Raw genomic sequence first — 144179 nt, 5'->3', positions numbered from 1 at the left:
AAAGACCATATATCACCTGCTAGATGAAATGCCCATTAGTTGCCGATCCGCAAGCGAATTCTGTTCAAAAGCCTCACACTAACGCACAATTGCCTATCAAATACTGCACTTGGATATCTGACAAGCAAATTCTCCAGACCTCAATCCAACAGACCCACCAGGGTCACACACTGACTGCTCCTCACCATCCCTAGATTCAAACTGGAAAGAGCAGGGCCTGGAGAGGGGGGCACAGGGGGGGGCGGAAGAGGTTGCAGCTTCCAGATAGTGGCCGCAAAACAATGGAATTCCCTTCCACCATCTCTTAGAGTGGAATCCTCCATCTGGGTATTCTGCAAAAGCCCCAAAACATGGCTCTTTTCCCAAGACCTGTAACACAGTTTCTACCTAAACACTAGACAATGATTTATTGTGGGTCTAAAGTCCTCCAATGGTCACTTACCTGTACTGTATGCATGTACCTCACTGCCCTGATCACCTAAGCCACGCTTTCTGTACCAGTGCCCTGACCCTACCACCAATCATGTGTATTCAGCAAACAAAAATGAAGCCAGGAGAATTTATTTATTTATTTATTGCATTTATTATACGCCCAGACCCGGAGGTATCACGGCGTAGTTACAGACAGCTTAGGACACAATTCCAATCATTATTCAAGAAAATATACAAGTATGAAGGTAGATACACACAGAATTAGTGAGCAATTTCAATTGCAAATGGGTAAAAACATAAAAGTAAAGGCAGTATGCATTAGGTGTTGGCAGTGGGATTGGTTACAATAGGTGTAACGGGGAGGGCGACTGGCTCTGAGATGGGGTCGAGCTAGGTTAGACTGTATTAAATAGCCATGTTTTTAGTACTTTCTTGAATATAGGGAAAGATGATTCGGTTTTGAGATTCTTAGGAAGGGTGTTCCAGAGAGTGGGAGCCTGCACTGGGAAACTGGTTCCTCCAGCCCTACTACTCTTGTAACGAGGGATGGCCAGAAGAGATTCAGAATTAGATAGAAGGACTCCCTTATCCTGGTTTAACCTTAAGGGCTGTCTCTTGTTCACAGTTCTGATAAACCCTTGTAATTCCTTCCAGGCGCTTCTTTGTGCTTGGTCAAAGGTCCAACAGTTTTTCTTTCTTGGATATTGCAACAAGATCACTCCTGTAACGTTCATGGTTTTTTCCATAAACTCTCTGATGAGTGATACTACTCGTGTAGTAATCTTTATCCTTGAAACACTTGTGTATAGGCATGTTATAAATGCCATATCATATCTCCCTTGCATTTATTGCGACGAGAGAGATCACTCCCGAGATACTCTTCACTCTTGGTAGCTTTCTTGTGACTTAGTATCTTAAAGTGGCAAATGTACTGCACTGGGAAGGACCTGGGGTTGGGAAATATACCACACTTAGAGGAGCAGTGAGGGTGTCCATTGTATTGCACTTACATGATTTTTGAAAGTATTGGTTTGCACCTAGATGGAATCCAGCAGGTGGGCAAGGTTTAATGTACATATTCCTGTTGCACTTTCGGAAGCCCCACTCCCACACACAGCTGCTTTCAGATACAACTCAAACACTTTGGACAACACCCCTGTCATACGAATGCAACTACCTTTCAGAACAAAAGTTTGAACCATCGCTAGTTATCTATCCTCTTACACACCTCTCCCGTTTAGTTCTCTAGTGTACCCGTTTCCACTCATCCACATGCCATTTAGACATGGTTGTCTACCAGGGACTTGGCCACCCTAATTACTGTAATGGCTTTAATACACACACATAACACTTCCAATTTTCCCATATTTTGGACTTTGTCCCACCCAGGGCGTTCAACCTACAGCATGTTGGGACCACACCTACAGTGAAAGGCACTATACAAATCACGAGAATTAATGACTACTAGTGTGACAAGTGAGATAACTCCCAAGGTACTCTTTACTCTTGGTATCTTTCTGCAACTACTGTGGCAAGGGTAGCCTACTCCCGAGATACTCTTTACTCTTGACCAAACCTATACCAGGTCTCCCATGGCTCGTGTTACCTTCTGGGTGGTGGGGGCACGTCACCAGTACTTCACAGGATGTTGGTCTTGCTCACACTTGTCTAATGCCCTTTGTGTCTCTCTCCACTTCCAGCTGCACCGTGCTGGCTCCATGGCCCGCCAATGTTGGCGTAGTTGAAGGACCACACTGTCCACCTCTCAGCGGTCATGCCGTCAGTCTCTCTACAGCTTCCATGGCAGTCGAGTCTAAGTCTGACTATGTAGGGCTCTGCCGACCGTTCCAGAGTGTCTTCGCGACAGGGGACCAACTTCTCCTGCTTACTTCCTTGTGCCCAGTTTTGAATCTCCCGGGGCTGACAGACCTCACGCTGGGTTCTCCAATCATGGAGTCCCTTTTTGTTTTTATATGTCCTGTAGCTGGGTCCTCCCCCAGCAGAGTGCCATAGTCCTTCATTTGTATCAATGGAATATTCTTCATGCCTCCTTGTGGCCACCTCTTGTCAATACTGTCTAGACTTGGAAAAGGAGTAGTTTGCTTCACTCCATTAATCTTCCTCGTCCCAGTACTTTTGGGAGATGACTTATCACTCTGTATGTTCCTCCTCGTCTTGGTAGTATTAAGTCTTAAGTGAGGACAGGAGGGAATATTGACAAGCAGTAGTGCTTTCAGGTTGGTTATTGGAGGACCTCAAGGATTTCATGGTCCCAAAGGCAAGGGGGTTAGGGAGTTACATTATGTAATGGGAGTCATTGTCCTAATGAGGAGAGTCTCTCCCTGTGGGGTTCTGCTTTGCACCACCCCTAGGGAGATTGTTGCATAGCAGGCTCACCTCCCTAGCCTCAGAGGGAAGGACTCCCCTCCAGGGAGAAGTGATAATATCCTGTGAATCGTCACACAACCCAGTCACTCAAATGGAGGGTGCTCATTGCCTAATCCCAGCTCACAACTTTCAATTAAATTGACAGTTTCTGGACTTAAAGGGGTAGTTTGGTTAGAAATGTTATTGGCCCAATCGTTCAGGCATGTATTTTAGATCATACATCAATCGTTCTTAAAAGAAATTCCAATGCACTTTATCCAAGTTTTTCTCACTTGAACACATGCGAAAACGACAGATTGGGTACTCCCATCTTGTGCTAATGTTATCTACTGTCCTAAATTCAAGTGCCCTCACGGTAATAATTCAGATCACCCTCCCCTAACGCTGACATCACTAGATGCTCACACCCCATTTCCAACGCTGATGCACGTCCCTTGTCAACGTCCTCTGTGTGCAATCTACTGAAGTATCTCCATGGAAATGTCAAGATGCCTCGTTCCTCGACAAGTGTAAACAAACCCTTTCTGATAACACAACACTGGAGTTCTTTTTCCTTCGTGTCAGTGTATTTCTTTTCGAGCTTCCCCAACTTGTTTTTGCTCTGTTCATCTATCTGCCAAGTACGCCACACTGAGAACCGGTACTTGCTTTTTATTTCTTATATTATGGACAAATGTCTTTACCAAACCATATTAAAACATGTGTACTTAGAAACCTTTTAAAGTTTGAGCCTGTTAATCCTTGTCTTTTCACAATGTGTTTTTGTAACATGGCTGTTTCTTCACTTGACTTTCTTTAACATTCAAGGTTCATGGGAAAACGCTCATGAATACAAACAAAAATGTTTTTATTTATCTCACTGTTTATTCTGTGCTTCTCACTATTCAGGAACTAGGGCAACAATTCAACCCTATCAGTACGAGCCTGAATATTCTGAAGAGGAAATCCTTGAAAGAGAAAGAAACGTGAAGATGTGGAATCAGATGAAAGTCATGAGGCCATCACCGGAGCCTGAACCCAGTCGCATAGAACACGTTTCCACCTGGTGTACCTGCCATTGTTGTGAGCTCATGCCTACTTTGGTGGAGAACAGCTGTTGCAGAGAAAACTCTGGCTGCTTGGCCTACAGTGTAGAAGAAGACACACCAGCGTGATGCGTTGCCGATCTGCACGACTTCAGGGCTGCCTGCCTTCCAAGATCCTTGTTGCAAATGATGATGGTCCTTAGGGAAAAACTTCAAGCTACAGTTCACCCTAGCAATCCAAATAACAAGTAAGCTACCTCTCTCTCACTCTCATATATATATTACACAGCCACTACCGTGGCTGTGTAGTTATGGTTAAGTTGCTGTTTCCATAGGAAGAGCACTTTTTGCGCGGCTTATAACTCCGCTCCCCCATACTTTGCAAAAAAATTAAATGGGCCACTCTGAATTTCTTTGCAAAGTTTGGTGATGTTTGGTCCAGGGGAGGAAATGTTACAGGGGGGTCCAAAAACATCTTTTTTTCCCATAGACTGAATGGTGGAAAAGCTTTGCACATGCCTACAGGCCAAACTGCTGGACGGATTTTCACCAAATTTGCGCCACGGGCAGGGGCTTGGTCCCAAAAGCGTGCTTTTGTAAATTTGGTGACAATCCGTCCAGTAGTTTCCTTTACAACGACCAAAAAGTATGTCTCAAAGAATTAGTGATATCTATGTCCGCTCCGCGGTCACACTTCCCTGTTCGCTCCGCGGACAACATACCGATTGGCTAAGGGGTTGGCATCATGACCGCGGACACGCGATGTCCCCGCCGATTGGCTGCAGTGTGCCGTGATGTGCGTCAGATTGTTTGGATGCGCCCGACATCTTGGATCCGCCGACAGCGCGGCGGCGGCGACCAGAGGCGGAATGCTGTTTCCGAAACATTTTTGGTGTGTCAGAGTGCTTGGGGAGGTTCAGAGAGTAAGAGAAGGGTGAAATACTTTATTTGTTGAGGCGGCAGGTGTTATTGATGTATTTCCTATGCCTGCCTTGTCCGGAATGTTGGTAAGTACTGAAAATGAGGGGTCTCATAAGGATAGTACTTCAGTTTGTGCTGTGCGCAGGCAACTTGAAACTGTTCTAAGGACATGCATGGTGTTAGCTAACATTAAAATTGAGTACATCCCGTAGTTAAAATTTTTGTTTCTATGGGTGTGCTATTGATTTATGCGCCGCCATGGGTGTGATATGCTGCGGTGGTTGTGGCCAGGGCCTACAGTCTAGACCACATTTATACGTAGTGAAGTTACAAGCCACAATGGGTGTGATATGCTGTGGTGGTTGTGGTCAGGACCTAGAGTCTTGGGTGCATGGCCAAAGGCCATGTACCCAAGAAAAAAGTTATAAGCACTGGAGTTATAAGCCACCATGGGTTTTATATAGTGCGGTGGTTGTGCGCAGGACGTTGACTTTTGGGTGCATGGCTGCAGGCCGTAGGCCATACACCCAAGAGTGTAGACCCTGCCCACAACCACTGCAGCATATCACATTCATACATCACACCCATACAATCAATTATGTATCTGGTAGGTGGGGGCAGGGCCTAGAGTCCTGGGTGCAAATTGAGTACATGCTACAGTTAAAATGTTTCATTCTATTGGTGTGCTACTGATTTATAAGCGACCATGGGTGTAATATGCTGCAGTGGTTGTGGCCAGGGCCTAGAGTCTTGGGTGCATGGCCATAGGCCATACTCCCAAGACTCTAGGCCCTGGCCACAACCAACGTAGCATATCACAGCAATGGATACACCCGTAGTATCGCTTATCGCTCAGATGGTTGTGGGGAGGGTGTACAGTCTTTGGTGCATGGCCGAAGACCAAATTTATACATAGTGAAGTTACAAGCCACAATGGGTGTGATATGCTGTGGTGGTTGTGGCCAGGACCTAGAGTCTTGGGTGCATGGCCAAAGGCCATGCCCCCAAGAAGAAAGTTATAAGCACTGGAGTTATAAGGCACTATGATTTTTATATACTGCACACCCATACATTCAAATATCTATGGCCTTACACCCAAGACTCTAGGTCCTGCCCACAACCACTGTAGCATATCAAAAGCATTGGTATGTATTGGCTATGCAGATTTAGTGGCATTAATTTGTTTAAATGAAATCATAAGGGTTGCACATGTTCTCTGAATAAAATGTGCATACCTGTACTTTGTACTCATGCATGTGCGTATGCATGGAGCTGTAAGTAGAAATCCGCGACACTTGCACAGTAATTTTTGAAGTAGGTGCTTTGCAATGATCTGCGACTTGCATTCAGAGTGATCAACAGTATATTTGAAGTGCGGAACTCTGATGACAGAGTTAGATGTAGAGATCTTGAATGTGATTGGTGGATAGTTGTGTGACTGCTTAGCTGTGTCCAATGAGGGAATGAATTTGCGAGTGATGTGGGAAGGGTAGAAGCTCTGGCTAAGAGTTACGTGCCGCACAGACACCGTGCTTGTCCGCGGCTAGGGCGTGCCACATACGGGGTTCTACAGCAAATTCAGCATGGAAAAGGGACTGTAGGCATCAGCCAATCAGATGTTCACATTGCTCATTTGTGTCGAAAGACAGTGCGTGTAGTGAAGATGGCAGAGGTGGAGACAGTCAGGGTGTTGGTGCTCGAAGATATTTTTGTCCATGGTTTACAGCACTATTCCAAAAGTAGGCATGTGGCACACAATTTCGATGTTAGAGGAGTGGAGGTGGCGTGGAGCGCTGCGAGTGATTGCAATGTTGCGGCAATTCTCCAAGTTTGCAGAGATATGTGTAGGATGACTAGTCCCTATGTGGTAGTTTTGCACTATGGTGCCTGCCATTTGGGCTACATGAGTTCACCTACTTTGTTGGAAGATTTGGAACAGTTGGCGCAAGCCGTCATTAACATCTTTCCAACTGCGAAAGTATTTTTTTCTGGATTAATCCCTAGAGGAAAATGGGACAACAGTTCTGTTTTTTGTCCCATCAAAGTATTGGGAGGTGTACCATCAATCGCGGCATGCGTGCTTTCATGTTACAAGCTGGTATGTTTTTCTGCAGCCACGAGAACATTGTTTCCAGTAATGCTGCTTATTTTGAAGCAGATGGTGTTTCATTATCTTTTTTGGGAAATGCCATGTTCCTTTGGAATGTAAGGCTTGCTTTGGAGAAGGTTCTGTGATGATTGTAGGAGTAAAGTAAGAAGAAAGAAAGAAAAAATCAAAAAAATAGGTGTCTGTCAGGCAGCTGCCCAAAAAACAAAAAAACAGCTCTTTTCAGAGTCCACCTTAAAGGGGAAAAGGGGAATACTATTTAAAATGTACAGTCGTCACGCTCAGATCCTCTACGTGTCTGCAGACATGGTGGTAGTCTGCAGGCAGCGCGTATTACCAGCGAGGTTTCTGGGGTGGAGAAACATTCAAATGAGAATGAGCGAAGCTAGGGTCAGTAAAGTTCAGTGGGTGTGTTCTAAACGGAGAGATTTAGTGAGAATGTCTTTTTCCTGACAGGAGACCATTTCTGGGGTGGAGAAACATTCAAATGAGAATGAGCGAAGCTAGGGTCAGTAAAGTTCAGTGGGTGTGTTCTAAACGGAGAGATTTAGTGAGAATGTCTTTTTCCTGACAGGAGACCAGACAGCTATGGCTCTGTGTGCTCGAAAACAGATTATCTGGATTTTGGGAGACTCATGGATACATTGGTTGAAGGTGAATGCAGAAAGTTGTGGTATAGATGCAGATCTTGGATTTTCTCATGTGGAAGTGCACTGGCATGGAGTGCGTGGAATGAAGTGGCTGGACTTGGTACCTCTCTGTGCTACTTTACAGACAGAGTGTCATCCTGATATAATTATCATTTATCGTGGAGGAAACAGTTTAGGGCATGTCTCTGGAATTTCTTTGCAATTTGCAATGAAGGAAGGACTTGCAAAGGTCATGGACATGTTTCCAAATTGCCAAGTACTTTTTTCCCGTATTGCACAAAGACAAATGTTGCTGCGTTCTTCTACATTTGGCCCACAAAGTGAGAAAGCGAGGCGCAATGTCAATAAGGCTGTTTGTGCCTTTCTAAGAGATGTTGGCATGTCCTCTTTCCACAATGAAAACATTTTGTTTCACAGCACTTTCATTTTTCGCAGAGATGGAGTCCATCTCACATATGCTGGCAATCAGATTTTTCTTCAAAACGTACAAAATGCATTGCAACCTTTTTTGGATTCATAGCAGAGGCGTTGCCCCGGATAGAATCTCAGGGTCTACAACCAAAAGGCTATAGCTAGCCCCGAATCCCAATAATCCTGATATTAGTGTAGCCCCGGATCATTTCCAGACCTAGCAACACCCCCGATTCATAGTAACCTATTTGGTAATCCATTTTTTCGAATCCACAGTTTTTCAAACATACAAAACACCACCAAAAGGCTCTTTTCAGAGCCACCACTTATTCCCAGCGAAAAGTGCATTGGTTTTGCTCCTCTTGCACCCTCCATTTTTGTGCGTCCTACGGCTGTCCGCGGACCTTTTGAAAAATGCACGGGGGCCTACACCGGTCACTTGATAGTTCATTTGTTAAACTGAGAAAGGCGAGTCTGAAAAGAGCCTTTTTGTAATTTTTGTTTTCCATTTTTTAATTTTTTTTACACACGACACACTAGGAGAGAAGTGTAAAGGAGGTTAAGGAAGGGACACCAACCACGGGGATAAGAAAGGGTAGGTGGAGAGAGAAAGATGTAGGTTGGGCTTTACTTAGGTAGGGAGCAGTTCTTCTGGTGCTCCGTGACCGTAGTTTCAAAAGCACTTCTAAGACTCTCCCCCTGCAGAGTACTGCGTCGCAGTACATCCACAATATTGTGACCCTCGCAAGGTAAGGGTCAACAGCATCGCGAATGGCCTGTGAGGCAGATGGAGGGATGTACTCTCCCACAGGAGTGTCTCTTGTGGTTAGAGAATCGGACACAGAGGATGCTGCAGAGGAACTCAACCTATGTTCTTCACATGGTACCACCTTGCGAATGTCCACACTGTGGAACGAAGTTAGGTGTCGCTTCATGGTGTCGTACCAAAGCTGTACGCACCAGGTCTCCCGCGACTCAGCACCAACTTGCACTGGTTACACCTGACCTGGTTCGCACATGCTTTTGGTACGTTACCAGAGACGGTAAACAACCGCCACACCCATGACTCCCGGCAAGTGCTTGTAGTGCGGAGTTCCTCCACCTCATTCTCTTCTTCCTCGGTCTTTACATCCTCATCCGTATTTCCCTCTGCAGGCCCTTGGGGAGGTGGTTGCGGTGGAGGGTTTGGGGGTGGTGCTGAGGCTAATGAAGCAACAGCAGCCATGGATGCCATTAGGGTTGGTCAGCTAATCTTCTCCACAGCAGTAAAGGCAGCAAAACTCAATCTGCTATAGCCAGAAGTACAATGAAGATGAGCTCGGGGGTGCGGCCTTTTATAGGGGTGGAGGGGTGCGCCTCGTGACCATATCGATCACTCAGAAGCGTTGCAAAAATTCTAAACAATACGTTGAAAGGTAGGGCCATTGTATGGCACATGTGAAATGGTGATTTTATACTGTAAAATAATTTCCCATGTCTGTATAAGTTCTTTTGAAATGTTGCGGAAGCAGACAAACTGCGCAAATTAGGAAACACACTCAGCATGGGTGCGGTCACATGATGACATCGTGAACACATCCGCGAAGGAAATGGGTGCCATCTGGACACCAAATGCAGAGTAACGGACGTGCGCATGCGTGCGGGTGTTCTACGGACAGTGTTCGGGTCCTGAAACTAATTAAAAGTGTGACACAAGTAAAACGGACAGTTACGGACAGGCGCGATGTTCGCAGTACTTATCGGTGTCGTGCGCATGTGCGTAGATGTTCTGCTGACTGTACGGCCAGGTACAGTGTCCTTAGGACACCTCCATTTTGTGTGACTACGGATATGCCGGCCACTGTGCCTGTTCTACAGACAGTTCCATCTTGGCTGCGGACGGTACGGACAGGTATAGTGTCCTTAGGACACCTCCATTTTGTGTGACTACGGATATGCCGGCCACTGTGCCTGTTCTACAGACAGTTCCATCTTGGCTGCGGACGGTACGGAGAGGTATAGTGTCCTTAGGACACTCCTATTTTGTTCATTTGCAGACATCCCGGACACCTGGTGTGTTCTAAGAACATGTTTTGTCTTGGTTGTGACCAGTACGGAGGGGTATAATGTCCTTAGGATGCCCCCATTCTGTTCATTTACGGACAACTTGGACAGCTGGTGCGTTCTAAGATCAGTTCCATCTTGGTTGCGAATGGTACGGGTAGGTGTATTGCCCTTAGAACATCCATATTATATTGATTACGGCCAGCCTGAACAGGCACGCTGTCCGCTGACATTTTAACTGTTTTTAAAAAAAATGTTTTGGTCAAAACCATTCCACTACAACTAACATTAAAAAAGAATAATACACACACACATACATCAATCAAGAGAAATACAGGGGGAAGCAGATACTGAAACAAATATAGGGGAATTAGGGTTTAACACGGGCTGGTTGTGAGGGGATGAAGGGATGGATGTTTCGTCAAAACGTTTATGTTCTTCTTGAGGGTTTGGGGATGGTTCACTAGGAAATGGAGAAGGGGGACAGGTACAGGTTGGACAGCGATATCTTATTTTTCCTCTCATGTATTCCTCCACAAATTGCCTTAACCCGTTAAAATTCTCATTTAGTTTGTCCATTTTCTCTTCTATCCGTTTCAGGCTGTCTTGTTCTGTGTCCTTTGGTGGACTTTCTTAAATATATATATATATATATATATATATATATATATATATATATATATATATATATGTTAAATGCCCATAAAATACTGACTATTAATTTGCTTATGAAGAGAAGTGTGTACCATTATTATCGCTATCTTCCGACATTTCCCCATGCAGAAAATTCTCCTCCAGCCACTCCAAAGTACTGCACATTTCTGTACCAAAACAACAGAACTACATTATTTTTTCTGCACCTCATACAAAAATGTACACACACATAAGAAAAATGAAGTTCACTTACTATTTTCTTGTGATTTGTCTTCGTTGTGCTGTGTGCGTCTACTGTCGCTCATGGCTGCACAGTTTCTGTGCGGTAATTACGTTGGAGGCATATCTTTTTTTGTTATGGTATAATCCATTTAATTCTACATGGTAATTAAATGCATGGGTAATGTTTGAGACATATAGGTTCAATTAGTTACTTATTAGTACTTATAATGTGTTTATATGTTCTTTTTTAAACTTGTGCATTTTTCATATGGAACAATAGTACAATTTCAGATACCCCCTGACTGTTTGGGTACTGTTGATCTCGTCTGCGCCCGTCCGCAGACAGGTGCTCATTCCGTGCCTTTCAAATATCATTAGTGAGGGGGTTCCGTATGTTTTATGTTACATGTATATAAAGTAAGGGAATTATAGTACATATCTCCCAAATTCACATGATGAAAGTGTATGTTTAGTAAAAAAAAACGTTGTTAAGGGGACGTTATGGTCATGTTGCGCTACTAAAAACCTGTGAAATTCACTAAATAAAAAAAAAACTTTATAAACGTGACATTATGGTTCGAAGTAAAACCGAAAAAGCCCTGAAATTCGCCAGTTATGGTATGCTAAGCAACCATAACTGCCCGCACCACTGTGCACTGCTAACACTAACACCCAGGACATCAAAGATGATAATCACAAATGTCATTGATGATATCACTGATAATATAAATATATATATATATATATAGTGTTTGAGAACGAGACAGCTAACATCGTATGTTGTTCCCCCCTACATCAATATAACTACGATGGATCACTGACGAAAGTTATTCTGTAAATTTAATACATTACTCATTCTAATCTTAAACCAAAATGTTCATCTTTAGATTTATTGTATGAACAATTACATTTCTTTCACTTGGAAGTATCTCTCAAACTGTTTTTGCTGGAATGTGCGTTCACATTTCAAATTGATCCCTACTCGGTCAGTACTTTGCACGAAAAGGTACTTTTAAAAGCATAACAATTACATTTTACAAGGTAGTACAAACATTGTATTATTTGGTTAATTCAAGAAAAGTATTTCTGCATCTCTTATACAGGTGGTACAGACTTGTCTTCAGTATGCTCCTTCATAAATTACCAATGCATTGCCAACTGAATTTTAGCACACGCCGACTCAAGTGAGTAGTGGACACTGACATTTTAAGACTATTTTCTATTATACGTCTTATAGGTAACAATCAACAGTTTTCATTCTTTGGGGAACATTTTCATTGATATTTTATTACACAAGCTTACTTTGAGACACTATGTACTGTGGTTTGCACATTTTGAACGCTCCCATTGCACTGAACTATTTGAGCATCTCTAAAGTAGGGATGCACAAAGTATTCTAAACACACTCACATTGCGCCCTTTACAAATAGATAATTTAAAAAAAAAAATCAACATGTCTGTCTTTACGTTAACCACTATGATGGAATTACCGACCGTTACCATGGAGGAAACCCCAGAGTCATCCAACATCCTAATGGTGAGGCCAAGCAACTTGCACACAAACTTTATCGTTTTTTGATGTGATCTAAATTAGAATCCTAATGTCCATTTTCTATTGAACAATGGTATGAATATATACATCAATTAAAGACTGTCATGCTGCATCAACCACTATTCTGGAGTCAAGAGCAACCCCACTCACCTTTCAAGTAATTTTATTTGAATATTCCTTCAGATGTTCAATTTGAAACATATTGTTATATATTAGCTTTTGATACAAACTGGCTTGTAGGCTTTGTCAATATCAACCATCTTTTGCATGATTTTTTTTTTTGATGTTACATTTTTATTATTACAATTACTGTTATATAGGCAGAGCCTGGAACTTCAACAGCGTACCTTTCTTCTACTGCAACCGGTCTGGAGGATAAGGTATGAGAAGTGATAATGTATCAGTTTATACTAATAGTTATTTATTAACAATGTCTTTTTTAACTTATCTTTAGGATAATTTTCAATACGGTCAGCAAATTGCAAAGCATAAGATCAACAACCATGATGCATTTATCTCAGAAACGCACGCAACAATGAAAGTAAACCTTCAGAAAAATGTACTTTGTCACTGAATAACATAGACCCTTTAACTATATGAATGGTGTATGTTTATAAACTTCGCAAATAAAATGGAAGTAGTGAAACAAAATAACATTCCAACGCATTAAAGGGGCCACAATGTAATCAATATGTTTTGCAGAATGATCTTGCACCAACGCCTTGAGACATTTCTGAAGGTTATCAGGTAGTTTTCAAATAGGTATTTTTAAAATGTGACATGTACACAGTTTTCGACTTTAGGTTAATACGAATTTAAAAATGGAATCAGACGATTAATCATATCTTTTTACATAGTTTAACTGATACTGGAAGGTGGACAATCATTAAATCCACTTATCAAGGTGTACTTATGTTAAAATGTTTGATCCCACAAATTGTTTAACAATGTAATCAATATTCATTAAATTTGTTATGTACAACTAATGTTCTACTGAAGCAGTCGAAAATTGAAGACACGCATGGACAAGAGGTATACATGATAGTAAAATATCAGTTATTTTAACCGAGATGTAATATTTAATAGGTTTGAATGGTTTCCATAGTGACATTTTATTTTATCAGCACCAACCAAAGAACATATGATCAAACAATACAGTCCACAGTTTGTTTTGATTGAGCCCGCGTGCCTATATTCCTGGTAGGCAGCCGCCAGATGGCGTCAGCCGGCCCTCCAGAATAACGCCCAAGGAACAAGGCCGACTCCTGTCTTTGCCTGTGGACATCTAACGTGCCGTTGAGCCGGAAACCCTATCTGTGCCATCCCTACTCTCCCCAGGTACTGGTACTAAGTACAGACCCACGTCCTCATTGATCACGCAAAGATCCTTAGACTTGAATCCTGCATTGTTGATGTACTGCTCCAACGCTTGTTCCTGCTTTCTTTCACGAACTACACGGAGTAAACGCGGTTCCCATATCATTCGTACTAGCCTTCGGTACCTTGCTTTTACAGCAAATTGATTTAGCTATTCTATTAAACCCGAGCTAAATTAGCCTATTGTATTCGAGACAATGAGCATGTGCTTTACACTTTTCCAAACCGCATTAATGACCCGATCTGCACCTAATTGTTCCTACATGAGCCTTAGAACTCATCATTGCCCATGGTGCCCCTAATGAAAACAAAAGCTTACCATGCACTAAATAACTAGTTGGTGTTAAACTGTGTTGACCCATACTTTGCTACTCTAACCGAGCCTAACTCTAATCTCAGTTAATCTAGCCTATTGTGCCTAATGTACTGCCTCACCGCCCTAAATGCTATTGAGTCAAATTAGACCACTGTACATTTTTTTTGCCTTATCCTGTGCTGAATTGTGCTCAACTGTATCAGGGTGCATTTCTGTGCACTAGATAACCTTAGTTGATGAGACTAATTGTGAACTGCCTGCCTATATTAGACCAGTATAGCTTGTATTACTTTAGAGGATTAGCTATTTGCCAACAGCCTGCAAAAGTCAGACTAGGCTATCTGTGTACTGTATGACCCGAGATGATGAGTCTAATTGTGAACTGCCTGCTAGAGTGAACTGCCAATACTAGACCAGCATATTTATGCATTACCTTAGTGGATTAGCCAATAATGAACGGTCAGACTGGCCTACTTGTGCATTGTATGACCTTAGAGGACTAGCCTAACTGTGTACGGATGGCCCAAGTCAGTCCAGCCTTTGTTACACTGCATTACATATAGTGCATTAGCCAAGTTGTGAATATCTGGTACATTCCAGGCCAGCCTATTCCTTTGTGAAATACCCTAGTTACAGCCAAGAACAGAAGTAAGACCCAGCTGAATCAACTACTCCTATTTTTACTCTGCCTCTACACTACCATGGCCCTCTTAAGATCGCACCATGCACAAGTCAGCATAGAAATAGCAGACTAAGATCTAGACTCCCCTGTCTTTACGAGCCAAAGACTAATAATAACTCCATCCTAAAAAAAAAACCTCCCTAAACCTAACACTACCCCCCCACCCCCAAGAGTACTGGAACTTAAACCCAAGCTTCAGCAGAAGGTGAGGCATAATTATGCACGCCCCCTCCTCTCATACTCACACCAGAACATCCTGGACTGACCACCACCTCATTATCTTCTCCTCCACCCTTGATCTTCACAATTCTAAAGCGATTGCCATGGCACCCCCTCTCCCAACCACAAGTAAAAAGGATAAACTTCTACCTCACCTCCTCCCATCTATCAATGCCCTTGCCAGGAACGCTGACCCTAACACTCTAGTGGAGGTTTTCAACAACACCATGACAAAGGCCCTCGCCACCATTGCACCCACTAAACTCCACAAAATTAGGCAGAAATCTCACCTTAATACTTGGTCCACACCATACTTCAAAGAACTAAGACTCCAAAAACGAAAACTCCAAGCTACATGGCGACACTCTCCTACGGTTGAGAATAAAGCTAAACTAACTGACCCTGCTAACCTATTCAATGACAGAATATCAAAGGCTAATTCCAATACTAAAGAATTATTTACCATCCTCCGGGAAATGGAAGCCCCTATTCCCCGTACAGACAATGCCCCTAAAGACAAGCAATGGTGCACTGACATCCAAAATGCCCTGTCTAACAAAATCGTAACCCTCCAAACTAAAATAGCTAACAAAAAGTCCTTATTGCTCCAAACTGATCCACAACCTGCCTCTCTTGCTACATTGGATACATCCACCACCCCATTCATATTCACTAACATTTCCATTCCTGAGACTGAAAAAATAATACTCTCCTTGAAGCCCTCGAATTGCCAGGGTGACAATTGTCCGGCACAAATTGTAAAGGATGCAGCTAGAGAATTAGCCCCCTTCAACTCTAAGCTTATTAACGTCTCCTTCAAAACAAACAGTGCCCAATAACCTTAAAGAATCTTGGGTTCTCCCACTATTGAATAAGCAAACTTTAGTCCCTGCCATCCAGACTAATTATAGACCAATCACCACAGTCCCCAGCCTCCCTAAAATAATCGATAGAGTAGCCTACCTTCAAATCCAGGATTACCTTGAAGTTAACCACCTATTAGGATCCCGCCAATCTGGTTTTCGTCCCCAACACAGCACAGAAACGGCATTAATAGACCTTAAGACCCAAATTGATGCGCTGAACGACAATGGGAAAACAGCAATGCTACTCCTCCTTGACCTATTGGCAGCTTTCGACCTGGTGGATCATGCAGTCTTATGCAGACACACCGAGTTAGCTGCCAATTTCTAAAGTAATGCTATAACTTGGGTCTAATCCTTTCTAGCAAACCGCACGAGGAGAGTCTTCTGTCCATCAACCTCCGCAGACCCTATCCAAAGCTCTTGGTGTGCCACAGGGATCCTGTGTCTCACCCACCATGTATAATATCTTTACCAAGCCCCTATTCGACAAATTGGACAGACTGGGCGTCACCTACACAAACTATGCAGACGACACTCAGATCATCATTCCCCTTTTGGGCAACTTTGTCAAGGACACAGCCTTGGTAAATAGAATATACCTCCTCATTCAGGCATGGATGGCATCCCATGGCCTCTGAATGAGGATAAAACTGAGATCTTGATCCCGGGCACAGAGTCCAACATAAACAAACTTAGCACCAGTTACGCCTCCTTCAATATTGACTGCAAAACAATTAAGGTGATGCCTGTAGTAAAAACACTAGGTTTTTACCTGGACTCCACATTAACACTCAAAAAACAGGTCAACTCCCTTGCATCCTCATTTTTATATGCTTGTAAACTTATTAGAGCCTGTCGTCCATTTCTTTCTGAAACTAGCTGCCTCACACTTGCCAACGTGCTAATAATGTCCAAACTGGACTATTGTAACGCCCTATACTCGGGTGCCAACAAATACATTTTAGACAAAATTCAAAGGTTACAAAACAACACCCTAAGAGCAGCACTAAATATTCCTAACAGAGAGCACATTTCTAACTTCAGAAGAGATGTCCGCTGGTTAAAAATAAATGATAGGATTCTTCTTAAAATAGCATCACTCACCTCAAAGTGTCTGAACAATATAGCACCCCCATACCTCATAGAAAGCATAAATAGGAAAACCTCACCACGACTAAACAGATCAGCCAATGCCCACCTTCTTGAGATCCTGAGATTCAAACGAACCAAAGCGGGCAGCTCTAGCTTCCCGATCAAAGCAGCCACATCCTCAAAGGCACTTCCTAGACCTGAGAATTGACAACCTTATTGAACAGTCAGACATAACATGCTCTACTGGCTACGAACAAATGACCACTAACACCTGATCATCACTGACCTAGTTCCCTATCACTGTAAACCACTAACTCAACACTCACACTTATGTCTTACTGTTCTCATTATTGCACCCACTGCATTTATTGTTACCAAGTCATGAAGTCCCTGTAATCCATGTCCACGATTTGTACCTCTTGCACCTTGGTTCCTTAGCACCGCTGCACCTCTGTAACACACACGCGGTGACTAAGTGTGTCCATGATTTGCACCTTTGCACCATGGTTCCCTTAGCACTGCTGCACCTATGTAAACACGCATGCGGTGACTACGTTTGTCTACGCTGTTTTATGTCTATCTGTTGCAACTAAGCTTGGAGTCTACTTAGCTCTGTTGTGCCCAGCTACCTAAGAGTTCGGAGAGCATTACCAAATAAACAAACTTATCCTGCCACCCCCTACCTCCTACCACCCACTTCCCAACTCCCACAAACTTAACAGTGGTGGTATATTCATTCAGTTGCCCAGTCCAATAATACGTACTTGTGTTCAGGGTTAAGCTCAATGCCTAGACGTTTGTTAGGCAGAAACCTGTGCAGTTCCCTTGGGGACCACTGCAAAAGATTTAAGACTACAGGTATAGCAGTAAACCCACTTGGTAGCAGTCTGCACCACCCAGATTTACCTGGTAGCTGTGGCTGAGCAGTCAGACTTCCCTCAAGAAGAGTTAGGCAGTATGTAAAGTATACACAATATGTACTCAGGCACAATAGCACAAGCAAACACTGACCAGAGCTTGGTTTCAAAAGTATATAGTTATTTATTTATCAAACACACAAGTTGAAATCACTGTAGCAAAATATAGTAAAAACACTTCAGACACAGTTATAATGAAAGCAGTTTCAACCCTTACTCCTATCTAGACAACTCCAGGTTAACACCACATAATTAAAACAGAGGTGAGCGCTTAACGTTAGATGACACTCTAGTAGGTTAAAGAAGGGAGGGAAAAAGAGCAGAATTAGGATAAACACACCACTCTAAGGTCAAGAACACTTTTGGTAAGCTCAAAGAAGCACAAAGTCACAGGTGAGCAAAAGTCACTAAGCAGGGCCCCCTCTTAGAGCAGACAGAGCGAAAACGTGCCCAAGATCACACAGTTGGTAGGGATTCAGAGTCTTGCAAAAGAGTTCGGAAAAGAGTTAGAGAGGCTCAGAAAGTTTAGCCAAAGTGTCCCAGGCAATCCCAGGATCGAAAGCCGAGGGCTAAAACTACCTCGTACAGTCGGTGGCAAGGGAAGCCAGGCGGAACACGGTACCTTAAGCGGAAAGGATCCTCCAGCGGTGGCAGTTGTTCCAGGCAGTGGCAGCAAGGCTCGACGTCGGTCAGGGGAGAAGAAGATCTCGCTGAAGAGCAGAAGAAGAAGGTCGTTGCACTGCCCGGGAAGAAACCAGCCGCGGAGTCCTCCGGTTAAAGGGTTGTACCGACTTTCGCGGTTGGGGTAAAAGTGGTGGGGTTCCGGTTGCCGGGGTGCTTGGCACTGGCAAGGCGGCCACGGGATACCTTGAAGAACGGAAAGAAGGTGAAAACTGGTTGTCCCCACCAGTCAAGGGAAGGAGCCACTCCGTTAAGAGTTCTCCTCGGTCGTTGGGAAAAAGTGGTGAGACGGTTCAGCAGGGCTCCACCGGGTGGTGTCGTCGAAGCAGGTCGGCTCAGCTCTTCCCTCGTCGGATTCTTGGTCCTGTGGCGACTTCTGAAGTTCCAGTCCCCAAAGCCCTGCTTTTATGCAGCAAACCCCCATTCACCCAGCCTAGCTGTCACTCAAACATGCTAAGTGGTGAGCCGGCCGGCTCACCACTTGGGCCAATCAGGACGGAGTGCGACTTGAGTTACCAAGGTAACTCAGTCCAGGGTGCCTAAATCCCCCTCCACCCCTCCTAAGTACCCCAGACAGAGTGGCACCACTTTGGAGGGCTTCTGTGGAGAAGCCCGCCAAAAGTGGAACAAAGGGCTCCACTTTGGGTCAGAGTTACAGAGGCGAACGCCAACGCCATTTTAGAATCAAGTTTTGGCAAAAAGTCCCAACCGGAGTTATAATAATAAATATATAAACCGGCGGTATGTTTAAGGCTACCGTAAATAAATAATTAAATGTGTTAGCCTAAAACAATGGGAAATCCCATAGGGAAATATTCGCGGTCGAATATAAAAAGTAGTTTCCACTGCCACCAGCCAAAACTCGATCAGGGGGGACGGAGACGTGCCCCCTCGACTAACAGACCCTGGGGCAATCGAATTGCCCCAGCCAGTACGTCCACAATATGATGGTGTGTACTGGTTCTGTTCAGGATTCAAGACTAGCAAAGTCTTTGGTGACTTTACATGCCCTGGGAGACAGTCAGTCCCAGGGTATGGAGTCTATGTTGGGGAGTCCCTAGGACACCCCTGGGTCACGGCACAGAGGGTGCTGTGTAACCCACATCACAAAAATACATGAGGCCCTATGGAGTAAAAGACCCCATAGCCCATTCAACACAAGGTTTAACCAAGAAAACACACTTCAACATGCCCAAGAGTGAGGGTAAAAAGAGTCTCACTCTTGGCAGGAGAAAAAAAGAAACCCCAGAAATCCAGCAAAGCTGCTGGGGGACTCACTAGGTAGGGAAATTCAGCCTAAACAGAGAATTCTCCCTAACAACGTTCAAAGTGCCCCACCCAGTGGCCAAGTTCTTCCCCACATGGGGTCACAGCACAGACATTTTTAGTACGGCTGGCTTGTGAAATTGATTGTCTCTTTCAGCTAGGAATTCATGAAAAGGGAGACAGACCGTCACATAGTTCTGGTATTTACTAATCGCCAATGCACACACTTTTTCCATGGCCATAATGCCCCACAATTGGACCCACCACATTGCCAGTTTGTTTGTTTCGGAGGCCATATAAGCCCTCCGCTACTGCCCTCAGCAGGATCACCTTTGGACACATGGTCAACTGTATTCCCAGAATTCCTTTAACAGGACCTAGGATTTCCTTCCAAAAACTTCTGGCTTTTGGACATGCACACCACGTGTCCCAGATCTCCTACCTGCCCACATCCCCTCCAACACTCTCTCGGAATGTCTGGGTTCGCCTTGTGTAGCCTCAGTGGGGTCATAAACCATCTCATGTGTATCTTGTATGCTAACTCCTTAATCATAGAACATCTCAAGCTTTCCTGGGCCCTCCCCCAGATTTGCCTCCATTCTTTCTCCGATGTAGGCATGGCCAGGTCTTGTTCCCAACGTCTCATTTACAGCAATTTGTCTTCCGTTCCAGCTCTATCTAGAAGTCGGTATAATCTCGAAAATGCCCTTTCTTGGAGCCCCTTCTTTCATTGTGAGTTCCAGGCCCACCATGTCTCTACCAGACGGCTCTCTGCACTCATTAGATGTGATCCAATGCCTAATTTGGATATAGTGGAACCTTTCACTTTCCGCAAGGGGGAATCTTGTTTTACACACCTCAAACTGCATAGGAACCCCATCTTGGAAAAAGTCCTTTAGTGTTAACATGGTGCTCCCCTCCCAGCTTGCCCAAAGCCCTGGGAGTGGACCAGTCAGAAAACTCACTGTTGTGACTCAATGGGGTAAGGGACCCCTTCCCAGGGCTGAGCTTTCTTGGCCCCAGCGCTTTATCCCAGTACCGAAGTGTGTTCCTTGTGGAGGCTAACAGGCGTCCCCCTGCTTCTCTTGCTTTGGCCTTTTGTCGGAGTCAGTTGTTCCAACTCGCATCACCCTCTCTCAACCTCCTGTGAGGGCCGGTGCTAGCTGTGCTGCCGAAAGGTAGCAGGACATCTCAGGGACCCCCAAGCCCTCCCAGTCCCCCCATTCTCGGGCATCTGAACAGGATTCTTCTGGCTAACCAGGGACACTTACCCCTCCCCCATATGAATTGCGATATCTCTTTCTGTAGCCGTGTTATGAATGTGGGTGTGGGGGGGGGGGGTCCATACCTGTAGGGCACTCACCACATATAGAAAATCTAAGGAGCAACATTTTGACTGCCATAATTCTTGCAAACCAGGAGCACTCCTGCAGGTCCCAGCTTTTAAGGTTCTCTCTAAGGCTTCTCTTAAGTCCCAGGATATTGGCATCGAAATTCCTGCTGTGCGTGGGGGCAACTTTACCCCCAGATACTCCAAGTGCTCCTTTTCCCACACCAATGGGTAAGCCCCGCTCCATCCTGAGACCTCTGCAAAGGTTCCCATGAGATCAAACACCCTTTGCATCGTTACCCCCATTCACCCCATGTCTCCAAATGCCTGGCCGAGGTGGGCAGGCTGGTGGTTCGGCCAAAAGCCAGCTATGGCAGAACTAATTGGCTGGACGCCGGGGAGGGGGGTGGGGGTATATTCGGGAGTGGGGGTTGTTCAGACACGGTTGGGACACGGGGGGCAGTTGGGGTGTTTCAGGCCCTCCGGGGGGGAGGAGAAGGGATCCACAAAGTAGAAACAAGGGAGCACGCGAAGGAAAGAGATACGAGGGTAGTGGCCGGGAGGGAGGGAATCTGGGACTATGGCTGATAGTCTACCTGCCCTGGGAGTGGGCTCCCTCAATGTACGGGGCTTAAATACGCCCACAAAGAGATCCCTGGTCTGTAGAGAGTTCAGAAGGACCAACCTCGACATCCTCTTCTTGCAGGAAACCCACTGGCCACGGGGGAAGGAACCCAAAATCCGGGGAGGAGGTATTGGGGAGGTCTTCAGTGCATCCCACAAAAATAAAAAGAGAGGGGTGGCCATCTTGATAGCGAGGAACGTGGGGCTTGAGAAAGAGGCTGTGCTGAAGGACCCAGAGGGGCGCTACCTGATGGTGCGGGGATCCCTACAGGGAGCCCCACTTAATCTAGCCGTTGTCTACGGCCCAAATGAAGGCCAAATCCAGTTCTGGGAGGAGGTGAGGGACAAACTTAAAGGCTTCGTCCATGGGACGGTGGTGGTGGGGGGGGATTTTAACATGGTCCTGGACCCAATCCGGGACAGGAAACGAGCTGGTCCCCAGGCCCCCAGGGCACTCGATGAGATCATGGCACGGGGCTTCCAGAGGGTCAACTCGGAGCTGGGCCTGGTGGACACGGTTCCGACCCCTAGAACGGACACCCCTATATTCACTTACTACTCACCCGTGCACACATCATTTTCCCGGATAGATTATGTCCTGGTGGACGAGACCCTGTACCCATTTGTCACTGGCCATAGGGTGGATCCAGTCCCCTGGTCTGACCACGACCTGGTCCGAGTCACCATAGCGAGAGGGGGCCTTAACGAACACAGGGGAAGATGGAAGTGTAACAATTCCCTTCTGAAGGACGAGGTCCTAGCCCAGGAGATCCTTGACGCCATTACAGAATTCTTTGAATTCAATGACAACGGTGAGGTGCGTACACACACCCTGTGGGACGCGTTTAAGGCAACCCTGCGGGGAGTCCTGATCCGATTGGGAACCCGGAGGAAAAGAGAAAGGGAAGCCCAGGAGCGGCATCTGAGGGGAAGAATCGCCCAACTTCAACCAGGAGGCTCCCCCACAGAGCCCTTGGACCGGGACCGGGTGGCCGCCCTGGATGACTACAGGCTCCAACTAAAAGACCTTCTCCTCCATAAAACGGAGAGAAGCCTCAACCTGGTTAAACAAAAGTATTATGAAAAAGGGGACAGGGCGGATAGAATCCTAGCCTGGAGGCTGAGGGAGGTACAGAGGAGCAGAATGGTGAAGGCAGTGAAGAACGAGGCGGGGGAGCTGGGACATGATACTTCTCACATTGGAGAGGCCTTCCGCCGATATTACGAAAGGCTATACTCGTCTGAGTACAGAGGGGACGGGGGGGGGGGAGATCGGGGAATTCCTAAACTCCATCCAGGTCCCGTCTTTGACTAGGGAGATGGCGGAGGGGCTGGAGGGTCCGGTGACCGAGGAGGAGGTGGAACATGCGATCAGTGGCATGAAGGTGGGCACTTCCCCGGGCGAAGATGGCTACTCAGTGTACTTCTACAAAAGGTTTCGGTCGGCCCTCCTCCCCCACCTGGTCAGGGTGTTTAATGCGGTTCTGGAGGGGGGTCCTCTCCCGGACTCCATGATGGAGGCAGTTATTGTAGTGCTCCCAAAGGACGGTAGAGACCCCTCGGAGTGCTCCTCCTACCGCCCGATCTCCCTGTTGAATATTGATGTTAAGATCCTGGCTAAGGTCATCGGGAGCCGGGTGGAGGGGGTCCTACCGAAGCTGGTCCATGGTGACCAGGTGGGGTTCGTTAGGGGGAGACAGGGCTCAGATAATATTCGCAAATCCATAGACCCGTTTCATTACGCCCAGGTGTCGGACCTAGACACGAGCGTCCTCTCCCTAGACTCAGAAAAGGCATTCGACAGGGTCGAGTGGAAGTTCATGGAGCTCACTCTTCAGAAGATGGGCTTCGGGACCCACATTAGGGACTGGGTGGCCGCACTGTACAGGGCCCCAAAGGCCAGAGTCCAAGTGAATGGTAAATTGTCGGCCCCACTCCTTCTATCACGAGGAACGAGACAGGGATGCCCACTCTCCCCGCTGATCTATGTCTTAACTATGGAACCCCTGGCAATAGCAATCAGATCACACCCAGATATCAAGGGGATCAGGAGAGGCGATGTAGAATTCAAGCTCTCCCTGTTTGCAGACGATATCCTGGCCTATCTGGTGGACCCAAAGTCCTCTCTCCCCCCCCTCCTGTCCCTGTTGTCCGAATTTGGGCGCTTCTCAGGCCTAAAGATCAACACATCTAAATCAGTCCTCCTCCCCATGAGAACTCGGGACCCAGGCCTAGATTCCCGGGACAGTCTGGGGGGAATAGCGGTGGGGAAGACCTCAATCCGATACCTGGGGATATTTCTGACCAGGGACCTGCACAACCTCGCCTCTGCCAACTATGACCCCGTTATGTCACAGGTCACCGCCGATTTAAGGAGATGGGGCTCCATGATCTTGTCCTGGTATGGTCGCATGACGGCAGTGAAAATGAATATACTCCCGCGCCTACTATACCTTTTCACCGCCCTCCCCACCAGCGTCCCCGACCAAACATTCAGGGTCCTCCAGAATGCGGTGCGCGAGTTTGTATGGCAGGGTAGGACCCCGAGAACCGCGAAGAACATTCTCACCCTACCTAGAGAGGAGGGGGGGTTCGGGCTCCCTGACTTTCACCTCTACTTCCGCGCCGCTCAATTGCGCGTCCTCCTGGAACACATGAGGGAAGGGATGGGCACATACTGGTCGTACTTGGAGGACATGGATGCGCACCCACTTAAGGTACGCGACCTCCTATGGGCCCCACCTAAATTCATCCCGAACAGGCTCAAATCCCACCCAACACTGGGAGTTCTCTGGGCAATATGGAGGGAGGGCCCCCCAAACGGCACATCTGACATCATGGCCGTCCCCGATGTCATCCCTTTGTGGTCACCCACTTAGACTGGGAAACAGGGGGTTCCGTAATGCACAGTCCTGGTCAGACTCAGGGATGGAATGGGCTGGACAACTGTTTAAAGAGGGAGAATTCCTACCATATGAAGACTTGAGGACCGCCCTCGGCCCGGAGTCAATCTCCATATTCGAGTACCTCCGCCTGAAGGGCATCCTGTGCGATCAGGCATGGGGCCAGCGGCTAAAGAGACAGATGACCCCCTTTGAGAAACTACTCGATACTGCAACCTCCAGGAAGGGGGCGGTATCTGCAATGTACAAAATCCTTAACACAGTGGACCTGGGGAGAAGGAGGGGGTTCCGCACTTTCTGGAACGATCTGGCCGGGGAAGAAATTTCGGAGGACTCCTGGTCGAGGATATTCAAAATAGCATTCCACGGGAACCTGTTCACAGCAGACATGGAGCACAACTTTAAAATTCTACAGGGGTGGCACAGAGATCCCGTCAAACTGTCAAAAATGTTCACGGGAATATCCCCCGCCTGCCCGAGGGGATGTGACCAGGCAGGCACGGGGGGCCATATGTGGTGGCACTGTCCGAAAGCGCAAACATACTGGGAGAGGGTAAGGGGTTGGATCGCCGAAGTCACGGAGGAATTGCTTCCCCATAATCCCCTGACAGTGCTGCTGGGCCTCCCCCCAGAGGATACGGAGGTACACAGATACCCGAGAATGTGGGAAACAATGCTGAGGGCCGGGAGGGTGGCATTGGCCCAGAAATGGAAGAGCAGGGAGACCCCCACGAAGGAGGACTGGATACACAAGGTTAAAAACATGTTCTTGATGGACAAATTAACAGCGATGATGAACAATGACACAAACTCTTTTCAGACTAACTGGTACGGGGTACAGCAGATCTGGGGTTGGGAGGTCCACTGAAGCTCGGGGAGGGAACGTGGATGGAAATGGGGACCCACGTCCCGGGGGACAACGGACGACATGCAGCCAAACACGCAGTTGGAATTTTTGTGCTTTTTTTCCCGAACTCCGGCCACACAAAGTTTGCTACGCATCTCCCTGTGAAGGGGGTTCTACTGGATCCAAGTTATTGGGGGGGGAGGGTTCGTTCTTTTCTGGGAGGGCGGGGGGGGGGCTTTTTCTTTTTTCTTATTTCGGGGGCTGATGACACATTTATTACATGGTAAAGCTTCCAGCCTGTTTGTTATATTATGAAAATGTTAATAAAATAAAGTTTAAAAAAAAAAAAAAAAAAAAAGAACAGTTGCACACCATCGGCATAGAATGCCACTTTCTGTTCTGACCCCTTCACTATCACTCCCCTCTGACCTAAATCGCATGCGCCAACGGCTCCGTGGCCGTGGAAAAAAAATAAAGGGGAGAGCAGGCATCCCCGTCTCGTGCCCCTGCGAATAGCTATGGACTCCGAATTCTTCCAGTTCATATAGTTTCATAGAGGAGGTCTGGAAATTAGCTTAAAAATCATCTGCATGAAGGTTTCACCACACCCTAGGTGTTCCAGCGTATGTTTATGCTAGTTCCAGCCCATGCTGTCAAATGCATGGGAGGCATCCAATGCCGCTACTGAGAATTTCTGCCCAGTCCTCTTCCCTCATTCTATCACATTCACTGCCCTGCGTGTATTGTTCAGAGTGTGTCTTCCCATTATAAAACCTGCCTGGTCCAGGTGAATAATTTTGGGCAAAAACCTCATTAGTCTAAGGGAGATAATTTTCTTTGAGTATATTTTGGCGTCGCCATTGAGCAACGAGAATGGGCAGTAACTAGAACACAGGGTATGTTCCTTCTCAGGCTTTAATAAAAGAACGGTAATAGAGGGCCCCATATCCCGATACCTTTCCAGTATCCCTTATGAGATTAAAAAGTCTTGTCAAGGGGTCTGTTAAAATCAGTTGAAATGTTTTATAGTGTTCATTCCCGAACCAATCTGGGCCCTGAGCTTTATTCCCCTCCAACATACTCATTGCCCTCCCAGTCTCCTCCTCCGTGAAAGGCACCTCTAGTGACCTCCTATCTTCCTCCGACAGCTTAGGCATATCACGTCCACCAGGAATTCCTTTGGATCCTCTTCTTTGAGATACTCCCCCAGTAGAGCTTCAGAGTAAAAATCATACATGATCTCCCGCTTTTCTTCCTCTCCCCATTTTAATTGGCCATACCCATTCTTCCGTTGTGAAATATATTTTTTCGCCTGTTGCTTTCGAAGTTTCATTGATAGGAATCCATTTGCCTTAGCCCCTTTGGTATATATGTTTGCTCGGTCTGGATCATCAATTTTGCCGATCTCTCCACATGTGCTTCTATTTTCACCCTAACCTTCATCAGAGCCCTCCATGACCCCATTTCTTTATGTAAGCCCTCTGCTTCTTTGACTTCCACCTCCAGTGCCAGTCTCACCCTCGCATGTACAATGCTGTTTGAACTATAAATTCCCCCTTATGACAGCCTTACTTGCATCCCACACCACTCCCCAATTCACCCCTTCTGTACCTCATGGTGTCCTAGATATAAAGGGGTTTAGCCACCATGCTTTCCGCCCCTCTGGTGCCCCGATCAGAGGCTCCAAATGTAGAGAGCATGGTCTGAGAGGAACCTCACCCCAATTTCTATGTCAGTTGCCTGGGGTAGAAGCGTGTCCGAAACCAGAATCATGCCAATCTGGGAGAACCCCCTGTGAACCACCAATTAGTGGGTGTATTCCCTGACGTGGGGTTGGAAAAAGCACCAGGTTTCTATGGGCTGTAATGCCCTAAGAAATTGTGCCAGTGCCAATCTATTTCTGCCATCCGCTTCTGTTGGTGGGAGAGTTTTGTCCACGTGTGGGCCCATCACACAATTAAAGTCCTCTCCCATTATTATCTTCTCCACACCAACCTGAGATTTCCCACTGCACCTTAGTTAGAAAGGCATCCAGTTGCTCACTCAGACCGTAGATACTCACCAGCGTCACCAGTTGGCCTCTTATTTCCCCCCCCCACCACAAAGTATCTCCCCTCTGTGTACGAACCATTTGACGAATGCCGCATCTTTCGCAATTAAGATCACCACACCCCTTTTCTTCTCACCACTAGAGGCAAGAATTGATTAGAGAAGAACTTGTGTTTGAGGCATATCTCATCTTTATCCAGTCGGAGTTTCCTGAAGCCAGGCCACTGTGGCCTGCAACTCCACTAAGCGTCACAGGATAGAACACCTTTTAACTGGGGAAGTCCTTGGACATTTAGGGACACCATGTGCACATCAGCTGTCATCCTATTCCCTTTCGGGACACTTTTAAAAACTTGTCCTTCACGCCATTCCCTCAGCTACCAGACTGTTTTCCATATACCACCAGTTCCCACCCCCCTTTCCACCCCTAACATGCAGGGAATAATCCCCCCCCTATCTCCCCTTCCCAACTACCCCACAACCATGTCTTCGTCAACCACTGGGTATTATCACCCAGAATGATGAGGGCTTGACTGATTCCACAACCCTGCCCCCCCTTTTAAAACCCCTTCCAACATTATATTAGCTAGACCCCAACTTTTACATGCCCGTTTTGCCCCCTCTCGCCAGCTCTGACCAATGCATGCTCCAAACGACTTGCAGGTTGCCCCCTCAGCTGTCTTATGTATACTTTTGCCTTTCAACTGAGGCAGTGTCGATTTCCATCGTTCCTGTCTTCCTGAGGGGACGTATCCTCTTCCCTCTGGGCCCCATTTGGTTCCCTTGTCTGTCCCTGCTCTCCCTCCTCCATGACAAGAGGCCATTTCTTCTTCCTTGGAAATCGAAAATTGATGCCCTCGCCACTCAAATCGTAAAGCGCATGGAAAACTCCACCTGTAACTGACCTTATTGGAATGAAGCCACTCAGTAACCACTCAACATTTTCCGTTAACAATGTCACCTGTGCCAAGTCTTGGAACAGTCAGTGGTGTATGCCTGAACTTCACCGGTTCCCGTTTGCGTGCCTCCTTCATGATTTCTTCATTCAGCCGATACAGGTGTACACTTGTCAAGATATCCAGTGTAAGGTTCCTACTTAGTGGCTTGCCATGACGAGTACACTAGAGTACGATACAGCACTATTTCTTGCTCGCCTTCTCTGCCCAAAATGGATTGAAATAATCCATGCATATATTCCTTTAGGTCCTCGTCTACAATTGCTTTCGGAACACCCCCTGAATTCCTATGTTCCACCTGTGTCTTTCCGTTTGTCCAGGATACTCTGGATTCGTTTTTCCACAGCCTCCACCCATTGCACCAGGATTTCTTGATCATGCCCCTGCTCGCACATAACCGTCTCCAGCTCATCCACTCTCCTTACCATGACATTTTTATTAATATCTGAAATGGCCTTTGTTAAGTCCATTCCCTGATGTCTAACATGGCTTGTAGGTCTGATCTGAGAAAGGGTGCCTCCTCTTCTTGGAGGGTTGCCAGTGGAGTATGAATTGGCATGCTCGTTTGCTGCTGCACCAGTTTCAGCGCACATCATAAGCGCTTTGATGTCCCCAGATTGTGGGCCCCTTCGCTGAGCTTTTGTTGGCCATGGTTTCATGCTGGTTGTACTACTGTCTTAGTTCTTCACCCTTGGGACTCTAAAATGGGGTTAGTCGCATGGGAGGGAGACTCCCAGTCCTGCCTCGAAGTCCTATACACTGTGGATCAAGCACTCTTCTCCCTTGTGGCAGTGATAACACTCCTTTCTCAGTGTCCCAGGGAGCGGTGGTTGCTCTTCAAGCTTGTGCCCCGACCTAAAGGCTCCTCTCCCCCTCCCCAACCACCTTGAAGTCTTTCCTCCGTCACACTGTGCCTGCCTTTTGTCCTCAGGATATGCGGGAGGTTAATGTCCCATTTGCCATCTTTGTTTTTAATAGGGTAGAGCTGAAGGGGCCCAGCACGTGTTCAGCACCTTATTCTTTCACCTCAGGGGCCAGGTGAGTCCTTTGCCTTCCACTGTCTCCCATGTGTTCGAGCTGTTAGGGCTTCACTTTCATCTTACTCTGTCCGTTTGTGTTGTGGAATTTGGTCTACTCCCCCAATCTCCTCTCGCTTTCCCACCTCAGCCCCATACTGTGCGAGCTCACCTCCAGAGAGTCCACTTTACTCTTTTCCAAGCCATGAGTTCTGTCCACACCCTCATGGACTGGTTGTGTGTGCCTCCCTAGCGCTGGGGTAACTGGGCAGTGTGATCAGTTTGGCCTATAAGGATTAAGTCCATGCAGAGTTCACCCCCTGGTAATATGTCAGCAGAATTCATAAATGGTACTGGAGTCTAGGCTGGCTCGATTCCTGAAGTTGCGCTGTGGGGATGGAGTTTTGGCCCCAGCAGTGAGTGCATTAGGGTTCCCAACGTGACGGGGGGAGCGGCGAGCTTCTTTCCAGCTTCCCCTCACGCCTCAGTCATCGCCTTGGACCGTGAGTGCGCGCATCCACAAGTGCCCGCCTGGGATCCCTCATGGAGATCAGCAGCTCATGCTGATCCTCAGACCTCACGGTCCCTGGGGCACTGCTGGGGTGGGGTGCACGCCTTCCTCCCTACACGCTTTTCTCTCCCTAGCTGCTCCTTACTGGGGGCGCCGCCAAAGGGAATAGTTTCTTACCTGTAACTTCATTTCTCCAGCATTGGTATCCTTCATGGATTCACATGCTTAGGATATCCCCCGTCGTCAGACTGGGAACCCTCGGTACATTTATAAAGCCGTTTTCCATAGGAAAAATTCCAACACTTTTGTGTCCTATCTACGTTGTTTTGGCCCGCTTACGCATGCCCCAATAGGACGTAGCGGTATAAATGCCCCGCCCCCGCGGCTCCCTTCAGATTTTAACCCCTCCAAAGTAGAATGGGGTGTTATATATATATTGCATTAGGGGAGGCCGGCAGGCGCATGTGAATCCATGAAAGATACCAATGCTGGAGAAATGGAGTTACAGGTAAGAAACTATTCCCTTCTCCAGGATTGGATCTTTCATGGATTCACATGCTTAGAATAGATTGTCTAGCAGTAATCCTGATATGGCGGTGTGAATGCAATCCAGTACCATCCTAAGCACACTTTTTTCTTTTTTTTCCTCAAAATGCAGCGGTTACAGGTTGGTTTAAAAACAACAACAACCACAATATACATTAAGATATACGTATATATATGGAATAAGCTCATTCCCCTGAATAGGGCTTACCTCACTGAAACAGATGCCGTAGGACTGCTCGCCCCATCTGTACATCGTCTGCATGCTGCCGTTCGAGGCAATAATGGCAGGTAAATGTTTGTGGCACCGACCAGGATGCCGCTTGACAAATGTCTGACAGCGGAATTCTGGCCCACAACGCCACCGAAGACGAAGTTGATCTCGTGGAATGAGCTCTCGGACGTCCTTCTAGCAGTTTCCCTGCCGTGGAGTGACAAAAAGCAATCGTCAACAAGACCCATCGAACTAGTCCTTGTTTTGAGATTGCCTTTCCTCTCGTCAACGGACCAGAAGCCACAAACAGTTGTTGCGTAGTCCTGAATTGCTGAGTCCGATGAAGATAAAACTTTAGAGCTCTTTTCACGTCCAAAGTATGGAGGGCTTTTTCCGCAACCTATGAAGGAGTCGCGAAAAAGGTAGGTAGAACAATTGACGAATGCTTATGATAAAGTGTCATGATCCACAGAACACGCCCCTGTTGGACTTGTTGGTCCATATCACAATGGGGCTTGCACTCCTTGGTACTCCCAACATGGCCGTCTAACATAGTACACCTTCCACCGGCCTCCACGTCGGACATAGCATATTCTACAAATAGACCACACCCCCGCAGCCCCACACGTCTCAACGCCATCGCTGGTAGTGGCTAGACGTGTGCTCTATAGTTCGCTGAACTATTCTCCTGTTCCTGGTTCCCGGACCCTCTAAATTCCATCTCCCTTCCTCCCTCCCTCCCTCCCTCTTCTCTCTACCTTGCTTCCCGGATTTCGTGTGCAGTCTTCGTGTACACCTTCCTCGTTTCCTGGACTTCCCGGTGCCTCAGAGTATTCCGGAACACTGAACGCACGCTGAAGCCAGAAGAGGCTCGCGCGGGCTTGTAGAGAACCCGATCCGTGTGCAAGAAGACTCCTCCCAAGAAATCCTGCAAGGATCAAGGTGAGAAAGGGGGACATCCGTGACAGTTTGAGACGCCAAACGACCAAAGTTGAATTTAACATGGAAGGGCCGTTCAGGTTCTCATGCGTGGCATGCAAGAATTAACAACCGAGGTGCAGAATTTAAAGGTGGAAAACGCTGCATTAAAACAATTAGTTTTGTCCCGTGATTCTGCCACAAAGGAAAGCGTACTACTGGGCGGCATTGTAGACAAATACGATGGGTCTGCAAAAACCCTTCGTGGACTCCTTGATTCCTCTTTTGTCCACTTTACCTTTAAGCCCTACTACTTTACAACTCCCAGGGCTAAGGTGGGCTTCATAATCTCACACCTCTCCGGAAATGCACTAACCTGGGCTACACCTTTGGTCAATTCTGGAGATGCCCTCCTGCATTATTACGACAGATTTATACAGGCCCTTAAGACCATGTTTGACCGTCCAGAACAGGTCTATAGCGCCCAGGAATGTCTACTTTAATTCCAGCAAGGATCCTAGGACATGCTTACATATGTAACTCGATTCAAACAATTGGCTAAGGAAGCAGATTGGTCTTCAGAAGCAAGTTTTACCCTTTTTCCGAAGGGGGTTAAATCAGGAGATCAAGGACGAATTAGCCAGAGTGGCTTGCCCATGTTCATTCCAGGCCCTTATGGATCTTGCCATGCAGATAGACTTTCGTATCCAGGAAAGGAAGGCAGAAAAGAAAAAGTCCAAGATGCCCGTCCAGAAGGTGTCAGAGACCTCATCGAAACCCGACCCTACTCCAGTCTCTGTCAACGATCCAGAACCCATGCAAATAGGGGATTTCCGTGGACCCATATCCCCGCAAGAGAGGATGAGAAGTATCCATACGGGGTTATGTATGTATTGTGCCTCGGATAAACACCTAGTTAGAGAGTGCCCTCTAGCCCCGCCACAGCGTTCGGGAAACGCCAGCTCCCGATCCTAGATGGAGCAAGGCTTCGGGAGAGAGATGTTTGCTCCACATCTATTCCATCCTTGAACTCTCCTGGACAGAACAACCTAGCAATTCTACAGGCCTTCCTATCGCCATCCAAGAATGAGACCTACCCCATTTTGGCCCTGGAGGATTGTGGAGCTATGGGAATATTCATTGATCAAGATTGGGTCTTTAGCCACCACATTCCATACGAAACACGAAGCATCATGCAACCTGTGGAGGCGAATGACGGAAGACCTCTCACTTCAGGACCTATAACCTTGCAGACCAAAGAGATCCAACTCTCGATAAACCATCACCAAGAGGTGATCAAATTTGACATTAAGTCGGCTCATTACCCCATGGTACCGGGCATGCCCTGGTTACAAAAAAAACAATCCATATATCAACTGGGCAGCAGGATCCTTGTTTCTTGGTTCTGAGTTTTGCATGTCCCACTGTCTATTCCTGGATCCCTCCTTGACATCTTCCCAAAACACGCCAATAGACCAGCAAGGCCCGCTCATGGTTTCTAATATCATACAGGTTCCTAAGGCCTATCAGGAATACTCCGATGTGTTTTCAACTGCTATAGTCCAGGCCCTACCTCCTCACAGACCCGAAGACTGCGCTATAGATACAGAACCTTCAGCATTGATTCCTTTTGGAAGGATGTTCATTCTATCCGAACCGGAAAAAAGGGCCCTTCGAGAATACTTGGATACTAACCTTGAAAATGGCACCATAAGACCATCTAAATCCCCAGCTGGAGCTTTGTTGTTTTTTTGTTCCCAAGAGACTAAAGAGCTTACACTTTGTCTTGATTATCGTGGATTAAATCAATGCACCCTCAAGGACCGCTACCCCTTGCCCTTAATCTCTGATATCCTGGAAGCGGTGAAAGGAGCTATAATCTGTATTAGGGAAGGAGACAAATGGAAAACAGCCTTTAGAAAACCCTTTGGTCACGTTGAATACTTGGTCATACTCTTCAGGCTTGCTAATGCCCCCGCGGTCTTCCAAGGTTTTATGGATAGGGTGTTTTCTGACATGCTGTTCCTCTTCGTCATCGTTTACCTGGACGATATCTTGATTTACTCCATGGACCTTCTAGAGCATGAAGAGCATGTAAAGGCAGTATTGCAACAGCTACGTGAACACAAACGCCTAGCTAAACCAGAGAAATGCCTTTTTCATGTCACTTCTGTTCATTACCTAGGATTTGTCCTTAGTCCACAAGGAATTGGAATGGACCATTCAAAGGTAAAACCCATACTATCTTGGCCGGTTCCCACTTCCGTGAAACAGATTCAATCCTTCCTGGGGCTTGCCAATTTCTACCAGAAGTTCATACCGTCCTTTTCTGAGATAGTTCAACCGATCATTGCTCTTTTGAAGAAAGATACTACCTTTCTCTGGACCTCAGCTCAAGAAAAGGCATTCCAACGATTAAAAACAGTTTACTCAAGCCCCATCCTAGCTCAACCTGATATTAATCGACCATTCCTAGTGGAGACGGATGCCTCCAACTGCACCATAGGAGCAGTGCTAAAGCAGGAATTTGAGGACAAATTGGAGCACCCCATTGCTTATCTTTCACAAACCCTAACTCCCAGCGAGACTCATTATTCTGTCTTGGAAAAGGAGCCGTTAGCCATCCGCCAAGCCTTCACAGAATGGCGACATCTACTTCTGGGAGCTAAACATCCTGTCCAGGTCCGTACGGACCATCGAAATCTCCAAGTTCTACAATCTTTGGAGTGTAGGAACAGTCGTCAAGCCAGTTGGGCCTTCTTCTTTGCCCAGAACCAGTTCCACATCCATCATGTCCCTGGATCACAAAACATAATTGCTGACGCCTTATCTCAACGTCCCGATTACGAAACTCTTGAAGATCAGGCCTATCCAAAGAGGTTTCCCCACACAATCTTTGTAGCCCAAGCAGTCAGTCTCTTCTAGAAGATATTCAAATGCAAACCCAGTCCTCTGAGATCTGGAAAGAATTCATGGGAGGGAGGGGGGGGGGGGAATGGAAAATAAATAAAATCGGTAGAGTCTTGGAACTAAAGACGGGTACCTGTTCAAGCACAATGCCCTGGTCATTCCCACACAGAAGCTGCAACTACGGATCATTAACCTCTGTCATGACACTCTTCACTCCGGGCACCGTGGCGTCACCAACACCCTCCATCTAATACAAAGACAATTTTGGTGGCCTAATTTGAAAATTGACGTTCAACGGTACATTCAAGCCTGTGCAGTCTGCAATCAAAACAAGCATGATAACAAGAAACCGGCAGGTCTCCTATTTCAACCTATGTTACCTTCTAGGCCCTGGGAATTCATCGCTACAGACTTTATTGTGGAATTACCACCATCTAGGGGCTATACAACTATTATGGTCACCATTGATTTATTCACCCACATGGCCCATTTTACACCCTTTTACAAGTTGCCATCTTCCTCAGAACTCTCTGGCATTTTCCTGGAACATATATTTCGCCTTCATGGACTCCTTTCCAAGATCATATCCAACCGAGGACCTCAATACGTCTCACAATTCTGGAAAAAAATATGTCGCATTCTAGGAGTCCAACGTGCCGTGCCCCCTCATCAGGATACCACCCACAGACTAACAGAGCTACGGAACGTGTGAACCAGACCCTGGGACAATACCTTTGTTGTTTCGCCACCAAGGTACAGACGACTGGTCGCTCCTTATACCCGTGGCTGAATTCACCTACAATAATTTGAATCACTCAACAGTCAAGACCAGCCCTTTTTATTGCAGCCAAGGATTCCACCCGTCCGTTCTACCTTCCATTCTCCCACATCCCACACCAGTACCAACCGTCGACTCCTGGATTGAAACTCTCATCAACGTACACAACGAAGCCAAAGAACATTTAGAAAAGGCCCGAACACACACTAAGCGTTATGCGGATACCAAAAGAAGACTAGGGCCTTCTTATGCCATCGGTCATCAAGTCTGGCTGTCCTCGAAACTACTGCCTTGACATTTACGACCAAACAAACTGGCCCCCCGATATTATGGTCCCTTTTCCATAAAGGAAATCATAAACCCAGTCCAATTCCGGCTCAAGTTGCCAGACTCCTGGAAGAAGATTCATCCAGTTTTTCCACACTTCTTTATTAAAACCTTACATCCGATCCTCCCGGAAATCCTGCAGACCCAACCCCGTGGTTGTGGACGACCAGCTGGAATATAAAGTTACCAGAATATGTGCCTCCCGGTACAAACAGGATCAACTCCAATACCTGGTCGAGTGGAAAGGATATCCTCCTAGTGAAAGAACCTGGGAACCAATTTCTAATCTGAATACCCCTCGATTGCTCAGAAGGTATCATCTCATACACCCGGGCAAACCTGGTGGAACAAGTTTTCGGAGGAGGCATGCTGTCATGATCCACAGAACACACCCGTTTTGGTCTTCCTGGTCCCTATCACAATGGGGCTTGCACTTCTTGGTACTCCCAACATGGCCGTCTAACATGGTGCGCCTTCCACCAGCCTCCACGTCGGACGTAGCATATTCTACAAATAGACCACACCCCCACGCGTCTCAACGCCATCGCTGGTAGTGGCTAGACGTGTGCTCCGTAGTTCGCTGAACTATTCTCCTGTTCCTGGTTCCCGGACACTCTAAATCCCATTTCCCTTACTCCCTCTTCTCTCTACCTTGCTTCCCGGATTTCGTGTGCCGTCTTAGTGTACACATTGCTCGTTTCCTGGACTTCCCAGAGCCTCCGAATATCCCGGAACACTGAACGCACACTGGTGCCAAATGGGGCTTGTACAAAACCGATCCGTGCGCAAGAAAACTCCCCCCAAGAAATCCTGCAAGGATCGATCTCAGGTGAGAAAGGGGGAAATCTGTGACATAAAGAGTAAGAACTTCCAGAATAAAATGAGGGTTGGTTGCCAGCACCACTTTGTCCCAAAGAACCTCAAGTACGGCGGATCTATGACCAATGCTTGCATCTCCGAGAGCCACCGTGCTGAAGTGATAGCTACCAGAAAAGCCAACTTCCACAATAAGAACTTCATAGACGAGGAAGCCATCGGTTCAAAGGGAGCTTTCATTAGCTCCGCCAACACAAAGTTAAGACTCCAGGTCGGAGGAAAGCGTTTAAACGGTGGAAATGTACAGAATAAACCTTTCATGAAGTGCTTTATCAGTCTATCACTAAACAACGGCGACGACTGCCTTCTCCGCGTGAACCTTGAAACGGCTGCTAGGTGTACTTTTATCGATGAAAAGGATAACCAACTATCTGCTAAATGCAGCAAATTTGGTAGAATCTGTTCCGGAGTTATATTCAGGTGCTGCAACCCCGGCTGATTTTGACACCACACGCAGAATCTCCATATGCATGCATGCATGTGGAGAAGTGTTCGTGGACGGAGCTCACGCGGCTTGCAAAATTCAAGATCACTCGACATCGGTATCTGTGAATCCACTGCAGGGTCCGCCGTATGAGTGGAAACGGGGGAAAAGGCATACAGAAACTTGTCCGTCCACGGGAAGGAGAACGCTTCCCCCAGCGAATCGACCTGCGGCCATCTGCTGGCATACTGTTCACATTTCTTGTTATCCCTTGTTGCAAAGAGATCCAGAGAAGGCTGCCCCCACTTTCTGAAAAAGCGACAACTGAAGATCGTCCAGTTCCCACTCGTGTATCTGGTCCATTTCCCTGCTGAGGGAATCTGCTTGCACGTTCTTTACTCCCAGAAGATGGTGGGCTACAATGGTTATATTTTGTTGAAGAGCCCACTGCCATACCTCCTGAGCCTGGGTGGAAAGGGTTCTGGAGCGAGAACCTCCTTGTTTTCTCAAGTAAAACATTGTCGTCGTATTGTCTGTCAATATTCTCACCACTGACCCTTTTATGTGTGGTAAAAAAGCTTTCAGGGCCCAACGTACTGCCCTCAACTCCAGTACATTGATATGTAGGAGCGACTCCTCCGACGACCACCAACCTTGCGTTTGGAGAGCACCCAGATGTGCCGCCCATCCAGTCAGCGACGCATCCGGCACTATGGTTATGCGGAACTCTGGTTCTTGCAGGGGTACTCCCCTGGATAGGTTCTGGAAGACTTGCCACCATCGAAGAGCTCGCAGGAGCTCATCGTCAACAGTCAGTTTGTCCAACCAAAGTCCCTGGCTCTGGGTCCATCGGACCACCAGGAATTCTTGAATTGGCCTCATGAAAAGGCGGCAGTTGTTCACCAAAGGGATGCACTACGCCATGGCGCCCAGTATTGACATATCTTCTTACCGACACTTCCATTGCCTTGCCTGCTGATTGAGTCTGTGGATCCTCTCCACGGATGGTCTTACCAATCCTGACTGAGTTTCGAACTGTGCACCCAAGAACACTAATCTTCGACAGCGTCAATGAGGACTTCTCGAAGTTTACCGCAAATCCTAGTCGTCGCAGAAGCTGCATGGTGGCCTGTAGACTTGCTTGAGTTGCCATAGGGGACGATCCCCTCACCAACATCGTCCAGATACGGGTAAACACGATGCCCCCGTTTTCTCAACCATGCTGCAACCGGAGCTAGGCATTTCGTGAACGTCCTGGGAGAGGATTTTAGTCCAAAAAGGAGCACTGAACTGGTAGTGGGTCCGCCCGACCATAAACCTTAGGAACTCTGCGTCGTCGACGCATTGGTATGTGAAAGTACACGTCTTGGAGGTCCAACAACACCAGAAAGTCCCCTTGTTGAATGGACCGGATCACTTCCTGAAGTGTGAGCATTTTGAATTTTTTAACGTTTTGTTGAGGTCTCGAAGGTCGAGAATGGGACGCCATGTTCCGTTGGGCTTCTTCACCACGAAGTATCAGGAATACTCTCCTTGCCCCCTCCACGACACAGGTACCAATTCTATAGCCCTTTTTTGTAGCATAAGTACTACCTCTTGTTTTAACACGCTCAGGTGGGGTTGAGCCAAAAACACTGGTGGAATGTGCAGTGGCTTGCTTTTGAATTGTAAGGAATGACCGAACTTTACAGTGTCCAATACCCACTGGTCCGTGGTTATCTGTTCCCATTCATCAACACAATGCGACACCCTGCCTCCCAGGACGTTCTGACGCCCGTCATGGCTGGTCTTTAGAGTGTTTGTCTTTCGACGACGAGGAGTAACCTCCCCTCTTCCTAGAGGCTTGATAGTCTCGACGTCTTTTCGACGTCTGAGAAGCCCACCTGTAGCCCTGCGAGGAGTACGTCGGTCTATCGAAAGTACGGTCCCTTGATGACGAGAACCAGGAGTTTCCTAACGCTCCTCTAAAGGGGCTAAATGAATGAAAATTTCTTCCACTCTGGAGGGCACCCAGAGCACGTGCTGTGTCAGTGTCCTCCTTCATGCCTTTCAAGGCCTCGTCCACCTTTTCGTCGAAAAGAAGGTCTCCCTCAAAAGGCATATCCAACACCTTATATTGCACTTCAGGTCTAAACTTGGTGCATTTAAGCCACGCTTGTCTCCATAGAACCACCCTGTTGTTAACTTGCTTAAAACCCGATTCTGCCAGGTCCACAGCGATATTTATAGAATGATTAGAGGCCTCTTCCCCCTCTCGGACGAGTAACATCGCCGCCTTTCTGTGTTCGTCTGGGAGATGTTCTAGTATGGGTGCCAACCAGTGCCACATCTCTCCATCATACCTGGCCATAATAGCCAGAGAATTGGCCGCCTATATTGTTGTTGCACCCACCGACAACACCTTCTTGCCAAAGGCATCTTGTCTCCTGGCCTCGTTTGCCAGAGGAGTCGTGCATTTGTGCTGAGACCTTGCCTTTCTCGCCGCAGCCGCTGATACCACCGACTCTGGGGTTGGTTGAGAGGACAAACATTTGTGAGTGGACTCGGGAGCCTTAAATTTCTTCTCCAGTCTACCTTTTATTGCGGGCTCCAAGAAGGGATGAGGCATCGTCTGTAGTCCTTCTCTCCATACATGATCTAGGATGGGGACTGAAGAAAATTAAAAAAAAAAAAAAATAAGTCTTTTTTTCTCCTCTTCCTGGGCCAATCCAAATTCGGTACAAGCCTTTCTCATCATGGCATGGAAAGAACCAATGTCGTCTGGGGGGGGGGGGGGGGGCGACAGCTGGGCTTCTGGAGTTTCTAACTCTGTTTCCTACTCCCAGGTTGGGTCCCTAGAGAGGGATAACGATATATCCGATATGGACCCTCTGTCTGATTCGTAGTTCAGCAGCCCTCCTTCCTCCAGGCGTGCACATGGAAGGCCTTCACCACCGACGGAGTTGGTCGATGGGAAGGACCTGGCTCGTCGATGTCTGGTGTCGTCGGAGCTGCCACCTGAGGTAACTTCTCATCCAATTTCTTTAACAAGGTCTGCAATGAGATACAGTCTGAGGGTTAAGCAACGGGGTTGTAATCGGGATATTTGTCCCGCTCGAAAGAGTCAGTCTGCTAACCTCTTGCAACCCAAGTTCTGCAGGTCCAGCCACCTGTTCACACTCGTCGTTCCACAGAGGATATGGACAAGGCTGCCTCCTGCTGCAACAAGGATGCCGGCAAAACCGGGTCGTATACCTCCGGTCGCCAGGCCTCCTGTGGAGTCTGTCGACAGACGAGGCCAAATTTTGCACTGTCGCAGTCATCGTCGTTACCTGCAGCAGAACACCTGAAGAAACAATCTGCGTCACTGGTAGCGAGGGCATGGACGATCACCCTCCCGTCAACGACAGTGGCATCTGCACAGATCCTTGAGGCGTTCCTGCCTTTTTTTGAACTTGACCTGTGTTTCTCAGAATCTCGACTCGAGGATGATCTATGATGATCACCTGAGGAGGATCTTGACTTTTCTTTCCTCTCCTTCTTAGATGAGGATGACGAGGTTTTCGCTTTTAGCAAAGATATTCTTGTGGAATGTTTTTCCATAGAGCCTTTCTCTGTAGTATACGCTTTCTTCACCGGGGGTTCAGCCAATGCTGAACGGCAGGGAGCCCCTAAGGATTTTGTTGTCGGGGCCAAGCTATGCGTGGAGCCTACCTCCGAAGGGGGGGACGCACCCACTCCGTCGTTCAACCAAGCCACCAACTCCAGTCTCGAAGAGTCTTCTGGGAGAAGCCATTACAGATGTCACAATTGTCTGCCGAATGGTGAGGGTGGAGACAAACAGTGCATATGGCCATCTCCTTCATACACTTTTCTTTAGCCCGCATGTAGCACGCGGGCGAAAAAAAAGCTTTTCCAGACATTAGGAAAAAGACAACGAAACAACCTAGCAAAAATAGTAAATGACGCAAGGTGATCCCACTACTTTGGAAGACAGTTGAAATCTGAAGGGAGCCGCGGGGGCGGGGCATTTATACCGCTACGTCCTATTGGGGCATGCATAAGCAGCCCAAAACGACAGATAGGAAAAATTCTGACACGTTTGTGTCCTATGGAAAAGACTTTATAAATGTACCGAGGGTTCCCAGTCTGACAATAGGGAATATTCTAAGCATGTGAATCCATGAAAGATCCAATGCTGGAGAAGCCAGGTATCACCCTCCCACTGCCTCCATCCCGACCATTGGAGACCACCCTCCTTCATACGGTGTTGCGCCTGCCATCTTGTCACCACAGGACTCCAGCTCACCTATTCCACTTTCTCTAGCTGCTCGTATCTTCAGCCTGCCACTTTGCTAGCATTCAGGGGACCATGCCCTACATTTCAGGGTTCGCTCACCTCACAAAGGGGATTACGACCACCAGGACAGGATCAGGAACTCAGTCGCATCCAGCAGCGTCTCCAGCTAGCCACATCCCCTCATTTATTTGCACCAAAAGCCCATAAGCATCAGGGTGCAGAAACAAACACCAGGACAAGAACAGTTTGGCAACGTGGAGTCGAACCAGGAGAGCATGCTAGAGTGAGCAGTTTATTCAAACAGCAAGGTCTTCAGCCGTTTCTTAAATGCCAAGTAACATTCCTCCAGGCGTAATTTCTGGGGTAGTGCATTCCATGCAACAGCAGTAATGACGTCAAATGATCGTTCAATTCCTTTAGCTTTTTTTTTTAACATGGAACAACCAGGTGCCCTTGGGTGCATGATCGAAGATCTCTGAAAGTTATGTAGGGCATTATGCATTTCTTGAGATAGATATATTCCTGTGTATACAACAGTGGACAACCAATAAGGCCTTGAAGCAGAGTTAAGCAGCCAGTGCATTTTTTATCCTGGCCCCAGGGATATGCTCCCTCTTGGGAATGTAGAATATGAACCAGACCGCTTCATTTTGTATCAACTGCAGTTTGGTTATGCATGGTTTGTTGGCTCCTATGAGAAGAGCATTACAGTAATCCAACCAGGGCATAATGATGGTTTGCACCAGGACATCGCAATTCCTTTTGGGATAAGAAGGGTTTAGCATATCTCAACACCCTCAGATTATTATTGTGAATTGCTAGCCACTCCAACACACCCTCTGGAGCCAAGCAAAGCTTCTATATAGACTCCCAGTTTCTTGACCATCTCTAAAGGTCCTATGCCATTTCCATGCAGATACACAGGTTTGTATTTCAGACTCAGGTTTGCTCTTGGAGCCGAAAATCATAAGCGCAGTTTTAGAGGGATTTAAGCAAATCCAGTTACTGGACATCCACTTGAGTCAAAAAGAGAGTTTATTCTAGATGCATCATTCTCCTAGTCTCCGCTCAATCACAAGCTGGACGTCATCAGCTAATTAGACATCAAAGCTGGTTAAGGCGGTTGCAGAAAGGCTTCATATGTTTATTAAACAAGGCCAGAGATAAGCAGGCTACCTGAGGGACTCTGCAGAGTATTCGTTTCCCGTCTGATGAGGCATCACCCCCCCCAACATATTCACAAAACACTGTTGCTCGGAAACGAGTGAATCCAGTTTACTGTGTCACTCGAGCACTCCCCGCTGGTGCACATGACTTTTAGTAAACGCCTAGATCGCAAGCAGCTGACAAATCTAGGAGTAATAGAAGGCCAGCTTTTCCCCCTTTCCAGAAAGTTAAGCATGTGACTGCAGGTACAGAAGGGTGCTTTCCATAACATGTTGCGCCCAGAAACCAGACTGCATAGGGTGCAGAAGGTCTAATTTTTCCAGATGTTGAAATTGGGAGAACACCAATTTGTCAATCTTTAAGAGATTGAAGGCATTCGTTATGGGACTTAAAATTATTTGAATCATTGCGCAGCTTTTGTTTTTTTAGCAGTGGGGGCAAGTTATCTGTTTGATCACATCAGGGACAGCACTGTGATAAACGGAGAGTTCACAAATCATGTCAGGAAAGGGCCAAAAGTAGCAGTTACTTAGAATGAGCTTTGAGGGGAGGATATCCCCTCGACAGTGTCTAGGGCACATGGATCTAAGAAGGATGCACATTTCAGCTTTTGCAATGGGTTGGCAGCAAAACTAATGTGCATGGTCCCCTTTATTGGTACACTGTCATATGTAGCACAGTTTTTCCTCCATTACCATTGAGATATTGTGGGTACAAGCCTGCTGTACCATCACACAAACTACTCTAGAAGGGGTGTGGCCATTGGGACAAAGATTGATAGATTTCAAATTGTGTTTTTTTTAGTATTTCCCTGCCTGCTCTATTTCGTTGTTACAAAAAGTTTGCTAAGCCTCTGGGAATGTGTGGGTTACTTTTAAGGCTTTCCAAGCAGTTTAATTTTCGTTTGATTTGTTGCCCATAAACGTTCCGCTTGCCTTTTTTTCCTTCTTAATACCTACAGATCCTGCGTAAACCAGGATTGATGGCAGTTTTTAGCCCCTCACTCGTTTGGATTGGTGGGGCCACTATCCAAAAATCGGTTACATTGATTGTTAGACATGTTGGCTAATGTCACATGAGGGAGGGGGCAGATCAGCATTGATCAAGTTCATCCAAGGTAATTGGCGACCAATAGATTTTGTACATGTGCTGTTTTTTTTTGCCTAGGAAGATGATAAGCACCAAGACTCACAACTACACAAAGTAACGATGTGTCTAGCCAGCTACATTTTGAGACTCACCATGGTCCTTGCAAGATTTAGAGCCAAGATGCAATGTCCAGCGGACAGAATTTGCATTTCAGCAGTAACCCATGTAAGTAACTCTGGATCATTGTTACAACACACGTCACCCAGAAGAAACAAACAGAAGGTTTCATAATTGCTTGCAGAACCGCTCACACAATCCAAAAAAGTGAATGCCATCTAACAATGTTCCCTGCATCCCCAATGCATGTGGATAAATCGGAAAGATCACACAGAAGTAAACAAAGCATCTTCACTACTGATTAACGAGTGTGCTCATGATGTGGACTTCTCTCTTCCTAGGGCTGAGGACATCACGTGACGGAGATCATATGTCACATGACATTAAATCACACATCACATTACTTTAAATAACCAAAGGTAGCGAGTGAACCGTGTTACCCGCGAGAAGGCTGTAGGCCACATCTTTTGAGGCGAGGAAATCACTGACAGGTAAGAATGTGGATGACCTCTATCTAAAAATGACTGATACTTAGTTGATCATTCAAAACACTTTACACTCGTTATTCTTTGTGTAGATTTTTGGAGAACCAACGGGAATCTACTTCCGTGCTGGGCTTGTTATCATCGCTATTACCCAATACTGCAGCAACACACAGGTAACAGACTTTTGCATCTAAACTTGTAGAATTGGAAAAGCGTTTTATTATAGCCCAACACATATTATACCTTATATAGAATGTAAGTTGACTAGGCATTACGGTGGATAAACACGACGACACAGTGTATTACAGAATCTGGAAACATAGGCCTTGACAACAATACACAGGTAGGAACAAGGATACTTATCCTTCCAACACCATAGTGACAATTTGATCTAACCATTATCTAATGCACATTTCCAGAACATATGAGAACTGTCTCATAAAATGACGTTTCCATCACCCCACATCAAAATGGACTTTTGAAGTTCTAAAGAAACACTGTTTTGTGTTTGGAAGAGAAATCATTTGTTGAAATATTTAGAGTATTGTTGAATTATAAACATTATTAGGAAACACTGTTTAATGAAATAGTTATTGCTCCTGAAGGATAGGCATACTCTCGAAACGCGTAGAGCTCCATATCAAGAATGTTTTGCATTTTATGTAACCCTGAGTGAACTGAACTCTGATTTTTGTTTAAAATCAGCACTAAAAATATCATGTGGATAAAATAATTTTTGTACAACACTGTATATTGAAACTTGCTTTCAAATTAAGAATTACAAAATGACTTACAAATTTAGTTCTAAAAACAGTGAAAATTGTGACATTTATTTACATTTTGGTTGGCTCTTTCCCCCCCCAATATCAAGAGGTGTGCAGGGGATGGGAGTTCCTATTATTAATAGGAATTCCATGTTTTTTCATTATATTACTGACCTTTGATACGGAGGTTGTTGGTTCTCCCCCGCACCCCTAAAGAGTATTTAACGACTGAACAAGCCATTGGAGCTTTGAATTTCTTTAACTTAGACTAACAATTTATTTGTAATATAGGGTGTGCAATTTCTTTTTGCATTTTCTGAGGACATATCCACCACACTGGATTCAAAAACCACTATGGACAATTGGCTATTAATGGAACAAAAATGCATTGTATTTGACTGCTGTCTGAAGGCACCAACCTGGTTAAAGGGTAGCCGTGTACCCGATGGTCTGCTCAATCTATGCTTGGAAAAGTGCCTGCTAGAAATGTATTTTGTTCATCCACTTTGTTTAGCAGATGAATACAGTACAACTTCAAGTTCTTTTAACATTGTGGGACTCCCTTTCAAAAACCCAGCACTACAAATATGATGTCTTGTTCCCCACTATTAGCCCAGCAGATGTCCATACTCTCACTGTTCTGGCTTGCTGGGGATGGTGTGACAGTGCAGGTTTTTCTGCTAAATACTGCACTTACCACTTCCAAGACATGTAAACCCCCCAAAAAAATAGTGAGTTCAGTCATAAAATATTTTTTAATTAAATTACTCAATTTCTGCAATCTAGAGCAATGCAAATGACCCGATAGCCACAGGCACATTTCAATAACCAAGGCTGTGCAAGAGGAGTTCCCAGACAAAGCATCAATAGTATGCCTGGCACAGAAAACATTTTACATTGGTCACAATCTATCAGCAACCATCTTTGGTGGAGCCCACAAACATGTGGTGGATCTGTAGCTATTCTGCTTGAAAAATTGTGTTCATTGATGCACCACTGTTCTAACTTGGAAAGACAACATTTCCACAAATGTGCACATGTACCAAGGAGAAGGAGCGAAAGCAAAGGTGGTTGGTTCCAGGCTCCTCCCCCACACAGTACTTGAGTGTACTACAAAACACGAGACATTGGAGATGTTCCATAATATGTGCCTAAAAGGTTTCATTTTTGGCATGGAGGCCAGAACAAGACTGGCCTTGCACACAACAAGAACGCTGGAAAGGCACAAGCAAAATAGGAATCCTCAGGATGCCTCGTTACAAGGATTTTACCAAAAGACACAAACAGTGGATGTCAAAGCCAATCTTCCAGCAGATGGATTTTGAATTTGTGAAAGATCCGACAATTCATGCGCTGTCCATGCAAGCACATGGAATTGATCCAGATCAATGTTTCAGGGCCGTATATGCCACAGAACATGAGCTTTGCCCACCAAACTTGAAAGGTTGACTTCAAGACTCAAATGATGTGTGCCATTCACAATAAATGTCAAGCTTTTGCAGTGTTTGGAAAATGTTTTTCATCATACAAAGGCACCCCTAGAAAAGGGGGAAGCAGCAATTTTCAGGAGCCAACATATAGACGAAAAAACAAATTTTGAGTTGGCAATCCACTTAAGCAGGGTCAGGACTAATAGTGCCAAATTGGTGGCGAGGAATGGGGTGACATCAATTGGAAAGCACTAGTCAACGTTCAACAGTGCAAGCGCTTGGGAATCCCTGCCTCCCAAGTATTTCAAACTCAATATTATTTACATTAGGGAAGAGCTTCTGGCAAAACTTTTGATGAGGCGGGACGAAAGAAGGCTAATGCATATCCCAAAATGGTACGGGGCATGATTTCTGCACAAACAATTGGGTTTTTGGGATTGTTTCAAGGAGGAAACCATGTATTGAATTACATAGTGCAGGATTATGACCCAATGGTAAACTGTTCTAAGACATAGGCACGAACAAAACAAGAAAATGTAATCAACACAAATTCCTGGAGCACAGTAAGAACAATTGAAAACACATTTATTGCAAGATAGCTGTACAAACAATGTGGGCTATACATTTGGGTATTCATCTGTGACTGCATGTAATAACTCACACTGGGCAACAATGTGTGCAGTTTAGGCCACAATTGGTCAATGTTACATTTGTAACAGAGTTACCCTTCACTTACACACACAGATGGCTATTTGTTTCACAAATTTACTAGGAGTAAATGACTTACTGGCTTGCACCTAGTAAGTCTATAGTACGGTCAGAGTTAACAATAGTACTTTTGTGCATCAAAAAGCCCTTTAGGTTTCAGTGAAGTACATGTCAGAGCCACACGTATGTGAATTGGATGCCTAGACTGCAGTTTCACAAACATGTACATTCACATTTTTCAGACAGAACAGCAGGTGTAAAGTAGAACTTTATGTAAACTAGTAGCCACAGACATACGAATATTACTTTATAGCACCAAACGTTGAAAAAGAAGGCTAAAAGCTTTAAAGGTAATACAACTCACACAGATGAGGAAAAAAAATACATCAGAATGCATTTTAAACACAAGCTGCATATTACAGAATCTTCCAGGGTACCAGAAGGCGTCAGCCCAAATGTTCACTTTTTCAATAGCTTAGATTTACAGAATAATTAGTGCACAACATCCATAGGTTCCAGTTTGCATCATAAAGTAATTAACTGCTGGACAGCCAATCGGATAAAGCTGGCAATCCACACGCGATGCCCTCGTTTCGTGTTTTGACATACAGATGTTCCAACTAGTACATAGGACACTTTGGGCTGCACCTTGAATGTCACATGGAAAGCCTACATGAGAAAATTATGAATAAAAAAACTGGCATTCAATCTTTAGAACCCTAAACTCTCCAAGTGATTCCTCACCAGGGAATATGCTGGGAAATATTAATGCAAGTCCACCAGCAAAATAAAATCCATTTACATCAAGATGGTTGAATCTATTACATTCAAAAAGTTAAAAAATATTATTCAAATATGTGGGGCACTGGGATTATGACACTTCCCTTAATTGTTTAAATTCAAATAATTTTAAAGGTGTACAAAGAAATACCTCAACCTTAGGATTTAACCACAACACCCCGTAGCTACCAGTTCCACTAGCAACTAATCGTAACTGCAGGTGGTAATCAATTCAAGAATATAGGTAAATATTTAAGTCAGTAATGTAGTGTTCACAATCTATAAAGTGCCCCACTACATCTTCAAGAGGAAAGCCCAAACATTTCGATTAGGTAAACTGCGGAGTGATAATAACCCAGGGTAAAAATTAAGAGGGCCTTTATAGAGTATAGGAGACACCAAGCACAGAAAGCGATGAGGGCATGGTATGCATGGCTCCAAACACTGAAAGGGCCAATTGGTGATAGAGTAGCTCTCACATTAATAAGACCATCTAAAACAATATATACCTATATAGATACAAAGCAGAAGAAACGGAAGGATGGTTTACATGAAAGAAAGTGGTTTACGAATAAGGCAGCAACTATGAGAACAACACTATTACATCCTAGTGCCAGATTTTAAAACTCACAGAAGATTGACGGTATGGACCATTTAGAGTAGGGCAATGTTGGTTATTGGCCTCTTTAAGATTTCTTAACACAGTCTGAACAAACGGTCACCCAGACATCCAAGTAGCTGTGTTGAAAAGAACATCTTACAGTATTGGTCTCTAATCCATAAATGAAGCTGCTTTTGCCTGGATCTCCACAGCAATGACATAATCAGGTGAGGCCATTTGGTATGGACTCTAGAATGAAACAACTCAATGGATGTCAAGAGGTTAACACCACTTTCTCCAGTTTAGGGACACCACATCTTGTCAGAAAACCAACTTGTGCCGATCCAAGTACAATCCTAGTGCCGTCCTTAAAAGCAAGTTGTGTTGGTCCTCCAAATAGAGGATATGGCATAAGTAAGTGTTGTATTGCATACCAAGATAGGTTAACAATCATGGGGGCATGGGAGAGTGAGACAGAAGGGTTTTGAAGAACCACCTTAGCCATGCAAGGTGTTTTTGCCCAAACATGCTTTGCATGTGCCCAGAGAGCAATAAATAATAAAAAAAAAAAAAAAAAACACCTGACTTGTCACCAATTGGAGTGGATGCTTAAGCAGCAATAGTTCGCTCACAAAAGGAAATTAACACAGGGGAGTTATGAGGCTCCGCGCAGCTCATTGTTTACTCAGCTTCCCAGTCAAGAACCATTAGGAAGGTCAAGAAGGCAACCAAATAGGTACAGGAAGCTCTCCGCCCCCAAGTAGCTGTCCCAAAGAAGATGTCATTTTCCTCAGTCAATTATTGGGGGTTTGACAAGAGAAGTCAGATGTTTGGGAAAGCACCACTAGTGATTTTCTGAGGCCTTTTTTTGCATTCTTAACAAACCTCTCAAGTGGATTTCCATATTAGAGCAAGATGTATGGCGGAAGCAGGTGCTAGTACCATTGTTCACTTCCTAGCATTTAGTGGCAGTTATAGTAGGTCAGACTCCGAATAGTGGGGCAATATGTTGTACTGCTTCCATGAACGGGAATAGCAAAAAAAATTATTTTAAAAACAGAGCACCAACAATAGCATAGTAAAATGGCCCTTCGTGTCCTTGACCTCAGACTATAGAACAATGCAACGTATCCCCTTTATAAGGCAAGGTTAAAAAAAAGTATATAAATATATAAAAACAAAGCAGCAATTTACATTAAAAACAATAGCATTTCCCAGTTCTCAGAACCAGTTAGCCATGGTATACATGACAGCATTTATACATATATACACACAAATATACAATAAAGTTGGTATCTGTTTGTATTGCAGAGGATAATGTCTGATGGAGCATCCAAGAATAACCATTTCCTTTAGAAGGATCCCCATCCTCAAAGGTTAAAGCGAGTTTAGAAAAACCTTGACCTGCAAAACATAAAAAGAATCATTTAAAAAAGAAATATAACAGTGTAAGGGTGATCAGGCATTGACTAAATTACCAGGCAAGACATTACCCCTCAGTAGACCCCAGTACTCCAGACATTCAGGAAACACTTGTGTATAAGCACCATACAAATGCCCAATAAACTAAATCAATTCTAGCAGGAAGACTGTGGTACCAACGGTTCTTTATTTGTTAGTATGGGAGTGTGTAACATCTACACCAAACTGCCCTTCCCCACTAAAATAAAGATGGCCATCAAAGAAATAAAATGTGTTATATGAAGAGCACCATTTGGATTTTCACAGTAGCCTGAGAGAAAGACGGTGCAGTAGAGGTGGCAGTTTAACACTTAAAAAAGTAGACATGACATTTAGCAAAGAGGGTTGGTAGGCAAGCTCACTCTGGGAAGCAGGGTACAGGGGCGGCATTAAGTGATGGAATGTTATTTTCACCTACAGGGAGGGGAGTTGGTGGTCCCAGTATTCACACACCTTCTTGGGCCTTGCATTTTAGCTGCTAGGGTGTCTTGCCTGCTTCTCGTCCTCTGTATCAAGTTTGCTTTGTCCTTCGTTGCCTGGGCCCACCACTGCTTATATTGTCTGGACATGTACCTGCACGCCAGACATTTATGAATCCTTCTATGATCGGCTGTGGCCTAGAGACATTAGGTTGAACCCTATGATAATTCTAGTCGAGGTTTACATCATTCTTGTCTCCAAGATTAAATTAGCCTCAAGACACTATTCACCCCCCCCCCCTCCACATGGACTCACTCCATGTTCTTATCCCACAACACCTCGTCACACTGACAGTTTTGCACTTGGTGTTCCATTGAAATCCTTTGCATTTTACAAACCGCCTCGTCACTGCCCCCTTTCGTCCAATCAGCACTTTCTCACCTTGCCAGCTCTACTCCTCAATCAGTTTTCTATTCTCCCTCTAAGTAAATCTTACTACTACTCTGCCCCATCAACTTCTCAGCACTGCTCCTCCCCTTCACCAACTCCTTAGGGCACCCTAGGGGATATTTCTAAGGACCATGGATCCCAAGACCACTTCTTTGGGATCCCGGGGGTGTCTACACCATCTGCAACATCACCCCCACAAAGCCACCAACTGTCTTATCATCAAAGACTTTGCCAGTGACCTTCTCACCTCGGAAGGAGCATTCAACAGCAAAGCCCCTTCTGGGTTGATAAGGGGGTTACCCAACAACAATCGTCATGGTCAGGCAATGGCCAATGACAGCTGTCAACACAACCACCTACTTCGAGGCTGTCTGCATCAAACAAAAAAGGAAAAGTAATCTAAACCCACATGTTTGGTGCCACCTACTAAGGAAGCTGTGTCTCCATAATGTTTGTGTGGGTTAATTGCTTAGTTGTAAATCAACTACATGAGATGCCAACAGTACTAGCACTGATCAGTAAATGCAAAACAAATCTAACATTGACAGTTCCACCAATCATAAAATTGCAATTGAGTTTAAAGTACATCCTCAACAATAACAGCAATACTAACAAACCAATCAAATAAGATACACATCCTATATGTACTAAGTAGGCATTAAGTGACCTTTTTGTCATATTGATTTGCCATTATTCCATGGGCAACAAATATATATATCTCAATGTTAACAAGATTGTTTAATCTTACACATCACTTTTGAAAATAGATCAATATACTTCCAAAACAAATATATTGCACAGCCCTAGCGTAAATGTTTCTTTGCTTCAATGGACTGTTTATGGCCCATCCTACAGTTGCAGGGATCCAACTAAGAATGGCAGAATATTTATTAACAAGGTATGACACCAAGTGCTCTTTGCGCCAAGGGCCAGCACTAGCAACACAATCCTGCAATATTCAGCGGACACAAGAGAAATTGTGTCAAAAATGTTAGTCGAACAAAATCTCCCAAAGGGAGGTGGAAGTAATGTAGAATTACCTTTGGTCACTTTAACATCCCCTTGCACACTCCGTGCAAGTTTCCCCTCCCTGCTCCACCTCCTTGGTGGTTCCCTCTCCCTACCACAACCTCCTTCCACTGGTCCACAGGCCAGAAGCTTCACCAAGGCACTAGGTCCTACAGTTTAGCCCTACACCCCCAACGACTTCTGGGAATCAAGGGAAGGGGGGGGGGGGGGGGGGTTAATGTAAGAGCTGCAGCACTCCCATTTTTCGTTCTGATTAACCTTGGGGCTTTCCTCTCTGCACACCTAGCGCCATACCCGTTGATTGGCCCAGGAGGGCCCCCCTGACATGAAACACCTCATCTACAACACTCCCAGGGAAGCCTCCTGCTCGGGGAGCTTCCAAAGGCGAATCTTCACCTGCATTTGCCTGGGAAACCTGCCACCGTCAACCAGCAGCAACTGACAAGGTAAGAGTGGTCAGGGTGTGGAAATACATTTACTGTAGTCGGGGAAAGCCCTACCGCCCCACTCACCTGCATAACATAGCTTACCAAGGTTTGCTGGCTAGTAAGTAATAGTCCCATCACTGCTGCACTCCAACCGTTAAGTATCATAACTTGTGTCCCCCCCTGCTCAATGGCCTCCCTCCCAGAGAATACATCAGCCCTACACTAAGAGTCCTCCACTGGCTCCCTTATTGGTCGACATACTACCTTTAAAGCCACGTGCATCACTCGCTGTACCATCCACAGCACCGGCATGGAATTCCTCCAAGACAAACTCACTACTACCTCTCAAGTACAAGGATCCAGTACAGCATCTCCAAGTTGTCCCATATTACAACTGCCCCAGACTGGGATGATCTTCCTTCTCCATCCAAGTTCCAATCTGGAACTCTGCCCCTCCACAGACAAATACTTGGCATTCAGAAAGGCCCTCAAAACCTGGCTCTTTCCTGTCTGCTCTTGAAACCTTCTTGCACTCTATACTGTGATAGACGCACAGAAGCACTGGCCCAAACCAGACAACGCACCCATCCACCGAAACCTCCACAGATGCCAGTGGCTCACCGTAATATGAGATTGTTGAGGTAGTGCAGGCAGAGTTCACTCCCACATCCCTCCAGGCCTCCTTCCCACTACTCAGGTTCTCAATCTGGAGAGACCACAGCTTGCAAACCAGCCAATCGCGTTGGACGTAGGAAGACTACATCGAAGAGCGACGCTATCCAAGTTTAAGGTATGTACAACTTGCACCGCGTCTGTGGACGCCCAGCCATGGCTATGCAAATCAAATCTAGCAGCTTGCATACCCGTCCACACTTGACATGCCTCAACACCTCTGCCATTAGTAGACAGTGACAACCTATGTTGGTCTAGCTGGGCAGCACTAGCACTGTGAACTAAACCACCCACGTGCCTGATCTCTGGGCTGCTTACTGGAGCCTAGCCAGCTCAATAGTCCTTCCTGGCAAAAAACACACACCTTAAAGTTAACTCTTATGTCCCACACAGAGGCTTCGGTCGCCGAGAGCGTTCCAACCACAAGGTGCATTGATGCCATACAAATGGGTAAGGCGCTATACAAATGACAAATACAATAGATCAATGAAAGATTACCAGGGGGTTGGAGGAGTGGGTCTTCTGATATTTCCAGATTTTAATAACCCAAGATACGGATAGTGCCCAGAAATAGCAAGATCTGAACCACAGCTCTCATGTAATGAGAGCTCTTTTACTAGAACATGCCAGAAAAAAAGAATTACAACAAAAAAAAGTTGTTACATTGAAGACAAAAAAATAAAGCCATCCCCAGAGGCTACAAAGCAGAAACACTATAAAACCATACATGACATTCTTAAAATTAACCAGAATTAAGTGAAACTCAGAAAATCTAGGACTAGCCCAAACACGCTGATCAAATGAAGAGCTTCAGATAGTACACTAGCCTCATCACCCGAGGTAAAATATATATTTGGTCACAAATTTTATTTTAGAACAGATCTGGAGCTACAGGCAGGGGAACCTCGGGTCCTCCACTAAACAGATAAGATCAAGAACCTCTCATCAGATGTGTCAACTCTGGATACAGAGAGTTCGATACAAGGGGTGGGTGAACCCCCCCCAGAAGAAAGGTATGTAACAAGGGTCACCACCAGACCAGGATACATTAAAGTTCAAAGCATAAATCTGGTATCAAACCTTTCAGATAAGATCCTGACCTCATCAGAACAAGGTTGCACAAGTGAGCATGAGAAATTCTGCGAACACTCGTGGACTTTGTGACAACGGACAAGCACCTTTCGTTTGTTTTTTTTGGATAGGGTACACCCTTTAGTAATAGCAAATGTTTAGCCTTCTACTTATAATTTTCATAAAAAGAAATGTCTGACTCCTTCCGACCCACTACAGTATATAGAATGTGACCAAAAAAGTTCCCAAGGCAAGTGTTGGGTGCATGGAGGTTCCAGAAGCGACGGTTGGGCGAGAGGAATGAAGGTGCTGGTGTGAGGGCATTTACTATGCAACTTTTGAAAAGGCTTTATTGCTTCATCCTGGTATACAACTTTGTTTGGGCCCTGTCTTACACCCCCCACTCCAACACACCCCCAAGCTGACTTTATGCATTGAAGCCAACATTATTGGGAGAAGGGTGTCCTATACCACTTACCTTGCCACAAGGTTCAGGAAGGGACAACCAGATGGACTATTTTTCCTAATACACCCTCGCCCCACCAGTTGCAGCCTCGGGATTTGTTTTGGCAAACAATTTGAAAAGAGGCATGTGGAGATCCTCCGGGCTAGTGAAAGCCTATGGGCCACAAAGGGTGAACATTTATAGCTTTGAGGTTACCCAAGGGATGCCACCTGCCCAGCTCCATTATAGAACAAATCTAAAAGGGTGATTGCATGGGAACGGCTCCTCCCCCCATATGCTCCTTGGCTCCCAACCACCAGTCCTTTTCACAGCAGGTGAGGGCCAATTTAGCAGCTACAGAATAGCTAGGCATGAGGTTTAACATGGGGAATCCAAAACACGAAGTTGGGCATGGCCAGACATCTACCCCCCCCCCCCCCCCCGCAAGGGGGCCCAGCAGTTCCTCTGGCTAGCACTTGAGCCACAGACCATGTTTGATATGAACACTCTACCGCCCCCCCCCCCCCCCCCCGTCGCCTCCTTGCACCCCGCCCCCCTCCCAAACAATGGGGATGGCAGAGGAGGATGCCGGCACAACATCAAATGATCACATACAACACTCCTTTTAAGCTGGAGTTGCCATACAGTTGACACCAGTTTGAGATTTCTGGCTGAGTGATGGTGTAGTAATTAGTGAGGGAGGAGTCACGGCAGGGGCCGGGGTGTAAAGACATAGGAGAGTAGCCTAAACGGGGGTGGGGAAGAAAAGTGGTGGGGTGAAACGGAGGCAGCAGAGCCAGCCAGTGCAGTGTGGAAGCAGCAGAGTGAGCAGAAGTCGGCCACAGAATGGAGTAGGGGGATTCTAGAAGCCATGTTAGGCTACATGAATGATGGGTCCAATGTACTAACCTGGAGGAAGAAAAAACTAAGGTCCACAGCAGTAAAGTCTTTGCAAGAAAGCAATCCTCTAGGCACACATTTTACTACAAACTCTGGGAATAAAATGAACATTAACACTGAAGGAAAAGGTGTGACTGTCCAACCTCTCAGATTTAATTAAGGATGAAATTACTAACCGAGCGGAAACATTTATATATCTGAAGAAGACCAATCATATTGAACACTAATCTCCTGTACATACCTTTTCCAATAAAGCCTCCTGTTTAATCTTGTCATTTTTGAAGTCTTCATTAACATCCAAGACCAAAATGGGAATATCCCGGAGATTTTCGAAATCAACACTGTAGGGCACAAAAACAAAAGAATATGGTTAGATTATGTGAACTAAATTATATAGTGGCTTCTGGTACACATCAATGCAGTTAACTGGGATAATCCTAATGGTATTATCAAAATTATTTTTTGACCGGGGTGGGGGGGGCGGTGGGCGGTGTCGGGGCGGGTACACAAACAGCAAAAAAGACTGCACTGCAGTGCCCTCACGGATTGGAAGTCCTCAGCTATATATAGCAAGAAAAGTCCGGCTGACGCGACAGTGGTCTACGCAGACTGACATGGGATTGAATACCCCCCCCCCCCCCACACCGAGCATGATGCAGGGACAGTCAGACAAAACATGAACCGTAGAACGCACCGTGACAGGGGCACCTCCGAATGCCAGGGGCACATGACCGGTGAACGCTATTATACAGCAGGCCATAGACTACAGTGGGATTAAATGAGCATAATGTAGAGATATCGCGAGACCCGCTGGTCTCGTGATATCTCGTGCGCGGCCAGAAGTGCGCCCCCACCCCCCCACGCGGATTGAGATGGAGCGAGCCACAGGAGTGAGACGTGCTCCTCCCAGTAGAGGCCCCAGTGCCTAAGGAGAGACTATTTATCGCACCAGCTGTGCCACTGTTCGAGGGCCTGTTGCCCTTTGCAAATCCTTTCTAATAAGTTGCAGATCTACGTTGGATGTCACATTAATAAAAGGACATCACCTGAAGCAACACCGCCTCCTTTCAGTTATTGAGAAAATTATACAACATAATTGGTGACGAGGATCACCACTGAAGCCCGCGCGGAGCCATGCAAGGAGCGACACCACCACCGCCCTTCCTGCAAACTCCAGGTAGACCTGCCATTCCATGGCCACAATGGCAACCCTTATTCACAACGTACGTAGAGGCCTTGGGTGGTGCAGGCTACTTGGCGGCAAGACACAGGGCGATGTTACTTAATGCCCTCGGCGTCGAAGGGCAGAGGGTGTTTGAGAGTCTCGAGCCGGTAGCCAGTGACATCGACAAAGTTTTCAAGGAGGCTGCAAGAAGGATTGTTAAAAGGTTCGCTAGCAAGGAGAATACCATCATGCACAGAATCTGGTTCTATAGCCGCAAGCAAGAGGCGTCCGAACCTGTTGATGACTGTTACCAAACTGCGAACTGGCGGCGCTCTGCAACTTGGTAACAATGCGGAGTCTCATCTGCAACATGCTGGTGGTTCACACCAACATCAGAAAAGTGAAGGCAAATTAATTTTAGAGAAGGACAAAACACTGGCCCTCATTTGCTCAGCGCACACACACACGCACCACGTCGCTCCTACGAGCCACGTAATGCGTGTGTGCTGCACCAATGGAGGGCCAGCACTACGGCTGGCGTGGTCCATAAGGCTTGATACCGGAAGGCATTTCAGCCTTGGACCACGCCAGCCGTAGTACAAATCCAGCGTTCTAGCTTACCTGCCGCTTACCTGCCTGCCTTCCACCACATCTCCGGTAAGTGGTCTGTTTGTGTGTCGGTCTGTTTTGCTTTGTTTGTGTGTGTATGTTGTGATGGGGGGGGGGGGCCGGATGTGTGTCGGATATTTGGATTTGAATGTATTGTGTGTATGTTGAGATGCGGGGGTGGGGGGTGTTGGGTGGGGGTTTGGGTCTGTATGTTTGCATGTTTGCGAGTGTGCTGAGTTGGGGGTTCGGGTCTGGTTGGGTGCTTGTGCGTGCTGATTTGGGGGGGTGGTGGTTTGGAGTTGGGTTTGGGTCTGTATGGGTGCATGTTTGTGTGTGCTGAGGTGGGGGGGGTTCGGGTCTGTGTGTGCTGATTTGGGGTGGGGGGGTCGGGTCTGTATGGGTTCATGTTTGTGTGTGTGCTGATTTGGGGGTGGGGGTTTGGAGTTGGGGGTTCGGGTCTGTATGGGTGCATTTTGTGTGTGCTGAGTTGGGGGTGGGGGGTTCGGGTCTGTGTGTGCTGATTTGGGGTGGGGGTTCGGGTCTGTATGGGTGCTTGTGCGTGCTGATTGGGGTGGGGGTTTGGAGATGGGGGTTCGGGTCTGTATGGGTGCATGTTTGTGTGTGCTGAGTTGGGAGGTTGGGGTTTGGGTCTGTATGTTTGAGAGTGTGCTGAGTTGGGGTGGGGGTTCGGGTCTGGTTGGGTGCTTGTGCGTGCTGATTTGGGGGGTGGGGCTTTGGAGTTGGGGGTTCGGGTCTGTATGGCTGCATGTTTGTGTGTGCTGAGTTGGGGTGGGGGTTCGGGTCTGTGTGTGCTGATTTGGGGTGGGGTCGGGTCTGTGTGGGTGCATGTTTGTGTGTGCTGAGTTGGGGTGGGGGTTCGGGTCTGTGTGTGCTGATTTGGGGTGGGGGTCGGGTCTGTGGGTGCATGTTTGTGTGTGCTGAGTTGGGGTGGGGGTTCGGGTCTGGTTGGGTGCTTGTACATGTGTGTGCTGATTTGGGGGGTGGGGGTTTGGAGTTGTGGGGGTTCGGGTCTGTATGGGTGCATGTTTGAGAGTGTGCCGAGTTGGGGGGGGTTCGGGTCTGGTTGGGTGCTTGTGTGTGCTGAGTTGGGGGTGGGGGGTTCGGGTCTGTATGTTTGCATGTTTGAGAGTGTGCCGAGTTGGGGGGGGTTCGGGTCTGGTTGGGTGCTTGTGTGTGCTGATTTGGGGGGTGGGGGTTTGGAGTGGGGGGGTTCGGGTCTGTATGGGTGCATGTTTGTGTGTGCTGAGTTGGGGGGTGAGGTGGGCCAGGGTGAATAACATCAGAGACAACTGGCAGCCTTGCCTGGTGCCCTGTAGGATCACACAGGCAAGTGAAATGTGTTTGCCAGTGCGAACCCTGGCCACTGGCCTGATGTATAGCAACTGCATCCAGTGTGTAAATCCCGGGCCAAACCCAAATCGGCATCACCATGTAGCTCTGTTCCCATTTAGTGATGCCCTTTGGCATTCGCTGCAGTCCCCTAAAGATCATACTCCTAGGTCCAGAATTGTCCCTGGACATGGTATGATAGTAACAAATGTTTGCCCCCCCCCACCCCCACTTACTATCCCCTCTCCCTCTCCAGCACTATCTGAAATGTCGTCAGGCCTAGTACGATAAAAGCTTGTTTTGTTCCTCTCCCTCCTTTCTCCTCCCCTCCCCTCTCCTTCACCTTGTGTAATTCTCCGGCTCTACCAGAAATAAACTATCATAGCATATCCTTAGAGATGTTGGGCCAGAGTGTCAAGGGTCAGCAGTGGGTGTGGTTATTTGTACATTCCTAAAGCTTTCAAAATCGGCTGCAGCCTTTTCTAGTAAGGTCCTGGATGATGTCTGCTCCTGTAATTTTGCAACTAAACCTCGATCAAGCGTTTGAGACCCATTGAGTGTGGGTAATTGTTACCCTTCTACAACCCCATCAATCATTGTTCAGGGGGATAGAAGCACAAGCAGAAACTATTTCTCTGGTGCTCCTGCCAGTTTTGCCCTGCCCAGGAAGAAACTGAGATCACTTTCTTTGTATGTTCACTAAAGTAATTGGTCATCCTGTGATAATTCCTTTCAAAAGCTCATAATTTGGCAACAGCTTGTGCTTTAAAATGTTATTTTTTTTAAAAAAAAGTATGTCCTCAATTTCCACCTTAATCTCAAACATAGCAGGTTGATATGCCATGCAGCCCACTATTCCTCAAAGTTTCCATCAATAAGTGCATGAAAAGGTATGCTGGCAAGGCTATGTTCTTTATCTGATCTTGTTCTTTTGTCGCTTCTAGGATTCTCCAAAAAGTATATAATTTGTATATACTCTAGACTTGGACCGTCGTAGTGGGAGCATAACAGTGGATTTCATATCTATCTAAAGATGTCCCTGCCAATGTTTAGTGCAGTAAAAAAAAAAAGATTGACCAGGAGCACCGTCAATTTAAGGATGAGTGGACTGAAGTTTTTTTTCAGCGAGTCCAAACCTGATGTGTACTCGTGTCTCATTTTTCTCGAACGCATAGCAGTCCCCAAGGAATATAATATCCGCCGCCATTGTGAATCAAAACATTCACAATATAAGGATTTGCAGGGGGAAGCGAGAATTAAGAAAGCTGGGGAGCTAAAAACACAGCTGGCTAAGCAACAGGGTGTTTTTGCCCAGAAAAAAAAAGAATCTGAATGTGCCACCTTTGCGAGTTATAAGGTTGCTCGGTTTATTGCAAGGTCAGCACGTCCTTTCACAGATGGGTATTTCGTTAAAGACTGCCTGATGGAGATTTGCGAGGCAGTGTGTAAAGAAAAAAAAAAAAAATGATGTTTTTACAAATGTTCCCCTTTCACGTATGAGTATCCAGCGGCGTATTGTAGATATGGCTGACAATTGTTACAGGCAACTGAAAATGCAGTGTAAGGATGTCAAGTTCTTTTCAGCTGCCCTTGATGAGAGCACAGATGCACGTGACACAGCCCAACTCTTAATTTTCATTCGGGGGGGGGGGGGGGGGTCGATAATCAATGCAAAGTATTTCAGGAACTGGCTTCCCTGGTATCTTTGCATGGCAGGACTACTGGTGCTGACATTAATGCCTTTCAAAAAGTCATTAATGATTTAAAATTGCCATGGGATGCGTTGGTAGGCGTGACGACTGATGGGGCGCCAGCCATGGTTGGGGAGCAACATGGGTTTATTGGCTGCTTGAAAAGGCACTTAGGCGAGAAGGCTGTCCATTTAAAAAATTATCAATGCATAATCCACCAGGAGGCATTATGTGCAAAACATTCGAAATTCACTCAAGTGATGGACTTTGTTGTGAAAACGGTAATTTTGTCCGTGCACGCTCTTTAAATCACCGATTGTTTCAGGCGTTTCTAGAAGAGGTAAAGGCGGATTATGGTGATGTCCTATATCACACCGATGTTCGATGGCTTAGTCGTGGCAATGTGCTGAAGCGATTCTTTGCTTTACAGCACGAAATAAAAGCATTCCTTGATGCAAAGGTAATGGACACTTCTGTCATGCTAGATATTGACTGGGTAGCCGACTTTGCTTTTCTGACTGACCTGACAGGCCATTTCAATGATTTAAATTTACAGTTGCAAGGAAGCCAAAATCTCATATCGGATCTGTTTGAGGCAGTTTGTGCCTTTGAAATAAAGTTAAGGCTTCTGACAGCCCAACTGGAGAAAGGGATGCTGGCACACTACCCCGCATGTGCAGAGGTTTTCCCCCCATGACAAGTATGGAGGGTGGTATCGGCATGTGAAGGTCCTGCAAAATGTTTTTGAGAATCGTTTTACAATTCAAATCCCAGCGAGCCTCTTAAACTTTTTGCAGACCCTTTCTCAGCTGATGTTGACAGTGTGCAACCTGAACTGGAACTGATTGAACTTCAGTGCTGTAGTGCCCTCAAAAATAAGCACAGAGAGATGCTTTATTAGTCTTCTATCAGTCTCTGGACACTGCGCAATTCCCCAATCTTTCACGGGAAGCATTAAAGATGGTTTCTATGTTTGGCAGTACTTACATTTGTGAGCAAGTTTTTTCACAAATGAAACTACATAAATCCAGCCTAAGGACAAGACTAACTGACCAACATCTCCATGCTATCCTGAGAGTAGGAACAACCTCACTGGAGCCCGAGATCCAGAAACTGACAGCTGAGAAACGCTGCAATGTTTCTCACTGATCAACTATGTCTGGTTCACTGTTTCATCCTGTATGATTTGGAGAAATGTATAGTACAACATGTAAGTTTTAAATGCAAATAAAACGGTACACCTCCAAAAAGATGTTTTTTCCAATTGCCATAGTGTTTGGTTGGTAAGGGGGCCCTGGGGCATAGTGCTTGGGGGTGATGGGGCATAGTGTTTGCTTGGGGTGAGGGGGCCATGGGGCATAGTGTTTGGTTGGATGTGAGGGTGCCATGGGGCATAGTGTTTGGTTGGATGTGAGGGGGCCATGGGGCATAGTGTTTGGTTGGATGTGAGGGGGCCATGGGGCATAGTGTTTGGTTGGATGTGAGGGGGCCATGGGGCATAGTGTTTGGTTGGATGTGAGGGGGCCATGGGGCATAGTGTTTGGTTGGATGTGAGGGGGCCATGGGGCATAATGTTTGGTTGGGGGGGGTGAGGGGGCCATGGGGCATAATGTTTGGTTAGATGTGAGGGGGCCATGAGGCATAATGTTTGGTTGGATGTGAGGGGGCCATGGGGCATAGTGTTTGGTTGGATGTGAGGGGGCCATGGGGCATAGTTTTTGGTTGGGGGTGAGGGACATGGGGCATAGTGTTGCACTCCAAGAGTGAACCCAATAATAAAGCTAAAACAGGCACAGTTGGGAGATGTTCATCTTTGGCTTTTTGAGGAAACCTGACTCAATGAAGGCCATACTCCTCTTGGGCAACCCAAATAGCAAACTGTAGCAGTCCAAAATAACAGCATGTCCAATCTAGGGTCAATAAAATATATATAAGTTAACTAAACATGCGAGATACAATAACTAAATAGAAATAAATTATAACAATGGAAAATGTGTAGTACGAAATGTAAGTTTGAAATGCAAATAAAAATCGTTACCCCCTCAAAAACATTCTTTTTCCATGTGTTTAGTAGAAATTGGGGGTTTAAAAAGCCTCCTGCCACGCCCCGCCCACATTTACTTTCCGGCCCACTATAGCCCTCATGTAAGGTACTTTCGGCCCTCTGTCAAAATCAGTTGTGCACCCCTGTCCTAAACCATTTTCAGAGGAACCAGGACACCTCAAGGGCTTTGTCCACAAAATATTACACAAAACCAACACAGTCCCAGTCAAACACAGAGTAAGACCAGTGCCAGCAACTGCAAGAGACACACTCAGAAGCCAATTGGACAGAATGAAGAAGGATGGCAGCAAAGAAATTGAAGCTTCCGAGTGGCTGAGCCCAGTCGTACTCATAAAGAAACAGAATTCACAAGAGCTAAGGGTTTGCATTGATCTTTGCAGCCTAAACTTGGAGGTCATCGCGGATAGCTAGCCACTGCCGAGCATTAATGAGTTGATCCTCATGATGAAGGAAGCCAAAATATTCTCGAAACTGGACATGAGGAACGCCTACCATCAAATACAACTGCACAAGGAGTCCAAGCCACTCACCGCTTTCATTACCCCGTTTGGCACGTACCAGTTCACCAAGATGCCATTTGGCTCATCATACGCAGCCTTAGCGTTTCAACGAATGATGGCTGCTCTACTGCGGAACGTTAGAAACGTGGCCTATTTCCAGGATGACATCCTTGTCTATGCAAGGGATGAACAGACGCACAATGTCACTTTGAGAACAGTCCTCACCAAACTGCAAGAAGCGAGAGTGAGATTAAGGTACGAAAAATGCATATTCAAAGCAAAAGTTGAGTATTTGGGTACAAGATATCAGAGCAAGGCATTAGTCCCAAGCAAAACTTACTGCAGGCCGTAGCTAAAGCTCCTAAACCCACCAACAAAGACAAAGTGAGGTTATTCCTCGGGTTAGCAGAGTACTATGCAAAATTCATCCCCAAATTCTCAGAAACCTCAGAGCTGCTCCACGAGCTCCTCAAAACAGGGGTGGCGGGGGGGGGGGGGGGGGTGTGTGCTTGGGAGGTAGGTCGGAGTACACATGGTAAGAAGCCCAGAAGAAAGCATAAAACGGCACATAGTGGAAGCGCCGTGCTTGCAACCTTTCAACCCAGAGTGGAGTACAGTCATCACAATGGACGCCAGTGCATATGGACTAGGAGCTGTCCTAACTCAGAAGAGAGTTGATACGGAACGCGTGGTAGCATTTGCCTCGAATCATCAGCCAAACAAATCTACTCCACCATAGAGAAGGAGATGCTAGCCTGTGCCATGGAACATTTCAGAACATGTGTGGGGCACAAAGTTCAAGTTAGTAACCGACCATAAACCCCTCATCCACATGCTCAGCTCAGGCGGCACCAAAGTGTCAACACCCAGATTAGCACGCATCGCAGCAAAACTGCAGGAATACACCTTTGAGGTACAACACATCTCATGATGGAAGAATTCGCAGGCGGACTGCATGTCAAGATTGCCAGAGGGCAAGGACAATGCCACCACCTTCTTGCAAGAAGAATGCATTGTAGCATCCATTACAGATCTCAAGGCACCAGACTACCTGGAACTCGGCGAGAAACACTGGATGGAAGAAGACGGAAAGGATCCGACCATGGTGAGAATCAGGAGAATGGATCAGAAATGGATAGCCAGGTGAAAGGGCAGTGCCAGAAGGTACGAGACCGTATTGGAAAGTGGCAGATGAGATCTCAGAAGCCGACAGCATAATAATGAAAACTGACCAGGTAATCCCGCCCACAGGCATGAGGAAGACCATTCTGTGCAGGGCCCATGCGGGCCATCTGGGGAACACCATGACACGTCACAGAGTGAGAGAAGCCTACTGGTGGCCGTCAATGGACCAGGAGATCCGCTCCATGATCGAGAGATGCCATGATGGTCTCAACAGTGATAAGCGACTGAAGATCAGACAGGCACCCATGATTCCCACAGAAACCCCAGAAGCGGTGTGGTCAAAAGTAGGGCTAGACTTTAGGACCATTGGAGGCGATGGCACCCGAACATCGTTACGGCATAATGCTAGTGGACTACTTATCGAAGTGGGTCGAGGCAGAGTTTGTTCCCAACATTACGACCGCAACTGTAATAGAGGTCCTCACCGCCATCTTCCAGAGGGAAGGGCTCCCCAATGAGTTAGTTACAGACAACGTGGTACAGCTAATATCCAGGGACATGGAACTATTCCTGAAGAAGCACCACATACACCAGAAGACAGCAGCACTCTATCATCCCCAAGCTAATGGGCTTGTCGAGAGGGCCAACAGGTTTATCAAGGGAGCCATCCAATTAGCGACTGCTTCCGGAGTGGACCCTCTCAAAACAACAAAAGAGGCCATCACAGCTCACATACTGACTCCCAACGGGATCACCCAAATCTCCTCTTTTCGCATGTTGAGAGGGAGGAGAGCAGCCTCTACACTAGTGCCACCATGGTTGGCCAGAGTAAGAGAAGACGAAGTAGACATGTCGGAAGTGGTGTGGAGAATAGAGAACAGCAAGACACGTAGTGACAGAAGGACAAAACAAGGGTCAGATGTTAAAGAAGGAGATTGGATCAAAATACGGTTACCGACCAAGGATCAAATCACGGGCTCACGGTTCAGCAGACCCGTGAAGGTGATTCACCGAGGAGCCAACCATGTCCGCACCAAAGATGGGCAAACATGGAAAGAGTAGCCATGTTTGAAAAGAGGCAAGAGAGAAGACCTTGGAAAGATCTTAAGCCGAAGGGGTAATGGACAAAGAGAGGGGAAGACCGAGAGCCGGAGACAGATAGCAGAGAAGTGGAAGAAAATGAGTTTGAAGCAGATGCACCCATGGTAGGGCGAGAAGATGACCAGCAGGACGTGTGCAGTGAGAGGCGATCGGCCACGAAGGGAACACAGAAGACCGGTGAGATACAATGACTGTTTTGCAATAAACTGCCTTTGCATTATCAGAGGGAGGTGTGTAGATATATCGTGAGAACCGCTGGTCTCGCGAGATCTCGTGCACGGCCGGAAGTGCGGATTCAGAGCAAGCCACCGGAGTGAGACGTGCTCCTGGGCACTCCTCCCCAGCAGAGGCCCCAGTGCCTAAGGAGAGACTATTGACTATCGCACCAGCTGTGCCACTGTTCGAGGGCCTGTTGCCCTTTGCAAATCCTTTCTAATAAGTTGCAGATCTACGTTGATGTCACATATTAATAAAAGGACATCACCTGAAGCAACACTGCCTCTTTTCAGTTATTGAGAAAATTATACAACACATAAGTACCCAGACCTTCCTCCTGCTACATATTGCCCCATAGTGCTGGATGACACGCTTTTGCTGCTCTCCCACAGGGAACAGCCTCAGTTGTGCGACACAGACCCCCATATAACAATCCCAACTGAACAGAGAAAGGAAGACACCACAGTAGGGGGGGGGGGGGGGGGGGGGGGGGGAACGCAGCGACCTTTGGGGGCAGGCAGACTGGCTAAAAAGCAGGAGGGGAGATTCATATCATCTCACACGGACAGCAGCAAAAACTAGATCGCTCACAATATACGCCACAGCAATAAGGTAAACCGGCTACCCTGGACACTAAAAAAATAAACATTGGACCAAGAACACGCTCCAGACGCACATACCCGCCCGCGGTGTGCTTGGCAAGCTCGAGAGGCAGAAAGCACACACGCTGAAACCACCACAACGAATACCTAGCTACATCTAATGAACTGAGACCAGCTACAGTGTGCTTCAAATACTAGCCCCCAATTACCCACCCTGTAGGCATGGCAAAACCCACACCGGAGGGCAACATCAGCACAGACATCGACCCCGAGCGCAGCAGAAACATTAAGGTGTGCGGGCTGTGCCTGTGTGCAGTTCACAGTGACGGCAGGAACCACCGAGAATGGCGTCACTTGTTACTGCCTGGAGCTCTACCTACTTCCTCATAAGCCCCATCCCGGCGCAGGGGCACTCACAGTGTGCAGTTCGCGGCTTCCCAACATAAACTTTGCTAATGGTTCCTTTCTCTCGCTGGGCACCTGTATTGAAAGAGGAAAACTGAGCACAGTGTGGTGACAAAACCCGTACGTACGTTCAAAAGTGGATAAATCGTCGCCTCTGCGACTGCTGGACACCTCTGTAGTTTTAATTCCTTTCTTCTTAGCTGCTTGTGGGCTGTGACCTCCGACCCTTCTATCCCCTCCCATCTTCCCCTGAACCCTCCCTTTTCTTGTTGCACTCTTGAGTTGACTGAATCACGGTATGAAGAAGGCACCAACATAAGGCAAAGATCGGGACTAAGTAGTGAAGCCTTACTGGGAGGGTTGTGGGGGGGGGGGGGGGGGGACGGAGTGGGGGGGTCAGAAAGACCATGCGCAACAGTCCCACGCTCGCCCATAAAATTCCAAAAGCACCCAAAGCTAAAAACGGGGAGAAAAGAAAAAAAAAAACTGAATAAAATAAAAACATGGCCCAGGGTTGGGTGGATTGGGCGGGGTTGTGGCCATCCAAGCACCCAAACTAGGATCTCAGGTTTCTTTGCTGCCATTGGCCAGGTGTCAACTCAATTGAGTAACATAGGAACTTCAGCAAGCTTACTAATGTCTGATGCCCAAATTACCTGTATGAGAAAAATGATGCAGCTCTGCCCACCGGGTTACAGCTTAGCATGACTTGCGACACCTGTGCACAGTTATCTAGTTCTATGCAGTCCTTGGATAATAATGGCTCCCTGCTCACATTGTGCAAATCATTACGAGGCAATCCCCAGGATACAATCAATATATGTCTTGATATCCAACCCAATAATCTGGCAGCCCTAATCTTGAGGCCTTGGCTGCTGATATGGAAGCTAACAGCCCCAAAACAGAGCCAGGAGATACAATTCCACCCTGTGCAACTCTCCTGGCTGTGGAACTAATCATTCCATACCGAAAGACAATGATGACAAAGTTAGAAGCATTGTTTATGCTTTGTGGTGGCATCTGACCATCGTGGTTTGGAAAAGTCGGTTACACTTTTGGAACGGGATATGCGAGGGAAGGTTATAACACCCCAGCCAGTAGTAAGCCGTCCACAAAGAGGGTCCAATACGAGGGTATAGGTGTGGCTCCCAGATACCTTACCAGAGGAGATGCCTTGCACTGCTACAACTCCATAAGTGAGCAGTAATACTGGAACATGGGGTAGGTCAGAAACACGGATCTGTCTCTTCTGCGGCATCGGAGGCCTCTTGGAGATCATAAGCCAGTAAAGTCCCCAGAGCTCAGGCAGATGGATCCAAACGAACTGTGATCTTGAAGGGCCCACTGGATAGGTGGACATTTCCAAAATGCCCCCTCCCCCAGTGTTTCCCGCGGACCCTCTACGTACACAAAGTCTAAAGACTGCATCTGTGTGACTAAGGACAGTCAAATTAGAACCCTCCCTCTTTCTCTCATCCCCGTCATAGTAAGCTTGATGAACCTGTGCAAATAAAACAGGTGTACCCTGGGACTACTCCTGTATAATGCATTCAGGGCAGACCTCACCCTCTGTTTTATTTCAGTATGCGTTACACAGTACCAGACTACCACCAATCCTTGGGTAGGTTGTATGCGGATGATTTGGTTATGTTTAATTGTACATACAATGTTTGGTATTTCAGTAAAACATTGCAAACGAAAATGAGTTCACCATCAAATTGGGACAAACCAAGGTATTGGTGGCAGCACCTGAAAAGATCAAACAGCCGAGATCTAATACCAGTTTGGGGACTCTAAAGTATGTGGAGTCCTATCCTTATCTTGGCCTGGATAGGAGTGCCAGTAGGTCGTAGGTCCCAATAAAAGACGCAAGGCGATAAAGGCCTGCCGTTTGACACACAAGATTGCAAAATTTGCTAGGCAAACTGCTGGTTATTCCCTGGAAGGTATCATTACCTTATACACTCAGTGATTTTGTCTTATTTGGCCTAGAGGCCCTAGCCATGAGACCTGAAAAGGCTGGATGTCATTGAGGGATACATCTGGAAAAGACTATTGAAATGACCTCAATCGACTCCTATTGAATACCTCAGGGTGGAGTTGGGCCTTGTTTCCGTAAAGCAGTGGTCTTCAAACTTTTTTGGGCCGGGGCTCCCCCTGAGCAATATTTGGGCCAGTCGGGACCACCCCCGCCTCCCGCAGAAATGCCAAATGGACAGTATATATTGCGCGCCATCACCTGCTCCCATCTGTCGCTGGGCTCCCTCATCCCCACTCCTACCCAGTCCCTGGTCTCTCCCCACCCCATCACACCCTGTGCTCTCCCCACTCTGCTCCCACCACTATCCCATGGTTCCCACCCATTGTGCTCCCACCAGAGTCCCTGGGTTCCCCCCATCCCGTTCCCAACAGTCCGAGGGCCAGTGGCGGCTGGGGATTTTGTTTTTTAAAGTTTTAAGTGGAGGGGCATAACTATTCCCCCAAAAATGGCATAGCAACCAAGCATAGCGAGGGCGCCCGAACCAATAAAGGTGGGTTTTGGGGGTTGGGGAGGATTGGGTGGATCCCAGGGGGCAGGCATGACATTTTTTACTGGACATCGATGATCGCTGTCCAGTAAAAAGATATCATCCCTGGGCCCAACACAATCAACAGGATTATGTGTATATGCAAGGCGCTGCACATTCATACAGCAATCACTCATTCACACGAGCATCCATCACCATACACTCACTCATAACATAAGCATACACGCATCCATACACATGTTTAAGTAAAAACAATGAACATAAACGTAACTTGTGCATTGGCCTGCGTGTGGGTGCTGACACACCCTGCTCCTAGCTGCTCTGGCCATATGTGCGAGGAGGCGCAGGAGCCCCCCCCCCCCCCTCGGACATAGACATGCAATGCCCCAGCCAGCATTTCCAATGAGCTATGCAATGCTGGCGAAGCAAAACGCCCCAGCACTTGCATGGCTCAGTGAGCATGTGCGGCTTTGGAACTAAACTGAAGGGAAACAGGGTTTCCCCTTTGATAGTTCAGCCAGCCCAGGAGTACTCCTTCAGCTGAAAAAGTGCTCACCATTTCACTGAGCTGGCTCCTTAGCTCCTCCATAATGGGTGAGGGGCCACTGGGTGGGCGCCCCCTCGCCATTATGGATGAGCAGCCAGGCTCGGACTGGCCTATAGGGCAATGCCTGTACCAAAAATGTAAATTGCTAGTGTGGGCCAGTCAAAATGGGCCACCATTTTGGCCAATGTGGACCCGTTTGATGAGTTACTTAACTATGCAGTTAGTAATTTTGACCATTGTTGCTGAATAGATCACAATTTACATAAATAATTACCCCCTTGGGTACTATTTAAACAGTGGGCTTCATTACAACCCTGGCGGTAGCTGTGCCAATAAAACCGGCACGGCTGCTGCATCCGGGTCCGGCACCCACAAATGGGCAATTACCGGGTCATGCCGAGTTAAGCGGACCCGATAATTGCCCTGTCGCAGGTGGCAGTACCTGTAGATCCCCAATTCCCTTTTGAGCCCCATGGGGCTCAATGGGACTAGGGAGCTCGGATGCACCAGCACCGTTAAGTGCATCCGACAAGCTGTGCTCACGGGTGCCACACGGCCTGCCAGGTCAGACCTGGCGGGCTGTCTAAGAACCGGTGAGCACAACTCTTACTATGGCGGCCCGGTAGCAACGGTGCTGGTAGCTTACCGGCACAGTGGTTACCGTACCGCCATAGTTGTAATGAGGCCCAGTCTGTGACTTAAGGAATGAATATCCATTTACAACTGCGGGCCACTTTCTCATTGTCACCCGAGAGGGTCATGCTCAGCTCAACCATGTGTGCCAGCCTTGCCCATTTCTTCAAATCTAAAAAAAAATTTCATGCTGAGCTCTCAGGGCCCCCCAGTTTGAATACCGCTGCCTTAAAGGGTCAATTATTGATTAGATTGCAATTGCTCCATGTAAAAATTAATTCCTATCCCAAATGCCAACTATTGGCCCTATTAATGGAATGCGGCTTAAGTGTAGTAGTATGGAATTCGAGGATAGGATGGATTAATACGGTATTGGTTGGTTACCCGACTTGGCTCGAGGTAACAGGACTGCCATATTAAAACGTCTATTAAAAGTAAAGTCCAGTGGACAAATAACTATATGTACTTATCCTCGCTGAATTCCAAGTATCCTTTCAATGTTATTCATATGTTCCTCCAGCCCAAAATATACGAGACAGTGTCCAAGTCCGGCAATGCAATATTTTCTACTGAGGCGCGGACTAATGAACTATGCTTCAGGTTTTCCTTGGTGTAGCTACCGGTAGTATCGATTATGTAAAATTCCGGGAGTATTAGAAACTGCTAAACATCTTCTTACAGAGCGAAAACTGCTTGGTTTCGCGTATATGATCAGATTGGGCCCCACATGACTACGATTATATAAAACAGGGGACTTGGAGTTACTGGAGTGCACATTGCATTATATCAACTATGGCGTGTTGCTGTATAGGCAATAAGTGCAGGGGGGGGGGGGGGAGACAAGTTGATTAATATACACTTCTTCCTGGGATTAACTTAAATGTAAAGAATGTATTCTTAGCTGACCTATGCCAGCACTAGTAATTATGTGTTGCTCAGTCGAACCATGTGCCTATTTTTAGGAATGTGTTGGATGTTACTATGTTTTAGCATGAACTATTTATTTTAATAGTGTGTTTGAAGTATGTATATAAAATTAAGGATCTTTAAAGTACATTAAATTATTGGTGCATTTGCATAATGTAATGAATTTTAGAACAAGATTTAACCATTTTTACATGGCACCAGGTACGAAAGCTGGGTATGTACTACCATTGTAACAATTTAATAGTAATTTAATGCATTTTAATACAAATTGTGAAAGTTCTTTGAACGAAATGCAAATAAAGAATAAAAATATATATTTTTTTTTTAAAAAAAGAACATCCATACACCGCTCTTCACGCCAACAACCCAGGATGGATGTCAAAATCAACCGCAAGCTATTCACAGAAATGAGGGTTATTGGCCAAAGAACCCAAGAGACAAACACCAAAGTCTAGGCAATCAAACGCGATCTACAGGATGTACAAACTCGCCTGGATGTCAAAGCAGAAGGCACTACGGACAATGATCAGTGCACTAGTGGCCACTACAGAACTGAACGGTCCGATAAGGGAGGTCCAGCGCCACTGGTCTAAAGTTGAGGACCAGGAGAATTGTTCTCGGCGCAACAACCTCCGCCTGGTCGGGTTTACCCAAACCTTGAGGCATACACATACCACTTCTTTCACATCTGCACACTTCTTTCACATCTGCACATTCAAGAACCAATGACCTATGTGATCGAAAGAATACACATTCCAAGACGGGCAGCAGGAGAAAGACTATGTCCCATCACCATGCGCCTCCTGAACATAAGGTGGCCAACCTGCACACATACCGAACAGTAGGTACAATCTGCGCTGAAGGTGCAGATGTTCGTATATTTAACAATTACTCTGCTGAAGTAAGACTTAGCTCCTTATTCAAGGCACTACAACCCTCAAATCATAAATACTATTATCTAAAATTCCCAGCCGTCTGCTGCATCCATTTGGAAGAGGAAAAAAATAAAATGTCACTCCCAATGACTAGGGGGAAGCCTGGCGCCTCCTAAAACAGCACAAGATAGTCTTCCGTTTCGGCAGGAAAGTCAGTAGAAACTAAGGACCAACCGTGCAGAATCTTCACAATGGCACCAACAACGCTCTAAGGGTAAAAGGCAACAATCCCGTCAGTCGGCCAAGTGGACCTGGCCGTAAAGACACTACCTCCGACCTGAAAGACTCTAATCCACAATATCCCTCTATCAGCAACCTCACTATACAATGATCCATCGACCACTATATCCAACCACCCCTGACCCATGGCATATGTAATAGCAATTGCCTTACTTGCGACTTCAGGGGCAGAGTATGCTGTCGAACTCATTGCTATCAAGCAAACAAATTCTATACGCGCGGACAATGCCACAATATCCCGCCCACTACCCTGGCCCACCCCCCAAACTGTTTAAGGTACTGGTGACCCCTTGTAGGCTCACCGCCATGCTAGGAGCGCAGTCAAGATACCCATTGTCTCTCCTACCTCTCCCAGAGCATGGGCTTACACAATGTAGTATTAGGACTTCAACACATAACCACATTTATTTGGAGGGGGGGCAGAAGAGGCAAGGCTTCATCTGGAAGTACTACAGGCTACCAAAGAGGATGGAGTATAGGTGCCAGCTTTGTGGACCTACTACTAGTCAGCCCAAACATGCTGGGCCAAACGCTGGCTCAATACAACAGACACATCCAACTGAGATCTGTGGAATTCTGGCCTTCCCTCTTGAGGACACACCCACCGATAGGCCCAACAATGACAACACTTGTGGGTTCGGAAGCTCGGGCGGCCCTGGCGTACAGCCAATTCTCTCGATCCGTCTAGACCACACATTACATAAAAATCAAGACTCACTGGCCAGGGATTAGAGCGATGGACCTATGTGATAGGGACAAACCCATCCGCTTCCAGGAAGCTAGCCAACTACTACAGCACAAAGAGTGGCTTCAATACTACACCTTACCCGCAGGGATCCGTTCGAACACAACCAGACAGGGGCTACAGGCTGAACCGTACATTCTACACCATACATGCCCATAACAATACCAAACACAAACAGTTGCAACACAATGGTCCAACAATCTAAACATCCTAGTGGACATTACAACTTTGACGATATACCCACAACATTGAGCCAAAGACTATTATACACCCAGAAAACTCTACAAGATGGTCTCACACAATCACCCACGTGCTGTCGACAGTGCAGAGACTTTAGGCACAATGGCCCGTAGCCTATGGACATGCCCAAGGATCAACATATTGGAGAATGGGAACAAGCTGCTCAGACTCCCGGAGCCATTGTAGAACTGGCTTCTCCAATGTTATTTGGCTAAGGTGGGGGGGGGACTGGCATACCGACCCCCATGGTTAGGAAACTGGTACAATACTCTTTCAACCCACAAGCTCCTGATCATTCAATGGAAAGCGGACAAAGCCCCCACCAAACAAGCCTGGCTAACCCTGCTTACCAAAATCTGCTCGCTGGAATGGAATGCTCAGTCCTTAAACGGCAGGGCAAGACTGTGCAAGCAGACCATTTCAGGGCATTGATTGACGTACACACACACACCGGATTGAACATGGTTGAGATGTGGAATGGGACCTTAATAAGAAGTGCCTATTTAAGAACAACCATGGCAAATATGCGATTCCCCTCTGGAGAAGCGGGGTTATACTGGATGCAAACTAAAACCGGTTGATCTTGGATTATGCACGAAATGATGCGTTATGTAGTAACATGTGACATTTAGTAGAAGCTTAACTTTTTTCTCAAGTATTATCTAGTTGTGGACTTGCAGCCCTCTTGTAAGGTCGATACTTTCTCTTCAGGTGCCCACATACAGAGTGATTAGACTAGAGACTAAAGTGCTATACTGAACTGTGAGGAGGGGGCGACAAATGGTGCCACCTGTTGGAGCAAGAGTGCTATACTAAGACGCAGTAGTTTTTGGAGATCTGATACAGTACATCATTGGCTCAAAAAGTAGTAAGAAGCACCCGGCAAATTATAAATGGTTAGATTTTGTGAACTAGCTTGCCTATGGGAGAAGGCGAGAGACGCAAAAACTGCCACTTCCAAGACAAGAGAAATGGATCTCCACCCCCCCCTGCCCCCCCCCCCCCCCCCGTACTCTGCAGTGCATGAAAGGAGCATTGGGAGTCTGAGCCAGAACAAAAACTCCACTTGGGGAGAGCCTGTAGCCCAGAAAATCTCTGCCACAACTGTCGGTTTGCCTTGCAACATCCTGCTGAGCTAGTCTGCCTGCATATGGGGAACACTGGGCTTTTGCACAACCAGATTGCTCAATAAAAAAAAAAAAGATCAGAGTCCATTCTTATTGATATTGCCGCCCTGTTGTCCATGAGGATCAATACACAATGGCCTTTGAGGGTGGGCTGAAAAGCACATTTAAAAGGTGTTACGGATTAAGAGGTCACGATTTAGGCGCTCAGATAGTACAGCGAGTTGAACGTGTAACCCTCAATATCTATGTGCAGCCTGCTGTGGCAGGTTAGAATCCTGGCAAGCTCAACCCGGTCTGTCATCCTTGTAATAGGTTGATAAATTAAGTACCATTCTCTGGGATAATGTCCTTGTTATTTCAGCACTCCGAGACCCAAGGGTGTGTCGTGCAATAAGAAATCAACAGAAGTACCCGTTCTCCGAACAAGTGCTGTAGAAGGCACGAGAACAGTCAATTGTTGAAAATCAATTATGCTGTAGGTTGCTGTTCTGATTTGCTCATCGCTTGATGTGATTTGTACCCTGAAGTTAACTGCACTGAGAATGGGCGCCTATGGCCGGCTGGCATACCGAAGAAGACAGACGTTGCAGAGGCGAGAGTTGGTGTGCTGCAGACTGGGACCATATGGGTGCTCTACCGGCCTGTTGCCACACCCTGGTGTGGTTGGTAGTTGTGGTGCAACTACCTCAGAAACCGTGCATCCTAGGGCATTGAAGTGTGGTTTGTAAGGTCCCATAAGGACCTAGAGTTTTGTTCCTTGTGTCAGGACCAGTCCTACAACCACATTGAGGTTTTGTAAATTCAGGCAACTGTCTCATGTGTGAAGGTGCTGAAATCGAGTGAAAGGGTTTGGGTGTCCAAAAAATGATATGTAGCCAGACATTCATGTCCGGAGAGTCCCGGCTAACTATGCAAAATTTGGTGCAGATGGTGAAATGGTGTGGAACTGTTTGCCACAAACCCAGCCACCACACATGTTCACTTTGTAAACAGTAAAACAGAAAGAGGGCCCCCAACCCCCTCCTACAACAAAGCTCACAAATGAGAAAGGACCATTGGCCTATGCTCCAGAGGCAAGGACCTGCCCAACCAGTGTCCCCAGACATAGCCAATAAATTACAGGCAATGTGGTGTGCTCCGAAGTCTCCCTCCAGTGGGCAGATGTCTAGAGAGAATGACCAGTCACTTAACATATCTTGTGTTGCCAGGTAAACTATGGGGCCACCACTCCTATAATCTGGGAGAACACTGGGGCAGTGCTGAAACCAAAAGTAATACCAGTTATTGCAAGTACCCAATGAGAAATGAAAAAAGGAAGTGACGATAACTCTCCTGTAGGTCCACTACACTGCTATATCACCTGTTCAAATTTGTGCTGCAGTCACCATCTTGAACTTTTCAGGGAGAGTGCAGATAGGAAAGTTTGAAGTTAGGATCAGCCTGCCTTCGGTCGGATCTTTTACATCCAAGGAAAGCCAAGAATAAAACCCTACCCTGTCTTCTAAAGCTCTTGGGGGAGGGGTTGGGGAGTCTACCAGCAGGTGAGATAATTAAACTATCCCTTGACATACAAGCCCAACTCTTAAATGAGGTACTACCCAAAGGTTTGTTAAAATGGCAGAGCTGATCTTAGGAGGAGGATGTGAGCTGTAGTTAGTGAACTCAGTAAACACAAAAAATAAAATAGTCATGGGCGCCCCTCTGCGAGAACAAACACGGCTAAATGGCCTGTTCTTTGGCAAGGTACCCACTCCCTCACTATACTTTCACAGAAGGGAAATATCCATCAGTCTTTGTCCCACCCACATAGGCAGTCCAGTACAACATGCTAAGCCATTGGGTTTGGGTGTCTAACAAATGCATTAAATATGGATATTTTCTCTTCTGAACAAGAGTACCAACAGTAACCCCAGACACGTGTTTCAACCTTGTTGGGCCTCATCAGGGAGGTGGAGCTGTGCCACTCGGAGCACAGTGACCCCTTGCTCACTGTGCTTATAGAGGACGTTGGTAATATTGTACAGAGGAGAATTTCCTACCATTTTGGTGCAGGACAAAGTGATGGAAAAGTATAGTGAGCTAAAGCGTGGTTGAGACCATCCCAGGGCCATCCACCCAAGAGCAGGTCAATGGGCCGGGATCATACCGGCAGAGGGCTTCCCCAGACCTCTTTATGCACATTCAGTAAATACATAGGCCCAAAGAAACACGCTTGTAGTTCTAGTAAACTGTACACAAGTCAGTTATGCAAGTACTATTTAACTAACAATAGAAAACATCAGCAATACTTCAGGTGAGTTAACAAATGTAAAGTTCAATGTAAGTAAATTGGGTGAAGTGCAAACAACTGTCACACCAAGCCCCGCACACAAATTTAGCAGTAATGACTTCCATATTAGTGCATTGTGATTAATATGTTGAAACCGTAAAACAAATTGCATACACTTTACAACATATTCAGTGGGTTAGTATAAATGTTGGTGCACATATTACAACTGAAATGGTTGAATTCAATGGTTTATCAATTCCCAATTACACAAATATATAACTGGCCAATGTTGAGCTTTAACAACTGAAATTGGGACAATGATTTAATATATGCAGTCCAAACGATATGGGTAATATTAGCAGTGGGTGATCCAAATTGTCTTGAGCAAACGTGTGCCCAGGCGACATGTTTCAAGCAACTGCTCTTCTTCAGGGCTGAAGTATTGGCTGCTCTCCAAAACTAGGATTCTTTCAGAATCGAATATTCTCATTGACCAAGGACCCATGTCCCCCAGGTTCTTACCAAATTCTGTCCAAACCATTTGAGACCGAAGAGCACGGTCTCCCAAGAACCCCTCACCAGGAGCAGGGTCTCCTACATTTACCCATGATCAGAATGGTGATCCACTTATTCTAGTGCTCTGCTCAATCTAAGGAGCACTGCAGAAAGTTGATTCAAGGCCGAACATAGATATGCATCTATGTGGTGGGGGGATTAAGGCAGCGATCAGAGGTCAGCCTCCCCCAGATCAATCATGATGGAGTTTCTTCCCCAATTCTCCTACCAGATCTCCTTGCAATACCAGCTAGAATGAACTGAATGACCTGTGATCTCACATGGTCTTCGCACTGTTGCATCAAGATATACCACTTTAATGAAAAGTGCACTAGTATGGCCATTTCAGTACATTATGCCCACAACTGACTTAACAGATCATTAACTTTCTATTCTTTCCAGATAGCAAATCATGGCCAGCTTGCACTATGCCTACTTAGCACAGAATATCCATTTTAGATTATTCCCATTACACAAGGACAGTTTCCATTAGATTTAGTTAATGAATTGTTGCTCAAATTGTATTGTACTTCGGAGAAGGTTTGCGTTCTGCTATCTGGAGGCAGACATTATGGGACTGGTTCTGCAAAGGCAGTAAAGCTGCAGTCTGCATAGAACACCATAGTGTTCACTTCCCTGGGCAAGTTTTGCTATATACTTGCAGGACGGGTGAGCTGGACTAAGAGGCCGAGCTCACAGCCAGCCAGCCAGCCAGCCAGCCAGCCAGCCAGCCAGCCAGCCAGCCAGCCAGCCAGCCAGCCAGCCAGCCAGCCAGCCAGCCAGCCAGCCAGCGGTGAGGAGGCTACCAGCATTTTTTGGCATGCGTACATGCTGTTCGTGCCATTGCTCGAAGCAGGGCCCCCAGAGGCGCTACTGCCAGTGAAATTATAAGGTATCTGTTTTTTACATGTGCATTATGATGCCAGGATTTGAATGGATAGAAGCACCAGCCCAATACCATACAGGCTTGCCTTTCGCACCATGCGCAACACATCCTGTAACTGATTCCACACCCTCAACATACACAATGCTTTTCATAGTGCCAGCACTATGGCTGCACAATTTGCTAACGTGTTCGCACCGGAACTAAACATCTCCCTCCACAGAAACTCTGATAATCAATATTAAAAAATAAATATATTCCAGCGCAAACGTGTTGCACGCAGGACCTTAAATTGCTTGCCAATTGCTCTAGACCATGGCAGAGGCCAGGCGGGCCGATGTAGCAATGTCGATCTAGGCCGAGCCAGGAAAGTGGGGGGGGGACAAAGGACCTACTATTGCTGTAGCGGCCTCCTCCAGTGGACTGTGGGGCAGTGGTGGGCCCTGGGAAGACAACGCCATTGCCCTTGTATTTCAAAGCAACAACCACCTGCAGTGGTACACCCACACTTCCTGGGCTCTGTGGCTGTGCAGTAAGTATGGACCTAGCATGCGGTGGTTGAGGAACATCAGAGGGCCAGAAACAAGGCCAGTCTGGCGAGCTCCATGAAGACCATGCTAGACTACCCTCCGGTGTATCCGCACTGAACAGTTCAGCCCAAACCTGCAACACTCCACAACTGCAGTACCAGCTCCTGCGCATCAGCTGTCCCGCTGGCTGATGCTGCGCGACTAGAGTACCTGCAACCGCTATACACAGGACCTCCCTCGTCTGCATTACAGAAGAGTATTGTTTTCATAAGTTCAGCAAGACCATAATGGGCAAAGAAGGGACAGGAAAGCTCAATTGTCCACAAATAAGTTCAAATGGTCTATGGGCGAGATGTGTATTTGTTCGCACCATGTCTTTGTCAGAAATGTTCTATAGTACTCGCAGTGCCTCATGAAAAATCTGCCATTTTCTTTTGCAGAGCTGGAAATGGCACAATGGACAAATAGAAATGCATGCCCAACATTCAGTTATTTGTAGAAATGGATATTGTTAGATATCAACCAAAATATTGGCCAGAAATGTTCCATCAGTGTGCAGCTATGATGCGTTGGCCCATCTGGCAAAGATGAATACGTGACATGCATGGAAAAACGTCCAGTAGTACACACTTTGAAACAGTGGATTTAAATGGCGTTAAAGCGCCAATAAAAAGGTGGCCACATATCAACGTTAGAACCACAAAGACCGACAATGTGGTTTTTTTAATACTCCAGTTTTTAACTAAAAGCTCAATGCGCCTAAACATGCCCCCAAGGAATCTACGTGATCGCTAGGTAGGTCATACGACATGCTATGCATTTTCTAGTATTGAAGCCATGGAGCATTTTTTTGGGCAAATCCTTAACTACAGTTTCTTTATTTGAGCAATCTTACTTGCCTTTGTGGTCTGTCTTTGCGGTTTTTCGGGTCAGCCCACCATGATGTCGCGCCCGCCCCTCAGGCCCCTGGGTACGAGTTCCTGGGATCATTTTCTTGGTCTATTCACAGAACCCTTGCCGTCTTGCAGCAACGGGTAATGACAAATTGCTGTGTTCTTAGCTTCATAAATTCACGTACAGTATGCAAATGTCGTCAGGCCTAGTACGTTAGTTGCCCGTCTGTTCCCAATCCCTTCCCCACACACACCTCTTCCCCATTTTAATCCTTAGCTCTTGCACTATCTGAAATGTCACCAGGCCGAGTATGATAGTAATGTCACATTCTTATTGTTCAAGGCCATGTAAGAATGTTCACGGTTTGTATTTTTCCGCTTGTTCCCTACCTTGCCTTGAAACACATTGTGCATAGGCGCTATTCAAATAAACTATCATATTATTTTACAGGGGGCGGGGTGACTGCATGGCAGCAGTTACTGTGCCATAGACTACTTCAGGGGTTTGTCAACTTGGTGGTGGTGGTGGTGGTGGTGGTGGGGGGGGGGGGTGGGGGGGGGAAATTAGTGTATATGAAAATCTAGTTGGTAACTAGTTTGTGCATATATATATATATATATATATATATATATTTCATGCATTAGACATTGTGGGTGGTTTACAGGCTGCTTCCATCACTGTAATGTACTAATTGTTTTACGCAAATGGTGCCTCCACCTACCCTGGTGAACTGAAGACAGTCTCGTGGAGATAGTGGTCATCTGTCCTGCAGATTGCTCGCAGGTCTTGGTAAAACAACTTGCTAAGCTGTCTTTGAGACTGCTGCCGGCTTTGTCCAGTTTTGATGCACTCGTTTTTTGCTTTACCGTTGTGGGGAGTAGCTCCCGCCACAATTCCGCCGTGACACTTATAGTAATCTTTGTAACTTTACAGTTCCTTCCACTATTATAGAAAAGGGAATACTTAGCATAATGGCAGATGTCTAGCGGGTTACAGTATTGGAGAACGGTTGGTGCGTTTTCTGGTTGTCGCTTTGCCACTCTAATCACCACTAATAACGGTTTCTATCCCGTCTTGCTGTAACCCCCTAATATAAGATTTCCCAGCACCTAACCGTATTTATAAAGTACTGTACCTGCATCTTGCAACTAAAGTTTACTGCTCGACCCCAAGTTGCACTTTGTGTATTCTTGCAAAAGACATGCATTACTCACCGTAATAGCATTTCTGATGATTGTAGCTTAGATAGCCTGCCCGAAAGGGGACGTCGGCATAGGCGTGTCTGTAACACTATCCCCATCGCAATATGTAGTGTAACCAAAAATCGCTCACGCGCCGAGATCCCTCCTGTATTTTTTCTGCCATGAGGGAGCCGAAGGCTATTGTGAGTACATGAAGAGAGAAAGTAGTAAGAAGTCTATGTTCCTTCCACCCGAGCGGGGAGGCAGGAAGGGCGCATGTAAATCTAAGCAGATACAATCATCAGAAATGCTATTGCGGTAAGTAATACATGTCTTCTGATGCTTGTTAATCTGCTTAGAATCACACGCTGCGCATACACTAGCAAGCAGTACCCGAGTTGGAGGTGGGTTGTGAGAAGGAATAGTAGAGAAAATAGGTCTTAGTATTGTTTGTCCCACCTGAGAACCAGACCTAGGAGTGTCTGCGCAATATTTTGTAAAGGTGTGTACAGAACTCCAGGTTGCCGCTTTGCAAATGGACTCTAGGGGAACATTGCAATGAATGCTATGCAAACAGTGTGATGCATTTGACAATCCACCTTGAGATATCGGATTTAGAGACAGGATCCCCATAAACTGCCACTGAAAAGAAAAATGTTTTCCACAGTGGTTTCGTTCCAGCTAAAACATAACTGCCCTGCACACATCTAGTGTGTAGGCTTCTTTCGGCCAGGCTAGTGGAATTCTGGAAAAAGTAGGTAGTTCGATTGGTTCACATAGAACTTGCGAGTTAATTTAGGCGCAATTCTGGGATAAGTGCGCAGCACTACCTTATCCCTGTTGACTAACAAAAGGGGTCTAGGACAGAAAGGGCCTGTAGTTTGCCAACCCTTCTAATAGAAGTAATAGCCACTAGGAAGGCTGTCTTGTAAGTAAGGTCTTTTAGACTCACTTTATGCATTGGCTCAAAGGGAGATCCCAGGAGTCTGGTTAAAACAAGATTTAGATCCCATCTAGGAGCTGGGTGAGTTTTTTTGGGGAGAGTGGGGGGGCGGGGGTAATTGACTCATCTTAACCCCTTCCATAAAAGCTTTAATCACTGGTATCTTCCACCACAACACATTCTGTTGTGGTGTAGGCCGAGGGCAGCAAGATGAACTTTTAGGCAATTGAAGACCAACTGTGTGTCTAACAAATGGGTAGGTACAGCACAATGTGCGTGAGCAATTTATGGGATTGACACCCTTGGTATTACACCAGATGACAAACCGTTTCCATTTGATGGAATAGCAATAGCGGGCGTTAGGTTTCCTAGCTTCCCTGAAGATGTCCATGCATCTGAGGGAGCTGAAGGTGTCCAAACTCTAGGACCTCAGGAGCCAGGCTGCTAAGTTCAGAGTTTGTGGGCATGGGTGATGTGCCCCATTCTGCGAAGACGTTGGACACAATGTCTTCATGCAAACGCCATTCGTATTCTATGGGCAGTGGGAAATCTCTGCTGAGCACATCTGCCAGAAGATTGAGTTCCCCTGGAATGTGTTGGGACAACAGAAACATCTTGTGTTTGAGAGCACACATCCAAGTGTTTTGGGACAGCTTGGATAACCCTGGAGTATGCACCCTTGTTTGATCAAGTAATACATGGCTGTGGTGCTGTCTGTCAGAACCAGCCCCGTCTTACATTGTAGTTGCGTTTGAAATGCTTTCAGTGCCTTGAACACTGCTAATAGTTCTAGATTTACATGGTTGGATGCTACTTGTGGGGAACCACACTCCATGCGCCGTCTGCTGAAGCGGGGCGGGACCACCGCCCACGAGAGACGAGTCTGTCGCAAGAGTGTCTTCCACTGCAGGGGGTGATGAAGGTTTTCCCCTTCAAGAGGTTTGCCCTCGACCACCACTGCAGAGAGAGAACGAGGTCTGGCGAGACAACTACCAGATCTTCCCAGTGTCCCCTGGCCTGACACCACTGGCTGTTGAGCCACTCTTGCATAGGACGCATGCGCAGTCGCACGCGGGGAACCAGGTATATGCAGGACGCCATCATACCTAGCAAGCGCATGGCTTTGCGTACCGTCACCTCCCGACGGGCTACATATTAAGGGATCTGAAAAAGCATGTTCTGACCCCTCTCAGAGGGGGGGGGGGGGGACACGGACGGAACCATCCTTCATCTGGATTAGAGCCCCCAGAAATTGTTTTACCTGGGGACTAGACTGGATTTTCTCGATGGAGAATCCCAGACTGAACAGAAGGTCTACAGTCTTCAAAAAGCATGTGTCGTAAGAGTCCACCGTTATGAGCCAGTTGTCGAGTTAAGGGTAAACCGGGACGGACAGTCTGCACAGGTGTGCTGCTGCTACTGCCAGGACCTTTGTAAACACCCTTGGCGCCGAGGCGATACCGAAGGGGAGCTCTTTGAATCGGTAATGCCTGTCCTCTATCATGAACCTTAGATATTTCCTGTGCACTGGCAACATTGAAATATGAAAGCATGCATCTCTCATGTCCAATGTTGCCATGTGGTCCCCTGTTTCAGCAGTGGGATCACCTCCTGTAGCGTTACTATGTGAAACTTTTGAGGTTTTATAAAATTGTTCACTGGGTGCAGGTCTAGACCAGGGCACATGGTGGTCCTTTTTGGGTACAAGAAGTAAACTGAATAAATACCCTGGTTTACCTGAAGAATAGGGACAGCTTCTATGGCGTCCTTTCCCAGCAGCGCGTCCACCTCTTGATTCAAGCTCTGCAGATGGTCCAGTGAGGCACCGTGAGCGTGGTGGTCTGAACTGTGGTGGTCAGGCGAATTCCACGCCGTGGGCGACCAGCTTTATAACCCCACTGGTCTGAAGTTATCCCCTCCATGCCGTGAGGGAAGATGTTAAACACCCCCTGACCGGGGTGACATGGGCGGGGACCTGGCTCTGGTCATTTCTGACCAGAGGCTGCAGCTCCTCTGGGATTAGGGACTCTGTTGCTGACCCCTAGGTGGGTAATAGGCAGGGCTTCCTGACGTTTGTCCAGAGTTACAGTTTCCCATGCTGTAGTGTTGCACAGGACTGCCCTCGAAAGGATCGCGCCCCCCCCTCCTGGGGGGGGGGGGGGGGGGGGGGGGGGGGGGGGGGGTTCTGAGTTTTGTTGCAAGGACTAAGGAGTCTCATGCTCTTTCTTGGCCATCTCAGGGCATCGTCAACTGCTTTCCCAAAGAGATTGGTCTCTTCTATGGGTTTGTTAAGTGCGGCCTGTGTTTCAGGCTTGATACCCAAGTTGCAAAGCCAAGCGTGCCGCTTGAGTAGAGTGCCATGGGCCAGAGACCTGCCTGCTGTCTCAGCAACGTCCAGAGTGTTCTTGATTATATTCTGATTTGCCTGCCTGCCCTCGGCCACGACGGTGAGAAGCCTGAACCTAGCGGGTTCAGGAACCTCCTGGAGACCTTCTTGTGCAAGATTCCATTGTGGGACTGCATAACTGACCAGCAGCGTGGTGTTCTTCGTTATGCGGGTGGTGTATACAGCTGCCGAGGTAACACGCTTAGCTAGTGCGTACCTTTTGGATTCCTTATCTTGCGTGGGGAGCATCCATGGCTCCATTTCGACTTGCTGGGTTTCCTCCCAGTTGGAGCTGTCTTGCTCGTTGCTGTCCTGGTAAGTGTCCATCTGGACCACATCTTCATGGTGGACAGAAGCAGAGGGTGAAAGATTTTCTTGGAAATGTGAAGATGATCTTAAGGAGGGTCTTCACGAGATCTCTTAGGGGGGGGCGAGGGAGATGCTTAGAAAGTGAGAATCCTTTCAAGACTATCCATGCACCCTTCGAATTTCTCCCTTGTCCACTTAGAGGAACCAGAAGGGCCTAGAGGAAAAATGTCGTTTTCCACCCTCGGCATCGAAATTTGTCCAAGGGTGTTGGACAGAGACTCCCGACTATCCTCATAGGTTTCGTGAGTATTGGGGTACCATGGCGTGTCTTTAGACTTGATTTACAGTCTACCGCGGCGTTGGAGAGCCTAGCGGTAGATTTGTCGGCTGGGGAAAGGCTGGGAGGCCTAAAGAAAAACATGCTTATAGTAGCATCCAGCAACATTTTTTATTGATTCAAATACAGGGGTTTTAAGAAGGAGCGCATCAGGGTCCCAGTGTTTTGCTCAAAATGGGTAACACCGTAGATCTAATTAGCTGGAGTGGACATTATGAGGAGCTCTGGTTTACTACCATTTACACCTAAACAATTTTTTATATGGATTACCATTATTTTGATATTGTCCAAGGATTGATTGCTATTGAGTTTTAAGTACTTTGGATATAACTGCTATTTAGATAAAACCAAGGTCAAGAGAGAGAAGGCTGACATCAAGAGGTGCAAGATGGATGAAGGTGAAAGAAATCTTGGGAACTCTGCGAGTCAAGGGAGTGCTGTCTGTAACAAGACCATTGAGGCAAATGCAGATATTAGCAAGAAGCAGCATTAACCAGTCACAAGTTTTATTAAATACCATTGCCACTAAACCAAGTCAACCCGGAATGGTCCAGTGACTAAGGGTTCTGATAAATAAAGCAGCACTAGCAATTTATTTCCATCCTCCACACAGACCATCATCTCCAACATCCAGCAAAGCCAGTTCAGTAACATCCAGAATGAATGCTATATAGTCCTCCTCCCCCCAACCACCAGCCTCCTCCCACCCCCATTATCCAGGGGTCTCAGCAAACTGTTGCAACAAGTCCCAAGATATTGGCCAGACACTGCACATTGGCTATTGACGGTACTAATGTTTTTACTTTAAACCATAAATGTTGTCCAAAGTTGGTCTAGGATAATAACTTAAGCAAATTATCTAAGCTTTCTGTTGAGGCCAGGAATGCCCCTCAGGATCCCCATTTAGTGTTTTTTTTTTAAAGAAAAAAAAAAAAACTTTACAACTAACCTTGGTAGCGGTGTACATTTATGCCACTGAAAATGTATTAAGATAACCATTACTGAAAAAAGAAGTTAAAACGTTTAGCTTTAGTTTAACATTGTTACCAACCCTCTTAGGCTTTGATCTATAACAAGATGTGCATTACATCTAAGAATTTTCTTGCATCGTGGTGGGGTGGGGTTTTGAGGTTGTGAGTGGATCAGCGGCGTCAAAAATGTTAACCATTTCTGGTAGATGAAGAGTGGCGATTTCCCTTTTCTCCCCCACATACTCAACCAACATGTGTTGTGCATCAACTATCAGGCCTAGGGTCTTCTCCATATAAAAGGGTTGGGTTATCTTAAGGACAGTACAAAATTGTGCAGGCTCATAATGGGCTTACCTGCTGCTTAGGTATGATGCCTCTCTTAAAACCCGCCACCCCATGCATACCAACAAGCATACATAAGGTTCATAGGCAGGAATTCCCATAGTAAAATGTATGTGGCATGTTAAGAGACTGGGATGCTCGTGACCTCCACACCAGTGTCTACGCGCCCAAGTTGTGCAGATAAGAAAATAGCCACGACAACAGTCAGTATTACATACAGAAGCACTCTAGGTACCTCAGTCATGCGGACGATAGTACGTTAAGAAAAGATGCGGCTGCACAAACCAGGAGTGGGTCTTCAATACACACTAGGTTAAAAAAACAAAAATTAAAAAAAAAAACCTATCCAGATCCAATCATTGGACCACATACCACTTGTTTAGTCGAGTGACAAATGCATCCACCTATCCGCTCCCCCCAACCCCCACCCCCCCCCAATTGTGCCCTTCTTAAGGAGTATACAACCAATTTCATACTCTACATGCCCTTCTGCTACAAAACTACAGACACAGGTCACAGAATTGTCACACACACACCCACCACTTAGAATGGGGCCCAAAAGTGTATTCTGTAGGACTTCATACCCACAACAATAGTATTCAAGTCAAAGGTGACTGCATTGACAACATTGGCATGCAGAAAGAAAATGGGTTGCTCACTTCATCGTTCTTGCATGCAGCCACATCTCATGTTTGAAGTGAAGTTTCTCTAAATACTCCAGCTCAATTCCCTGCTCCTCTTCTCGCCCTCTGTAGCGCAACCGTTGCATGCATTTCTGGAAAGAAACAAAAATAATGATTTTTAAAAAAAAAAAACTGCTGAGCCAGTGTACTGGTGCAGAGGCTTTTATTCTTGTCCGCCAGCATGTTTGTCATATTTTCATTAACACACAATTAGGAAAGTATTGAGAGATGAGCTTTTCAATACATAGAGTTGCGCACAGAGCTTCCAGGATCAGTCTGAACTAGACATTGGGGAGGGTGGCTTTGTAGTCCCATTGCATTCAGCTTAGAGACCCTCGAGATGGAAGGACCCAGGTCAGAAGTATTTTCCCCCTCAACCTCTCTAGGCAACAGGTATTACAGCTCAACAAGTCATGTTCCACATCCCATGGGAGTTCTAAGACTCTAAACGTACAATAAGGTTTAGATCAGATTAATTGGTGGCAAATAACCAGGTTGCCTTGGTACCCTTCAGTAGCCTTACTGGCCGACATTGACACTGTAGGTAGAATTTCATGTTTGTGCAAAATTATCCCCACTTGAGCGTCCACCAGCACTTTTTGCTGGAATCTTGCATTTTTTTTATTATCAGTTCTCCCGAGTGAGAACCTCAATACCCCCCCCCCACTCTTACGCCATCTCTGGGAACCTTTTTGGTTTTAGACTAATGCTTTCCACCACGGTTTAAGGAATCTGCAATTTATCATTGCAGCGCAGTGTTGCTGGGAGCTCTAGGGATGCTTTTTATACTACCTTATTTTGTGGAATCCACACACCCCACTTTTTGTGAAGTGCTGAGGAGACAAAGTATCCCTTTCACCACTTCCATTTACAGTGGCAAGTTAGAAAATAGCCACTGCCACCAGCCACTCTAACGACTGATTTTTTTTTTTTTATATTTTTTTTTTTTTTAACACACAAGCTGCTGTCGCAGCTGCAGTATAGGACATGGGTCACCATGGACCTAAAACTACCAGTTCTTTTTTTGCCAACTCTTGGCGACTTGTCCGGTCGACCCTTCTACCTAGCTGGCTCTTTAGCACGCTGCCCATCAAAAACCTGCCATGGCACAGAGTGCCTGAAAGGACAGGAGGTGACCAACACTAACCTGGCTGGATGCCTGGGTCCAGTTCGAACTGGGAGGCTGGCTGTCCTTTTGGACAAGGCAGCCCCCAGATTTGCATGCAAGGCTTGCATGGTGGAGAGCGTTACAGCGTTTTTCCCTGTATAAAGGAGAGAGTCCTGGAGCAGCAATAGAGTCGCCCCATGGGCCAAAGAACCTGAGGAAGGATGTTTGCAGCCACCTCCAGCAACCAGCATTGACTGCCGAGTGAACGGTGCTGCTCCAACCTCCTTCTGATCAGGGAAGATCCAGATTGGACGATTTCCTTCCCTGGACTGGTGGGCCAAACCAGTCTCAAGACAACCTGCATTTTGAACCCGCTCGTGTAGAGCTGCAACTGTTCTGGGCTGCAATTCCTCAATACTCGGGACCTGGACCAATATACTGTGCATGCTCAAGTGCAGTTCGTCTGGAACTTCGTGGGCATCCTGCTGGACCTACAGTGCTTTTCCTGCTCCGAGACATCGCCCCTTCCAAGTCGGGACCTAGAAACAGAAGCCTGCCGTGTGACAACCGTTGCTGAACCAAAGCCTGTGTCAAGTCCCAACGCAGCATCAAGCAGGTAGTCTGCAGGGCGACCCATCACAAGAATCTGACCATCTGCTCCCGCCAAAGTTCCTTCTCCTGCCTCCAGGCAAAGAATCACAACAGTAGCTGCTGTTGCTTCACCTGAAGACCACCCGGTTGGCACAATCTTTTTTCAAAGAAAGGTACTGTCCCTCTCCTAGGTACTCACCTGGGTGCTTGCTGTGTTAAATCAGATACCTCCTGAGCTTTGAGACACGTGTGGAAACGTCAGGGCGAAGGACACTGGTCCTTAGTCTACAATCCTTCAGAATGTCTACCTGACCTCCCTGAACCACCTACTGACTTGGAGCCTCATCCCCCAGATAGGACAGGATAGCTGCCTAATTACCTTAATGTTAGTTAAAGAATCGATTTTCTACTCTTACCTGTATTCATCTAGTCTACTATTGCCTTGAGTAATGCTTAAATGTCTTATGTATAAATGAAAACTTTTACTTACCTGTGATTCTAATATGGAGTTACCCTAGTATTTATAATAACCATATTTTTTGTACATCTACTATGTAGAAGTGTGTGCTTAACTATAGGTGCGCCCAGAGTGGTTTGTGCTTACCTAAAGCCCTTCTTACTCCTAGAATGAGCCTGGCTGCTAGTCTGTTGCTACCAAACATTTTGGTTGGCTCAGGCCCCCACCCAAGAGTTGGAGCCATGTACATCTGAGAGTGAGTCTTCTTCAGTCCTACCATAGGTGGATTGAAGTCAAACTCCTTAATCCCAGTGGGCAAATTCTTCCAGCCGCCAGGATTTCAACTGCCCAATGGTGGAAGAAAGCCAGTAGCAGGCCTATTGCCATAGTATGGCAACAATTAAGGCTGCGATTGGAAAAGCTCATTACTTTAAATATTCAGCGTATAGCAGATTATTGACCCAGTTTACCTACTTGCAGATACTATAGTTGACCAGATCCTCCTAACGTTTGTGGCTTTACCATGTGGGCACAGATTTGGGAGTAATACTGATAAACCCACCTGCCAATGGAGGCCAATTACTTTTCCTGAATTCACAGCGAGAAAGAAGGTTGCAGCAGTACCTTTAAACAACAGAATGGCTGCCGCAGCCTAAGAGGGCTGAGATTGTGGTTTCTGGAGAAACAGGTTTCCAGACAGTAGTGCCCAAAATCAATCAGTTTTATGTGGTGTCCAATAGTTAAGACAAGTTGTAGATCTCCTAAGGGCAACCTCACTCGTAACAATCGCACCATTTAAGAGCATGGTAGCTTATCACATATCTTTGCCAGAGGGGCGAGACCAGGAGACACAGGAACTCCAAGACTGCGGTCACTGACAAGGGAAAAGCTGGCTGAGATTGTCCTCCATCGCATTCATATCCATTCTCGCAGAATTTGATGGAAAAACTGGTCTTCCCCCAGAGTGATAGAAAGGGATGTGTTGGAGGGTGGGGCAGCACACTTCTGGGTGTAGCTCCCGTGTGTGCCAAATGAATTGACTCCCTAACATCTGCCCAGGGTTCTGAAGGGACCGGGAGCAAAGAACAATAGAAGTCAGGCCAAGTAATAGTTGTCCAGTGTATCCTTGGTGAAATCCCAGTTTGTGCTTGGCATTCCAAATGCTCAACACCCTTAAGGACGAGCCCATGTGTTAATCTGAGCCTCGATAATAGAAGGTTGCACGAGTGCCACCTTGGAGTCAGCTACAGTTCAAGGTACAGAAGGACACTTGTGGCACCGGTATTGCCTGCCAGGAGACTTGTAGATGGCCCGGTAGAGTGATAAGCCACACTACAACTGCAGAGAGCCTCTGGAAGTTGGCGGTGCATTGGAAGAGGTAAGGAATGGCTGCTGAGGAGACATGGCCTTAACACTCACCAGAACCTAAACATCTGCAAAGAAACGGCCACAAAGGGCACCCTGAAGAGCTCTATCCTGCATCTAACGGGAGTGAAAGCATCACGGGTGCCAGGAATCATCTATAGATATTCAAGGCAGGGCACACATGGGATTTAACAAAAGGGCAGTCATGGCCTATAACTAGTAAACCCCATATTACGAGAGATAATCAGTCCCCGACAAAAGAGCCATCAACCATCAGAAATGATTAATTTGGTGCAAGGCCCATGATCTCTGCCAATTGTCGAGGCCATCAGAGTAGGGGGGGGGGCCTGGCGGTGCGTTTGTGAGCCCAAGTAGCCCTGCACATTCACCCCAGCTTCACATTTTAAGGTGGATGTTGTGCAATACGTTCTGGCACAAACATAGATTAGACTAATATCCACTGTGTATTAAATTTATGAACCATGGGAGTAAAGTACTCGCCATCAAACCTTCTAGGGTACCCAGTCACAGCAAAAACCAGTAATATTATGGATAAGAGCTGGTGCACTGAAAAGATCACACAGAACTTGATTCATAAGCCTGAAGTGCCCAGGCAGATAGCAAAGCAGGACCACAAACCCCAATCAAATTGCTCCTGCAATGGTATAGCAGGATTGAGACTGGCAGTTTAACAGATCAATACTACATTCCCTATGGTGGCTATTAAAATTATGTCCAAAAATATCCAATAGCGGTTTACAGGAGCACAGCAGATCGAATGCAAACGTATACTTGGTGCTACCAGCCAAGAGACAGAGGAATAGCTAATGCAATATTGAATGCTTACACCTTGGTATAGTATACCCTGCAGACACATGCCATAGCAAACTGCACACAAGCTAACCAGCACAGGCCATTTGTTTAGTAAGGGGGGTACGAGTATGGGAGGGTATAGAATTGGCAATGAAGGATTGGTGGTCTCAGAAGAGCAGCAAGCGATTCATTTCCATAAATGGTGCAAGGACTAAATAAACAATGGCATACCTCCGGTGTACTTCTCAAGTAGATCATCCCATCCAGCTCAATTTCAGATTCAAATTGATTCAAAAGCCACGTGTGCCAGTCCTGATAGATGGCCCATTCCGTTTCATTGATGTTTCCAGATTCAAACAAGTTGGACGCGAATACATACCTAAAATGAAAAGGTCCATTAAGTCACCATCTTAAAACCATTTCCCCCCCTGAACGCAATGAAGACTCATCTTCCAAGGTAACGTAGAATAAAAGATTAAAGAAAAGTTCAAATGCAGAAATACTCTCAACATGCAGGGAGAATAAACAAAGTAGATACAAAACAGGGTTTGCCAGTTGAACACCACTACCATTTTGGACATTAACCTCATGTGAACACCATATTGCTTGGCTGAAGCAGACTAGAATATCATCTCTTGCCTATGGAGGTGCTTCAGCTGTTAGCACCCAGAGTTTGAAAACCGTGATCATCTTACCGAAGTCTGAAAGTAAACATTGCTCTGGAAATTATACCCAAATCCTCAACTAGGCCAGCCTTTCAGTTACATGCATCTATTCCTTATGCAATTGAGGAGGGTGGGCCTCAGTCACACATCAGACCAGTGACTGACACATCAGTATGGCTGGTTGAGGCTGAGAGCCATCCTTATTACGGAAACACAATCAAACACTGTACTACAAATCTAAAGCATCTGCCAACCTCGTAATCATATCGGAGAATAGTCATTTCAAAGTTTAGCATTTGTGAAATAAAGGAAAATTGTGCACAAGCAAGCATTCACCATAAGCATAGGTCACAACCGGCAACCATCAATGTTAAAGCACTCGTAGCATACACCTGCCATCCAATGCCGCCGCTAGAGTTAGACAAGGTTGATATAGCCTTGGACTCTGGAAAGCCCCAGGGCTGTACAGATCTTGCCCTGGATTGTTGACTCCTCGTTTAACCAGCATTCTTACACTGTAAGAGCCACAGGAAGGATCCACCGTGTTGGGAGTTCGATCACCATCCCAGTATTCACAAAGTGGCTAGGGCCCTCCCTGCATCATACCACCCTGCTTCACTGTTGGATAGTACCTACAAAGAAATGGCACACTAGCAGGACAGGGAGGAGGGGCCAGAAGTATGGTCAGCCTTTCAAGCAGATTCAGTGCGCCAGGGGCAGACTTAAAAGTTGATGGTGCGCGCTCTGCAGGAGTTTCGTAGATCTGAGGCAGGCCTCTGATTATATCAACATGGAGATTTTGTGGGAGGGGAGGTCTGATCCTCCCCCCACACCTTTTTAGAAGCCATCCAGGGGATGTATGCCAACAGTAGTATGGCACTGAGATATGGGCGGGTCAGTGAACTGACCAGCTGGTACCCAATCCCAATGAACAGGAGTGGGGATGCCTCTAGTCCAACTCACTGTATGGATGGGTTAACAGAGGCTCTGAAACAGAACAATTTGAATGATTAATGTATATATTGATGAGGGAACATCCAAAATAATGCTCTAATGTACATTGGGGACAACCCATGTTCAGACTTTATTAAATGGGTTTGTAGGTAGATTGGTACGTTTGTCCATGACTGGTCTCCACAACCGGTGATCTAATGCAGCGATAACCTGATGACCAGATCACCCAATGAGGCAGATACATATCCAGGGGATGCGTGTGGTCCCGTGCAGAAGGGATGTGGCCAATCAGTATGGGCTGGATTGCCCTTTTTTGGGGGTGGGACCAAGACTCACTGCATGGGGCCTTTCCCCTTTTGTAATGGCTTGGCAGGCGAAGAACAGTGGTCTGGAGGGTTGCCCAAAGCAATGCCAGACTGAAGATTAATTATAAATCTTCTAGCCACCACCTCTTTTGTTTTGAGATGGACCAGAACACTGGCATGCAATCCCAAGCCTTCAGCAGTCCATTGGTGGCTTTGTCACGATCAAGGTTTCAGTAATTGGGCAAGGCAACTAGCAAACAGACGTGATACAGTTAAATCAGTAATACCAATCCCCCGGGGCTTAGTTTCTTAGCTACTGTGCGTGGGTCCCAAAGATGCCGGGGACAGTGGGGCACTGGTGGGTTTGGGGACTCATGACCTAGACACCGGCTGAGGATTGAGGGCTTCCCCCTTGGCAGCAGGTGGAACACATAAGGGAGCCCCTGGAAGACCCACGCAACTCCTCATCACGGAGTAGGAGACCGGAACCATCCACACTGCAAAGCATATGGGCCCAAGGGCAAAACTAGTGAATTTCAGATATATACACCGAAATCAGACACAGAAGGCACGGACAAAACAGACACCACATCGTAGGGTAATGAGGAGTCAGCGGCGACTAAGAAAGACATTGCAGGTGGTGGAGATTAGGAATACGAGAGCGGACAAAAATAAGATTTTTTTTTTTTTTTAAACAAACACTAAAACAGATTGACAAGATGGAAGAATGGCTCGAGGAGGTGGAACATAACCAGTCCTCCCTCGACAACCGACAACCTGGAGACCCAGACGGATGTTCGCCTTTCGGAGGTGGAGATGCTACTAAAAAATGGATGACCTTGAAAATCGGGAGAGGTGCAACAACCTCCACATTTTTAGTATCCCAGAGGGAGCGACTGAGGCAGAATTGAAGACCCTTTTTGACAATGACTGGAAGAAGCCTAGGATCCATAAGGCTGGACGACAGGCGGCCCCAGGTCGGTCCTAGCCTAGCCCGCTTCTATAACTATTGCGACAGGCTTAAGATTCTCAAAAGGGCGAGAACAAAGGATCAGTGACATATGGTTCAAATACCGGCTCTCCATGGAAGAGATACACAGCATCACCAGAAGTAGGGCACCCCACCGGTGGTTGAGCCATAACTTAGTGACCCATGGTTCAGTGCGCGGCCATATGGTGACGTTTCTACCACTTGGAATGTTGCCAGGCAGGGGGGGGGGGGGGGGGGGGGGGTCCAGGATCTGAGATTGTGTGAATTATATTGATAGTGATTTTCTTACTATTGTTATTAATGGGGTCTTCTAGACATGTACGAACAAGATAAATTCTGTTAGGGATGTTTGCGGAAAGAGCTTGGATAGTGCTGGGCCCGGGTGACCGGGGAAGCTGGTGGTTTGTTTCCAACCTGGTGCCTTTTCCCAGAAGGAACAGATTGCCCAGGGGAGCGGGGGAGGGGCAAACATTGGGGGGGGGGGGCAGTTCTCATTTGCAATGGTTTATGCCCCAAACCAGGGCGAGCTCAGAATGTGCTAGCAAAGATACTGGTTGAGAGCACGGGCCACCTTATCACTGGGGGGGGGGGGGGGGGATACACACAGGATATTGTACAGTACTCGCACGGACCAAGACACTGCGAATTCCAGGTAGCATTAGTGGGTATGGGTGAGATATGTGGAGACACTTCCATCCCCATGAGAGAGGTTACACATATGGAATTGTGGGAAGAGGCGATGGAGATCACCCCGATATCGTGGTCACAGCCAAACGAATTCCAATTTGGGGGGGAGAACAGTCTGATACCCAAGGCAACGAAATGGAGGTGCAATGAATCACACTGGAACGACCCTGTATTTCACACAGAGTACAGTGAGGAATAGGGAATATTTCAAAACAAATCACACAGGGAAGGTTGCACGGGACATCACATGGGAGGTGGGAAAGGCCACATGGAGAGGGATTCTAATTAGAGAGGGGGCAAGGAGGGGAAAATGGAACAGGCACTAATAGAAGGTAGGTTGCATGAAGAAATCATAAGGTTGGACAAATCACATGAGCGGCCCGGAAGCCGTGAGCAACGTATCAGCTGCAAGGCGTAAACAGAAGGAACTCTGCTTATTGGAAGAGGGGAAGGTACCCTGAAACCTCCAGTATTTGAAGCAAAGGTTCTATGAGAAGGGGGGGATAAAGCAGATGCATTACTGGCGGGTAGGTTGAGGTATCAATGGGCAGAAAGGTGGGTTATGGGAATTGATGGGGCAGACGGTGACACTGCTTTACCGAGACATGGGATTGCATAAGCTTTCGCAACCTTTTGAGTCATGTACTTCTCAGAGGTGGGCCAGGAAGCAGATGATCCAGCCTGGTACCTCGCAGAGACTTCACTACCCAAACTCCCCCATGCGGAATTAGAGGCAGTAAAGGCCCCCATAACAGACGAAGAGGTCAAGAGAGCAGTGGGGTTAAGGCTATGGGTGAGGACAGATATACGGCTGGGTTAAGTCCCCCCCCCCCTCGTCCTGTCAACATTTATGACAGAATTGTTCAATGAAATATTCACTACGGGGAAGGCCCTGGAATTATTTGGTAATGCACTCATTACCGTAATACACAGAGGGGAGGGACCTCCCCCCAGGGACGTGCATCCTACCGCCTGATTTCACCACTGAATAGAGATGCAAAATATACACTCTGATCCTGGTGACCAGATTGGAGGGGCATATGGCAGTATTCGCCATCCGGAATCAGGTAAATTAAGGGGAGACAGGGGGCAGATACAATGCAGAAGATCCCTTCTATCGCAACATTGACAAGGGCCGTCCTCGTCAAATTTGGTATGGGGCAGCGGCTTGCTCTGTGGTATACAGGAGCTTCATGCATCCCCCAGAGCGAGTGTTATTGCGGTAAATGGAGGATAGTTGTTTCAGACTGGGCAGGGGAACGAGGCAGGGCTGCCCCATACCGTTTGCAGTCTTTAGCCGGAAGGATTAGAGAGGACCGAGGGGTGGGGATATATATATATTGCATTATACACCAACGATATGCTCCTTTACGTAAGGAATCCACTGGGGGTTCTCATACCTCATCTTCGATCTCAGCGTGACCTTCAGTGGAGCGTGCTGGACAATTTAATCCTGCTACGGTGGTCGAATGATTATGGTCCTTAAAAACAGAATCCCTACCAGGATTCGTGATCACCCCATTGTAGGCGACCATGATGGTGCTCACCACATGGCTCTCGTCGTTGGAGATCTATGGGTTCGGGGGTGCATGACAGGATACCAAACCCTGAGAGATTCCCGAAATGGCATGAGGCCGGAGTCCCAGACTGGAGATGATAGGCCAACTCTGGAGGAGAGGTAATTTTGTCACTATAACTGATCTGAAGGAGTCACTGGGAATAGGTAAGCTTTCTTTATTCACCTACCTAAAGTTGAAAGGGACCCCCACAGAGGCGCAACAATACAAAGGGAACTTGCGCACTAGGTCAATGGGGATGCGACTTGGGGCCAACATTGAAACCGATTTAAGGGACAAATTGAGCAGGGGCGCAGCACAGAAATCTCTTGCCAATACAAACACTACTCCATAGATGGCACTATGACCCAGTCAGACTCTAGGATGTTCCCTAACAAGTCCCAAGTGTAGGAGGTGGTGTGGAAGGGACACCGATCTACTGCCATATGTGGTGGGATTGCCCAAGGGTTGAGGTCTTTAGGGACAAGGTCCGGGGGGGGAGGGGGACAAGGGTGGAGTGGCCCAGACAAAGTCCCCCGCCTGGTTCTGTTTGGGTCAGAGGATGGGGGAATATATGAGTCCCCCCAAAATGGGTGCTTCATTGCAGCAAGGGCCTGCACAGAAACCAGATGGAGACAGAACCACCCCCTGCAAGAGTGAGTGGCGTAGTGTAGCTAGGAACCTGTACGTAACAGAAAGAACTGCAGAGCGACATGGCCTGGCGGGCCCCCTTGGTGGATCTGAAACAGCGTGGAGGCGATTAGTGAAAACTGATTGCAATGGGGACCCAAAGACTGATTTTTCATTATATAAATTGCCTGGGGAACACAGCAGTGTTATTACCCGGGGGAGGAGCGCTGAGAGGGTGGGAAGTTACTTCAGGTTGTTTTAAATGCTTGCCGCCCTTCGGGGCCTCAGTGAATTCCAGCACCTCCAGATTGTGCATTATATATTGTAATGTGGTTGAAAAAAACTTAATAAACTTCAAATTTGAAGAAAAAAAAACTAAAAAAAAAAAAAAAACCTGCGAAGGAACAAGCATGCCAAAGCCAATAGGTTCAGGAGGAGGCCTTTATGTAGCCAGGACAGCCAAAGTCAATGGGCAAAGTTCAGATGCTCTTTAAAACAAAAAATAAGTCAGTCAAAAGAAAAAAAAAAAACCACAGGTGGAGGCACCTTTGGCAAGCACCAGCTGTACGGCCAATGCAGGTAAATTGAGGTCAACGTAGGGTCGGTCCCTCTCCCTCTCCCGGCAAAAGGATTACGATTCTTTATTTGCATACGATTCTAAAAGAATCTTTAATAAGAAAAAAAGGTCATACATACTTTAAAATTGACATACCATTTCTCCAGCATGGGGTCTGGCATGGATTCACATGCTCATGAATATTCCCCGTCGTCAGGCTGGGAATCCTCGGTAAAGAAAAAACCAGTATCAGTTTCGTTTCTGATCTGTCTTTCGTAGTAATAACCAATCACTGGTCTCTGCGTCATACTGACCACAGCCAATGACTGCCCTCTACCTAAGCACCGCCTCTGGCAGCCATCTTCAGATTTTTACCGCACGTTCATGTGTTGGGATCCTCGTGCTATTGCTCTCGAGCGTTAGTGCTATTTTTTCGCGCTTTTCACAAAAAACTTCAATTCTTTCGGTCAAAAGAGCCTCAAGCTCCACCGATCCTACATCCGATCAACGGGGACCCGTGTCGGATTCATCTGTGCCCCTCAAGGGTGAAGATCCGTCGAGCTACACTTCGGAGGACTCCAGAAGCTTCTCAGGCCCGGTCTCGGAGATGGCCCAGGAGAAGGGAAGCTCGACGCCCGGAAAGCTGTTCAGGGTCTGCCCTGGATGCCAGCTGCAGAACGTCTTCAAGGAGGACGAACACTCTTTCTGCCTTTACTGCCTTCATGAGGACAAGACGCACGTGGAAAAGGACTGTGCGTTTTGCGGCAATATGTCGGAACGGACCATGAAGGACCGCCATCAACGTCTCGCCAACTGGCTGGAGGGTAAGAGCCCGTCTGGCGAGAAGAAGAAATCCGAGCGGTCTTCTAAGACCTTTGAGGGCGCCCCGGCGACGGGGGCCCAACATAAGGCCAAGCACCGCGAGTCCGCTGGCACCGGGTGCGCCGAACGGTCGGGCTCTACGGGCGCCAGGCAGGGCGCACCCTCCCCGGCACCATCAACCACGAGCCAACGCTCTGGGTCGGGTAAGAGGAAGGCCGAGCACCCGGCGAAGCTCCTGGAGAGGCCCCGGTCGAGCTCTAAGGCAGAGGAGGAGCGTGGCAGTGCCCCCTCCCTCAAGGATAAGGCGGTGAGCGCACCTAAGGTGGTGAAGGCCTTGATCCATCCGACCAAGCCCTCTATCGAAACGGTCGCGGCGGCCCTGGCTCAGCCTGTGGTGGCTGCACCAGTGGTGGCGACCTCAGGGCCCAGAATCTCCCTGCCTCCTCGGAGGGAGTCTTCCTTTGTGCCCATCGATAGGACCCCCGTGAAACCCTCCGTGGGGAAGAAGAAGGGGGGGCAGGGCGTCGTCGTAGAGTCGGCCTCAGCCTCAGAGGAGGAGCTGATCGAGGTCTTAAGCCACGGCCTAGGCGTGGAAGAAGGCCAGCCCGTCGGAATGGACCCCGACGCAGGTGACGACGAGGATACCGACGGGGCCCCTGCTCGCCTGTCGGATTCCCCTCTGCCAGCGCCGCAAGACAACTCGGCGGCCATTTTGTTGGCCATACAGTCCTTATGCTCCGAGATAAGGACGAGGCTACCGTTACCGACGGAGGAACCTCTCCCGTCGGGGGATCCAGAACCGGGACCTTCTGGTGTTCCCCCTACCAAGAAAAGAAGGATCCATCCACCACCTCCTTTTCAACCGTCGCGCCCCTTCCAGCCCTCCTCCCCGTCCACCCGAGGGGATGATACGGGGACTGACACGGCAGCGACGGGTACGGACGACGAGGCATACGACGAGGATTTTCCGTCGTCGCCTCCCACCAGGGCCTCTCCGCCCGACGAGATCGGATCTTTCCACTCCATGATCTCCAGGGCTTCCGAGCTTTTCCAACTCTGCCCTGAGGAGAAGAAAAAGGAAGGCTTCCTTTATCAGCGGCGCGAGGCCAAGAGGAAGACGGTCCTCGCAGTGCCTCTGTTGGACGACATTTGGGATGAGGGCCTTTCCCTCCTCAAGAACCCTTCCACGACGCCAGCTAGAAGAGACCGGTACGAGAAAAAGTACCGGGTCCCGGACACGGCCCCCCCTATGCCTCCGGGCGCAGCCTACCCCGGACTCCGTCGTCTCCGTGGCAGCCAGGAAGAAAGCGGGGGGGGGGGGGGGGTGCGGCCTCCACATCGACTTCCCCGCCGGATGGCGAGGGAAAGAAATTGGATACTATGGGACGTAGAGTCATCTCGTCGGCAGCGACGACGATTAAAGCGGCCAACGCCTTGGCTATCGTGGCCCGCTACGACAGGGAGCTCTGGTACAAGATAGCTCCCCTGCTGGATTTTCTGCCGGACGACAAGAGGGCGGAGGCCCTTGAGATCCTGCAGGAAGGTGAGGTGGCCTCGGACCACGCCATCACCGTGGCGACGGACATCGCCGACACTGGGTTCCGCCAGCTGGGCAACGGCGTTTGCCTTAGACGTCGTGGATGGCTCAAAGCTACGGACTTCCGGCAGGACGTCCAGACCAGAGTCCTGGACATGCCCTTCGACGGGAACAACCTGTTTGGGAAGACAGTGGACGATTCCCTTCAGGCCATCAAGGCGGATACTGAGACGGCCCGGGCCCTTGGAGTCCTGCAACGACGGACGCCCTTTCGGAGCGGCGGAGGCAAGGGCGCCTCCAAAGGTTCCGGCGGCGGTTTCGCTTCCTACCGTCAAGCGGCCCGCTCGTCGTCGCAAGAGGCCTACAGAGGACGAGGCAAGTCTAGCGGACCCCGCCGTCGTCGCCAAGGAGGTCAAGGCGGCAAGGCCGCGTCCAAGCAGGATTGAACCGGCCGTGGGGTCGGGCCCCCACCGAAGCACCCCGGTGGGAGGCCGGCTGGCGGGCTTCGTCAGCGTGTGGGAGTCAATCTCCACCGACCGTTGGGTGCTGGACGCCCTGGCCCGGGGCCACGCGCTCGAGTTTCAAAGAAGGTGCCCGCGCGTCCCCCCCGTGGCCAGGAAAGAACTTCACGTCCCTCAACTTCTCCTGGAAGGAGACTTCCTATCGTCGTTGGATTTGGAGGATGCCTACTTCCACATTCCCATCCTAAAGGGGCACCGCAAATTCCTCAGATTCGTGGTCCAAGGGCGTCATTACCAGTTCAAAGCCCTTCCCTTCGGACTACGGTCGGCACCCAGGGTATTCACCGAGTGCCGCGCACCGGTGGCGCCGCGAGGGGATTCACGTCTACCCCTACCTGGACGACTGGCTCATCCGCGCCAAGACGAGGGAGCTCGCCGTGGTCCACACGGCAAGGACCGTCCAACTCCTCACGGACCTGGGATTCTCCGTGAACTACGCCAAATCCCACCTGGTGCCCGCGCAAGTCGCACTGTTTCTGGGAGCGAGGCTCGACACAGTGTCCCTTCTGGCCTCCCCGTCGGAGGAGAGGACAAGGACCATCTTGGGCAAGGTGCAACGGATGTTGGTGGCCGACGCGGCCAAAGTGAGGCCCATCAAGTCCCTCCTCGGGATGATGTCTTCCTGCATCTACCTCATTCCCATGTGCAGGCTCCGGATGCGCCCGTTGCAAGAATTCCTGGATGCGCGCTGGATCCAGACGACGGGCAGCTTCGAGGAAAGGATCAAGCTCGCCGAGAGTTTCCGACGAGCGATACGGTGGTGGGGCACCCGCGCGCATCTGACGGCGGGCATGGACTTCCAGACCCCAGCCCACCAGGAGACTGTGACCACGGATGCCTCCCTGGAAGGGTGGGGAGCGCACACCGAAAATCTGCACGCAAGGGGACTCTGGCTCCCGACGGAGAAGTCCCTGCATATCAACGTCCTGGAGCTCCGTGCAGTGTTTTGGGCCCTCAGGTCCTTCCTTCCGTCCCTCAAGGGCAAGGTGGTGAGAATCTTCACCGACAACACCACCACCATGTTTTACATCAGGAAACAGGGCGGAACCAGGTCCCCAGCGCTGTCCAAGGAGGCGCAGGACCTGTGGCATTGGGCCGTCGCCCAAGGGATTTTTCTGGTGCCGTTTCATCTGGCAGGGATAAAAAACACCATCGCCGACTCACTCAGCAGGGAGCTGCGCTCGTGCCACGAGTGGGAACTACGGCAGGATCTGGTGGATCGCCTCTTCCGACGGTGGGGCACACCCCAGATCGACCTGTTCGCGACGGCGACGAACACCAAGTGCCGGAGGTTCGCCAGCAGGTTTCCCCAGACGAGGAGCATGGGCGATGCTTTCTCGTTCCCCTGGGAGGGCCTGTTCCTCTACGCGTTCCCTCCCTTGCCTCTGCTAATCCGGCTCGTCAACCAGCTCAAGAGGTCACGGTGCAGGATGATCCTCGTCGCACCTGCGTGGCCGAGGCAGATATGGTTCCCGGACCTTCTGGACTTGTCAGCGTCCCCGCCGATCAAGCTGCCGGCGGACGCGGATCTACTCTCCAGGGAAGGAGGCGCCATCCTCCACCACGACCCGAAGTCGCTGAACTTGCAGGCCTGGCTCCTGCAGCGCTAGAGTTTGGAGGATACGACATACCGGCTGATTGCAGAGAGGTTCTTGCAAAGGCCAGGGCGTCCTCGACTCTTAAATGCTACGGACACAAATGGAAGAGGTTCTCTGTCTGGTGCCACGCACAGAAGATTAACCCTCTACGGATTACGGCTCCCCAAGTACTGCCGTACCTGCTGACGCTGGCCAAAGCTGGTCTGGCACACGCGTCCATCAAGATTCATCTTGCTGCGATCTCCCGATACACCAGAACCACGGGGCGGACGTCCTTGTGGTCTCATCGTCTGGTGAAAGAGTTCATGAAGGGACTGTTCAGATCGTTCCCGCCGGTGAAGGCTCCGGCCCCGGCGTGGGAGCTCAACGTGGTGCTGACCAAGCTCATGGGACCTCCGTTCGAGCCTCTGCACTCGGCCCCGTTGAAGTTTCTGTCGTGGAAAACAGCTTTTCTTGTGGCCATCACCTCCGCACGACGAGTGGGAGAGATCCAGGCCCTTTCCTGCAAGGCCCCGTACTTGACTTTCCACGACACGAGGGTAGTGCTCAGGACGCACCCCTCCTTCATGCCCAAGGTACCGTCGGACTTCCATCTCAACGAACCCTTGGTGTTACCTGTGTTCTTCCCGTCGCCTTCGTCGCCGGCTGAGAGGACTTTGCACTCGCTGGATGTAGCTAGAGCGCTGAAGTTCTACGTGGACCGCACGAAGGGTTTTCGGAAGACGTCACAACTCTTTGTGAACTTTGGACCTGTCAATCAGGGGAAGGCTCTCTCGAAGGCTTCCATCTCCAGATGGCTCTCCGGCTGTATCATGTGCTGTCACCGGTTGGCAAACCGACCGCTGCCTGGCCGTCCGAGAGCCCATTCCACCAGAGCGATCGCAGCTACCACGGCGTTCCTATCTGGTGTGCCCCTGCTGGACATATGCAGGGCTGCTACGTGGAGGTCGACGCACACCTTCACGAAATTCTACTGCGTCGACCGGGATTCCAGGGAGGAGTCCAGGGTCGGCCAAGCAGTGCTGCGCAACCTGTTCGCCTGAGGTGAGCCTGGTGAGGAGGTAAGATGCTTAATGTTGAGTTGATGTGATGCTTAATGTTGAGCCTTTGCCACCTCCCGTGGTTGTGCATGTGTGTACTGCTATGTATTCTTTATTCATGAGCATGTGAATCCATGCCAGACCCCATGCTGGAGAAGGAACAAGTTACTTACCTGTAACTGTTGTTCTCCAGCATGGATTCACATGCGAACCCTCCCGCCTACCCCTCTGCGGCTCTTCACTTGGTCATACTGCCACTTCACGTGCTTCCAAATCTGAAGATGGCTGCCAGAGGCGGTGCTTAGGTAGAGGGCAGTCATTGGCTGTGGTCAGTATGACGCAGAGACCAGTGATTCGTAATTACTACGAAAGACAGATCAGAAACGAAACTGATACTGGTTTTTTCTTTACCGAGGATTCCCAGCCTGACGACGGGGAATATTCATGAGCATGTGAATCCATGCCAGACCCATGCTGGAGAACAACAGTTACAGGTAAGTAACTTGTTCCTTATACGTTGGTAAATAACACTTGGTTAATACCAACATAAAAGCAGGACGAATATTGCATCTATGGTGGAGGGCAGATCTGGCGCAAATCATAATGTCATTGTAGCCAAGCCTATGCATGTTTAACCTATTAAAATTGGTCACGGTTTCTGTTTAAAACGTATATTTTTCATATTTCCATTGTTGCACCTGTACAATCTATTCATGTACAACATCACCATGACAACATTTAAGATACCTTCATTATAACTTAATCATACAATAACCTTGATCATATTTCAACCACCATTATTTTTTCTCACTATCCATTTCAGTTTAGGGTTTCGCTTTATCTATTATTTATCGCTTGGCATGGCCCCACAGACAATAGAGGCCAATATGAAGGCTTTCCAAGTCAGAATTGAAGCAATACATCCAGAATGCAGCACTCTATGGTCTTAGTTATGGACCCATTCCCCCAGGATAGTCATAAATATTGACCATGGTTCGGCATTCCGTAAATACATGTTTGAGGGTCTCTACCTCCCCGTATATTACACATGCAGCACACTTTTTCCTTCTTTTTAAGTGAACTCCCACAAAAACCAACATGTACTGCAGGGGGGGGGGGGGGGGGAGGGGAAGAGCTTTGGAAAGGATGTCCCTGGCCAGCAGCATGGGGCCGAGCAGTGTACCTGCACTATACGTGAGCACTAACACCATTGTGCTAACACTACTACTGCACAACGCCTTCAGAGGGGGGGTGTGTGTCAGACTCTAGCCAACAATGTTGGCTAGGGTGCCACTGAGAATGTACCTTAAAGCTAGCGGTGCATAGCCATTTAATCCCCTAGCTCCCATTGGCAGCTGGATGGAAAATTAAACGGGCTGCGCATTCTCCGCTATCCAGCAGCAATAAGCAAAAGCTCCCAGTAGGGGACTTTTGCTCGATTGTTGCGAGCACAGCATTAACTGATCACTATCTTATTATGGCCAACATTTTTAAATCATAACATTTTTCACTGAATTACCCCTTTAGGATCTTGTCACCTACCCTGACCTCTGCCACCAACAACTTGCTGCAGTTCACAACAAACGTGTAGAGATTACATTAGGTTAATATATGCTAGACTTACCGGTCACTGTAAACCGATCTTTCAAAAAACTGAACAGGTCGCTCTGCTTCAAGCAGTTTAGCAGATGCAGGTTTAAGCTGTGCTCGGACTCTACTCAGACAAGCATAGGTCTGGAAAGTGTAAGCCCACCGAGAAGGCTTGTCGTAGAGCATTTGCAGCAGGTTCCCACCACTTTTCTGAGAAGTTGAAAGCTCCTGAAAATGCAAAAAAAAAAAAAAAAATGATGTTAACAAAGAAGTTAATATTTGTGAAGTCGGCGACAGATTCAGGTCTCCTGAACAAGTCTTAATAGCTCACAAAATCAATGTTCTTAAGAGCATGCATCCAAAACAGGTTTTTGCAGGAAATGCCAAGCCGTTGACTAAACCCAGCGCCATTTTGGAACTAGCCAAAGTGTTTTATTGTTAGTTTTATCTTGTAATGGTGAGCTGTGAACTCCGTGACAGAGCTTGACATGGCATCAAACCTGCAATTTGACGACTGCATTAATGGACCCCCTTGCGGTTTCCGTGACGTGGTATTTTATCCAGTCTACCGTGTAGGGGTCAAGAGGGATAGGAAAGTCACAGATTCATGCCTCACGTTTGCTCATAATAGACTAGTCTCGTTTTGGCTTTAGGGGGCCTACACAGAATAACTTCACCTAAAACGTAAACACCACATTTCTGGTGTTAGAAATATTCTGTGAAGACATGTTCATCATGTTGCTAATGTAGGTAGCACATGGATCATTGCTTGATGTCACGTAGGCAAGTGCCTTGAAGCGCTCAAGCGCCACAGTAATGCATTAGACATAGTGGTAAACAGAATCTATAGAATGAGGATGCTTTCTAATGATGGACACAACAGATCGGTTTGAGCCAGCATTCATCCAATCATTAAACACAGATTCAGATTCCAACTTGCATCACACAGTTCTGTTGCGTGCTACAAGATGCATTAATCTAGCTAATGGCTTTGTTTAGGGAGTCCAAGCACCTTGCCTGGTTCAGACTCTAGCATCTAAATTACACCACGTATAGCGATCCTTTCCCTTGATCTGGGTACAACTTGATAACCATCTAGACGCCATACATAGTTTGTTTGGGCATCTGCTAGAGGATGGTTTGCGCCCACACTTTGCACATGGCCCAGAGCAGATCTTCTCAGAGCTCGGTTTTGGTTACGCGTAGGCGGTTACATGGTCCAGGGGCCCGTGAAAAGATTAGGTAAGAAGGGAGTTTCCACAGTGGTGACCCTTGTAGATATTTATTGGACATTATACAGCAAGACTGTTCCAAAGCTCCACAAGACAAAAAGGGAAGAAGACCAGGGAACAAATAAACTTTGAAATTGACAATGAATCAAGCGGTCCTACTAGGCCATGTGACAGAAAAAGAAAGTGTTGGGGTGGGGAAGAGCGCCATTAGGGACCCCCGTAAGTGCATGGGAAGTGACTCCAAGCACAGGTGGGGGCTACCACCCAACAGGTAAGTGCAAGGCAAAGGCAATCCACCCTGACGAGCGGGTGTGGGCCCAGAGTGCGGAGCAGGAGGTGAATGCTGGAGCCAAGTGGGCAGAAGGCCAGGATCCTAATGACTTGAGGGACCAGGCTGCCAATCTCACCAATCGAGGGGATGGTTAGCGCTTGAGAGGGAAGGAGAGCAGAGAAAGGTCTCGACTGTTTGCGGAACTGAAGGGTCCATCAAGACCGAGATCAGGATACTGCCATAGAAGGGTGCCGGCTGAGGAGAGGGATCTGCCCCAGCTCTCTGCTTGGAGAAACATTTGACCACCAGAGAGTTGGAGCGAGAAGATCAAAGGGATCTGGAAGAAGAGTATTTGGTAAGAGAAAACTGCAGTTAGTGTGGCACCAGACAGCCTTGTGGATGATGAAAAGGGTCTTGAATTTGATCCTTGCAGCAACTGGGAGCCAGTGGAGAGTGAGAGAGCTGAGGGATACAGCGACAGAGCTGGAGGATAAGGATAAGTTTTGCAGCCCTATTCTGGATTAGTTGAAGGACGGAGTGAAAAAAGAGCAAAGTTGAGGGCGAGGCTGTTACAGTAATCCAGCCTTGAGGGGACCAGAGCTCTAGAGACATTGAGCTTCTGAGGGAAGGTGAGCAAAGGGAGAATGCCTCGGAGGTAAAGTTGAAAGTGGGCCTTCTTGGCAAGGCCCAAGATGCGAGGAGTAAAGGAGAGAGAGAGGGGAGTCTAAGAGGATGTCATAGAGCAGACTATTCTAGAGAACTCAGCTGTTGCGATAGGTGAGGAGGAGAAAGTAGGTGGCCATGGAAGAGGCCAAGGGAGGCAGAGAAGAGCGGTCAGAATGTCCAGAGTTTGAGGTGAATGGGTGGCCAGTGCAGTACAGAAGTATGGAGGTGGAGACTGCAGATTACTGGCTATTTTCTTGCAGATTTTGAAGACTCCACCCTGGTTACAGCCTCCAAGGATACAGGTCTAGCTGTGGGCCCTCTTCGTGGAACGGATTGAGAAGCTATTGCCTTTGGAGTAGGTGACAGGCCAGTTTGTCAGAGGATGAGCCCTTCCTCCCTTAGACAAGTGCCAATACTTGAAGATGCCAAGATGTGGCTTGCGTGGTTTGATAATGCTTTTAGTAAAATGTTATTTAAGATGGTATATTTCAATGCCAATGCTTTACCTCGAGACGTTTTATGCCTCATATGAGAATGTACAGATGCTTTGAACTACTTTAGAAGCAACTTTTTTTTTTTTAACTTCCATGACTAACAGTCAGTAGATGTTAGTTCAAAACGCTTTGTGCTTTAACCATTAGTAGTATAAGTGGAGCTTATTGCAAATGCAAGCGTGGAATTGGTTTATGCCGCAAGTGGGGATAAAGTTTAAACCTGCAACAGTGAGATTTGTTGAGGGTTAGTGTTGTGCTTCAAAGTGTCCTATTTCTGTATACAGAGGGCGTTCACTTATTGCCTCCCTCAAGGTATGGTGTGTTGCGTGCGTATGCGTTAAGTGTTAAGTGTTTGCTTATCTGAAGGGTAACATTTTCAGTGCAATGTGCTCTTTCTGCTCCTTTCCTATGTGCATTAGGAACACGTGGGTCTAAACTGCTGCGCGAGTTTGGCAACACTAACGGTTGTAGATCATGAAATGCAATGTTAGAGCAAGCGCCTTGGCTTGGTGCCCGCTTATTAAATTTTAGTGAAAGCAGGAATTCTCTGGCCAAGGATACAGAGAGGGTCATTGCTCGGCTCTTTAGGAGAAGATGTGATCTTCTGAGCCAAAATTTACATCTCCCAAGTTCACATCAGCGAGTTTTCTAGCCCGTGCTGGGGTCCGAGCTCTCTATTGGCCCCTTGGAAGGCAGCATGTTCCACTGGCTGGGAGGTTGAAAGCCAATTCGCGACAGCATCAGCGACAGAATAGACTGACAGACATGTCTGACAGTTGTGAAGTGACAGGTTCGTGAGATGGAGGGGACTGAGACTTGAGTGAGCAGATTGATTTCAGAAACAAATGTAAACCATGCCACAGGACTGGGCAGTCTTACCTTTCCACCCAGGGCAGTGGATTGGGGACCCCCCCCCAGCACCCCCACACACACCACACACGCCCCCTCAACATGCAACTATAGACTATCCTGAATAGTGTGCTGAAGTAAGGCACCCACGCGGCAGACTACATGCAGGTAATCCAAGGTAAAGTGGACTTTGACCATTCAGTCTGCCAGGTCCAAACTCACAGCTCTATGGCACCAGAGAACTGATGCGGCATAAGTGTAGTACATAAGGAGTGCAAGGGTCAAAAAGCCCATAGCACAGAATCTGGCGTGAAGCACCAAGTTATGAAGAGTATGGTGAATCAACGGCACTCAAATTCATTATGTATTAAGGTTGACGGGGAGGGTACTAAAGCCCCCCACCACTCCACGGGTAGTCATGCAGACCCCTTTAGAAGGATATAGCAATGAAAGCCGTTGGGGAGGGAGGCACTCCCGCCCCCTCAAATTTTTCCAAGGACTTCACACCAATGCTCTGCTTGGGAGAGTTGGTTTCGCACTGTTGCTTTGTTCAAATCCTTGGATAGCCGGGTGTATAATGCTCATTAGGCATAGGGTTAAGAAAGGTCTCCTGGCCTTCTCATTGGAACGTTTTTTGTAGAATAGGGCTGCAGACTTTAAAGAATAGGTTTGGATATGAGGTTATACCTTACAACGGGTGGGGTACATTAGGAGCAAGGGATCACTACTGAGTTCAGCCTCTCCTGACTGGTTAATTTAAGTCAGCCTTCAATTATAGGGTGTTCCCTTAGTACTGCAAGGGGTCAGAAATGCACGACATCACAGAAGTAACATTTTCTCAAAGATCGTCATTTATAAATGAAAAAGCTTGAGGTAAAACGCCCATCTTTCCCTATCCTAACGAGGATCTCCCTACCTAGCAAACTAAACTAAAGAAAGATGACGTAGTGTTCAAAAGTCTGACCCTCACATTAATACATACAACACAATAGCATAAGGAATACTTGGCTGTCTTCAACACAGTAGTGTAAAAGTTCAAAGTAATATGGTTAGTGCTCCTTAGGACCAGGGTTGGATTCCCTTCCCCTGGATCAATGCAGGAATATCCTTGAAGTTCCATAATAAGTTCAATACAAAAGAGCTTTTCCTTTAAAAGCGATCTTCTGCTCGTCAAAGCAAAGGTCTCCTTCATAAACACTTGTTCCACAAATCAATGTCTCAATATTCATCTTGGTAATGCAAACGTCGCAAGTTCATAAATCAAAGCAACTGGTGTCTTTCCCAATATCCTTCTTAATGCAAATGTTTCTCAAAACATCAAAGGAATTGTTTTTATAGGTTGTAAAGTAGGTATCATTACACTTAAAACGCAAGTCAGGATAGCACAGCAACTACTTCTGGTAGTGCCACACTTTCTTCTGATTATTGTCAGGATATGAAAGCAACTACTTTTGAGCAGGCCACACGTTTTGCCACAATCATACTGCTTCAAAACCTCGTTGTTCCTGGTCCACTTGCCTGCCAGGACTAACTATTGAGCCCTCTCCTGAGGTGGGTACCAGGTTTCCCCATTTGGTGTCCCAAGAGGGGTGTTACGCACCCTTGCATTTCTCCTTTGCAGCCTTTTTGTAGTTGGCAATGTGCGTTAGAGGTTTCAGTTGGCGTCCCATATAAGGGGAATTGCAAACCTTGCTGCGTGTTATCAAAAGTATTTCAATGTCCTTTCCGGAGCTCCCGAGGGGTCAACTTTAGTGTCAGGCATACTCACTGGTCTTCGTTGGAGTTTGTTCCGCTGCTGGCTCCCGCGCATCTTCAGCGGTCTGCCCAGCTGCCTACCGGAGCTCCGACAGCTCAGTTGTTCCGCCGCGCACACATACTCAGGAGCATGTTACAACTGTTTTCTGGAGTCCAACTAAGGGCTTCATAAAACCATACATCAGAGGCAGTACATAAGCTCCACTCTTAGTACAAGACTTTACCACCTGGGAATTTGTTAGCATGGACAGAGCAGCACGGCTTATCAAGAAAAAGAGCGAGCTGTAGTTTGGTACAAAGAAATTGTAGCATACATGCCGTCCAAAGAAACACTATGTACTGTAAAAATAAATGGTTTATTTAAAAACAATTAAGCCCAGATACATTTTGGGGCAATAAAGAATAACAAACAAAATTATAAAGGGGATACAACCCAAAACACAACTTTAAGAATAGCAATCAGCAGCTCAAGGTGAGTCAAACCGATTACACATTCAGAATGCAATCAGCTATTCTTGGGGAGTAAAACCAGGTTCGATATAATACAGTCAGTAATGAAAGGGTAGTAGATCCGGTCAGTCATGCAACGACACTCAACCAGCCCGGTTGGTATACTATTTGCAACATTACTTTTTAGAACTCCGTTCAGAGTTCTAAAAACAACTCATACTTTCTGGAGAGGCCTTAAGCTACTCAATGACAAAAGTATTAACACACAATATCCATTTCTGAATGCACTCAGCAATTCAAGGAAAGTAAACCCCAATTACACTTTAAGACGGACCCAAGGTATTGCAAAGTAAGTAATGGGCCTCATTACCATTTTGGAAATGTTCTCAGGGGAGATGATCAGCAGCTATTCAAGGTAACCAAGGACCCATATACTTTAAAAGGGCTTCAAGCAACTCAAAGGCAAGTATTAACTCAATGACTGTTTAGGTCTGTGTAAAGCAGATCAGGAAAAGTAACACCTTATGTACACTGAACAAAGTGTTATTCAAGGCAGGTAAACCCTATTGGTAAGCTTTTATACTCATTCAGTTAAGCAATGATAAAACAGTACCAACGTTTTCCTTTTCAGAAGGGGGAAACGCCATTCAAAAGTAAAGCAACTTTGATATGCACACTGCAACTCTAAGCATAAACTTAAACACCAACTTCTTTCACAGGGATAGATACCAAACTAACTTCTTTAGCAAGTAGGTAGTTTCACTTTATACTTAAGGCAGAATCTCCCTTTAGTCCTTCCCTAGTCTATTGCAGGAGTTCTTTCAGAGGTAGAAGAGGGCCCTTAGGGGTCCAGGTGTAGGCAAAAGTTCCATAGGTTATCTTCAACAAGTATTCACTTTGAGTTAGTTAAAGTGTTCGGGGACTTCTAAGAAAGCTCCCTAAAGGTGTTCCAGCAAGAAGCCTGGGCAAGTGATACAGGAAAACTCCCAACCACACAAATCCCCCACTCAGCCTCACAGGATGCACACCAGACAGTGATACACAAGCCCACAGTACCTTGGGAGAAAAGAAGCACTTCAGAGAGGATGCAGCCGCACAGGACCCAGTCCCTGGATTCTTGGTCTGGTGAAGAGCGAACTGGACAGTGACACTGATGGGGAACTTGCAGCCGCTGTCGTCAGAGGAGGCTCCCAGCAATGGATACTATAGATACTCGAGGCTCTGGCACCTTTTTACAGCAGTCTAAGAACAAGTATTGCTGGTCGGATTCTCTCCACTAAGAGACCTTCGAAGCAACAGACACAAAAATGGCGAAAACGAAGGAACCCACCATTCTAACAATGATGTGTTAACGGGGCTGAATTAACTGCCTGCGAGTAACCACTGCCACCAGCCATTCAAGTAAACGTGCAATTGTAACAAAAATTTTACCAGGTAAGAAAGGGGATACATTGCTTCACCCCGCCAGTGCTCCACATAAGGTGGGGTGTGCTGGCTCACTTAGAAAATGTGAAGGGGTTGACAATCCCTCTTTACTACTTGGGAACAGTAGTACACCCAAATACCTGAAAGAGAAATTCACAGGGGCAACCCAGCCGATGCCAAAGGTTATAGGAAACTCCATCCAAACACTATGGAGGGACATAAATGTCACACATAAAACATTTTTAAACTAGGTGAGGGGATTGGGGGGGGGGGGAACTCACTCACCTAGGGACAAGGGAAAATAATGACCAAGTGCAAGCAAAGTACTGGGGTTCATACAGGTCAGAAAAGATATTAACTAACAGATCACATCTCACTCAGCTGGGCTTCTCGTCCAGACACTGCTTCCCACTGTACTTACACTGCAAAGTTGCAGGCCTCCCCGACTTGCATCAGCTAGCATTCTCCTTTCTGCGGCGGACCCAGCACTCAGATGTTCAGGTCTGTAACAACTAGAATGCTCAATGGCATTGTTGATCCTTACCAACTCGTGAGCCCCTCTTCCTCGTCCAGTACCAAGAGCATTATGGATCCTGAAGTCCATAGTAGTTTTAGGATTTTGATTAGTATGGGATTGCTTTGTGAAATTAGAGTTAGGTGGTGTGTAAAAGATTTGTGTTTTAAGATTGGGTTAGGATCTCTATTTAAGGCATGATCTTGACAATTAGGAGTATGTTCCATTTAATTCCTGCACCCAAAGTATGCATCTTATTTTGGTTAGATGACTTTTCATAGCATGCTCTTTGGGTAGTTTTATAGGAGGGACTTGTACACCGACAGCATGCCATTAGGTATTTGGGGGATTATGGGAATCTCATCTTCATAGCAAAATGAATACTGCATCTCTCCCAGGGGAGTCAACACTTCTCCCCGACAGCCGTCTCCTGCCATGTGATCCTCCCTCATGATACCACCCCCAGGTTTAGGATCAGGTAGAGACTGCCTTCTCCTGGCCACGTGGGAGGAGACTAAGGCTGGGGTTTAGTGAGGACTGTGCAGGATTCATCACAGAAACCATTAGAAATAGTTCACCAGGCATGAAATGGCCCTCAGCGGCCTTGAATTACAGACCTGCGAAATATTTTCTTTTTGAATGATTAACAAAAAAGTTATTGCAACACTTTAGTCCTAATGTTTTTAAACTTTCATATAAAACAGACTTTCATGTAAAGCTATTGTCCAGAGTCATTTTGCAATATGAACCAAATGAGTATGTTAATTTGCATGTTTTTTAGCCAGCAAATAAAGTGGAAATCTAGAGAGATTCAAGCAAGTGTTGCTTTTGTTATGCATATGCAAACTAGCCACTGAATCACACCTCTCTAACATTGTTATTTTATGACCCAAGCAAATGCCACATACACGTACACTTTTCTACATTAAGCAAGTCTAGAAAACATCAGGGTTCAAAATCAAGATTCATTGAGCAGGAGCTAAATGAGTCCCTGGGTGTCTGGCATAACACAGTAGGCACAAGCTACCACTGGGCAACCAGGAGCGAGTACCGAGCGCACCGCAAATTTAACTTGATGCACAGAAACGTTGTCCGTTATATTTAAATGTGTACTAGACGTGTCATATTTATTCTTTCCTAGCATTCTCAAATACTAAAAGTTAATGTCACACGTGCATGTTTGAAAGGAACCAATTGGCCAGGGAAGCCATAGGTATCTCCGGGAAGCTGTTGTCAAGCTAACCAAGCTCTCCTCAGCTAGAAACAGGAGCTTAATAGCTCCCCTCAATTTCGAGCCCTGCAGTCTAAAAAAAAAAAAGGGGGGGGGGGGTTTAAAGAGGCCCACCATGCAGCGGCTGCTCACTTAATTCAAGCACATCAATCCCATCTTGAGCAAAGTACAAAGGCTACCCATCCAAGCTGCTGCAGTATTGGTGCTCAAGAAATATATTTAGCTCATTTCTGACAGACCTCGTGTTCGCCCTCATCGGTTTGTACGTTGCACCACTTGGCAATAGGTTCAGGAATAACCTCCCACTCATCGCTTGCCTTCTCCAGCATTCGAACAAACGTCGATTTCCCAGCCGCTACAGAAAACATAAAAAAGTTTCAAATATTTAGCAATTTAGTGCACAAATGCATGATGCTACAAACTTTAACGTGCTGTGGTCAATGAAAACTTTATACACATTAAAAATATACAAACCAAAGATAACCATACAGAGTAATCAAATCATCTTACAATTACTTCATTTAAAATTCAAATAACTGGTGAAATGTATGGGTTCGCTTGTGTGTAGGACTGATGTAGATGAGTGACTTTCTATGCCTGTTGTAATTTTCACCCACCCGACATAGTCAATTTAAAAAGACCAGCATATATGAAGAGAGCAGGTCTGGCACGATTTAATGTCGGTTGCTAGGTGGCATCCTATGGTGACCAGGGCAGAACCAAATTCTCCAGCTAAAACAAAAACGGGGACATTTTTAAAGCTCCTCTTAAATGCACATCTGCCAGCAAGGACTTTAAGGCCTCAAGGTTGGATGTAGCCTGCTGATCGGCAGGGAAGTTTACACACACAAAGAGGGGTTAGTCTATATCTGCGTGGAAAAAAATCAAACTTTCTCCTTTGGAACAAAACAAATAAGATATCCAGGTTAATTTCCCCCCCACCCCTTTTCTACAAAACAAATGAGGTATGGGCCATGCCTCAACACTAACCTGTGATCTTGTGACCCAGTAAACCCTAAAGGACCATCAGAGCCCAAGATCCATTAACTTTGCCAAACACTAGGGATACGACCACTGCTCCTGCTCTTGGGAATATACCACAGAATCCAAGAATGCGCACACAAAATGGTAGCATATATGATGTCAAGAAATGAAGACATCAGAGCACTGTTTGCCCCTAGGGGGGGATCTACAGAATGATTTTAGAGATGCAACCAAACAAGAGGACCTCAACCAAAAATGTATAGAAGAGATGCACAGGAATATGCTGAACCAAAAGAAAATTCCAAGAAGCCCAAGAATACTAATTTTTCCGGATTTTGATGACTCACAAGACTCAGACCTAGCTGATGTGTGAAACAAACCTTATACAAGGCTCAACCACGATGAAACACCTACTAATCATTTCGAGCGGTTCCACTGAAAAAAGCAGACACCTCCACCGGAGACGCTGATCAGCCAGCCTGTGACAGACCTTCAGCACACGCACTGTGCAAAGAGGAGGAGCTCGTCTCCGTTTCAGACACACTGAAACTTTCGGATTAACCCCCCATGGAAGGACGGTCCTGATGAAGATGGCCTTTAATGAGTGCCATTGAAACCGGTCGACCCCACAGGTCATGAGGGCTCTCATGACCTTCATCAAATATCTCCACTTAAAGGAATAAGATATTGTGAGATAACAACCGTTCCTGCGTGCACCCAGATGGAAAGAGTGCAATTTTTAGAAGAGCTTCCCCTCACCACTTGGCCTTGGCCCTTTTTAGTCTGTGCATTTCCAGTTGTTGGACCTCAAGTATTTCTGACTCTGTGACCCACGGGAATAATTAAAATATCCACACAGGAAACGGAATATGAACAGTTGACCTAATCCAGGTCATATCACCGCCACAGAATCTAATCCTCAGTTCTGGACAGCAATGTACCAACCCAAATTTGCCACTCCCTTGTCACCCCTTGCACTTGGGGTTAAAGATCCTCGAACTCCAGTTCTTTGCTTTAGAAACTGATGAATTAAACATATTTTCCTATAAAACCGTTATTTTTGTGCTACCACGTCTTATCCTATTAACGGTTCAAAGGAAACCAACGGCTTGTCCGTGCCCTCCCTTGTTTCTCCACAACTTAACCCTGTTTGTTGTTATAACACCTACTAATAGAACATGCAAGAGTTGTTACCCTCATTGAAGAACTTGAAGACTATGATGCACCAAACGGAACCAAAGAAAAGAACTTTAAAACAATGTACAGAATCCTCAAAACCCACCAGGACGAGGTCAACATTTTTCTGAGACGACAAAGATTACAGAGAGGACAGAGTATTCACCTATCAAGCCAAATACGATCAGGATAAACCAAAATCCAGAGAAAGTACACCTAACAGCTCACTAGCGAGCTCAGCGGACAAGAAGAAACAGCAGAACCAAACAAACATGCAACGGACAAACAACCAACTAGCAAATAGCACCAAACCGCAAGTAAAGAAAACAGTAAATTTCATGGTACCAGAGAGGCGGAAGACCAGGCAAACGACGCAAGAGAAATGGAGGAAGAACAGTCAAACAAGCTGCGGGACAGGCGAACAACATTTAGTTATGAATCTATCCTGCAAAGAACAGTTGGGATCGAAGTACTAAACAAAGGATTATCATTCTCGCCCTCAAGCAACAATTTGTATTCAGATTGACCTGTTCAAATTCACGCGTCGCCTCAAATTGACCAAATTATTTGCCACCAAACAGACGATATATAAACCTAGACAAGAGACACCTCAACCAAGTTCACTTACCATAGGTGACCTGGAAGACATCCACCTCTTGATTACATTAGCATACATCAAGACCGAATGTAGAGAGAACTTGGGATCAAAAACATATCAATGAGTATCCCAGACCTCAAGAACAAATCCAGGTTCACACCTCAACCGCAGAGAACTATATCGATACATTCCAGCAGGCAGTCACCAACGACTTACACAAGTTAGAAGACCAACGGAATCGCAAGCAAGACAGAGGCAATCTGTCCAGAATCGAATTTACCACCTTGAAAGAACGGAATGAAGAAAGTATTATAATTAGGGAGGCGGACAAAGGTGGAAATATTGTCATAATGGACAAAGCAGACTATCAGAATGGCTGAAAACCACCTCAGGGCGCCAGGCAGTTACGGAAAACTCTGCAATAACCCCCAACAAAAATGTTTGATAGAGCACAAGGATCTACTAAAGCACTAACACACAAGGGTTTATCACAGATGAAGATCATGACTTCCTCATTACAGATCATCCGATTATGCCCACCCTCTACTTCCTGCCAAAAATTCACAACAAATTTGACAAAATACCAGAAGTACGACCTATCATGAGTGGAATATGATGACTAACAGAAACACTTGCAAGATACATCAATGTCATCCAACCACTAGTCAGGACACTAACTTACCTCAGAGACTCTATGCACACCTTGGCCATACTTTCACAGATCAAATGGGAACCCAATTTCCTAATGGCCACATTAGATGTAAAGGCCCTATACACATCCATCGATCGATCATGAACTTTCTATCCAAAGCCTGGGATACCTACTAACCAATGAATCAGCATCACACCTGGAACAAGCTGAAATGACTAAGGAATTTCTCAAATTCTCATTAACCAACATATTAATCTTCAATGGCAAATATTATAAAACAAACAAGGGGAATCTCAAATGGGAGCCAGCTATGCTCCAGCATTAGCCAACTGCTTCATGCATTCATACGAACAGAAACACGCCATGAGAGAGACAAGATTCACTGACCTAATTGTTAACTGGTCACGGTACATAGACGATGTCATACTCGGAAAGGAACGCCAGATGAACTAAAATATGTTGACTACCTCAATCTGAGGAACTATGGAATAGAACCATCTAGTCACATCAACACTGATCAAATTGATTTTCTGGATTCAAAAATCATAATACAAGACAACCAAATCACTACAAGAACTTTTCGTAAACCAACTGAGGTCAACTCGGTCCTACATGCAAAGAGCTGCCACAGGAAAAGTGTGATCCACAATATACAAGAACACTTTGACGAAGAATGCAAGCTACTAGATCAAAGGTTCATAAACAGAGGCTACACCAACAAAAACCTCACAGAAGCAAAACTCATAACAGCCGCTATACCAAGAGAGAAACTACTAACCCCAAGAAAGATCAACCAACAACTGCAGAGTCAACAATCAGATTCGTAAGCAGGTACAACATGGACAGCTACAAAATACAAAGAATACTGGCAAAACACTGGAACCTGCTACTAATGGACGAACATATTAGACCTTGCCTAAAACCTTATCAAGTTTATCATTTAGCAGAGCTCCAACATTACGCATCATACTACGCCCATCTTTTCTATCTCAGAAAAGCATCACAGCAAAAGATTGGCTCAGCAGTCAAATACCGATTGGCTTCACAAAATGTGGCATATGTTAGATGTGCAGATATGCAACCCAAACCAAATGTGCAACTTTCAAAGGCTATCACGATTCAAAATCACTGAACACCTCAACTGTAAACTAAATATTTAATATATGCACATATGTGTCTGTGACAAGATATACATAAGGAGCACTATCCGGGAGGTCCGGATCAGAATAAGAACATCTGAACAGCATTCACTCCCAGGACCCAACACTGCCCCTGGCCAACCATGGCAGAAGAACCACCAGATGGAAGATAAGATTCATCGGACTACAGACAGTAAAGATGGGAGCAAGAGGAGGCAATAGAATATTGAGTCTACGACAGGAAGAAGCAAGAATCATCTGCCACTATAGATGTGTGAAAAATGTTCTAAATAGCGAACATGATCACAATGTATTTCTGTAACAGCCACTGCCCACCTTTGCCGTATCTTTTTTTACCCCTCCCTGCGCTGCCCACGAGTCATGACCTTCGACCTCCATTCATATCAACCACCAGGGAACCTGTAATATACACCATGCAGCCCTAAATTAGACAGGCCCCAAGTCAACTGACTACACCACAACCCGTCAGTCCAATAGACCGCCCACAACACGGGCGAGACAAGCCACTCAGGGCATCATTACCCAATTCCCATGGGTCACATATCCAAACAACCCATGTTTATCAACCCAGGTGGGACCAGCCACCCCCGGCCTCATCACCCATCGACTACTCCCATGGGTCACCGATACCAAAGACATCTTAAAGCATGGTTTGAGGACCATTAGTTATCTATACCAACCTCTTTAATTACTCTAGCAATTGCACTTCTTCCACACCATCCTAATAAAGTTATGGGCATCAACCCCCAGGAGACAATCAGCTCCACACTACCTCCCCATTAGCAAATTACACAACCCCCCCCCCCCCCCCAACTGTGCTACCTTTGCTTTTGGGATGGCTATGCCACTCCCCCTCACCTCATCCACGCACCCACAACCGGGAGCACTGTGGGATCTTCCAGGCATCCGTCCAGCAATTCTCCACCCCGAGTGCCCATGCGCGCGAATACAAGTGTTCACCTAGTGCGCATGCACCTAGTGCGCATGCGCAGACGAGTCAAGAATCGCTGGTCACTTCCACCTCGAGTGTCCGTGCACGAATGCAAAGTGTTCAAACAGTGGGCATGCGTAGATTAGACGGGGACCACTGCTCACTCATTCGCATTACACTGCATGATGGCTCAAATTGAGTCATTTTTTTCACAATGGCCGCAGCAGCAAAAAGCCAGGTAAGCACCCCGAGTAGTGTAGACCAAGCCCTTCGGGACCCTTAGCCACATTAGGGCAACTGCCACCAGGCCTAAATAGGCTCCCTGAATTAAAAAAAAAAATGAATTGCCCTAGAACCCACCAGCAAGGCACCCTGTGCACGTGGATTGACCGCATCAAGACAACCTTATATTAATTTTAGGTGCATGCCCACGCACACCGCTGGCCTCATCCCTCTATTAGATCCCCGGCCAAGTACTAGCAAGCGCTTTCACTCATCACTGCCAGCCTATAAACTTGTGCACACTGGCCACACAGAGCCAACCACGCAACAGGATTAGCACTACCTACAACGTTAACCAAGCCCACTAACTTGCAACCAAGCTTTAATCACCGCAAGCAACGTAGTAAATCAGCCATCCGGATTCACAGCAGGAACTGGTATGCTTAACTACACGTGCAATGACACTCTAAATGGACCGTTACCAAGTCAGCTGCACCATATTAGTATCACCAGCCACAAGACAGACGGGACAAACAGCCCACCTATCAGCAGGATAACCCACCCACAGGCGACCCCCAAATCACCAGGGTACCTGTACTACTATATGGCCAATTAACAATTAGATCACTCCAGCCCATAGGACTAGGGATCCCCACCTCACCACCATTAACCCACTCCATTATCTATTTACAACAGGGCCCAACTGGAAACACTGTATATACAGGACCAATCCATTTTCCTACCAGAACCCCACAGGGGGCATTGGACCGGAATACAAGAGGAACTCTAATCCTGACAACACAAATACACTGTTCTTACCCAGATCCCATGCTGACCTTGCCTACTTCCCTCTCTCCTTATATCTCCCCTGTTCTCATTAATGATAGATCCGACTCAAAATGAAAATGTATGATGTAATGCATTACACCACTAATTCTCACCTAACATCATGCACGTTGCGCATATGTTACATACACCATGTCACACCAATGTCACCTAAACCACAAACTGGCACAATACATGATTTTGGATATGCATCAGCCTTGAGAAGGACCTACGGGTCGAAACACGTGTCGTCTGACCACATGGGGACATGAGTACCCCTGTCTGTACTTTATATAAAAATCTAAATAAACTCTTTCAGAAACCATCATGTCAACGCACAAATCTGTGTGGAAAATAAAATTATTTTTCCTTTGGAACAAATCAAAGACAAGATATCCAGGTTAATTTGCCCCCCATTGCTATACTTGTAATGGCTCAGAATTAGAGCATGCCCTTCCCACAAGAGCTGCTATATTTGTAATGCACAGAACACACGTAGCTCATCTGGGCTGCCACACCTGTAACGGCATTCAGTGCTGGTGAAAAGCATCTGCATTCAAACAAGTGCTGCATCTGGTGAGACAAACCTCCAACTCATTCCCAGCCCAATGACCAAAAGAAGATCTGCGCACATCCAAGTAAAGCTGCACTAGATTTGTAAATAGAAAAGGGCATTTTCAGCTTTAATTTTGGTTGATGCTATGATAAATAACGTACTTAATAGCCAGAGGTTTCCAAATGCAAATGAGGATCGAACCTGTGTTGTGCCGTTTTGTTTTTCTTCCAAGGCTAGCACGTTGCCCCTGATCTATCATCCAGAGTCAATGGCAAAATAGAAATAACGAGATGAAGAGCTACTCTGAACCCATAAGCAATACAGGAGAACAAAGTGGGCCGGGGGAGAAAGAACAGAACGTACTAGAAATTCAAAACAGGAATACAAGCAAGAGGAAGAGAGCAACAAAGAAAGTGAGACATAGAGGTAAATGGTACACACGCAATAGGAGAGGGATCAAAGCAGAGCAAAAGACAGTAAAATAAGAAAACAGATGAACAGCAGGTGGGGAGAGCGGGGAATCGAAAAGCAAGACTAGACAATAACATAAGAAGCTGTGCAAGAACGATAATCAAAGGAGTAGCAGCCACAACAGAGAAAATGAAAAACCGATATAGCCAGAGTAATGACACGAGCAGAAGAGATGTACATCAACCGATACAGCACAATGTAGGAGGGAAATAGTAGAATGCAGAGATGGGACAGGCAGAGTGAGAGCAATGGAAAACGTGACATAGCAACACTTCAGGGTGAGGCAGAGCATCATATATTCAGGGGAAACGGAGTGAATGGAGTGGCTGTCAAGCAGGTAGTGTCAGGCAGCAACAGTAGGCCCAAGAGGAAGAGAAGTGATGCTGGTAGAGTGACGGACTTGATTAGTAGTTCGTAACAAAGTTTTAGTGTCAAAGTATCATAAAGATGAAGCAGGGTGGTACGCATCTACAAGATTTTGTCACTAATGTTTTCTTTCGTACAGTTTTAATTGTACGCACATTTGGATAGTTGTCAGACACGGTTTACTTTTGTAAAGGAGGCAACTCAATTCTTTATTCTTGAAATTGGATTTACTCTCCAATTCTAAAAATCGGGAGTAAAATACTCTCACGCCAAAATCCTATCTGGAGCACTGAGTGGCAGTGACCCTTCAGTGGGAAATGCTCCATGCCTGGTAGGTGCATGACAGATGGTGGAGTGGAGCTCTGCGATGCAAGCTCCACACATTCCACAACACTTTTCCCATACTAAGCAAAACAAAAAATAAACTCTGTAGGAAACATCCCAATAATCAAATGTTTTCACCCCAAAAATCAAGGCGCTGGCAGAGAGGTCTGGGTCTAATTCTTTCCCGTGCAGTTTATTTTCATCAAATGGTTAAAGCACATGTTTTGGGATGGGGCTCTGGCAATAAAGTGCAGCGGCAATCGGGACCCCAAGGCACCAAGATTCGGTTTAGAAAGTCCACAAACCAATGTTTATAAGAAAATGAGCCTCTGCTCAGGGTATAATTACTATAGTAATGCACCCATGGTTATAAGAAAACACCCCCAACCGGTCAAACAGTTAGAAATCAAATTCAAGAGCAGGAAAGTCTCCACTTTGTTCGAATGAAAAAGAATACTCCCACATAGGAATGTTCAACTTTACATGGGGTGAGGCCCGGATAATAATGTATTGGCAATGGGCTGGTGTAGTTATGGGAAAGACACTTCCCAGGCACAATCGTAGCGGTATTAACTACCCATTGTTGGTAGCAAGTGCGAATACCCGGGCAGCCAATAGGAGTGCCTGGCAAGTGCTTAAAGCGTATGCGCAAAGCAACAAAAATATTGGCTTTGCCAATGTTTGTTTGAAACAGGACTTCGGGGAATGACGTGTTCATAATTCGAGTGGCTAAGAGATGGCTTAGTAAAACATACCAGTAGCGTGTTTACAACTCCACGTAAGTCATTACTCTCACAAGACTGCTTTGAGCAAACACTGGCAGGCACTTCCAGTGCAAAGTTTGATAAGGCTTGTTGAGTAAAGCGAGCTCAAAGAGTTCCCACGAGGAGGTGTTTTGGGCGGGCAGAGCCAGGAATGGCTATGGATTAGCATGGCCATCAGTGGGCACTTAACTAAACACCTGGAGACTCCCCCCCCCCCCCCCCCCATCGGCCATTCCCCTAGCTGTACTGCAATACACTAAAATCGTCCATGCCAGCGGTTCATTGCACATTTTAAATTGGGTCAGTGGTGGTGGTTATGACTGGGGGTGCGAGTTCTACATACCGTGACGTAATGTTACCAAACGCCGCAAAATAACGTAAATAAAAAAGTAACTTGAAAGAAAGTTGTTGTTTATCCGAACATACTGCATGCAGCTCATGGTACACGTATACGCCAGCTCTACGTGTCTGAGAAGGGAGAAGTTAGGTTTGAGGAAATGTTGCTATTTTAATGTGTACATTCACCATTCAAAAACCTAACGAATGCAAGTTAAAGGACACGTTCAGTTCCTTTCTCAAAATATCCCCCTTCCTGACAGATAGAGTGTTGGGGAGCATGGATACAGAAAAAGCAACTTCAGACCGAGGTGTACCTCAATGTCATTCATGAAACACAGCTGCTTTAACCGATGCCCCCGAAATAGTGAGGTTTCAGAGCCCCTGTCGTAGATGCATAACTGGCTATATCAGGGAAATGCGGCTGAAAATAAAGCCACTCCTTGCAACGCACGAACGTCGGGTGGGCACCAGCACAGCAAGGCATCAGGCGGCAAACGCTAATTTGGCGCCAATGCCTTTGGGCGCCAAATGAACATGGGTCGAATACAAAACGACCAGCACCCAATTAGCTTACACAAACAGAGAATACACACGTCCATTAGGTGACAAAGGTACTTGCTGATGCCTCCACTTCAGACCCTGGCTCGGTCGAATCAGCCAGTCACATGCACTTTGCCTTCCGGGACGAAAGCAGCACTCACCTATGTTTCCCTCAATCGACAGTTTCCGAGATCGCTTCTCAAAACTGCTCTCAAACACTGGGCTGATGCACATCCTTTTGGGGGGAGTCGCCATGTCGACCCTGGAATGAGGGGGGAGGGCAAGTCCGCTTGAGATCGCAGTGCTTCGCTGTAATGGCCCGGCTATCGCTAATTTGTTCTGAGGGGTTTTGAACTACCCGCCTTTTATCCACCAATATACTACTTGTCTAAAGGGCTCGCTGCACGCAACCAATAGCCGCGCCTAGCCTGCCCCTTCACTGGAAGGGGGGAAATATAGGACCGCCCCCTTCGAAGTGGGAGATTTCAGAAAGACCTCCCTCCTACTGCAGTGCAGACACATACTGTAGATTCCAGAGGGCGGGAAAAAGAAAGGCAGTGACTGCCCACAGGAAACACGAAATACAAGCCACCCTTAAACTTAAAAGCAGCGCCTCCTTCTTTCGTAGAGAACACATGCACCCGTGCACCGGAATGGGTCGGTCACCTAGCAAAAAAGACGCCCTCGCGCCTTTTTTTCGTGTTAACAAAAAAACCGCGCTCTTTTTCAGTGCTGTAATGGCAGCGATAGAAGAGCCAGCACGCGCAAACCAATTGGTGTTCGCTTTCATAGTGAAATGTGTTTTATGCATATGACCCATGTTTGACAGAACAGTTTAGCACGCCAACCGTTGCGATGAGACAAGGCTACAGCAGTAATAAATGAAAGAGGCTCCAGTGTTGTTTGAGACATTGGATGGTATGCAAAGAGGAATGAATAGATGGTGAGAGATCCCAAGAGCCTGGGTTTACCTATACAGGTGCCGGTTAATATATGTAGGCATTTTGTATATTTTAGTAGTGTGAACGTTTAATTTAAACTAACACTAAAAATACATAAAAAAAGATGGCGATACTAGCTTTGAAGGAAGGAGCGTGGAGACGAGTAGAGAAGGGGTGGCATAGCCAGAGAGCATTTAAGAAAAGTGACTGAGAATTGAAGTGCGATGTTTGTTTTGTTCAAGAGACTCATTTACTTAAAGAGGAAATTGGTAGCCTTAGAAAAGGTTGGGTTGGAAGGATATATGCATAGCTCTCAACTCACCCGCTTTTGGCGGGTGTCACCCGCCTTGAAAGCAGATGAATCACCCGCCAAGTCCCTGAGGCGCCCATTCACTTCTATGGGCCTCTCACCCGCCAAAAAGAAAATCGGGTGTTTTCACCCTCCTTGGAGACAAAAAAGGTTGGGAGCTATGTATATGGCTCAAGTTTTTCATCTCGATCAAGAGGAGTGGTAATTTTAATCAGGAGGAATTGTCCTTTGAGGATTATACAGGAAATATCAGATAATGAGGGCAGGATGGTGGCTTTACTGGTTAATATTCAAGGTTGTTTGGTGACGTTATGTAATATTTATGCCCCGTCAGTAGATGATGGTTCATTCTTTAGGCAAGTGGCGCAGACGCTTCAAGACTTGGGTTCAGATAACATCATTCTTGGTGGTGACTTTAATACTGTTTTGAATAAGGATTTGGATAGGAGTGTGCCAGGAAATTTTAGACATAGTGATCGTCACTATGTTTCTCTTAAAAACTTGTTAGAGGAACATGCTATACGAGATTGTTGGAGGTTGCAACATCCGCATGCTAGAGAGTACAGTTTTTACTCAGGTGCACATTCAGTTTATTCCTAGACATGTTGACAGCTGGTCTGATGACCAAGAATTTTATGTCAAGCGAGATTGGCCCGATCTTATTGTCGGATCATGCTCACGTAAGGATGAACATTGACTTGGGAAATACTATTCGGAGAACGTACATGTGGAGAATGGATAATGCGTTTTTAAAGATGGAAAAAGAGGTGGATAAGTTGAAGGCAGAAATTGACTTTTTTGTTTCAGTAAATCATACTGGTGATGTGCGGCTAGAAGTGGTCTGGGAAGCTTTAAAATGCACTATGAGGGATTATCCGATTAATTTGACGTGCGGATTGAGAAAGAAAACTGCTAATAGACAGAAGGAACTTGAAATTAGGGTTGATGCTTTATCAAAGACAGTTATGGCTGACCCATCTGACAGAGATACTATTTCTGAATTGAGGGTACTGAAAAAGGAACTTAATGGCATAATTGAGGAGAAGACAGAAAGAATATATTGTAACCTGAAATGTGATTATTTTGAAAAGGGTGAGAAGTGTGATAAATGGTTGGCATATAGATTGAGAATGAGGGAGGCTGAAAGATCAATTGCATCTATTCAAGATAAGGATGGCCAAATCACTTTTATGCCGAAAGAAATAAACAATATTTTTCGGGATTATTACATGCATTTATATAAGAGTGAAATTGTTGTGCCTGTCGGGACTATTGACTTTCTGGATAGTGTGAATCTTGCTAGTGTTTCGGATTGTGACTCACAGTTATTGGAGGAGGATCTGACAATAGATGAGATTAAGATGGCTATCGGCAAACTAAATGTGGGGAAATCGCCGGGGCCTGATGGCTTCCCAGTAGAATTCTACAAGATATTGCCTGATTCAGCCCTGAATCTTCTTAAAGATATGCATGTGTCTTCTTTGGCTGAGGGTGTACTGCCGGCGTCGACTAGGCACGCTATGATATCCGTCTTTCCGAAGAAGGGCAAGGATGAAACGCTTCTGAAGTGTTGCCGCTGGTTCCTGGGTGTAACAGAAAATATGTCACTGATCTAGGTTTTCGGTGGTGTCCGGATAGGATGTTGTATCTAGGGATTTGGATCACTCCGAAGATTTGTGACTTGGTAAGAGTGAACATGAATGTGATTACCGTGGCTTTTAAATCTGATTTAGAATGATGGGGGTTACTGAAGCTGTCGCTTTGGGGAAAGGTGAACGCATTAAAAATGATGTCAGCCCCTAAAATTAACTATATCTTAAGTATGATCCTGTTGAAGGTTAATGTATCTTATTGGAAAGAATTGGATAGGCTTATACAAGGTTTCTTGTGGGACAATAAACCGGCAAGATTGAGTTTGTGAAAGTTACAACTACCTATAGAGAAAGGCGGTTTAGGTGTACCAAACTTCAGGGCCTACCATCTGGCCTTCAATTGTGCTTTTTTGGTGGATTACATGGAATTGAGTCCTAGTGTATGGGCTGTGGCGGAGGCAAGTGCAAATGGTCCATTATCTCCTAGGGCATTGTTAATATCAAAGGGAGTAAAGGATATACTGACTACATCACTGAGAGATTCCTGGAAGAATTTGAGTGTCTTATTGGGTGTGGACGCGTACAGGGATCCGAGTGCGTCTATTTGGATGAATCTGTCTATTAAATTGAATGGCAAATCCTTTTTCTGGCCTGTATGGTTTTTGGGAGGTATCAAATGGATTGGAGATCTCTTCAATGATGGTGTGTGGAAATCTGCGGGGGAATTGCGAGGGAATTGCAAAGTGAGTTCAGTATTGATGGATTAAGATTATCGGATTACAGGAAATTGAAGTTAGCAGTTGGTATAATTGATTTTCAGAATGGTCTAATCCTGGAATTTCTTACGAGGAAATCATTGGTGAATGAGGGCGGTTTGGCGAGGCGGGTGTATAGGCAGATTGTTAATAATTATAAAAGCAATGATAGCCTAAGAATTGAATGGGGTCGGAGAATTGGAGCGGACATTACTGAGGAAAGTTGGATACGGATGTGTGAGAATGTCAAATTGTGTTCCTTGGGACTGACTGAACGGGCAAGACGAATTAAAATCTTGAATAGGGTGTACTGGACCCCGGAAAAATTGTGGAGGAGTGGCTTGAAGGATGGACCGGAATGTTGGGCATGTGTTCAGGAGGATGGTACTATGGAACATATGTTGTGGGATTGTGTGAAGGTCCGTGGGTTTTGGAATGATATCAGTGGTATCTGTGAGAATATCTTGGATGTGACAATTGATTTTAATTTTGAGACGTTAATTCTGGGGAATGATTCAATTTTGGAAGATCTCACTCAGTGCCAGAAAAAATGGTTCTTCAGAGGAGCTGCAATGGGTAAAAAGATTATCCTCAGAAATTGGAAGTCGATTGCTACATTAGACAAAGAGCTGTGGCTGACTGAAATGGGGAATTTGGCAGCTATGGAGGAACAACTGTATAGAAAGCAAGGCAAAATAGGTTTGTTTCTTAAGATTTGGGGAACATTTTTAGAACTGTGTTGATCTGATCTTGTAGGCAACGAGATGTGAACATGGGGTTGGGTGGGTTTGGGTCCTGAAATGTTGTTGTTTATTTACTGTTTCTGTGACTTTGTATATAATGTTAATGTATTATGCGTTGGTGTATTCTTATTTGCATTGTAAAAAAAAAAAAAAGTGACTGAAAAGTTCACAGTATAGAAACAGACCTGGCAGAGCGAAACGCCTGCAACCTGTGGCTTTCCAGATGTTTTAGACCACAACTCCAATAATCCTTCACCATTGGCTGCACTGGCTAGGGCTAATGTCAGTTGTAGTCTAAAGCAACTGGAGGACCAAAGTTGCAGACCCCTAGATTTATGCAGTGACTGCTGTATTTAGGTTAGAAGGGGATGTGTGGTTGTTGAAGAAAGACTGCTGTTCAGGGTTAGATTATGTAGGATGTTTAAACATAGATTAACCACACCCGCGGCAGAGCAGGTGTGATTGTTGTCTTCTCTGATCACTCTTTGCACAGTTCTCCTGTCTTTGCGCTGATGCAGTTCTTTCTGTGCTGTGCTGCCTGGGATGGGGCTTTGGTTCAGTGACATGCAGCGAAAGCAAGTAGTGATGTTACATCATCAGAGATCTGAAGTATTCAAAATTGTTAGGAGTGTTGGTGGTGTTCCTCTGTGTCCCTGAGCCCCAAATAAAGACACAGAGGGGCTCATTACGGGTCCAGCAGTAACTGTGCCGGTGCTACCGGCGGGTTGCCACTGGACCCGTAATGATTTACCAGTAAAATGTTGTTCCCCGTTCCCATAGCACTCTATGGGACTGGGGAACACAGAAGCACCATTGCTAACGGTGCCAGTGCTTCTGTGACGGTCTGCCAACCATGGCAGCTGTGCCCAGCAGGGTCAGACCGGCCAGGTACAGCGGCTCCGGCAGGCAGACCTGTAATATGTCGGTCCGGAAACAACAGTGCCGAAACAGCGGTTAACGGACCAGCATAGTTGTAATGAGCCCCAGAGACTTGATTGATGTTACTCAGGTCTCCACTCATGCACTAACTAGCGTAGAGAGAACGTTCTCTTGCTGACAGTTTTGATCTGTCAGTGGGGGATATTGGATACAGAGGCTGTGCTTCATTACTCCCATTTCTCTGGTTGAGAGTGTAGTCACGGTTTGAAGCGTCTGCGCCGTGAGGGGCCACGGCTAGCGCTCAAGACGATTTGCAGTAATCGTTGCAAGTTTCTTGATCATAGGGTTTGCGTCCTGATCCAGTCCATGGCAGAACATCCTGTTTAGCTTCGCTAGATGTTCTCGATTCCCAGATCCCTGTTCAGGTTGGATATTCTTGTAAAAAGTGGGGCTCCAGCCACGTCCCTCTTCATCTTTTGCTTTGGTTGGCCATTGCTCTGCAACATTAGATTTTAGGCAGACGGGGACACTATGCTCCTATTGTATGACACTATTTATGGGCCACAAATGCGCAAGGTCATAGATGCGGAATGAAAGCTTGTACATTTGCATTTGAGCATGTTGCATCTATATATAATGGCATGAGACAATTTGCATGATACGGGTCCAATTTCCACTTTATATTGGCTATTGGGACCTATTTGCTCTATGAATCCTGGACTGTAGACAGTATAGGGCCCTTATGTTATAAGACAGTAGAAGCCCAGAGTAGTCAGTGATGTTAGCCTATATATAGCATATTGCACAGCTCTCTAGATTGTCTATTTACATCTGGTTTCATTATGCCTTTGGGGCATCTTGGTTTTTCTGTTTGTTTTTTGTTCTTAGAGCAAGCGCTTTGGTGAACACATGAGAGATTCTACATAGATGGATGAGAATCTATACAAATGCGACATTTCCATTTGGGACCCTATTGGCCTGGTTTCCATTTCCAAGCAGAGGCTGAGTCCGTTGTTACTCACCTCAGGGTACGTAAATTGGCCCCGCAATTTTTTGGTCGTGTGTCCTGTCTGTGTGTCTAGTGTCCATAGGCAGAGTAGAGAGGTCCTAATTGAGTTGTTTCCTCTCCTCTGCTCTTTACGTCTTTGAAGATTGGCTCCTTTTGAGCATGTGTTACTTTACTCGTGTGGGTAGAAGTGGGATTTTTACCATTCATCTATACGTATGTTTTATAAGATGACTATTCCAAGCTGTCTTTCCCCATTTAGATTTCTGTAAGGAACTAATTTGGTGTTTATTTGAATTGGGGCACTTTAATGGGGGGATTTAGGCCAGGTCAAGGTTTTTAATAATTTTTTTTAGAATATTTGCATTATTTGGTTGTATTTTTGATGGTTTTATTTGTTTACAGTGAATAATCATACACAGGCTGAACTAAAAGATTCTTCATGTTTACAGAAGAAGATTGTTGATATGATACAACAGATGGAAGAGAATTAAGCTGTCTAGTTGTGCATCATTATATTTTCCGTTTCTTGCTAGTCCTGAAGAAGACGACGGTCATTTCGTCCCTCCCTGTTTAGAGAGGCACGTTGTAGACAATTTTGGTAGATCGTCGAACTTCTACTGTCTAATAAGTACTAGTTATGCCATGCAATTTTCAAGAATGTTTTAGATCTTACAACGTTTCAGTGGTTGGCTTTTAAGATAGAAATGGTTTCAAGCATTGCACATATGGTGTAAATTACATTTTTGAATCTACTGTTCACACATTGATCAGTCCAGGTTATTATGCTGGTTAGGATTCTCCGAGTGAATATTTTGTTATTTTTTTCTTTTCTTTTCTAGCAGCACATTACAATTCTATTGCTGCTCTTTATCCCTTACTGCAGCATGGGATATTGTGAGACATATATTTCTATTTTTTGCACTAAATCTAATCTGTGCAGTATTATGAATTGTGTATTGATATGTTTTTTATTTTATTTATTGTTGTTCTGATCAGTAAAACCTGACCTTTCAACACATTTATACAAAATTTAAAATACCACACCAGCAAAAGAAAACATTACAAAAAACATATTTCTTATTTGCATTTACATGAACATTCAAAGTAAACTTAGGATCATTATTTTACAATTAAACACAGATTATTACATTACATTAACCACTATTAATATCATTCTGCTTTATATTCAAGGAATGAAAATATTTTACAACTGTATATCTCAAACATTTAGAATGTCCACTATGTAATAATAGCCATAGTTGTTCAGGCATAATAACAGTGGTTTCATTAAAAAAATGTTTAAAATAAAATATTTGCACTGATAACAATTCAACACACTCCACTACCAGATGTTTCAATGTTTCCACCTCTTGGTTACAAAATCGACATACTTGATCGGATATCTGCTTCCATCTATATGATATTTCTCATGTGGGCCATATATTTAATCTGAATCGCAAGAAATCTGCACGATGGCTTGGCTTAGGGGATTCCTTTAAATATTTTTCCACATGGCCTTGAACTTTGAGATCAAATGGATTCTGAATGAATTTATGAACTTTCATGCAGGCATTTCTTATCTTAATCCAATCGGATCTCCACAATTAAAATTTGGCTCTATTTGGATTCTCAATTAGTAAGGTCTCTGAAATATCAGCTCCCCTTAAACATTTTTTAGCATGATCACGCCAGTTTTTTGCAAAGATATCATCTGCTAGCATTAAATGTCGGGATATAATTATAAGTAGCCCATTAGTATTATCCTGCATAATACATTTTCTGTACAGTTGGCATACTTTCCATTTATATACTGCATAGAATGAAATTAGACCCATTTCGTGTCTAATAATCGGCATGGATTCTGAGTTTGGTAGCATAAGTGATTTTTTCCAATAGGCATTTTTATATTTATACCAGTAAGCATAGGATTGAATTTTTTTGGATTCTGACCCATATAAAATAGTGGGAATAAACTTTTGTTTATAGTATGTAATTAATGGGTCTATGGTGAATTTGCAATATTTCGCTCGAATAATTCGTACCTATGATAAAACAGTAAGATGTTTCAATTGAATATGATCTTCATATGGTTTATCGGACACATGATTATTCATACATATCGCCAGATAGATATATGAGTTTACTACCTGGAGATCGCTATTCTGCAACTGCCAACGGCATTTTTTTTGTCCCTTTTTCACGCCAAATTGCATGACTTGAGTTTTCATGGTATTAATGCTAATGTAGTTTTTCCTACCATAGATATTTAGAGTATTCAACATGGTGCATAGTCCTGCTGGTGTTTTGGATACAAGCACCAGGTCATCGGCATAGAGGAGCCAGTTTATTGCTGTCCCATATAGTTTTGGTGGGCCGATAATCAGCCCCCTAAAGCTAGACCCAATGTCTAGAAGGAAAACACTAAACAGGGCAGAGGCTAGCAAACAACCCTGTTGCAACCCCCGAGAGGTCTCTATAGGTTCGGAACAGCAAGCCATCATTACTCAGGCCAGTCTCGATTGAGGTATTCAAATGTAATTTAAGGATCCATTTTAATATGTACCAAGGACATGCCAGATCCATCAGTTTCTTAAATAGTAGTTCCCTAGGAACAAGGTCAAAAGCTGACCTAAAGTCCACAAATGCAGCATATATGGGTTGTTTACACTGTTTCCCTTGGTGGATGATGGCTTTACCTAAGCCAGGTAGGAACCCTGTCTGAAAGGGATCTCTATAGCTCAATTTATTTAGCCATTTATTAAACTCGCCCAGAATCATACGGGCGAAGATTTTCCCCGGGCAGTCTAACAAAGCAATTGGTCTATAGGAGGCCGGGTTTGCCCGGTCTCCTTTCTTGAATATGGGGAGGAAGATCAATGTTTTCCAGTTCAAGGGAATACGCCCTGTCACCATAATGTTCTTAAATATAGGGTGTAATATTTCAGTCCACAGATCTATGTTTTCTTTTAATATAGCATTATGAAGCCCATCAGGCCCAGTGGCTCTGGAGGTACTCAACTTCGATATGAAAAAATGTATATCATCCCGATCAAATTTCACATTCTGATCAGCAACAATTCTATCCCACTCTGGAAAAATATTCGAGAACAGCGTGGCATATACATTACCAAAGAATGTTTCCATTGTTGTTCACAAATAGAATTTATTTGCATTGCTGGTTGATTTTTAGTCAAGGTGTTATTTAGTAAAGCCCATATACCCCCAGATGATTTCAGGATGATCTGTCTCATCATAACCTCTCCATCCTGTTGATATTGGGAGACACGACGTCCTCTTAACCATCTTTTATATGTGTTTTTTAATTGTTTTATCTGCTCATGGTTAGCTGCAATAGTAGACCTGGGCACATTTGCTAGCATCCTTATATGTTTCCTTAATTCACTCTTTTTACATTTGACCTCAAGGTCAAAGGCATGAAGGTGGATTTGATTACCTCGTTTAGGGTTCGCCCTCTGTGTTGAAAATAGCTGCATAGCATGAACATAACATCCACTATCACAATCATTATCATGAGAATATAAATCACACAGAACATTTTTATACCGACATAGTTTCAACTTAGACCATTTTACACGATTGCCAGAGTTGTTGACCTGCAAATTAGACATGCTAGTATTAATGGTCTGTTTCTTTGTTATAGGCCATTCACATGTGAGACAAAGTTGACGATGGTCGCTCAAGATTGTTGGCTTAACAGAAAATGCTGATATTTTACTCAGGAAGTGATCATTCACATAGATGTAATCCAAAATTGCATGACTACCATCATTATGCCAGGTGGCCTTGCGGAGGACATCTCCTTGTATTGAACCATTCACCATAATAACATTTCAATCAGCCATTATTGATGACCAACGATGTACATCCAACATACATCCATAATGTTTTGTAGCCAATAGATGTACATTTAAGTCTACCATTATGAAGGTATTAGTAATGGTTTCTTCTAATAACAGCTGATCAAGAATCATGGATAGATGCTCGAAGAATGCTTTTGGAGAGAGATGTTTTTTACCCAACTAAATATTAACAATGGCACTAAAACTTTGACCACACTGGATCTTAACATATTGAAATCAGGGGGACGGAGATCTATGCCATATGACTTCCAAATTTGTATCCTTACGAAAGGCCATCAACAAGCCAGCCATCGGACGTCCCTTCAGCGGCTCAATTGCAGGGACCACATAGATATTATATTGATCCCAAACGGGTATAGCTCGAAGCCACGTTTCCTGGAACACTAGAATATCATATTGGAGGAGCTCCTTACTCCTGTTACTAAAGAAATGTTTGTGTCCTCTCGTGTTCCAGGAGACTAGGCTGATGGTTTCAAACATCTGGGATTGTTATGATCTCATATTACAGGTTTGATTTTGTGTGCTTCTAACCACTGACGGCATGGAAGCTGCATTATCACCATATATTCTAACTTTTGGGCGATCAGAAATTATATGTTTCGTATCATAAGTAGTCACATCTTGTCTCAGTATAAAACCCAAATTGTAGAATGCTGTTCCTCCTAACCACAAGGTATTGAAAACAACCCTTGACTGGATGAACAAACAAGCTTCCGTTAGATCTGTATTGTTAACAAATTCCACTAAGATGATATCAGCTGATGTCAAATCTTTGAGTGCAGTGATTTCTGCACAGATGTTCAAGAAACTGGCTCGATTGAGATCATAGATAGCAAAAGGATAGCCACGATATTTAATGAGTAGACGATGATGGTTTTTGAATTGCGCTTCCCCAATATGTCTGGATGCCATATGACCAATACGATCATTCGGTTGGGTTTTAACCGACCTGCTATTTGATATCAACCCTAGGCCCCCCTGGTCTGAAGGCTCTTGGGCTATCGTTGTTTGAAACATCCTTGGGCCTTTTAGTAGTAGCTCGGTATTAGGTATGTCGTTGTGGGAGACCTGGTTGGGTTGATCAGAATTATTTGGCATCACCTGATTGGATCGCCCGATGGACTGTGTAAGAGCTTCATTTTCCCAGGTGTATTTTTCAAATGAAGCCCGTATTTCATCACGCAGGTCTTGTAACATACCATCAGTATTTCTTGTCTCACTTCCATGTACCACTTTTGCTTCGGGAATAACGACATTCGGTTTTGTTACTTGGATCTCACTGACAGGTGCTATAATGGACTGCGTGAGGACATAATTTTCCTTGGTGTATTTTTCAAATGAGGCCCGTATTTCATCACACAGGTCCTGTATCATGCCAAGAGTATTTCTTGATTCATTTCCATGCAAAGCTTTTGCTTTAGGAGAAACCACATTAGAACTTATTGACTGCGACTTACTGGCAGAAGTTAAGTTTTGTGATTCCTCTACAACTTTTAATTGTATAGAGTTGACTACATTTGGGACATTTTCACTTCCAGTTAGTGTGGACTGGGAAGAAGATGCCGCAATTGCAAGTAGATCATCAAGTGGTTTATATTTAAGAGCTTCCTTCCTTCTTTGCTGACTTTCTAAATTAAGATTCAATTTCCTTTTTTTCTTAGCAGAAATGACAAGCCTCGCTGCTTTTTTAGCTTTTATCACAGTCTTCCCATTGGAAGTCATACTACGTTTTGTACAGTGTATATCTTGTTCAATGGTCCGTGCGGGCACCGAAGACTGAACATTTAAGTTAGTAAACATTGTCGCAAAAGATAAGCTTTGCACCTTCGGGATCACCTCAGTCAGTATAGCAATATCTGTCTCGAGACTTACTTCAGGGGTAGCTACTTTTGCAGATGTCATATTTTTTACTGATTTTTTGACGTCTCTACTATCACATCTGAGTCCTGTAGTGGACTTGTCTGGGTACATTGGTTTACAAAGTTGGATGTACGTTTACTAAAAATTGAGCTTTGTACCTGCTGCTCTTTACTAAATAGTGAACGTAAGATATGTATTTCTTTGGTCTGTTTTGTCATTTTATCATCCAATGAGTCATACAACTTTGCTAAAGACAAAAGAGCCATGTTCATTGCGCTCAAGGTATTATTTAGTGCCGGCGCCTCAGGAGAGGAGAACCTGTTCTCTTTATACAGCACCTGGCTATCACATATAAAATAAGGGTGATTACTATCAGGTTCATTGAATCTAGTTCGTCTGGGCGTTGGAGCTACAAATGAGAGGTTTGAGATGCTAGATGGTGACTTTTCAAATAAACATGGAGATTTGTATAATTCCTGATTCTCTTTCTCCACTAGTGGTTTGTTTTCAGATGATGGTTCAGTCTCTTTGCGATCTGATGTTTGTTTGTATGATTTATCTTCAAGTTGGATCAGGTCACCTGAGTTGGAACATATGTACATCACCTCTGGTGTGTCTGATTCATGATGGCTAGATAGATTCATAAAGGCTAATGTTTCTTCATCAATGTCACCGACTGCTGATAGTTTTTAATACTCAGCTCGCAATAAGTGCTGAGCTTGAACAGAGCACATAGGAATATTTGTAGCCGATTTGATAGGTTGGGCAGCAGAAGGTATGTCATCAGTAGTGGTTACTTGGGAGTTACATATTTCTCCCGTTTTACATGCTAGGGCAATGGTTGTGTCCGCCACTTCTCTCCCGCTTTCTCAAGTTGCACACTAGAAGGACATAGTTGTGGATCAATCACTGTTTCAACTGAGACAATGTTAGCAGCCATTTGTATTTCAGCTGGGACATTAGTAGTAGCCGTTTGCAAGGCTACATCAGAGGACGTACTGCATGCCAATTGTACGTTTGCATCTCTTTGTGGGGAAACAGGCATCATGTTTTCCAATATCACTGTGTCTATTTTACAAAACGTGCGAATATCTACATTTAAAAAACTTGCACGCTTTCTGTCTTTGTTATCTTTAAGCCTTTTAACAATAAAGGCTTTCTTGGATTGTAGGGGCAGAAGGTTATAAATATCTGTCCCATTCTCCGGCATAACCGTTTTTAATGAATTTATTTGTCTTGACATGACCAAACCTAAAAACTATAAAACACTAGGACACAACAAAATAATCGGCCACTCTCACAAAAATACCAGCACTCCCGCTCCCGCTATCCAGCTAGACAGCGAGACAGTCAAACACTTTCACCAAGCACTTGCGCCACGTGTGCATGCTCACGCGCGTGCAAGAATGATTTGTAGAGGAAAGGCAGGCTTGTGGGCGGGATTCCGCACTAAGTGACAACAAAAAACAGAAATGGATATTTAACGCCTGTCCTTGGTATAAAAATGGCTTCAAAGAAGTCCATGTCCAATTCTTGAGCCTACCAAAGTCAGCCAATTGCAGATAATTCAACGTGATGACGTGATAACGTTGTAACGTGGCAGGAAAGGAGGCTCCGGGTCACCAGAAGCAGGAGACATGTCCCGAGCAGCGAGACAGCCAAACACTTTCGCCAAGCACTTCCGCCAAAGAAATATGTATTTTTATGATATATTATGTGTTTATTTTTTCTATTGTCTTTTTGATATTTGACTAATAAAATAAATATGTTTCTTTTTTTATTTCTTTGACTTGGCCTATTTCCTCCCTAGTGCTGATGATTTAAGTCATGTATAATCCTTTTTAAGTTTGGTTCCTAGTTCTGTGTGACCCTTCCCTTCTTGGGTTGTAAATCAGGGCTTTGTTCTGCATCTTTTGAAGAGTCCTCTGGTGAGTTTCTGCACTAGTGCTCCATGCCAGAGAGGTATAAGTCTGGGTGGGTCTAATAATCATCTTGTAGATGTTGACTTTACTCCGGATGGGAATGACCTTGACTTCAAGAGTGGGTACAGTGCTGCAAGCTTGCCGGAAGCTTTCTGTTGGGTGTTTTTAATGTGGCTCCTCCAGGTGAGCTTGCTGTCCAGGGTACCTTCCAGGTAATGGCTGCTGCTCTCCCCCTTGATGTTCCTTCAGTTGAGGCTAATACGCGGGTGCTCCCTGATGTTCTTTTTCGTCGTCTTGCTGGTGTTCAGTGAAATCTGCCAGTCGCTGTACCATGTTGACATCTTGTCCAAGGATTTTGTAGATTTTTCGCCAATTCCTTTTCCTTGAAAGACTGTGAGATGACTGCAACTTCATCTGCATACAATGCCAGGTCTGTTTTATGAAGATCCGTAGGGATGTCATTGGTGAAGATGTTGAACAGGAATGTTCCAAGGATTGCTCCCTGTGGCACACCTGCTTGGATAGGGCGTCTTGTTAAGAGCTCTGCCTGCATGGTCATGTGAAAGGATCGATCGTCCAAGTAACTTGCAATCAGGTTCACCAAATAGTTTGGGAATCTGAGGTGAATCATCTTGTGCAGAAGACCTTTGTGCCATATTCGATCAAAGGCTTTGGCCACATCCAAGTAGACAATCCCGGTACATTTGTGGATGTTGAATCCATGTGTAATTTTGTCCACCACTCTTAGTAGCTGGTGGTTCGTTGCATGCTCTTTACGAAATCCATGTTCGTTGATTAGATGATTCCTTTGAGAGGCAAAATTGCTGAGGCGGGTGGGAAGGGTCCTTTCCAAGAGTTTAGAGAGTCCTGAGAGCAGGCTGATAGGGCTGTAGTTTGCAGGATCTCTCAGTGGTTTCTCAGGCTTTGGGAACATAATGACTCTGACTTCTTTCCAGGATTTGGGGAAGTGTTGGAATCGCATGCATGCAGTGAAGATTTCCCGCAAGGCATTCCATTGCTTCAGGTGGGAGCATCTTGATGACCAAGTTGGTTATTAAGTCGCTTCCTGGTGCTTTGCCATTTGCCAGCTTCCGAGCAAGTCCTGTTACTTCAGAGCATGTGTATTCCTCAATGCTCTCAACTCCTATCTCGGCTGAGCGCTCTGAGAGATATTTGTCAATTTCTCATTTCACTTGGTCCGTGTTAGTGTCATGCCACTTACCTGGGGTGCGGGGCGCATCTGCAGGTCCTGGCGCTTCCCGTCCTGGCGCATCTACCCCCGATACAGGTTGGGGGGACCTCGGTCATCTGCGGCTTGTGCCGCTTCTGGGTTTTCCCGTGGTTCGCGCAGGCGCGGAAGGCCGTGTTTCGCCCTCCGCGCATGCGCCGTCCACAGAGCGCTCGGGAAGTCGAAAGCTTGCTTCCCAATCCTCGTTTTGGGCGCGTCAGCACCCGGGAACAGCACGGCTTGAGTTCCAAGCCTCCCGGGTGCTGCCTGCCCTATATTAAGGGCCAGTTTGCTTGAACAAACCGCGTCTCAACGCGGTTTGTTTCCTGATCGTGTCCTCGCCTGTGTTACTCTTGAGTAGCACCTTGTCAGCCTTCCCAGCCTTTTGTTCCTTGTCCTTCCCTGTTGGTGTTTCCTTTCCTTGTCTGCCTTTGGGAGTTTTCTTGCCTCATTCCTTCCTTGCCAGTAGGTTCCCTGGGCCATCTTCTTCCCTGCTCCCTTCCTGCCTTCCAGTTCTTTCTCCTTGTTCTGCCTCAGGGTTCCTAGTCCCTCCTGCCTCCTTGCCTGTTGGTTCAGTGCCTTGCCTCCTGCCTTCTCTGGAGTTACTCTGCCTACTTATCCTTCTACTGCACCTGCCAACTTCAGTTCTCTTCATCGGTCTACTGCTACTTCTTGGAGCCTTGCTGTTGTATCCTGCTGTGGATTTTCCATCCAGTCAAGACCCGCCTTCCCTGTCAGTGCTTGCACTGTCCCGACGTCACGCAAATCAGATAAGTGCGCATCCGTGGCGTTGGGAGCTGGTTCACCACTGACCTTGTTTGAATTCAGGGTGGGTGTTGCGCTGGTTCCTCGCGTTACACATTCAGCAACCATCAGTCGGACAGCCTGGCTACTTCACCATGACCATCAACTGGAAGTTCAGGTACTCGGCGCCCACGAGACACTTTTCTTAACAGATTGAGACGCCTACCTTCTGATTCAGAGATGGATCAAGCCCAGGAACTTCGGGAAGAGATGCGGGCCCTTCGAGCCGAGAGGACTGCGCTCCGTCAAGAGAACATTGGTCTAAGACAGATGGTGGCACAAGGTACCGGGGCTACACCTCAGGTCGAAGGTGCAATGGCTCATACCGCACCTATCAAATTCGATGGAGATTCAAGACGTGTGGCCGAGTTTTGTAATCATTGTAGAATAAACTTCCTCTTCAGGTCCTCCTATTTCAACTCAGACAAAGCCAAGATTGGGTATATTCTGGGTAATTTGACTGGGAACGCACTTGCTTGGGCAGCGCCTTTGGTGGCTGCCAATAGTCCCATTCTCAACGACTTTGCAGCCTTCGAAAAAGCGTTAGAGGTTTTTCAATCACCCAATCTGGCTTCTGCGGCACAGAATCAATGGATGGACCTCAAGCAAGGAGCCATGGACATAATAGCCTATATTGGTTGCTTCCGACAATTGGCCACCGATTCCCAGTGGCCTGAAGTAACCCAAAAGACTCTGTTTTGTCGGGGATTGAGAGAAGAATATAAGGATGAATTATTACACATTCCAGAGCCCGACACCCTTCAGCAACTCGTGGAACAAGTTTTGCGGATTGATCACAGACTGGCAGAACGAAGAGGAGAGAGACGTCGAGCTGAGAGGCTGTTTCCCAGACCAGCAAACACGTCTACCGGGATTCCTGGGTCTTCGGACTCCGGTCCAGAACCCATGCAGGTGGGTGCTGTGAGGGGTCCGTTATCAGAAGCTGAACGGAAACGCAGAAGAAGTCTAAGATTATGTTTGTACTGTGGAGCCGCCGGGCATTACTTGGGTACCTGTCCTTTACGCCCCCAAAGGAAGTCGGAAAACTAGAAGACCTGTCGTCTATAGGAAAGGCAACGACAGGTCTCCCTTCACTTTCAGTCCTTTCCGGATCCTGCTCCTTGTTTCAGCCCATGCAACCTGCTGTCTTGTTAGTTCTGGAGATCAAACTGACATGGTTAGACAAAGAGGTGGAAGTTCTTGGCTTATTGGACTGTGAAGCTTCTGGTAATTACATCGATGAAACCTTCGCAGCAAGGCATGGTATACCTTTGTTTTCCCGGAAGAATGTTCTGCCCGTGGAGGTGATTGATGGGACTCATTTATCCTCGGGGCCAATACGTCAACATACCATGGGTCTATTTATCCAGATCAAGGAACATGGTGAAAGAATCACTCTGGACGTCACCAAATCACCTTCATATTCAGTAGTTTTGGGTTTACCGTGGCTGCTATGCCACAATCCAACTATCGATTGGGAAGCACGTACTTTGGTTTTTGCTTCCGCTCATTGCCTCCGGAATTGTTGCTTGCCTGGCAGGCCTCAGAACATTGTCACCTCCACACCTCTTACAAGAAGCAATAGTCCACCTGGTCTTTGCTCATTGTTCCCAATCCCTCAAGTGTACGACGATTTTCAGATGATCTTTTCCGAGCCAGGGGATATACCTCTACCACCTCACAGAACATTGATTTGATACCAGGTTCGGTGATACCTCATGGGAAGGTGTACGCCTTGTCCTTAACCGAGAAACAGGTCTTAGAGGAATATCTGGCTGACTGCATCAAGAAGGGATACATAGCACCTTCGAAATCCCCTGCTGGTTTTCCTTTATTCTTTGTGAAGAAGAAGGAAGGTACTTTACGTCCTTGTATAGATAACCGCCAATTGAACGACATCACGCGAAAAGACAGATACCCACTGCCCTTGATCCGGAATATCATGGAATCACTTCGAACAGCTCAAGTCTTCACCAAGTTAGATCTCCGTGGAGCCTATCATCTGATCCGGATAAAGGAAGGCGATGAATGGAAGACGGCCTTCAAGACTCCATTCGGGCATTACGAATATCGGGTAATGCCATTCGGTTTGTGTAATGCCCTGGCTGTCTTCCAGCGCTTTATGGACTACATTTTTAGTGACCTAATTGGCATCTCAGTTTGGGTGTATCTGGATGATATCCTCATTTTCTCCGTTACCCAGGAACAACATGTGGAACACGTCCGAGAGGTGCTTAGACGGTTGTCCCAGAATCAACTGTACGCAAAAGCAGATTAGTGCTCTTTTCACAAGGAAAGCATGGAGTTTTTGGGCTATGTGATCAGTGGATCAGGCATCTTCATGGATCCCGCTAAGGTACAAGCCATTCAGGACTGGAACCAACCTCTCGATCTGAAGTCCCTGCAACGGTTTTCAGGGTTTGCCAATTTCTATCGGCAGTTCATACCCCATTTCTCACAGCTAACGACTCCTTTAACTCGACTAACCAGCAGCAAAGTACCTTTTCTTTGGGATTCGCAGGCCACCATGGCCTTTGACACCTTGAAAAAAGCCTTCAGCACAGCACCCATTCTGTGTCACCCCAATGACGAGATACCATACATCGTAGAGGCAGACGCTTCCGACTTCGCTGTTGGTGCTGTTCTCCTGCAGAAGCAATCCGAATCCGGCATGGAACATCCTGTGGCTTATTTCTCCCGCAAACTCACTCCTAGTGAACAGAACTATGCTGTGATTGAGAAGGAGCTGTTGGCCATAAAAGCAGCATTTGAAGAATGGAGGCATCATCTCCTCGGGGGACGGCATTCGGTGGAAGTTCGTACTGACCATCGCAATTTACAGTATTTAGGTTCTCTTCAGTGCCGTACCTCTCACCAAGCCCGATGGGCCTTCTTTTTCTCTCACTACGACTTCCACATAACTTACATTCCCTGTGCTCAGAACTTGAAAGCTGATGCCTTATCCCGTTCTTTGGAAGGAGACGTTAAGAGCGACTGTAGTGACAAGCCACTGATCTCTCCGAAGCATTTTCTACTTACGCTCTCACCTCATCTCCAGACGATTGTACAGGACACCATAACAGATCCAGCTCGGGCCAGCCTCTTGAAACGACCACAGATCACTGAACGCAATGGGTTGCTTTTTTATCGGAACAGATTATATATTCCCACTGTCTCTCTTCGGACTCTTGTACTTCACGGGTTCCATGATTCCCGAGTTGGTGGACATCGTGGCATAAAGGCCACCCAAGAACTAGTATCCAGGCAATTCTGGTGGCCAGGTTGGGCCGAAGAAATTGAGCGGTATGTCAAGAGCTGTCCTGTGTGTGCCCAGACCAAGACCCCAAGGAAAAGACCATTGGGGTTACTTCATCCCACAGAGATACCTCCCTACCCATGGCATACCATTGCCGCAGATTTCATCGTTGACCTTCCTCCATCTGATGGATGTACCTGCATCATGGTGGTTGTAGACTGTTTCACCAAGACTGCCCATTTTGTCCCATTTCCCAGGATACCCACGGCATCCCAGATGGCTTTGGCGTTCTTCCAGGAAATTTACAGGCTACATGGATTACCAGAAAAGATCATATCCGAACGTGGATCCCAGTTTCTGTCCTCTTTCTGGCGTCAGTTGTGTAATCATCTAGGCATTCACAGAGCCCTGAGTTCGGGTTATCATCCACACACTAACGGCCAGACTGAGAGAACTAACCAAACTTTGGAGCACTACCTTCGGTGCTTTGCTAATGCCACTCAGACCAATTGGAAAACACATCTGGTTCTTGCTGAAGCCTCTTATAACAATGAAGAACATTCCGCTACCGGACTCAGTCCGTTTTACTGTTCTTCTGGTCAACATCCTAGATTGGTACCTTTTCATCCTGTACCACCCAGTGCAGTTCCACCTGCTGATCATCTGGTCGTCACCATCCAAAAGCAACACTCGTTGGCACGCAGTACTCTTGCAGAGGCACAGGTGCGCATGAAACAACAGGCTGATAAAGGGCGCACTCCTGAACCAATTTTCCAGGTGGGAGATTTAGTCTGGTTGTCCTCTAAGAATCTGCCAGTGCGTAATCTACCTACCAAACTAGCTCCCCGTTATTTTGGCCCATTCAAGGTTACTAAGCGTTTGTCCTCTGTAGCATATCGCCTACAGTTGCCACAGTCCTGGCGGGTTCATCCTGTCTTCCATGTCTCCCTTTTGAAGCCTTACATGGTTGACACATTCCAGCGATCTTTTTCCCGTCCTGCCTCTGTTGATGTCCGTGGAGTGCCCGAATTTGAAGAACAGGAGATCTGTGATTCGCGCATACGACGGGGAGTACTTCAGTACTTGGTGGACTGGAAGGGTTACCCGGCCTGTGATCGCACTTGGGAACCATGCAGTTATGTGCATGCTCCCCGTCTGGTTTGTGATTTCTACCTCTGATTCCCTTGGAAACCTGGGGCCCCTGGCCTTTCTGGGAAGGGACATAGTGTCAAGCCACTTACCTGGGGTGCGGGGCGCATCTGCAGGTCCCGGCGCTTCCCGTCCTGGCGCATCTACCCCCGATACAGGTTGGGGGGACCTCGGTCATCTGCGGCTCATGCCGCTTCCGGGTTTTCCCGTTTGCGTTGTTCGCGCAGGCGCGGAAGGCCGTGTTTCGCCCTCCGCGCATGCGCCGTCCACAGAGCGCTCTGGAAGTCGCAAGCTTGCTTCCCAAGCCTCGTTTTGGGCGCGTCAGCACCCGGGGACAGCACGGCTTGCGTTCCAAGCCTCCCGGGTGCTGCCTGCCCTATATTAAGGGCCAGTTTGCTTGAACAAACCGCGTCTCAACGCGGTTTGTTTCCTGATCGCGTCCTCGCCTGTGTTACTTTTGAGTAGCACCTTGTCAGCCTTCCCAGCCTTTTGTTCCTTGTCCTTCCCCTGTTGGTGTTTCCTTCCCTTGTCTGCCTCTGGGAGTTTTCTAGCCTCATTCCTTCCTTGCCAGTAGGTTCCCTGGGCCATCTTCTTCCGAGCTCCCTTCCTGCCTTCCAGTTCTTTCTGCCCCAGGGTTCCTAGTCCCTCCTGCCTCCTTGCCTGTTGGTTCAGTGCCTTGCCTCCTGCCTTCTCTGGAGTTACTCTGCCTACTTATCCTTCTACTGCACCTGCCAACTTCAGTTCTCTTCATCGGTCTACTGCTTCTTCTTGGAGCCTTGCTGTTGTATCCTGCTGTGGATTTTCCATCCAGTCAAGACCCGCCTTCCCTGTCAGTGCTTGCACTGTCCCGACGTCACGCAAATCAGGGAAGTGCGCATCCGTGGCGTTGGGA

The 144179-nt window shown here is 46.4% G+C and overlaps 1 protein-coding gene across 1 annotated transcript; it reads right to left on the bottom strand.

Moving 5' to 3' along the window:
• Positions 1-46946: 46946 nt before the first annotated feature.
• LOC138581389 (deoxycytidine kinase 2-like) lies at positions 46947-123399 on the bottom strand. Its single transcript, XM_069652684.1, has 7 exons — positions 123120-123399; positions 113290-113405; positions 104198-104391; positions 90943-91090; positions 86354-86469; positions 55585-55684; positions 46947-49871 (listed from the first exon to the last, which is right to left on the bottom strand). Exons 1-7 carry the CDS (start codon positions 123211-123213, stop codon positions 49845-49847), a joined length of 795 nt encoding a protein of 264 aa, XP_069508785.1. The 5' UTR covers positions 123214-123399; the 3' UTR covers positions 46947-49844.
• Between the last annotated feature and the right edge of the window lie 20780 nt (positions 123400-144179).

This window comes from Ambystoma mexicanum, chromosome 3p (assembly GCF_040938575.1).
Source record: "Ambystoma mexicanum isolate Mex_15411 chromosome 3p, UKY_AmexF1_1, whole genome shotgun sequence".
Taxonomy (NCBI): Eukaryota; Metazoa; Chordata; class Amphibia; order Caudata; family Ambystomatidae; genus Ambystoma; species Ambystoma mexicanum.
The sequence above is the reverse complement of the archived record's forward strand: the minus strand, read 5'-3'. Positions and strand labels throughout refer to the sequence as shown.

Coding starts and splice junctions, on each gene's coding strand:
- LOC138581389 (XM_069652684.1), bottom strand. CDS start 123,213: ATGGCGACTCCCCCCAAAAGGATGTGCATCAGCCCAGTGTTTGAGAGC. Junction 91,091..104,197: donor AGATCGGTTTACAGTGACCG/GTAAGTCTAGCA, acceptor TTTTCATTTTAG/GTATGTATTCGCGTCCAACT. Junction 55,685..86,353: donor CTGCATGCAAGAACGATGAA/GTGAGCAACCCA, acceptor TGTGCCCTACAG/TGTTGATTTCGAAAATCTCC.